General features: G+C 31.2%; 7 protein-coding genes and 2 non-coding genes across 18 annotated transcripts; 4 read left to right on the top strand and 5 right to left on the bottom strand.

The window, feature by feature from the left end:
* Positions 1–18,444: 18,444 nt before the first annotated feature.
* On the bottom strand, positions 18,445–52,794 carry LOC129916557 (box A-binding factor). Of its 3 annotated transcripts, none has more exons than XM_055996564.1 (6): positions 52,475–52,794; positions 24,442–24,812; positions 20,517–21,240; positions 19,993–20,461; positions 19,069–19,369; positions 18,445–19,004 (listed from the first exon to the last, which is right to left on the bottom strand). In XM_055996564.1, the coding sequence occupies exons 1-6, from the start codon at positions 52,475–52,477 to the stop codon at positions 18,908–18,910; spliced, it is 1,965 nt and encodes a 654-aa protein (XP_055852539.1). In that variant the 5' UTR covers positions 52,478–52,794; the 3' UTR covers positions 18,445–18,907. The 3 variants fall into 3 exon arrangements, with proteins under 3 accessions (XP_055852539.1, XP_055852538.1, XP_055852540.1); XM_055996563.1 differs by lacking the exon at positions 52,475–52,794 and adding an exon at positions 35,384–35,858; XM_055996565.1 differs by lacking the exon at positions 52,475–52,794 and adding an exon at positions 43,824–43,939 and having other exon boundaries at positions 18,446–19,004.
* Positions 52,795–66,924: 14,130 nt separating this feature from the next.
* LOC129916555 (probable serine/threonine-protein kinase DDB_G0282963) lies at positions 66,925–102,212 on the bottom strand. Of its 3 annotated transcripts, XM_055996559.1 has the most exons (9): positions 102,098–102,212; positions 101,918–102,035; positions 83,530–85,267; positions 71,924–72,230; positions 71,692–71,857; positions 70,105–70,277; positions 69,225–69,389; positions 69,020–69,128; positions 66,925–67,743 (listed from the first exon to the last, which is right to left on the bottom strand). In XM_055996559.1, the coding sequence occupies exons 3-9, from the start codon at positions 85,251–85,253 to the stop codon at positions 66,983–66,985; spliced, it is 3,405 nt and encodes a 1,134-aa protein (XP_055852534.1). In that variant the 5' UTR covers positions 85,254–85,267; positions 101,918–102,035; positions 102,098–102,212; the 3' UTR covers positions 66,925–66,982. The 3 variants fall into 3 exon arrangements, with proteins under 3 accessions (XP_055852534.1, XP_055852533.1, XP_055852535.1); XM_055996558.1 differs by lacking the exons at positions 101,918–102,035; positions 102,098–102,212 and adding an exon at positions 101,514–101,771; XM_055996560.1 differs by lacking the exons at positions 70,105–70,277; positions 101,918–102,035; positions 102,098–102,212 and adding exons at positions 69,622–69,716; positions 101,514–101,759.
* Positions 102,213–102,570: 358 nt separating this feature from the next.
* LOC129916558 (thialysine N-epsilon-acetyltransferase) lies at positions 102,571–118,523 on the top strand. Of its 4 annotated transcripts, none has more exons than XM_055996568.1 (5): positions 102,571–102,698; positions 114,381–114,519; positions 114,660–114,711; positions 115,306–115,399; positions 118,102–118,523. In XM_055996568.1, the coding sequence occupies exons 1-5, from the start codon at positions 102,694–102,696 to the stop codon at positions 118,400–118,402; spliced, it is 591 nt and encodes a 196-aa protein (XP_055852543.1). In that variant the 5' UTR covers positions 102,571–102,693; the 3' UTR covers positions 118,403–118,523. The 4 variants fall into 4 exon arrangements, with proteins under 4 accessions (XP_055852543.1, XP_055852544.1, XP_055852541.1 ...); XM_055996569.1 differs by lacking the exon at positions 102,571–102,698 and adding an exon at positions 102,794–102,954; XM_055996566.1 differs by lacking the exon at positions 102,571–102,698 and adding an exon at positions 114,029–114,081.
* On the bottom strand, positions 118,524–127,449 carry LOC129916556 (trafficking protein particle complex subunit 10). Its single transcript, XM_055996561.1, has 7 exons — positions 127,305–127,449; positions 127,016–127,239; positions 126,695–126,960; positions 120,531–122,232; positions 119,188–119,778; positions 118,793–119,126; positions 118,524–118,729 (listed from the first exon to the last, which is right to left on the bottom strand). Exons 1-7 carry the CDS (start codon positions 127,327–127,329, stop codon positions 118,524–118,526), a joined length of 3,348 nt encoding a protein of 1,115 aa, XP_055852536.1. The 5' UTR covers positions 127,330–127,449.
* Positions 127,450–128,864: 1,415 nt separating this feature from the next.
* LOC129914026 (small G protein signaling modulator 3 homolog) lies at positions 128,865–133,282 on the top strand. Of its 3 annotated transcripts, none has more exons than XR_008772129.1 (3): positions 128,865–129,089; positions 129,165–132,031; positions 132,106–132,817. XR_008772129.1 is itself a non-coding variant. In XM_055993055.1 (3 exons), the coding sequence occupies exons 1-3, from the start codon at positions 129,021–129,023 to the stop codon at positions 132,904–132,906; spliced, it is 2,421 nt and encodes an 806-aa protein (XP_055849030.1). In that variant the 5' UTR covers positions 128,865–129,020; the 3' UTR covers positions 132,907–133,282. The 3 variants fall into 3 exon arrangements, 2 of the variants coding, with proteins under 2 accessions (XP_055849030.1, XP_055849031.1); XM_055993055.1 differs by lacking the exon at positions 132,106–132,817 and adding an exon at positions 132,824–133,282 and having other exon boundaries at positions 129,165–131,433; XM_055993056.1 differs by having other exon boundaries at positions 129,165–132,817.
* Positions 133,283–135,691: 2,409 nt separating this feature from the next.
* On the bottom strand, positions 135,692–136,778 carry LOC129914027 (uncharacterized). The gene is made up of 2 exons (XM_055993057.1): positions 136,228–136,778; positions 135,692–136,175 (listed from the first exon to the last, which is right to left on the bottom strand). The coding sequence occupies exons 1-2, from the start codon at positions 136,676–136,678 to the stop codon at positions 135,754–135,756; spliced, it is 873 nt and encodes a 290-aa protein (XP_055849032.1). The 5' UTR covers positions 136,679–136,778; the 3' UTR covers positions 135,692–135,753.
* A 1,435-nt stretch (positions 136,779–138,213) lies between these two features.
* On the top strand, positions 138,214–139,220 carry LOC129914593 (DNA-directed RNA polymerase II subunit RPB7). The gene is made up of 5 exons (XM_055993912.1): positions 138,214–138,360; positions 138,415–138,684; positions 138,744–138,794; positions 138,869–139,006; positions 139,069–139,220. Exons 1-5 carry the CDS (start codon positions 138,349–138,351, stop codon positions 139,117–139,119), a joined length of 522 nt encoding a protein of 173 aa, XP_055849887.1. The 5' UTR covers positions 138,214–138,348; the 3' UTR covers positions 139,120–139,220.
* Positions 139,221–139,435: 215 nt separating this feature from the next.
* Positions 139,436–139,508, bottom strand: Trnav-aac (transfer RNA valine (anticodon AAC)). The gene has a single exon. It is a non-coding gene; the product is annotated as a tRNA-Val (tRNA).
* Positions 139,509–143,891: 4,383 nt separating this feature from the next.
* Trnav-aac (transfer RNA valine (anticodon AAC)) lies at positions 143,892–143,964 on the top strand. The gene has a single exon. It is a non-coding gene; the product is annotated as a tRNA-Val (tRNA).
* The last annotated feature ends 215 nt before the right edge of the window (positions 143,965–144,179 follow it).

Genomic DNA, 144,179 nt, shown 5'->3' with positions numbered 1-144,179 from the left:
GTTGTATTCATACCCAAAGCAGGCAAATTCTCTCATGTCAATCCGAAAGACCTCCGACCTATCAGCCTATCATCATTCCTTCTTAAAACCTTAGAACGAATGATTGATATCCACTTGCGTAATGTCATAGATCCCAATCTTATATCTACAGCACAACACGCTTATTGTAAAGGGAAATCGGTTGAAACAGCACTACATACTGTAGTGCGCACTATTGAATATTCCCTCCATCATAAAGAGTTCACCTTAGTTGCATTTCTTGATATTGAAGGCGCGTTCAACAACGTCAGCAACATAGCAATCACAAATGCACTGAAGAACCTTAAAGTAGATAGCTCACTGAGCGAGCTAATAGACCTTATGCTGAAAAGCAGAATTATTAACTCAACTCTAGGAGATTTCTCAGCAAGAAGATCTGTTAGTAGAGGTACACCACAAGGAGGGGTACTCTCCCCACTCCTGTGGAACTTAGTGGTTAATGAACTACTAGTCGGTCTAGAAGTAGATGGATTCAAAGTGATTGCATACGCTGACGACGTCGCCATTGCCATATCAGGAAAACATCTCCATACTATAATAGAACTAATGCAAACTGCTCTAAATAAGCTACTAAAATGGGCAACAAACTGTGGATTGGGGGTAAATCCTCAAAAAACAGAACTTGTCCTCTTTACAAAGAAATATAAAATTCCACAACTAGACCCCCCCTCTATTAATGGTGTTCCACTTAATTTTGCCAGCGAAGCCAAATACCTGGGTCTTATTTTGGATAGCAAATTAAACTGGAAAACCAACATACAAGAAAGAATAAGAAAAGCCACAGTGGCACTCTTTTCTTGCAAAAAAGCTATAGGGAATAAATGGGGACTATCTCCTAAAATAACTCATTGGCTATACACTGCAGTCATCAGACCTATTCTCACTTACGGGGTAGCAGTTTGGTGGACTGCTCTGGAAAAAGTAACATATCGAGACAAGTTAAGCAAAGTCCAACGTTCAGCCTGCATGTGCATCAGCGGAGCTCTCCGTTCGACACCTTCCGCCGCTCTTGATATATTACTCAATCTTCCACCCATAGATATATTCAGCAAGCAGGTGGCCGCGAGCACTGCTATTCGACTCCAAGCCATCTCTCAATGGACCAATAACTCTATTGGCCACACAAATATTCTGAATTCATTCGGATCAATCCACAGTCACTCCGACTACACCACCCCACAATTGGTTTTCGGCAATAATTATGAAGTCACCATCCCAAATAGATCAGAATGGGACAATGCCGAGTTTCTAAGAGATGATTCAATTCATTTCTATACAGATGGTTCTAAAACCAATGACGGAGTGGGTGGCGGGGTTTACTCCGATAGACTTAATGTTAGTCTCTCCTTCCGTCTCCCTAATCACTGCAGCGTGTTCCAAGCGGAAATAATGGCGATTAAAGAAGTACTGACTTGGCTCAAAGAAAACGTGATATCTACATCGGATATCCGCATCTTCTCTGATAGCCAGGCCGCCCTTAAATCGTTAGCTTCGGTTTCCACAAACTCCGTTACTGCCCGCGACTGTCGATCATCTCTCATGGAGATGTCAGAACAGTTTAACATTCACCTTTTCTGGGTGCCGGGTCACAGAGATATTCTGGGAAACTGTGAAGCAGACGAACTCGCCAGAAATGGAACTCTAATACCAATTTTACCCAATAAGGCAAATATTGGTATACCAATCGCAACGTGCAAACTCATGCTGAAGCAAGAAGCTATAGAGGCAACAAACATACGATGGTCAAACATTATAACTTGCCAAACGACCAAGCAGATCTGGCCTAGGCTAGATCCAAAACGTTCAAAAAATTTGTTGTCTCTAAGCAGATTGCATATCAGCTCTGTAATAGGTGTCTTAACAGGACACTGTCTCATAGGTAGACACGCCATAAGACTTGGCGTAATCTCTAACGACTTCTGTAGAAGTTGCCTTGATGAGGAAGAAGAAGAAACAATCCAACATCTTCTCTGCTCATGTCCTGCCCTTTCCAGTAGACGTAAAAAATACCTGGAAAAATATTTCTTAGAAGATACCAGTGAGCTAATCAACACTGACATCTTCAACCTTCACCGCTTTATTAAAAGCTCCAACTGGTTTAATTAGTGAGGAATTTCCTCACAAAATCATGGTATCACAACGGACCAATAAATGGTCTAAGTGTGTCAGTTGTTTTCCTGACAGCCATTTCTACCTAACCTAACCTATTACTCAAGCTGCAAAGGTTAAAACAAAAAGGTTTAAAGATGGATATCAGTGTGTATGTATGTGTTTGGCAACTGACCGAAAAATGAAACAGTTTGACATTTCATAAATGACCAAACCGTGTGATAAGGCATTTCTCAAATGATTTAAAACCCAGAATTTTAAAAATAATGCGATTTCAAATTTTAATAACTTTTTCATTTCTATTTCCTATACAAATAAAATGGGATCATGTCAAAATTCTGGCTTCAAAATTCTGCTTTTCAAAATTCTGCTTTTTCAGCGAATATTCTGTTTTTCAAAATTCTGCTTTTTTTCTATTCTGTTTTTCAAAATTCTGCTTTTTAAAATTCTGCTTTTCAAAATTCTGCCAGCATTATATTTGAACAAAAAAATTCTGCTAATTCTGTTTTTTTTTTTTTTTTTTTTTATAGCATATGCGCTGGCTAAAGAAAAATACACCTCATTAATGTAATTCAACATTGGTACTTTCCTAAATTTTTTTATTTAAGTGTTTAAGCGCGCGCTTTTTAACATTTTCCAACCCCTTTTTTAATTTTTTGCAGAATTTTGAAAAGCAGAATTATGAAAAGCAGAATTTTGAAAAACAGAATTTTGAAAAACAGAATTTTGAAAAGCAGAATTTTGAAAGCAGAATTTTGTAAAGCAGAATTTTGAAAGCAGAATTTTGACAAAAGAATTTTGACCCCGGCAGAATTTTGACCCCAACCCAAATAAAATAACGTGAAAAATAAATTTTTTTACTGCCAATTCTCCTTGCGTAGTATTTATGTCGTTTTTCATAGTCTTTTGCTATCTAAATGTTTTCACAAATGTCAAACAGAGCATTGTATATGTAGGATCTTCTGCATGTATGTATGTGTGAGTTTTGATAAAAATCCAGAGTCAGATTTTACAATCTGTGAAAAGTCCTGAAGTTTCCTCTGTCCGCTAGTCCCATTATAAGGGGTCAAAGGTCACAACATTTTTTATTTTAAAAACGGTAGGTTTTAGACAAAAATTATGTTCTATGAATTTGTAGCTTTCTTGTATCTTCAAACTCGCATATGTTCTTCTAGATATTTTTATATTTTTGTTACTTTATTCAAATTATATGGGATAGTTTGAAATGTTGTAATGTATAAACGGTAAGTTATACAAAAAAACTTTATATTACAAATTTTTGTAAAATAACCTTGTCTAAAACCTACCGTTTTTAAAATGTTGTGACCTTTGACCCCTTATAATGGGACTAGCGGAAAGAGGAAACCTCAGGACTTTACACTGATTGTTAACTACTTAGGATATTCTCTATTCATTTTATTCTTTTTCATCTGCATAAACTGTCAAATACGATTTTATGTAGAACAACTTAAAATCAAAAGATTTGTTTCAGAAAGTGACTCCTAGTGGTTTTGGATAAATTCAACCTGTGAAGACAAGTCACTTAAATATAATGAAAAGTAAAATACTAAGATAACTCATATATTTTTTAAATTTCTTTGCTTTTAAATAATATACCAATGCAAATATATGCGAAATGCGGCATAATCCTTCCAGTGACAGTTAGAGTGGTAAAGCATATTTATAGTTCCTACTTGCAGATGCAAATACCGCGTGCTTCTTTTATCTTAATGTTCAGACATGCAACTTTAATCAATTTTTGCAGTCACCATGCTTTGCTTATGTTCAACAGCTATGAGCAATGATAAAGCAGAATTAAAGCGTATGACGAACTTTTTAATAAATAAATAAAATAAAATGAAATTTGAAATACAATTCTGGTAAATTTCAATTGCTAATTGAATAAAAAGTAAAATAAAATGTGTCACTCAAACATTAAAATCTTCGTGTATAATTGCAATGAAGGCAAAATCAAATCAAATGTTAATCAATGTCGATATCTAATCACTCAGGAATTATATAGTGATTTCACACCACTATATCGTTTTATTATAGCTTTTTGCTTTTTAGTCAGTCTCTTAGTTGATTGGCTTTCAAAATAAATATTAAATTGAAATAAAAACAAATCTTAATATCTCATAAAGTCCACCAATAAGAATTTTTACGATTAAATTTCAAATCGTTATTTTGACATTATAAAACGTGATTTGAAAAAAAAAAAAATCAAAAATCAAATCGTAAAACAAAATAAGATCGTTAATTTTTTTATGTCCCAAATTATTGGAAGATACTCTTATATTGGCTTACAATATCAGATCGTTATCTTAGTTGGAATCAAAGGGCAAACAGAGATTGGAAATCGATGGAGTCATTATCGTTGGCACGATCTTTTAATTGGTCATTCGATCGTGTGCTACTCGTGTAGGATTAGGGATCTCAGTGATGACAAGAAAACAATGTGCAAGCACGAAAGAGATTTCAGCGCCAGGAAATCTAAACCATGTTATTTGGACATGAATGCGTGTAAGATACTGTTTCTGATCTTAGTAACAAATTAGCGAACTCAAATTTGACACAACAATGAGAATAAATTTTCTTATATTTTCATCGTGTATTCATACAAATCTACGCATATGATTTGATAAACTGTTATAATTGATTAAGAAAAAGAGATAAGTCAGAAGAAAAACGTTCACGCATATGGGACCTGTCTAAACGGAGTTCGGTGGTCAACTCTTTCGTTTAAAGTAAACATGATTGAAGAGGTATTGTTTTGATGAACCAAGTACTGCAATGACCCATCAAAATGCAATTTTATTTTCATCTAATTGTGATTAGTAATTTAAGAGAACAATGACTTCATCAAAATGGTCTTCTGCTAAAAAGCTCTATTGAATACTTGATTTGAGAATATAAAATTGGGTTTTAGAATTTCATTTCAATTTATAAAATTAAGGAAAAGTGAGATTGTTATATCAAATTTCTATTGTGTCAACGTAAATATGAAGCAAAATATTCGAAGGAGTTTTACTGGTAAATGATACACATAACGAAAATGTAAAATATTTTGTTGTTAAATTAATTTTTTTAAGTTTTTAAATTCATTTTTTAAGTCAAAATTATTCATGCTAATTAAAAAATCCAAGAAATAGCATAATAATAACACTGTTAGAATTTTTTTTTCGTTTCTGCACATTTCGCGAAGTTAAATTTTATTTTTCAAATTCAAATCAAAATTCCAATTTCCAACAATTTAAAAATTAATAAAATTTCTTTCCTTAGTACCTTGGTATATGAATACCTAATAAAATTCAAAGAAAATTATATTTGTATGTGTATTCTGGTATGATTTTTGATACCGAAAACCATGAAAAATCACCGCTGTGGGCCTGTTCCTCTATGTATGTGTTCATCTGAAAATCGAACTAGGGTATTAAAGGACTTATGGATTTGGAAATTCTTATTTTGTGTTTTTGGAAAGTTCTCTATGGTCCATTTTCTTCACTACTGCTCAGCTTGAAGCAACTTGAGAGTTGGCTTCAACTCGAGACTCATAAAATAAAAGTTGGCCAACTTTCAGTTTGAAAAATGCCCCTGGGATATTTGTGACAGTTTATACAAGTTTTAATTTTGAAAAGCAATCGTGTATGGGGCAATTCCATGGTAACTCACGTTACATTCACAAAAATTTCATATACATAAATACATTTTTTGTTGTTAATTTGAATATAAATTGATACGAAAATACTATCCATGAATGGAGCATAACTAATATTACTTTCATAATTAAGCAAAACATTTTTCTTTATTTTTAGCATTTGCATGTTAAAATTAAAACAAATTCGGACACGAGTTTTACGAGTCCGACAGTATGAATTTTTTCTGTGAAATTAAGAATCTTAATTTGTTTTTATAGTGGGGCGCACAGTGGTTCCCAGATGGAAAAAACCCAAAAAAGTGAAACAATTTTTTCAATTTTTCTGATTTGGTTTTTTGATTAAAAATATATTTAAATACAGAATGCAATCAATTTTAATTTTTTGCATAGCCTGGGTCCGAGTATACTTAGCTCAAACTAGATTCTTTAAAATTTTGGAAATTTCGTTCTTTTTTTCTGCAACTTTTGACGAATTTTTTTTAAGAATAGAGCTTTAAAAAAAAAAAGTATGTAGTGTTGTTAATGGTATATTTGTCCTTAAGTCTACATTTACCGTTTGTTGAATTTGCTTTTGAATCAGAAAAACCAGAATATTATATGAAGAAACCTCTAAAGCGAATAGTTTTTACTCTTTGTCGGCCTATAAAAAAAAAGCTCCACGATGCTCCACGTTCATTTTAGTATTAATTTATAGCTTATGATATATACTATTTATGGTGTTAAAACAAATGACCCATATTGACCCATTCTCCTGCAAGAGCTTCTTGAGTGTAGCAATGCGTTTCACTCAAACAGCACTTGAAATTGGCTTCTGGTATTACCGTTTCTAATTTAACGGCTTTTTTTGTAAAATAAAGTGGTTTACATTATAAGAGGTCTATGTAGCCATCACTGATAAACCAAAAAATAAAGAAAAATCAAAAATTTTCAAAAAAAGGGAAAATATCAGAAAACGGTATAAATTTAACTTTTTTTTGGAAACTTTTAATTTTCTTTGGTTTATCTAAAATTTAAACGGTATGTTTTAATAAAATGTTGAAATAAACTCAAACGAATTTAATTTTGCTCATAATCAACCATAGTTATAAAATAGCGGCACATTTTCTCAGAAACCGTAAAAAGGCCTATTTTGATAGCTTTTCTAAAATGATCTCAAATGTAAGAAAACATTTTTTTTTAACAAAGTTAACTTAATTTATTTGTAGAGAATTAAATGAAATGTATCCTTAAATTCTCTGTAAGGTGATCCGTTGTTGAGATATTGATAGTCAAAGTCAAAACTATGGTTTTTGGTTAAGAATCTTAATTTGTTTTTATAGTGGGGCGCACAGTGGTTCCCAGATGGAAAAAACCCAAAAAAGTGAAACAATTTTTTCAATTTTTCTGATTTGGTTTTTTGATTAAAAATATATTTAAATACAGAATGCAATCAATTTTAATTTTTTGCATAGCCTGGGTCCGAGTATACTTAGCTCAAACTAGATTCTTTAAAATTTTGGAAATTTCGTTCTTTTTTTCTGCAACTTTTGACGAATTTTTTTTAAGAATAGAGCTTTAAAAAAAAAAAGTATGTAGTGTTGTTAATGGTATATTTGTCCTTAAGTCTACATTTACCGTTTGTTGAATTTGCTTTTGAATCAGAAAAACCAGAATATTATATGAAGAAACCTCTAAAGCGAATAGTTTTTACTCTTTGTCGGCCTATAAAAAAAAAGCTCCACGATGCTCCACGTTCATTTTAGTATTAATTTATAGCTTATGATATATACTATTTATGGTGTTAAAACAAATGACCCATATTGACCCATTCTCCTGCAAGAGCTTCTTGAGTGTAGCAATGCGTTTCACTCAAACAGCACTTGAAATTGGCTTCTGGTATTACCGTTTCTAATTTAACGGCTTTTTTTGTAAAATAAAGTGGTTTACATTATAAGAGGTCTATGTAGCCATCACTGATAAACCAAAAAATAAAGAAAAATCAAAAATTTTCAAAAAAAGGGAAAATATCAGAAAACGGTATAAATTTAACTTTTTTTTGGAAACTTTTAATTTTCTTTGGTTTATCTAAAATTTAAACGGTATGTTTTAATAAAATGTTGAAATAAACTCAAACGAATTTAATTTTGCTCATAATCAACCATAGTTATAAAATAGCGGCACATTTTCTCAGAAACCGTAAAAAGGCCTATTTTGATAGCTTTTCTAAAATGATCTCAAATGTAAGAAAACATTTTTTTTTAACAAAGTTAACTTAATTTATTTGTAGAGAATTAAATGAAATGTATCCTTAAATTCTCTGTAAGGTGATCCGTTGTTGAGATATTGATAGTCAAAGTCAAAACTATGGTTTTTGGTTTACAGTCTAAAAAAAATCGTAGAAGTTTGAAACAAAAAGAATTTTAAAGCCAAATAAATAGCATTCCTAAAAATGATAATCATTTTTTCGCAAAAAATGTTTTTTTAGAGAAAAGTAAAAACAAAACAAATTTGGAAAATTTTGGTATTTGAATAATTCCAGATCTAGTTATTTTACCATTAGAAATAAAATATTTAGTTTTTAAATCCTAAAACTAGACGAATGTAGCTTTCACATGCTTTTTGTTTTGTCATGATACGATCATTTTTTACTGAGATACAGCCTATCGAAAATCACTAAAAAAAATCACAATTTTGTGGGCTAGTAAGTAAGTAGTAAGGTGCTATAATAATTCTGAAACTTTTTAGTTATTTGCTTTCTCAAAACCTTCTTTGTATTCAGTTTTAATTAAGTTTTAAAAGTATAAGAGAAATTCACATCACAAAAAAAACAAGAAAAGGAAACAAAAATAATGAATATACTCGTATTAATCAATACAACTTTTGAAAAAATGAGTAATTTTAAAGTACGACGCACAATTTTTAGATCACGATGAGAATTCGTTTTATTTAATTTATATAACAAATTTCAATCAAATCGGTCCACCCGTTCAGTTTTTAAATGTTTTTTTTTTTTCACTTCCTCCATAGAAGGGAACCACTGTGGGCGGTAGTACTCGGTAGTACGCGTTGGTAGTACTCGGTAGATATTGGGCAACCTTGTATTCCATCCGGAAGGGTAGATATAAGAGTTTTTCTCTGTTGCACTCGCTCTCGCCTTGTTGCATATCATAGTATAGGCAATGAAACATTTTTATTAATATGATACATGATTTCGAGGAATTTCTATCAAATAAAACTAAAACCAACATGTCTCGACCATCACGTAAAAAGTTATTGGACTTTGCATAGTCTTTTACTTAAGGAGCAAGAGTCAGAAAATTCCCAATTACTCATTCAAAATAAGTAGTAGGCTGATGAAATTGTGTATGGACGTTTTATATACTATAAAAATAAATAATAAAATACGCCCATCAAAATATTTTCTGTTAAATCTTTTCTTGCAACTTGCATAAGGAGTTGCCGTAAATTGTAATTTGTCATTGAAAAAAGTAATAAAGACTTTATAATTTGTTCAAAATTCGTGTCCTTTTTTTTAATGGAATCACCCTATGTCATTTAAATCGAAGTTTTGTAATTTTTTGAATTTTTAGTGTTCAAAATGTCAAATTTGTTTCAAAAATATTTTAAAATCATTATTTTGTATGGAATATAATGTCAGCTTTTTATTTGTTAAAAACATTCTTTTTAACAAGAGATTTTTTTCCAATAGTGTGTGTATGTATGTCGTTTTGAATTGATAAAAAAAAACTGGCGGCGGCCGCGGTGGGAAATGTTTGTGATTATTTTATTTGTAAATTGCAATATTTGACGGCAATTGGAAAATATGAATTGAAAAAAATTAATATGAATTGAATTAAAGTGGAAATACACTTTGATAAATATTCCTTCTTGAGTATCCTTTTTTAGTAAAATAAATTCAAAAAGTAGAATTTATTAATACCAAGTGTATTAATAAATTCTACTTTTTGCTTTTCTATTTTTACTTTTATTGACAAATCTCTTAAGAGCCATTTTTTATCACTAATTTTCAGTTAAGGACTTCGACTATTTTCGGACGTTGAGAAAACCAAAAGTTGATCAACTCGAAAATTGAAAGTGTCGACTTTGAGCGAAGAAAAGCAAAATCACAAGTTGAAAATAAAAATCCTTAACTTAAGTCCAACTTTTAGTGAAGAAAATGGTTCTTAATAGTCTTGCAATTCTTAAAGTTGGTCCATTTGAAAATTAAAATGCAATAACGATCCAGTTTTGTACATAAAAATAAAATAACTGGCACTAAGTTACATTAATACACAATAAAAACCATATTTGAGCTCAAATGATTTATTTAATTACTTCGAACCACAAAAAAGGATCCATTGGTCCTCTTTTCTCTTCTGTGTTAAAAATTTTTGCTAGTTTTTCTGTTAAGTACCCATTGTCTCTATTGGGTCTTAAAGCAATTATTCAAGAAGTTGTTTTTTTAATTGAATAATCAAATATTTGATACCATTTATTACAAGGTTCAATATTACTTTAATAAAATACAATTGTTATTTTAGAGATAAAGTAATATAATATTTATATTATATTATTTATATTATTTAAATAAATAAATATACCTCCTCCTAAACCGTTTATGGTTGTAGTAACAAACAATTCTACCTTATCCCATCACTTTTGGGGAATCCCAAAACAACTTCACCAAAAAATTCTCAGAAAATCCTATAAAATTCTGAGAAATTCAGATACATATAAAAAATAAAAAACAAACCTACAATCTCAAAGGAGAATCCTCAAAAATTCTACCTGAGAAACTATTATAATCATAATGATGCCACACACTCCAGTCCGGCGGATATTTATCTTTAGAAAGAGTTCATCTGCGCTAATCTATAGAGTTGAGAGTCTTCGATTGGTATTACTGTGGACGACATATACCCGACAGACGTGTCGGACGATTTGGAATTCATTAGAGAGAACGAAATGATGAAGGACCAGCAAGGAACAAATACGGACCATGCCTAGTTACTAGCTGGTGAGCAGAGAAACCATCGTCGAAAGTGCCCAGGTGAAAGGCACAACATGCAGTCGTCACATTGAAGCCAAAGGGGGTCTGCTATAAAGAGTCTGAGTGCGGCAAACCTTCCGACTGACGCCTCGTGCCTTGTTCGCCGCTAATGCATTCGAGGACAAAAAGTGTCCGAAATTAAGATAACGCCTTCGTTTATTCAGTTCCGTTTTTTTTTTGTCTTCTTGTTTTATATTTTGTATAGGATAGGGTCTCTCGATATTTTTCCCGTCTGTTCTTTGGTCTGCTTTGAGTCCACCATCATCATCTGTCTCTTCTTCTTCGGTTTTAAGCGAAGTCTCATATATTCTTGCCGAACAGAGCAGACGAGTATTTTTATAACAGCGACGAGGACGGAATGAAAGCATAATCTTGGTTGTTATCAGTTCCGCGGTATGGTTCGTATCACACAAAAAATATTTATTACTTTTGAAAAGGAGCAAAAATAAATGTTATACATTTTTTTTGTTAATTTAATTTTTGGGATTCCACTGTGGATCTTTGGATATAGATGATGATGATGGGAAAACACTACTTAATGCACCGAAAAAAGGTGAGGCGCCACCTTTAAAAAAACACCAAAATTGGTTTATTATTGTGCGCCATGTTGGAAAAAGGGACACAGTCAAAATGTGTTTTTACTTTTTTTTTTTTTTGGTAAAAAGTTTGGGTGATGCATTTTATGTGTATAAACTAGTTTTTTTTTTTTCAAGGAAGAAATTTTAATTGGGAACTGTTGTATTTATTGATGGATCAGCTCATTTATTTGTTTGACTATATTTTTGATAGAAGCTCCTGAGATACAATTTTGTCGGCGTGTCACTCTTCAAAGTTCATGTTGCAAAGGTATTGAAATCTAAAATTTGTGCAAATATTGTCTTATGATGTTGTATAGCGTAGAATATTTGTATGACATTGTCTTTTAACTGAATCTTTAAAAACATTCTCTTAACTCTTTATTTAAACTTTTGGCTTTTTCAGAATTCAGATGATAGTCCGGTCAATTTAGACATCCGAGGTTACATTAATTCAAAGCAAGCTGAAATTTGGTAGGATTGTTGGAAACACCATCATAAATTAAATCTAAAAAGTCCTCATCGCTCCGAGACCTTTAAAAAAATTTACTTGGGGTCAAAGGTCACAAAAACTGGTTTTTCACGATTTTCACCAAAATGGTAAGTCTTATCAAAAAATTTTCCATGCAAGAATTATAGACCAGATGTCATGACACTTTTTTTCCTAAGACCCACCGTTTCTTAGTAGCCCAGGATCGATAATTTTTGAAACCAAAAAAAATCATAGTAGGATGAAACCGATTGGAAAAGGAGGTGAATATCATAAAAATTAAGGGAAAAATAAATTACGGGCGAGCCGAGTTCGGGAAGTGGTAGGGTTGAGTTTTTAATGGTAAAAAATGGTATATCTCGATTTCCGGCAAAACTACAAGTCCTATGGAAAAAAAATGTATGGCAAGGTTGTAGGTAAAAAAAAGATCTACAACAGGCATGTCAAACTTGCGGCCCGCGGGCCTCATGCGGCCCACAACGAATAACTTTGCGGCCCGGCCCTGTCCACATTTTTATTAATTTTGAGTTTTAGATTATAATTTAGATTTTATGTTCACAGCTTTTGACACACATGCACCTCCTTTTTTTTCTAATCAACAAATAAATATGGGACAAAACCAAACAAAATGGTAAATTTTATAAGATCTCGTGGCTTAAATCAGGGTAAGTTATGTGATTTCTTAAAGTGAACTAGGAAGCGAATATTCTGAGTTAACCTACAAACGATTTTGGGGCTTTGGAATATTTTTTTAGTTTTTAATGATAAAAGTCTTTACGCCAGCATGTCTTGCTATCTTAAATGGTTGCAGAGTTTATAATTCATGATACCTACCTAGATGTAGCAAAACATTTATTGAGTTAAACTCAAAACTGCGAACAAAGTTCATAATAATAACAAATATGTGAACAAATGCAACATTAAAATGCAAATTTGCATTCAAATGCAACCTAGCTCTTTTGGAACATCAGAAGATAAACCAGGACTTGACGTAACAAAAATACTACGCCAAAAATCTAAACTATAAAATTGAATACGAAAAAGACTTGCAGAATATTTCTTGAAAGACAAGTTCTCTTAATTTTTTTCGATTTGTTCCATAAACATAGAATTATTGCCGAATTTGACTTCGAAATAAGTTCCAAATTCGTTGAAATGCCCGATTTTATAAGTATTTTTGTGCACTTGAAAACTGCCATATAAAATCGTTTGCAAATTTCGCAGGAGGTACCTTACCTGTCGATGCGAGCAGTTATTTCAGTTATTAAGAGGAATGAGTTACCTGTGTCCCCTAGAATCAAAAACAATCTATTCCACTTTTTGTGAAAAATGAGTTAGAAACGCAGTTTATCTCAATTTTTCAACCCCTTTCTTTGAGTGTGGTTGAGAACTTTCAAAGTCAACTTGTTCCAGATTAATACTTTATAGAAATATTACAGTTTGAATCAAAACGAATGTATTCCACATTCTTTGAGAATCAAAACAACACTATTCCTGATGTACAGCAAAATAATTCTTTTGCTACGTTTCAAAACAAAACTATTTATATGCATGACTTTCAAAACACTTCTATTCCAAAATAAATTATTAAATATTTTCGGAACGCATTGGGTGACAAAGGAAAGCACAGTCAGTTTAAAATCAAAAGTACATGTTGAATTCGATTCAGAAGTTGTTTTTTTAATAAAGCGGGACAGAGTGCTTAGGAACATTTTTTTTTAATAACTCAATAAAAGAAAAAGTGGAATAGATTGTTTTTGATTCTAGTAGTCCAAGAGCTAGTGGCACATTTGACTAAGGTAGCTCTTTTAAGGCTGAAAATTCGTACAGTGGTAGTTTTCAACATGCTTAGTAAGAAAATCTTGGTCTGGCAGGCCTCAGCGGTGCACATCATATATATATTTGACCTTGAAAGTTTCATTTTCAACCTTTTTTGCATAAAATTTGACTTTGAAATCGATTATTTCAAAAAGTATTGATTAAAATAACTTGATTTAAAAACTAATATAAAGTGTAATATTCTGCCTTTTGAAAAATGTATCACTCATAACTGTAGGTGTTGCCGTCGTTTTTAAATAATTTTTTTTTTATTTTGAGTTACTTTTTTAGAAAATTGCCCCTCCCTCCTAAACGGGGGGTGATAGACCACCCCCTTCCCATAGTAAGAAATGCTTGTATTTAACTCCTCTGCAAGAATCAGTTACTAATTTTCTTCGCCTTAGAAAACCATTTTTGGTTCAAATTTTTTTTTTTTGTATTTTATATTTTTTGGGGAAATTGCGATAGCTAAGGCGGGGAAAATTAGTAACGGATTCTTGCAGAGGAGTTAAATACCTACAAGCATTTTTTACTATGGGAAGGGGGGGTCTATCTCCCCCCGTTTAGGAGGGAGGGGCAATTTTCTAAAAAAGTAACTCAAAATAAAAAAAAAATTATTTAAAAACGACGGCAACACCTACAGTTATGAGTGATACATTTTTCAAAAGGCAGAATATTACACTTTATATTAGTTTTTGAATCAAGTTATTTTAATCAATACTTTTTGAAATAATCGATTTCAAAGTCAAATTTTGGGCAAAAAAAGTTGAAAATTAAACTTTCAAGGTCAAATATACCTATATATGATGTGCAGGTGCACCGCTGAGGCCTGCCAGACCAAGATTTTCTTACTAAGCATGCTGAAAACTACCACTGTACGAATTTTCAGCCTTAAAAGAGCTACCTTAGTCAAATGTGCCACTAGCTCTCCTACTATAGGGGACACACCTATAAAATCCTGAATAACTAACTTTGGTCTGAGAAAAAAAAGGTAAATGAAAAAAAATTGGTTCCTCATTTTTGCTGTTTTTTTTTACAAAATTTTTTTACATTTAAAAATTGTAGCTTAACATGCTCTGCGGCCCACACAAATTTGTATCTCGCTGTTTTGGCCCCTTGTAACCATTGAGTTTGACATGCCTGATCTACAACTTAACTATCAACCATTTTTCGACATAACCTCAAAATTTATGTGAAAAATTTAAAAACCGTGTTTTTGGTTTTTTATTTTTATGTTTTTCAAAAAAAAAATGTTTTTTTCTACGAAATTTGGTGAAAACTTACCTTATTATGTCCCGAATACACAGTAATTTATTTGATTTAAAATATTTATTTTTTAACCTTTTTTTGAATTAATACCAAAAAAACACTCTAATTTTCAATCGAAAATTTACGTGTCAAAATATCAGCTTTTTTAAAAAAATCGGTGGGAATTTTGTTCGTTAAAATCTCTACTTTCTAATAGTGTAAACGAAAATTTACATTAGTATACCATAGTACATGTTCTCGGGAAATGCAAAAAGCTTGAATTCGAAAATGTTTGTATCATTATTTAAAATGTTGGCCTATTTATTAAAATTTACACTTTAATTACTCAAAAACCGTAAGATTTTATGTTACATTGATTAATGTACCTAACGGTTTTTGAGTAATTTAAGTGTAAATTTTAATAAATAGGCCAAAATTGTAAATAATGATAAAAAAAATTGGAATTTTAGCTTTTTTCATTTTTTGCATCTACCGAGAACATGTACTATGGTATACTAATGTAAATTTTTGTTTACACTATTAGAAAGTAGAGTTTTTAACGAACAAAATTCCCACCGATTTTTTGAAAAAAGCTGATATTTTGACACGTGAATTTTCGATTGAAAATTAGGGTGTTTTTTTGGTATTAAGTCAAAAAAAGGTTAAAAAATAAATATTTTAAATCAAATAAATTACTGTGTATTCGGGACATAATAAGGTAAGTTTTCAACAAATTTCGTAGACAAAAACATTTTTTTTGAAAAAGATAAAAATAAAAACCAAAAACTCGGTGTTTTGAATTTTTCACATAAATTTTGAGATTATGTCGAAAAATTGTTAATAGTTAAGTTGTAGATATATTTTTTAACTACAACCTTGCCATACAACTTTTTTCCATAGGACTTGTTGTTTTGCCGGAAATCGAGATATACCCTTTTTTACCATTAAAAACTCAACCCTACCACTTCTCGAACTCGGCTCGCCCGTAATTTATTTTTCCCTTAATTTTTAAGCAAAAAAAAAATAAAATTTTCACCATTTTTCCGATTGGGGCCCTTCTCCCGACACCATTTCCCTGGGAATTTTTGTTTAGAATAGGTCTGAATATATACAGGGTGTCCGATAGAGAATGGACAACCATAAAACGGCTGATAGCTACACTTATGACTGTTCTAAAAACAGAAAGAAAAAAGTTCTATCGTAACCAGTTCATAAAATATTGGCTTTTTTTTGTTCGAATATCATCCCCTTCGGTTCTAAGTCGGTTAAATTTCCGTTACAGTCGCACAAGTATAAGGTTACGCCAACCATTGTGCCTTATTTTTAGTAGATCAAACAAATAGCCCTTCAATCAATTGATAACAATATTCAATAAACTTTACTTTTGTATCAAGTCTGTAAATGACAATTTTAAATCCAGTAAGTTCAAAACTATTTTTTTTCAATAGCTTAGAGTAATTAATTTAGATTTAAGTATTATGTATATATGTGTAAGTATATTCACGTTAGAATTTAACGAATTGAAATAAATAAAATAAATAAATTCCCCCCGCTAGACCGCTTTAAAGCATTTTGAAGTGCATTTTTGTAATAAAAACCTAATAGCTTATTTTCTGTTAGGTATAACCGTATGATGGTAACAAATTAATATTCTATGTCTATTCTAGGTCTAGAAAATATAAGTTTGAGCCAGCTATTTTTCAGCCTTCCCTCTGCCAGACGCATCCAAAGTGCAGTCAAAAATCAACTGTTACATATAGCAAGTTATCCTAATTTCTCTCATAAATATACGCAATAGCTAAAATCGCATTCTTTTTTTTATAAAAAATCAATTAGATTCTTCATAAAGCAATAAATTGAATGATCACTGTTAGTGAATGAAACAATAAACATAAATATACATTTATATTATGTTAGTTAAAAATGGCTTGAATCCATCAGTTTTCAACCACATAGTGAAATTATAACATAATCTACTTTAGCTGCGTTCCTTTGGGAACATTTATCTACTGCTTAGTACTTAAAACTACTTTGAACTATTTTTGCTATATTGAAAAAGTAGTTCAAAGCAGCTTTAAGTACTAAGCAGAGCAGATAAATATTCCCAAAGGAACGCAGCTTTTATAAGTAATGAAGTTTGAGTTTGCTATTTTCAGCAGGGAATTTATTGGTTTTTTTTTATGTGTGATATATATATATATATATCACACTTTTGAAAAAAAAAAATTAAAAATTACTTCAATTTCAATGGGTTTTTTTTGATAAAAACTGAATTTTTGCATTGAAATAAAATGGATTTTCTCAAAGATTTTGGCAAATAAGAACTTTAAACTTTTCCTATTTAACTTTCAACAATAAGGGCTATTGAATAAATAAAAAATAACTTTAAATTTAAATGTTGAACTTTAAAAAAAAAATAAGTAATTTTTGTTTTCAAAACTTCTATTAAAAAAAGTTCTTCAAAATGAAATACTTTTTAATTTTTTTAATAAACTGTAATACATATTGACATTTCCTTTTATAATTTCAAATCATAACAAATGTGGCCTAAAAAATTTGAAAAATAAATGCATTTTATATTACGAAAAAGTTTTAAAAACGCCATGTAAAATTTTGTCAATAATTTTTTTTTTAAATCTGAGTTCAATTACCATTCTTTCAAAAGCCCTTCATTCAATTAACTTAATTTTAATTTTACAAATGTGACTTTGAATTTCCTAGACAATCTTTTGGCATCAATTAATTAATGAAATTTAAGAAAAATTTTTGAAGAAAAAAATGTTTGTTCACAAAAATCTTCAATTAAATTTTAAAAATCAAAGCGGCAACACCGGCAATTTTTAATCTATAGACTTTAAAGTACTTTGAATTACCCACGTTTGAAAAAAAAGATCATCAAAATCTAAGCTGTTTGGCCGGGTTCCCTAATATTGCCAATTTTTGAGCTTTAGTTACTCCACTATTTAAATAAAGTTGAAAGAATATTAGAGTCTACATGAATTCACACTGTTTTTATGTAATAGACATGTGGTGTGGATTGATCCTATACCTTTTTTTATAGAATATATCATAAGATTATTTAACTATAAATGAGATTCTTTGGATGAAAAGTAAGTTAATTTTTTTCTACTTTTTGTCTTACATTTTCAATTGCCAATCTTAATAAAAAATAATAATAAATAATATACATTAAATATATTCTTTTTATTTTATATTCAACAATATTCTTTTTTAAATAATGAACATTTATTTTATTTGTTTATTTCTTCAACTTCAACGTTTTGGTAAAAGTGATTTTTTTTTTAAATTTTAGTTTATTTTTTTTCTAATCTTATATCTAAGATACCCCAAGTTCGTGAAAGTAAAAAATCCGCAACTTTTAAAAGTAAACTTTAATTTGCTAAACCAATTATTTTCGGAAAGGAAATTTATTTGTCCTTTTTTAAATAAGTTTTTATTTTCAAGAAACTTTTCAAAACCTTAACTTAAATAAGTCAATATTAATGGTTAATTCTTTGCATTGTTGCAGTAAATTTACATTCTTGAACTCGGAGTAATTTTGGCGTTTTATATTTTTTAAATTTAGTTTACTGGGATGAATATACTTTTTTACAAAATTGTATTACAAATAAATTTTGGTTTAGGAATGTGGTTGTAGAATCAGGCTTTTCTTTTTTGTTTCATTAGCTTTTACTATCAAACAGACATCGAGTTTATAATAAAAACTTATAATAAACTTTTGATTTTGTAGACGTATTCGCAAGACACAATATGTATATACATATGTAAATAGTTATTTATACATTATGACTCATCGAAAGTTGGAAAAGTTCTCAAACTATGCTAAATTTTTCAAATTAAAGTCCCTTAATTAGAAGCCATTTTAAAACTACTATTGGAGCCACATAAAATAAATCCTTTCTCTTTCATATGTCTTTTTTTTAATTATTCGAGGACCTTTCGGGAATTCCAGTACTTGTAATGACGCTGGTGGCAATCTCACCATTAACTGATCTACCGCCATCTAGTGGTGGAACGCTAAAAATATAAAATGCATTTTAGTTTTTAAAAATATATTAGGTACTAAATTTTTAATTTTTACGTTTGATTTATTTGACGATTTAAAGTGCTGGTATTTGGTAAATGTGGTGATTGGCTTTGTGAAGGTGGCTCACAACAATTGTACTGCGTGGAATGATTTTCTCCCACCGAAGTTGGGACTTCCGATTGCAGATGATGACGGGATACATTAATAGCATTCACATCACTGTGACTAATGCTTATGCGATTGCCATTACTACCTCCAGTAGACATGTCATGCAGATCTTGGGCCGAAACCATTGGGAGTCCAATGTTTTGTACCTGCGATGGGTACATTGCATGATGTGACGGCACGACAATACCTGAAATGGAAAAAAGTATTTTTAATGAATACAAAAGTTTCTGAATAATTATTTTTTAATACAAACAGAATAATGTTGAATTCTGTTGGGAAATAATTTTTCAAAATGGGGACTGGAAAATAGATACCAAAATTCCTGCCTAGTTTTAAAGAATACAATAATTACATATATTTGATCCCTTGAATAGTTAAGAAAATGTGGAAGGTTTTTTGTTTTGTCAGGAAACTTGGTAATATTTCATTCTTAAACGGTGTATCTAACGAATAATAGATTTCCCGATGTAAGTAGCCCAAGGAGAGCAAGAATAACTTTTTTAAGTTGAATTTAGTCTGAAACTACGTCCAGAGAAGATGATGCTTACATAAAAAATGTTACTGAATTTCCCATTGAAGGATTAACACAAAATTCAAGAAGAGCGTAAAGAAGAAGAAAAAAAAATTCATGAAGAAATCAATAAAATCCTCTAAAAAATGGGAAAACAATAAAAAAAAATCAAACAAATATAAAAGGTTCTACCTTCTCATTTTAAAAAGGTTCCAACCCACTTTGTTCAAAATGGCGTCGTAGAAGGATCTCTTCTTGCCACAATATAACCATAAAAAAAAAATAATAAGAAAACTCACTTGGTAGGGTGTTCCTCATTGGTGCTCCATTCGCCAGTTTTGGTTTGCGTTTCCTCTTTTGGATGCCTTCCTTCTTCATCGTTAGTGGACGATTCATGTTGTGCAGCTTGAAGTATAATCCACACGCATTGCAAACCGGTTGACTCTCGTTGTTGCGTCGCCACAACGTGGTCGATGTGGTAAAGCAATTCGCACAACTAACTCCATTCCTACGATTGTTGTTGAGAGTGGACGTCTTGGGTTTGGTTTGGCGCGGTGGCAGACGTGTCATATGGGACATTCGCGACGCTGAACATGTTATACAAATCAAATCGTTTTCTTTCCTCAGCATCAGCGATCCACAATACTGACACTTGAAATCAACTCCTGTGGTATCGAAGGTGGTAGTGGTGGTAGCACCGGAAGATGTCGTCCAAGGACTGCCGTTTGGTGAACCATATTCATCGGTTATTACCTGATTGTAGGTGTTCTGTAAATTCAAACAGTTATCATATGCATTCAATTTTTAAAAGATTGATACTTACGATATTGGGAAATTCAATGGAAGTTGTTGTTGGCCAATACGATTCAGAAACTCCAGGGTTTTCATATACCGTTAGCGGAAATTGGCTATTAGGTCGCATTGAATTCAGTGTTGGGTCGGTTTTATACAGTAGCGGGTTAGCGTTGGCCATGTTATAGGTTTGTGTCAAGCCAGCATACGGACTATTTTGACTGTAATTCCCAGTGACTGAGTATTCGGTGCCAGGAGCGGGAGCAAGATTCCCCCCGGCCGGGCCCAAATTTGTAAAGGTCTTAGACTCATTGTGGGATTCAACGACAGTTGCACCGTTAAGGGCATTCGGATCGTAATAGATGATTTGGGTGTGATCACTGTGTTCTATAGCAGCAGCAAAGCGTTCGTCTTCATAGGCACGTAGTGTGGTATGATGTTGTGGATGCTGATGGTGATTCTGCAGGGAGGATGCTGACACAACAGTTGATTCTGAAAAAACTGCCGAAGCGGCCGATGATGGTTGCTCTGATTGCTGTTGCAATTGCTGTTGTTGATCTTTGTCTAGGGACTCGATTTTTATAGATTGGTTTTCAGAGCCAATAAGAGTGTTGGTCGTTGGTGTAGACTCATACGTGTAGACAGTTGAGGGTTCATCGGGTCTTGGAGCCATTTGTACAAAGTCCGAAGGAGAGTGTTGATGACTGTTGTAGTCTGAGTCTGCGTCGTTTTCGCGCACTGGATCATTAACTTCTCTGAAATGATATCATGATAAAAATATAGTTGAAGTTATTATTGTTCATTTTATTTATATGAATTTAAGCTTAAATTAAATAAACGAAGGAAACTAACTGTATACGAATATTTTGAATAAATTCGAATGAAAAAAGTTTTAACCTCAGCTCTTTTGTTTAGAAGCAAATTGTAGATTTAGCTTTATGAAGAAATTATTTTTTTCAATATTTTTGCTGCCTTGTGTCTTTTTGTGTAATAAATGTAAAAAGTCATACCTACGACACACAGTGTGGCCGATATGGTAGGAAAAGTTGGCAAAAATTATTTTTCTTCGTTTCTAAGTTTGTTATGGGTAAAAATACTATATTAAAGCACAAAACTGAGACAACTTTTGTGATTCTATGAAAAATTATCCAAAACGCATATTATATGGACATAAGTATCTGTTACCTTTAACTTTGAAGTTGTTTGAGAAAGAAAATTGTTATTTATTTGTTCAATACTTAGATTTTACTGTTTTTTTTTTTTTTTAAATAAGATTATTCTTAAAAATAGATTTTAGACCTGACTCAACGGTTTAGTCATAACAAAATCTTCTTAGTGAAAAAATACACTGGTCAACAAAATTCAACTTTTTTTGTCCGAAGAACCAAAACATACTTTTCTGAAAGATTTAGGGATGCTGAACTCGAATCCACGAAAGAAATATTCTATTAGCTTCCGTTTTTTGAAATATTACCGTTATAAAATGCAAAAAAACACGTTATTTTGAATGCTTATGAGGTTATGGTAAAAAAGTGTGGTAATTTCTTTAAGCATAGTTTGACGCGGTCATCTTCTTCAGAGAACCGTTTCAAATTTTCCGATCTTTTTTCATGTATGAGATATCTCAAGCTGCGCCTGCGTCTCCATTGTGTAGATCAACACTATTTCCTTAAATTTAGTTATTTATATATATATATAAAACAAAAAAAAAGTTATTTTTAGATAACTTCACATAGTGTTTACTCAAAAAGGGGCAAACATGGGCACCACTTTTTTAATTGACACGAAAGACGACACTCTCAACAATAAAGGGACACCAAAAACAAAGCGCCACTTCACACCTTTGTGAACTTTTTCTTAACGAGTTTGTATGACGCACACAAAAAACGAATGATTTTAAAGACACCGAATTCGAATAATTTTTTCAAACAAACTAGACACTCATAATTCAAAAGAGGAATGAGAATCGAAAGCTTCCCTTTTGCTTGTAATTCCATATTTATTTCAAATTTTTATCTTTTGATTTAACGAAATAGCACTTAAAACTTGAAACACAGACGGGAGCTAGAAAAAGGTAAATAACGAATAATTTCGTCAATGGCGACATTTTAAAGTGTAGTTACTCACCGCGTTAGACTTAAACCGTGGAATAAAAACCGGTTTTGTGTAGCTTATTAATCCCTTTATTAAAGTAAATTTGTATTTGGCAGTTCGGTACAATTTGAAAATAGCTATTTTTGCCAGCTTTTGATACCATTGGCCACACTGTGCGACAGTTGAAAAATTTGAACAGGGAGAGGTGCTGATAGGAGAGTACGCCAATATTAAAGATCATCAGCTGTACATAATTTACTTGAATAAATAAGTTTTTTGATAAATTCCATTAAATTTGAGATTGAGGCTTGAATCAAGAACTCAAAGTCTTAAAAAAATAAGAAACACTATATGTGAAATAATAAAATTTTAAGCACCAATATATGATTATAGAAATACGCCACGTCAAAACGGAGAGAGATTTGAAGTGTGAAAGAACATTTAGGTGGAGTGGTAGCATTTGGCTGCGAATGGAATTAATTTCAACAAAGCTGCGAATGGAATTAATTTCAACAAAGCAACATTTCAACACGACTTGAAATGTTGGCCTTTTTTTGCTAGTTCTTTTGGCAGCATACATATGGAATGAACAATCGAAAAATAAAATTGATTTAAAAAATAATTCGAAATAAAAAAAAAAAAGTATAAAAATTGTAATATTATGGCCTCACACGCTTCTGTAAATATTCGTTTGTAACATTCTGATTTTTGGTATCCATGTTGATATTCAAGAAAACCAAAATATAAAATAAGCTAAGCTAAGAGTTTGTGGAACATAATTTTTATCTAAAACCACTGTTTAAAAAAAAAACTGTTGTGACCTTTATAACCTTCTCAGTGGACGTAGCAATCTTTAGAACTTTTCATGGATTCGGTCTTATTAGTCTATTCAAATGAGTCTGTTTCAATTTTTTTGTTTGATTATTTTTCGTCTATTCTAAATGAGTTATAAAAGTCATTTAGGAGAAAGTCAGAAATTAAGAAACCGTTTTTATGGCAGGAACAGAAAAAATATTTTCTTAGTTTCGAAATAGGAGTTTATTTTCTAAACAATTGATTTTTCTATTCTAAATCGCAAATTTATTACAAAAACGTAAATTTAATTTTTAAATAAAGAATTAAATTTAAATTTAAATATCAATTTTTCCTTTGAAAATTATAGATTTTCGAAACGGAACCATAAATGTAGTTGAAATCCATCTCCATACATTCGACGCACTGTGCGCCGCTGAGCTGAGCCATACTTTAGGTGAAAATTGTCACAACATACAAATTTGTCAATCGTTTCAGAGTATGTCATATAAATATGAAAATGTAATACAGCCTTAATTCCAAAAAAATTCTCAACTAACATAGTTTACGCTACACCTCATCAGTCATCACACAGTCACACAAACAGAATCTTTTAAGAAATTGTCTTATTTTTGAATTAAAATACAGTGCATACAAAACAAGTTCACTTGCTATTACTAAACCACCGCATATCCTGTGAAGTTCACAATGAAACCACACCAAAACTAAATTTTTTACATTTTTTTCGTTTTTATTTGACGAGTTTCGTTCACCTAATTATAAATCAGTCAGTTATGTTCTCAATTTTAGACAGTAACGTAGCAACTCAACGTAAAATATAAAATTTACCAACTTCACAAATGCGGGTAAAGGTATAAAAGAACGTAGCAAAGTAATATGCATTACCTTTTTTAAACAATACAAACAAACTATGTATGTATGTAGGTATGTGTATAAACTTTTCTGGACACAAACCACTTTTGCTAGGAATGCCAAGATATTTGCAAAAGGCAAAATGTATGTTTTACTATCACGCGATATGTCATTTTCACTTAAGACCACTCACTCACCGCAAAGTTCCCGCAGTTGTCAGAATGCGTCGTTGTTGTGTCCTTGCAATTGGTACTGACGTGGGATCGATAAGGTCACCACGCAAAAGTCTAGAAACGTTTAGGGCGCTCTCTTTTCGTTGCTGTTGTTGTTGTTGTTGTTGCTGCTGATGTTGTTGATGCTCTTGTTGAAGTTGTTGTTGATGTTGTTGCTGCAAATGCTGCTGCTGTTGTTGTTGTTGCTGCTGCTGTTCTTGTTGGTTCTGATGCTGTTCCTCAGATGTTGGTGTTCGCGATGTCACTTGCTCATTATTGGGTTCTGTTTTTATTTCCGTTATAAGTTCCATAGGCTGTTGTTGTTGTTGTTGTTGATGTTGTTGCTGACCTTCCATCTGAAAGATAAAAAATAATGAATGACAAAAAGTCGTATGGTAAACTATAAAATCTCACAATAATTTGCAACAATTGAAGGTTAGAGAGGGATTAACGAAAGCTCATGTCATCACAGCATGACTGGCTAATATGACGGTCTATTCTCTATTGAGTGATCGGATTTTCATATTCAACTAAAAATAACTGACGAAGTTTGCTCTGGCTCTTGTTACGGTATATTTGCCGCCAAGACCGGACGGATGAGAGTTAAAAAAAAAAAAAAAATCAACAACTATCCTCGATGACCGAGGAAAGTGCTTTTGTTTCAGATTCTTATTCTGAATTTTGAACTCGAGTCGTAGCTGTAGAACTTACATTTCATGAAATTTTGTTTACCAAAGAGTGGAGTTGTTAATTTTCTTGTTTTCTTATTGTGCACCTTGTTCAACGAACGCAAAGAAAACAACAAGACGAAATAAATCGGAAACAAAAAAAAAGTTCAAATATGAATTGGTATCAACTAATATTGACATTTTCGATGTTGTTGTTGTTTCGGCGGTTTTGCCTGATGTCGTGTGGCGGTATATCTTTGTTTTTTTTCTGGTTTTTCTTAGTTTTTGTTGGATAGTTTTTTATTTCCAACTCTTAAAATTACTAAACGTCACACTTTAAGTATTTATTTAGTTCAGTTGTGGCTTGTCAGTGCGTGCCGGTGTCTCTGAGGTCGTTTGACTTGTTTTATTTTTTTTTTTTGTTTAATTGTTTTGTGCGTCAAACGGAAATCACTGTCAATCGGATGTTTAATTAAGAGTGGGTGGGTTACAATATTTTAATTTATTTTGTGTGCGTTAAGAGGAAAATGATGTAAAAGAAATTTTATACTAAACAACATGGGACATAAGGAATAATATATTACGCCTTTACTTTACATTCAAGCTTTTTTATGTAGATATGATAGTTTATGAACATCTTCTTACACCAGAGGTGTTCAACATTATAATTTTAGTTTTGTTCTTTTTTTATGAATAAGTACTCGTCACTAAGGAAATCCCTCTTAAACTGTATCTTGAAGAATACCAAAGCTCAAAAAGGCTATTTATTACTCATCATCAAGTAGGAATTCTCAATAACGTTTAAATGAGTTCAAGTGTCTTGCTGCACCCAAACTTCAAACTATGACTTATGAAACGAATGGACGAAATATGACAGTGACACTTGTTTGTGAAAGGGTGTGCCAGAAACTGTTTCCGTCAGCAATGGATGCCTTTCGCGATTGTAATTATTGTCGGAAGTGAATGGTCATGATGACGCGTGTTCAAACAGTCTAGAAATTACAACATAAAAGTAACCAAATGAGTATAACTATCGAAAGTTTTGCTATCTTTCTCGTCAAAAAGTTAAATGAAAAAAAAAATGACAAATGATAAATGATAAAAAAAGGAAAACCTAAGGTTTTTGTATTTTCTAATAGATAATACAGTTAAGATAAGATATTTGATTTTTCTTTTGTTTCTGTATACAAACATTGTGTATATTGTGTATATGCTCTTAAGATTGCCACGCGTCTCCACGTAACCAATTATCTATATCTTTATTCATTATCTCATTTTTTTTTAACTGATTTGTGTTGTCATAAACTTTTTTATGTAAATTTTGTATAATTGTTGTGATATTATACAATCATGGTAGACATTAAGCAGACAAGGACCTAGTCCCATATTCGTCGTCAGACCTATTATCATAACTGTGTTATTGGACTTTTCAATAGAGATAATAATTTATCTTTGATGAGGTATTTGGGTGATTCCTTGGTTATATCAAACTGATATCTTTAATCACAAAATGATTTTATCTAATCACTGAAATTTTTGTATATTGTATTTAGTTTATGATTTGCTAAAATTCAATTCTTTAGATTTCTGGGTTTATCTTGTAGCACGGAGAAGTTTTTTTATTCAGGCTAATTAACTACATGAGTTTTCAACGGGTTGGTGCGGTAGAGGAAACCTCGTCTAATGTATTGCGATGGAGTAGAAGGGGACCTCAGTCATCTTGGTATGGTAAATTGGTAGTTTTGGAATTTCCTTATGTTTTTTTTTTTTATAATAAGAGCAAATTTATTGACGTTTAATTACAAATTTAAAAAAATATATTGAATGCAAATAAAAAATCTTGCATTCAAAATGAAATATTTTGCTTAAGATTTTTTTTTTTTTATAATGAGCGCGCACTAAACGGATTAATCTACCCTTAATATGATGAACACAGTACGAGCATTAGGAAAATAGGGAGGGGTTTGAAAGGAGATACTAATGTACATTAGTTTTGAAGTCCTGAGTCTTGAAATGGGATGGAAAAACAGAGGCGGGTAATGCGTTCCACATTCGCGTAGTGCGGCTGAAGAAAGAATCTCTGTATTTGACGGTACGTCCGAAATAGGACTGATGAGCATTCCTGGAAGCGCGAGTGCTACGGTTGAACTGTTTGAGGGGAGGAATTCAACTAGCTATTTCTTCTGAGCATTGCTTATAAATATAACGATAGAACAACGTGAGACATGATACGTTACGACGGTGCTCAAGAGACGTAATTGTATCAGTTATTGATCTAGCACCTATCATTTTTATAGCTCTAGGTATTTTGTATTCTATCCAAGAAACTCAACGAGGTTATAGGAGCACCTGCCCATATGTGGGAGTTATATTCTAGCTTTGGACGGATATATGCCTTATAAATAACAGCTAGATCAGACGGGGAGGAAAATTTCTTCCATCTTCGGAGGAAACCTAAACATTTGACGGGGTTGGGTTCGATATCCCGCTTTTTATGTTCCCGATTTTTAAAATCCAGCTTCTAAAATCCCGTTTTTCATTATCCCGCTTTTTATAATCCCGCTTTTTAAAATCCCGATTTTTATAATCCCGTTTTTTATTCTCCCGATTTTGCAAGCAAAACTAGTTGTTTTATTTTAAAAAATCGCGCGATTTTTTAAAATAAAACAACTAGTTTTGCTTGCAAAATCGCGATACTAAAACAAATTAAAAAATGAGAGATTTTAATTTAATTAAAACCTTTAACAAAAAATATAATATATAAAAAAAAATAAGAAAAAGTAAGGAATGTGATACTAAAAAGAAATCAAATAACAAACTAATATTTACTTTAAAGTTTCAGAAGAACAATCAAATCGTGATAATCCCATAGATTAATATTAACTTAAAATGATCACAACACCTTAAATTATGTACACACTACATAATCAAAAGAAATTTCATTTAAATATATTTCAACTTATATTTGGATGCATTTCAACAATTTTGATATTTAAATAAATGAAATTTCTTTTACTTGTGAACTCAATTTAAGGCCTTAATCATTTTATGTTTTTATAAAAGAAATACCGTTTTCAGAATGTGTTGAAGGTACATATTGTGTGGGCTTTACAACGCAAAAAATCAGTTTTACTATAATTTTTTGTCTATTTTTCATGATTTTTTTATTTGTGAATTAAGCATGTATTTTGTAAAAAAATCGGGATTTTCGGGATTTGACGGGATTTTAAAATTCGGGATTTTAGAAAGCGGGATTTAAAAAAGCGGTATTTTAGTAAACGGGATTTTGAAACTTTTTTTTCGGGATTTTCGAAAAACGGGATTTTAAAAAGCGGGATTCCGATACGCTCCCCATTTGACGCATTAAATTCTACGCGATTTTGTATTCCCCATTCGACAATGCTATCAAGATCAGAATTTAATGAGTTAATCATATTAAGCCGTTCGAGATCCACATCCGAAAAACATGGGCGAGAATCAGGAAACAAATATGAAAAACTGGGGGTACTATCATCAGCAAAACAGTTGAGTGGATTAGAAGTTTCAGACAGGAGATCATTTATAAAAATGAGAAAGAGTGTCGGAGACAGAACGGAGCCCTGTGGCACACCAGCATTTATTTTGTGGGTTTCAGACTTGAATCCATCCAATACGACTTGTATTGAACGGTTCGAAAGGTAATTTCTAATCCAACGAAGAAGAGATTCATCGACGCCAAAAGCACGCATTTTCGAAAGAAGAGCTTGATGCCAAACTCTATCAAATGCCTTAGAAATATCAAGTGCAACAATCTTACTTTCTCCAAAACGATGTAAAGATTTGTTCCACTGCTCGGTGAGATAAACTATCAGATGACCAGTGGACCTGTTGCTACGAAAGCCGTACTGCCGGTCATTAAGAAGCTTCCGTTCCTCATGATATTTCTTAAGTTGAAAATTAATCAACGTTTCCATGACCTTGGAAAGAAGGGAGGTAAGTGCGATCGGTCGGTAGTTTGAGGGTGAGGAAGATTCGCCTTTTTTAGGGACAGGCTGGACAAATACTGTTCTCCATCTACTCGGGAAGAGACCAGTAGAATAGGACAGATGAAAAAGCTTACGCAGTGGTTTTGCCAGCGTGGAAGAACACCTCTTCAGAACAATGGGGGGATACTATCCGGGCCAGCGGATTTGTGTATGTCAAGATCTTTAAGAACTCTTGCTACTGTACGAGTGCGAAAGAAGATTTGTCCCATGAATCCGTTTACGCGCTCAAGTACTGGCGGAGTCATTACACTATCAGGCAGTGTTGAGTTGGCAGCGAACTGCCTCGCAAGTAGGTTAGCTTTGTCGACAGAGCTAACAAATGGAGTGTCGTTGAAGACGAGCGTTGGAACCGACGACGAGGTAGTGTTGCGAATATTTTTTACAAATGACAAAAAATTTTTACTATACCTTTTGGACATTGTAGTATTTTTTGCCTTAATTCTTGATCATGCAAAAATTTGGTTCGTCGAATATGGGCGTTGCTGGCCTTTCTAGCTTGTTTGAACTTTTTTCGGTTTTCCTCAGTGGGATTGGCTTATAACAGCGAAAGCCAAGAATTAACGACAGTAAAGAAATCTTGCGGTGATCGAGCGATGTAAAAGTTTCAATTGTGTTCTTACCTCCTACCATTTTAAAGGTTCTTCCTTGGATACCATTCAAAAGTATGATATGAGTTGAAGGACTAGCCCAGATGTGGTAATTAAACTCCAATTTAGGACGAATATACATATGTTTGTAGATTGTTTCCAGATCATAGGGGGAGAAAAAAATTTCGGAAACAAAACGGAGCCCTGAGGCACACCAACATTTTTTTTTGTAAACACATCCCACACCACTCATATTGCACGGTTTGAAAGCTTCTAGTTCAACAAAGCAGGGAGTAATCAATACAATAGTCATGCGAATTCGATCTTGACTCAAAAATCTACCTAATGGCTCAGAAATATCTAGTGGAATAATTTTTCTTTCACCAAAATGATGTAGAGTTCTCTTCAAAAGCTCTCTGCTCCTCTTTCACTAAGAAATTTCTGTTCCGTTTCCATGAACTTGGAAAGAATGGATGGAAGTGCAATCGGTCGATATTAACAAAGTGAGTAAGTGAACATTTAAAAAGTTTTCGAATAAAAGTGTCGACCGCATCATGTCATTAAAAAACGATTTTTTCAGCCTTTAGTGATTTAGCCTTTAAATAAAAGTTGAAGACAGATGTATAAAGTCCTTTTAGATAATAAAATACATAATTTGAGCTTTTTTAATTTCCAACAAACACCTACGTATCATTAATTTTGTCAAAAAGGAATATTTTTTTCAATGCCAAGGTAATGTTTTTAAAACAATTAGACTTCTTTCAGAAAGCAAATGTGTTCTAAATTTATTGTATGTTAATTCTCATGAAAATTGATATTTTTCTACCGAAATTGAAGTGGAATCACAATTTTGTGTTTAAAACGCGTTCACGGCGAATCCTATCACTGTACCGTGTTTTGTCAGGTGTATCTGTTGTTTGATGAAATGCAAATTTGATGATATTTGAAAAGCAGTATCTTAGTAACCGTTAGGTCCCCAGAGATAAATTTTGGCTCCAAATATTGGTACTTGGATCTCAACTGTTTGGTACACGAGTCTGAAAACTTAGATGATCAGTCGCCCACAACTATAATCAACTGTGCCTTAAATCAAAACTACCAGATTTGGCTCACGGTTTATAAAAGAAAAAGATCTTTAAAATGAACCACCTTTGTTTTTTTTTCTTTATTCTGTAAGACGGCCAAACATATAACATAATTAAAAAGAAAACACGATGTTATCGCTTCAGACGATGGACAAGAACTCCTCTTTATTATACAAATATTTTACAATTTTGAAGCTTAACAACTAGAGTGCATGATCGGGTCATACGGTAATTTGGATAAATCATATTTACATAAAATAGGTCATACGATAATGTATGGTAAATAGACAAAGCATAATTAGAATAAATAGAATCGTACGATAGATGAATACGTGTTTACATATTATACGTTAAAAACATAAAGAACATGATAATAAGCGAGAGTAACACTGTGGTTACATTAATTAAAGCCTACAGTTCGGCCAATCCTGACATAAAATCGACTCGATTTTCTAGTACATATTTTCATTTAGTATTTTCTAATAATTCGATTTTTACATTTTTAAAATAGCAACAAATTGAACAAACGATAATGATAACTGAACAAAATATAATTATTAAAACAAAATTACAAAATTAAAACTTGTATTAAAGTTATAAAAATTGATTTAAAGAACATTCGAACTAGGAGTTTTTTTTTTTTAATCATAATTAATTCATTTTATAATATTATAAACTCCATGTTTTTTTTCAAAAGTTATATTACTATTAATTATTGTCAAATTAAATTCATTTACATATATCACAACAAAAATGTGTATTCAAAATATCTGTAGCGAAAGTTTCGTCACTTAAGATTTTAAAATTTTCATCACAATTGGTTTTAGTAAAATCAAATACGCTAAAATTTTCATAATTTTTCACACAATTTGTAGCATAATTTTTTTTCAGATAAAATCAGAATTTTTTAAATTCATACTTTTCATACTAAGCTTATCATAATCATAACATTTTTACATAAAACATAATTTGCATAAAACATAATTTGCATAAAACTTATTACTAATTATTAAATTGGTATCATAATTCTTATCATAAACATAATCACAAAATTTATCATTTTTTATTAATTCAGTTTTCAAACCGTCATAACATAATTTTTTTATTTTTAACTAGGTACATGGTACATGCAACATAAAACTTAACTCACATAAATAACGATCACTCACATAACACATTTAACTTGTCCAATGACGCAAGCACATTGATCTGAAGTTGAAGGTCATCGTCTTGATCGTCACTATGACTCCTCATTTGGATTCCCCGGAAAATGAATTAAAATTTGAGGTTCTTCTAGCTGGTCCACATGGTCTTGCAACCTCATCTTTAACACCGATTTGTTTCCATCAGTGCTGAGATTAAAGCTGATTAGTTTTTCTTTAAGGGAAGCCACAGTTGTCTCTTGTATACATTTTTCTGCTCGAACTTTAGCCATTACTTTAATTTTTCAGTAATCACGCACGACTTTTTTTTTTTTTTTTTAATTTCAAACATTAAACATAAAACATAAAATGTAGTTTAAACTTTTAATGTGACAGAAAAAAACGGGTTTTAATAGATCCCACTTCTGATATGTAAGACGGCCAAACATATAACATAATTAAAAAGAAAACACGATGTTATCGCTTCAGACGATGGACAAGAACTCCTCTTTATTATACAAATATTTTACAATTTTGAAGCTTAACAACTAGAGTGCATGATCGGGTCATACGGTAATTTGGATAAATCATATTTACATAAAATAGGTCATACGATAATGTATGGTAAATAGACAAAGCATAATTAGAATAAATAGAATCGTACGATAGATGAATACGTGTTTACATATTATACGTTAAAAACATAAAGAACATGATAATAAGCGAGAGTAACACTGTGGTTACATTAATTAAAGCCTACAATTCTTAATCTGTTAAACTATTCACTCAGAAAAAAATGTTCAGATTAAGTCGTAATATCTGTTATTATTTGGCTTTAAATTAAATGAATTTGGTCAGCCTATTTTATTAAATATTTATTTCTTATTTTCTCTCTGTCTTTTTTTAAATTCAAATAAATTTTCTTTAAAGTTCTATGTAAGTTAATATAAGTTATAGGGTTGCGGGGTATTTAAGACATCAGAAAAATAAATGCAGGTATGGGTGAATGTGCACTCTTATCACAATCATTATCCATTGCTATAAATCTTTCCAATAGTCCAATTAACTGATATCATATTTTATTACCTTTTTTGTGAGACTGAATTTGAAATCGAACCAGTCATTGCATGGAATGGTGTGCATGTTGGACATGGGTACACTCTCTCAGCCTGCATATGTTGAAAAATATTCCCACATTGTCTGTACGGAAGCTAAATATGTGCGACCCATTCAGCAACTAATGGCTATATACTAGTAAGAATGTTTATATTTTAAGGTATTTTTATGTACACATAAATACATATATGTAAATACAGTTCTCTTCTTTAAAAGAAGCGTGTCTAATATTTTTACCAACCATGAAAACGGATGGAATAGTTAAGTTCCTGTCGGACCTTAAAGGAGGTCCTTTTTCTATTCAATTATGAATGAAATAATTTTTTTTTAAGGATTTATACCTGAGCATGATGTAACACAACTCTGACGATCAATGAAGTTGTACACCAAAAATCATTAACGAATATACAAAAGAGATAACAGATCTCTTAACAGTTTGTTTTACGGTGACATTTTAAAGTTATTTATTAATATCCTGCCTCCTTTGTTTTGAACCATTTAAACGATATCTAGCTAGATATCTAGCTAGATAAGTTAAAATGATCTTATGGCATGCATTGTCTATTAGTAACACTTTGGTTGAGTTATCAAAAAGAAATTTTTAAGGTTTTCTGAATAGGAAGGTCCTTTGAATGTCAAAACGAATAGGAAACCAAGATAATGCATTTTATTAATGAATGAATTATACAATAAACAAAAACTGCAACAAATATTTCAATTTTACACCAGAACTTTTTATGCGATTAATAGTTCATCAGAGGAGCAGTTAATAGTTTTCACTTTTTTCATGCCATAACTTTTAATAAATGTTTTTAATGGTGGTTTACTTATAGATAAAGCCATTTTCAATCGTCTAAGCAGAGTAATTAATTTAATTATTTATATAGTTACTACACAGAGAAAATAAAATAACTATTTTAATAGTTAAAACCGGGATAACTATTTTATATCTACTGTGCAAAAAGTATGAAAAATAAAATTTTAGTGCTCTGATATTTCATATAATATTTCACCAAAAATGATAGCAGCCAAAGGCTTAAGCCTTTTTCAATCTCTTAATTTTAAAAAGAAAGCGCATTAAATGAATGAGAAATCATTTCATTCTTACTAAATGAAATGAAGTTAACTTTGACCTAAACAGAGTTGAAATGGATTCCATTTCTTCTTATCTTATAATGGTTTTGGAGTAAAATATTCCACAAATTGTTTAATAAAAATAAAACAGTTTCAATATGTCAAATTTGGTAACTTACCTCTTGTTCAAAACTCTTTAAACCTCTTTCGTTTGCATTTTTTTTTTTGCTCGCTACTGTACATGCTCTTGCAGTTTAAAGCACTTTTAAATAAGTTATATACCTAAAACTGTGTCTAAATAATTTTTTTTATGTGTGGTTTTGAGAAAAAAACTAAAATTGACGTTTTATTGCAATTGCTTAAAATTGTACAAAAATTGTATAAAAATCATTGAAATCGGTCGTTTAAGACAATGCAGAAATCAAGAAAACGTTTATTGATTTTTAGAGAAACGTTTCAATAGTGTTTAAAAAAAAAACTTTCTCTTGTAGTAAGATATTCAAATTTCAAAAGTATTAAAATATTATTCGAAATCAGTTCACTTAATTTAATATAATAAAAGTTTATTAAATCTGGTGGCAAAATCGACGAGTTGTTTATTAAAATTTTGACTGCGACTTTTTTGAGGATAACGTTTCCATATCTCATAAATTTAAATTTCAAGTCAATGTGCTTCATAATTTTTTATAGAGACAAGTATTTAGTTTGAGCTGCAAATAGAATTGGAATTTTTCAATGAAAGAAAAAAACACATTGCAATTTATTTCATCTTTTTTGCTTGGTAATTCACTCTCAGTTTTTCATTTCAACTATAATATCTTCTTTTCGAGTCATAATTTATTTAATAAAAAAAATTCTCAAAACTGTCATTCAAAAATCGTAGGCAATATTTATAATATATTCTTGTATTTCTATTTCTGAACAGAGTTGCTCAGTTGTAAGCAAAATAATTATTTTTTAGTCGTACTTATCTAGTCTTCCTGTATTTTATTGAGTTGAATATTTCAATATCTGGCTTTTAACTCGCATCTTAATATATTTATAACAAAAAATGAAACAATCATTTCAATGGACCAGTAGCATAACAATAAAATTAAAAGTAGCCATACCATCTGCAATCACTAAATCATTTGTCACTTATCTTGACATATTCTATATCTCTCTTAGATATCCACAGAAAATTATCTTGCTTTTTTTTTTTTTGTATACACTTTTCAATTTCAAACTTACTTTCATTTTAAAACTTTTCAATAAAAACGACGGAGTATCTGGAATGCGTTTTAGTTTTCACAAAAAAAATTAAAGTGAATCTTTTATAATTTCACGGAAAACACATAAAAACTTTCAATCGATTCAAATATTTTAGCGCAAAAATTTAATCAACTATTACATAATTCACCAAAAAACTCAAAGTCCCTAATCTTGTTCGGATTAATTTGTGAAACTGTTTTAGGACTTTTAAACGTTTGGTTTTATGGCAATTCATCGATCATCAATCTGGCGACGCGAATTTTTTCCCTCGAACTGAGTTCGAAAAATTCATCGATGGCGCAAAGAAAAAAAAAACAACGATTTTGTATATTTTTTTCTGTGGTTGGTATATTAAAGAATGATTTCAACATATTTTCTATACCTTTTAAAAAAAAGTGTAGGTAATCAAGATACATAGATACAAAATACACCCAACCAGTCAAAAATCACACTCGACTTTGATGAGTGTTTGTGTTATCTTATCGGGAATTGGGGTATTTATTTATTTTTACCTCTTTCCATTCGCGCACTATCAGAGAGGGACATCAGGGTAATATAAAATGTTCCATGACGCTTGTGAGGGTTTGTTTTTTTTTCGTTTTGATATACAACTATCACTGTTATCGTGAATTGGTGTACGTGCTGGAAAATATATTATTAACTTTTTTTTTAATACATCAACAAACACCTGACAAAGTGTTATTACCTACATTTCATATTCATAATACCTACATAAGTGTTCATATTTTTGTAAGCCGAACAAGTGTGCACGTGCTGTTTTTCTAATGTACAATGGTGGTGCGCCAAAATATTTGGTTCATGACTTAGCTGGTTCTTAATTTTCCAAGAATCGAATAACGGAAATTAAATTAGTCACAATAAAGAAATAAAACTTCATTTACCACTCAATATTCTGAGTTTAAACTATACTTATTTAGTAGAAACAGGAAAAATATTGTTAATTGGGTATTCTTAATTCATAATTGTAATGATACATACATACCTATAACTGCTAGACTTTATATTTAAGCCAAATTTATTAACTCATTTATAATCATAGAAAACCTATAGATTTTTTGCAGTGGAATGAATGGTTGAGTTGTCGTTGAACAATTTTATTTTATATTTTTAGTGATCGTAATGCTTTATAATTTAACTGAAAATTTCAAATCACTCAACTCCATAGTTGCGAAAAATTTCTTGACAAAATTAAAGTAAAAGTACATTTAAGATATTCTTATAAAATATATAGAACAATGGTTCTAAGAAAAGCTATAATTGTTATTAAGGTAAACCTTCCTCTAACAAATGCAAAGAACATTAAAAAAGAATAAAGTCGATTGGACCTCCGTTCGTTTGTTATAAGCGTACAAATGATGAAAATTTAGATTTTATATACAGGGTGTCCCAAAAGTAATGGATCAAACGAAATGTGCTGATAGGCCAACTCAAGGCCTCTCAGAACTTGTTCTTCCCAAATTCTTACGGTTTTCGTTTAAATGTAGTTTTTGTAAAAATTTGAAAAATCCCTACTTTGCAATAATTGATTATTTGTTTTTACTATTCTTCCACTAAAATATTTCCTAATAATTGGAACAATTAACTGATATTTTTTATTTCATTCGCCATTTGGCTGCAATTAATTAACAGTTCCAAGTTTTATGAAAACTCAATTTCTTTTTTTTTTTATTTCAGAGCAACACACATTTATTATGTTTATTAAGTAGGTTACTATAATTTTTTTTAAACTAGTTAAATACATTTTTTTTGTGATTTTAAATAGAAATTCTATATTATTTTGAAGGTTGAATCCGAAAATATTTTTTTTTTTTAATTTGTTTCTTAGTGTACAACAATTTTCGTTGAAATCGGTTACAAGAAAATCAGACATCAAGAAAACGGTTCCATGACACGCACCGTTAATATTTGCCACGGTACTTATGTTTTTTTTTTATCAAAATCTCTAGAGAGGTATTTCAGAAAAACAATCTTTTTCATTTTGGTGTTAGACAAATACCGTCAATTTCGGGTCTAAGACCAAAATTTTGATTTCCCGCTAGAGAATCCCCAAAAACTCTTAATTACGAAGTATGAAGTCAATCGCTAAGGGCTATGTGAAGAATGAAATTTTTTTCTAATACACCTGGTTCGTTTGCCCGAGGTTAGCCCAGTATAGCCCAATTTTTTTTTTTCGTTAGCCCACCTTTAGCTCAAAAGTTCTTCTTCTTCCTTTTTTCTCGGCGCTGTTATGATCTCGATGTCGAGGGGATCATAACCTTCCCACGTTACTGCTTCACACTAGTGATCCGCCTGTGGGGTTCGCCTTTAGCTCAAAAGTTATAACAAAAAAAATTTTTTTCAAATTATTAACCTCTTAAAAATCTAAATTTGTTTGATTTTTTAGTATAAAATTAGTCCTTTTAAAACTTTTTCTCAATTAACCAAGGTAATGCCAACAAATAACATCACTATTTTTCGTTAGCCCACTCTTAGTTAAATAAAAATAAAAATTATTTGCGTTAAGATTGTTGCATACACAAAAATTACGCATACACCACAGTGACTTTCTTAGTTTTCTCTAATTTGATAACTGACTGAATAGTTAAACCATCTGAACTTTGACTATGGCGCTTACACATAACTGCATAATTGGTTTTTGTCTTTATACCAAAAAAAAAAAACACCTTATATCATAAAAATTAAATACATACGTACGTATATTATGCAAATTAGAATCTTTTTTACAACATATGGCTACAGATTAAAAGCCAAAGCGTTTAGAAAATATTTTTTTCATAATTTTGAATTTCTTATTGCAAATTTTGTATTTTAAATATCTCATCTCCTAAACGTATGTGTAAAGAACTTGAGGTGGAGAAACGACATTTTGAAAAAATTAGTTTTTGGGAACTTAAGAGGACTTTGAAATTTTTAGTGCATTCACTGTGGTGTATACGTTATTTTCAGAACTTTTGAATTTTGTATTTTGAATATTTCTTAAAAGAAGGGTGAACAACTGATGACTTTGGGAATGTATCAAAAACTTGAGCTAGATAAATGAATGCAATTGGGTTCAAACGCCTGAAAAACGTCGAAACATTTTGAACAAACATGGACAAAAGATGGACAAACGAATTAGATTAATTTGGTTCAAACATTTTGAGGTTGCAATTTCGGCTTCCCGGAGCTTTTGCTTGACTAACTGAAACAAATTAATTTAATTTATTGTGTTATAATTTTTGAATTAAGAAGGGCAAACCCAAATAATAAAGAAATTTGTTGGAACAACCATGAAATATTCAGAATACTGGTGTAGTTGTAAAAAGAAGTTTATTTTTAAATTTAAATGTAACAATAGTTTATTAAACCGTTTTTCACCTAATGTTGTCCATATATATATACATAGACAAAACGTTATGACAAAAAGAAAATATTTGTTTTATTTGACCTGAAGCCCATTCACCAAAATCTTATAATAGTACCTACATAATCGCAAGTAAAAAATTAGTTTGTTTTCAATCTAGGATCTGATAACTTCCAAGAGTCTTAAAATTTTAAACCAGAAGGTTTATTTCAAAAACTCTAGCTTTGTCATATTTTCGATTTTAATCTTTTTATATACGAATACATTCAGACCATTCCAAAGATTTCTATGAAATATTTACAGATTTTTCTGCCTGTATTGATTGCGGACTCGGTATATAGTTGACACTTAAGCATAAATATTGAAGGAATTTAATACACTCCAACTACTGGAACACATCGTCTTCTTGAATAAATATCAATCCACTCAAATAAACAAAATGGCTTATCTATCAGCCATTTGTTAACCGTATTTTTTGTTTAGTGGATATCTCTCCCCTTTTTATAGAAACTTTACTCTAAAATTAGCAACCTTCCATCCATCATCTTGATCATAGCTTATTTCTATCTATGTACATACATGCCATAAAAGCTATACCGAATATAGCAGCTTTCGTGCATAACTTGTGGTACTCGTACAACGAATCACGAATCACAATTCATGAGAACAATCAGCAATCATTTAGTATACATTTCTTGCTGGCCCTTTCATCCATCCATCCATCCATTTACGCTCTCGTTGAATCATAAACGGACAAATATCAAGAAACTGGGATACACGAGCGCCTAGCTCTCAAGATGAATTTCGCCTTAATTATGTTTTACTTAAAATAAATAACAAGCATTAGTTAACTATAAATTAATATAATCAAACTTCTAAAAATCCATATCCAAAAAAAAAACTGTGAGAATAATAACGAAAAAATATCCTTTCTTATTAATATTATAAATTTGTTTCTATATATAATGAAAAGAAATAAAGGAGAAATTCACCTTAACATTGCACCACAAATCTTCATGCAATTCAAAAAGAAAGATTTCTGTCTGATTTGCTATGAAATGTGATTAATTAACGTGTGGCATAAAAGTATCTATCCATCTGCCGTCTGGCGTATTACAAATGGTAAAACATGAATTCAACATTACTGGCTTTTCGGAGAGCTCGAAGATCGCAGCAAATATTTGGATCCGCATATACCTTGCCGTTGCCGCTCAGATAGTGCTGCTTTTATTGTTATTACACAAAAAACAACACAAAAAAGATATTTGAAGTATTTAAGACTCGATGACGCGTCATCGACGGTGGTGACGAGCGTAGCCATAGTCTGCTATTCGTCGTTCGGTCATCACAATATGCAACAAAGTCAATTATTATCTTTAGGTAGGATATTAAAACAGCCGCAATCCAGCAGTAGCCGATTGATTTTCGATGTCATTTTCAAAGCTTTCATTCCCAATCCGAGCGCTTGAAGTGGGTTGACAGATTAAGATATTCCTTTGTCGGTGGTCAGGAATGTAGTTTTGTTTTTGTTTTGTTTCGGAATTTATCACCACTAATTTATTACTATCTTAAATAATCATATGCGATTTCATAATCTTAGACTTTTTAGTGATAAAATAGCAGATGATAGTTTATTTAATATAATTATAATTTATAATATATATATATTAGGGTGGGTCAAAAAAATCGAAAATTTTTTTTTTGATTTGGTACTCCGAAAAATCGATTGCTAGACCCCTCTAGAATATACACACCAAATATGAGGTCTTTATATTAATGGGAAGGTCCTCCGCTTTGCAATTTTCCATTTTTACATCAAGCTTCTACTAAAAAAAAATAATTTTTTTATTAATTAACTTTTTAGCAAATTTCTTTTCATATTCTTGTAGGAAATTGAACGCTCTACAAAAAAGGCCTTTTACACTTTTTTCGTTTATCTAACCGTTGAATAGATATTTGAAGTCCAAAAATCGAGAAAATCTTTAAAAATTCGTTTTTTGTTCTTAATTTTGTAACAATATGAAAAATTATAATGATCAAACGCGCAAGACATATTCTTGTTGGAAATTGATTGCTCCACAAAAAAGGTCTTATTAACTTTTTTCATTAATCTAACCATTCTAAAGATATTCGAGGTCAAAGTTAAAAAAAAATATAAAAACATTTTATATTTTTAAAAAATTTCTAATTCACTGAAACTTCATTATTTTCAAATTAGCAAGATATATTCTTGTAGGGGCTTAAACGTTCTACAAAAAATTCCTTGGAATGAAATTGATTGCTTTAACCGTTTAGAAGATATTCGAATCCAAATCGCAATGCATACGGGTCATAAGAAAACTATTGAAATCAGTGAGCATTGGTTTGGATACGAATATCTTCTAAACGGTTAAAGCAATCAATTTCATTCCAAGGAATTTTTTGTAGAACGTTTAAGCCCCTACAAGAATATATCTTGCTAATTTGAAAATAATGAAGTTTCAGTGAATTAGAAATTTTTTAAAAATATAAAATGTTTTTATATTTTTTTTTAACTTTGACCTCGAATATCTTTAGAATGGTTAGATTAATGAAAAAAGTTAATAAGACCTTTTTTGTGGAGCAATCAATTTCCAACAAGAATATGTCTTGCGCGTTTGATCATTATAATTTTTCATATTGTTACAAAATTAAGAACAAAAAACGAATTTTTAAAGATTTTCTCGATTTTTGGACTTCAAATATCTATTCAACGGTTAGATAAACGAAAAAAGTGTATAAGGCCTTTTTTGTAGAGCGTTCAATTTCCTACAAGAATATGAAAAGAAATTTGCTAAAAAGTCAATTAATAAAAAAATTATTTTTTTTTAGTAGAAGCTTGATGTAAAAATGGAAAATTGCAAAGCGGAGGACCTTCCCATTAATATAAAGAGCTCATATTTGGTGTGTATATTCTAGAGGGGTCTAGCAATCGATTTTTCGGAGTACCAATTCAAAAAAAAGAATTTCGATTTTTTTGACCCACCCTAATATATATAGTAGTATATTATTAGTAGCAAGTAAGTAGCATTGGTATTGAGGGAATTCCGTACCTTAGAAACTACAAAATATAGTAGATTAGAAAATTCACCCTCTTTAGATGTTGGCTCCGGCTTTACGGAACCTTGGGAAACTATTTATTCAAACATTTAATCTATCTCTAACTCGATAACCCTCATTCAGATTGATTGTCTTAAGGCAATTCTAAAGTGCAAATTTAAGACAGAAGACGCAGAGCGAAAAAATAAGTTCAAAAACTAAAACACGACTACTCCTATAAAATTTGTTTTCATAATTTTATAGTTATTAATTCACGATAAACTATTTTTATGTATGGCAAAAAAAAAAAACAATTTCATTAAAAAAATACTTATTGCAACTGAAAAAAATTCAATTCCAAAAACAAATGTAGGTATCGCAACTGAAAAATATTTGTATTGAAAATCAAATTTTTATATCAAATAAAAATATTTTACCTGAAAACAAAAACGTTATTGCAAATGAAAAATTGTTTGCATTGGAAAAAAATCAATGCAAAATGTGTGTATTTGCAATACATTTTTTTTAATGCCAATATTTTTCAGTTGCAATAAAATTTCTTGCCAATGCAATTTTTTTCAAGGTAAAATAAATGCATTTTTTTTTTAGTTGCAATAAATATTTTTCTTAATTTCAAATGCATTTTTTTATGGTTATTCTTACAACCCTGTTGTGTACTCGTAAAAGCAGAAAAATGAGGCACTTTAAAATAAGATGATGCCCAGTGCCCGCTTTAAAGGCCATCTTCTTAAAACAATAAGATTTCTTCTTGAAATCTTCTAAGAACATAAATACTTGTTGGTAATTTTTTTTTTTGTCAGATGCATTGTTTTTTTCATGCGACAGCGAGTGGTGGTTAATAATGTGTAAAGTTTTTGATAGTAAAGTGAAAGGTGGAGATTAAATTTGTTAAAAAGTTTAAGTTCAGAAACAAAAATCTTCATTAGATAAAATAATAAAAATAAAGCTTATTTGTCTTAAAGTGAAAAGTCTTACTTTTTATAGACATCCCATAAAAATAACAAAATTTACCCTTTTAAAATTTTGTTGTATAACATTGATGAAAATAAAGTGATCTTGGCAAATTTGTAAATTTTGGTAAAACGTATTGTCCTTAAACCTTACCCTTCTATTTAAATATAAATCCACTTTAACTTAAAATGTCCTCACATAGAAATAAAAAGATTTTATTATTAAATTAAATGGATCCGTTTAAATTAACACATTAGATATTAAGAAGATTTGTATGCTTAACTTAGGATGGAAGTCTTATTGGAAAAAAGACATGAAGAAATCAGCTACAGAATCTTCTTGTGCATTTTTTTTTCTCTGAGTTAACTTACTGTTAACTACAGATAAGAACATATACAATCAGAGGGTAGAAAAAATATCGAGCTTGTGTAAATCACAAACCACTTAATCCGAACTTTTTTCGAAATGTTCACATGGTTGGATTTTGTCCGATTTTTCATATATGTAGCTTTTTACTTGCATTACTGCGCTGCGGTTAGTCGAAATTGATAAATAAAAGAAAATCTTGACGAAAAAAATGTACACGTAATTTAAATTTGAAGAAGTTTAATTGCTAGATTAGTTCCATCAAGAGTATGTTGCACTCGAGAGGACGAGGGGAGCCAGAGCCGGTGAGGTTAAAATCCCACACTTCTATGAGCACGCGTTTTAGGGTACCTACCTATTCAGACTTTTGTAGGTTTCAACACCTCCCCAAAGAAAAGGGAAAAAATTGTTCAATGTTAAATATAAAACTAATCTACGTTACAAGTTCTACAAAAAAAAATATGTCTTTGAATTCTGCACTTTTGTTTTATTTTCCAAATCGTCATTCAAAATAAAATAATCCAGCATAAATTGAAAATAATATGAAATATAAAACCTAATCTCCTCGTCTCGATTGGTGCTCTAGATTATTTTATTGATATATTTTTTCAATTTAAAAAAGAAGTACAAAACACTTCAAATTATAGCCATGTGACTTACCCGTGCATCGAAATCGATAAACCATTCAATTTATCTGTGTTTCCAATCGCCAATAAATCCATCAATAAGCTGCTGGTCTTACGACTCCAACAGTGTGGCATATTTTTGATGTTTTATTTTTCCTCCAATTTTCTGAAGGTATAAAATAATTCAGCCAATGACTGGAAAATAATAATACAAAAAAAAAAAGAAAATCCAACACTCATTTAACCATGAAACTAAAAAAAAAAATCGAAAATAAACAATGAAGGTGTGTTGATTATACATTATTTCCTTCTTTTTTTATAAAGTATTTTTTAATTTTTTTTTTATTACATTCTCCCTGCCTCAGCTCCCTTTTAAGCCAATCAGAAAATGGGGCCATAAAGCCATAATATTCCATTTGATGTCTGTCATAAGGCATAACTCATCGATCGATCGAATTACTGCTGTTGCTGTTTTGCCATAAAAATAAAATAAGCTCCAATTCCACCGAACGCCATATTGCGACACAAAAAAAAAAAAAAACAATCACTCACGTTCAGAACCACTTCAACAAAATGTTAAAAAAAAAAAAAAGAATCACCATGAGAAGGACAAAAAATTATCAATATTAAAAATCAAAATTAAAAACGCCCGTGTTGTTATATATTTCTTTTTTTTACGTTTTAAATAAATTTATTTTTGTCGATTTTAAGTGGGTACCTGACATTTCTCAAATTATTTTCTTTCTTTCGGTACGTTTTCACTTGATTCACCTTCAGACGAAGGCGACAACAACGACGACGACATGGGCAACGTGAGATTTTTTTATTCGATAGAAATAAATTTGGAAATTGATATCCATCTCGAATTACATAATAAAACATTTAGCCACATAATATAACTAATTCTTTTCACATCATTTTGGAAAATAAATTCACTTTAAAATTGCATGCTTTAAAAACACTACTCATATTTATATAAAACTTTCAAAGTAGTATTTATTTTTTTGAGCTCAAAGCGTTCGTTTTTCATTCAACAATGTTGATGGAAAAATTATTAAAAATTAATGACATTTTCCGTAAATTATTCAAAATTAAAATATTCGATATTTTATTCATTGTTATAAACCTTTTGACTCTGGCGTTTTTAACTGAATCAAACTTGCCTATCAATGATTTTTCCTATCGTGTTATTAGTACAAAAAAATCGAATATCTCAGAATAGATAGTGGCATTAGATAAGTTAACGTATCATTTCAGAGATTTCGTTTTACACCAGATATATAAACGCAAAAATTTTACGTTTTTGTGTTCAATCATTTTTTATTGATATTTAATTATTTGTCTTGGAGTTTTTTTTAAATTTATTTTCAGATAGGGCTATATTGGGTTTTCTTGTAAGGCTTTTGAGGGCAACTAGAGAGGTGATAAGTGTGAACATTGACAAATGCAATTAAGAAATTATCTTTTTACTTTTCAATGTGTATGATATCTTTGAAATTACATAGCAAATTCAATAAACAATTTACAGGAAAGAAATGGAAAAGAAATTCGATTTCAACAGTCATATCGTCGTCGTGTCAGTGACGCATCCAAAGACTCTAATTTTTTCGCAAACGAAATTTTGATGGCTATGATGATGGCACCCCCAAATGCTAATTTTTTTTTTTTAAACCTGACTGGTTCGACTGCCCAAGGTTAGCCCAGGATAGTCCAAGATTTTTTTACCCGAGTTGTCGGGTACCCGGGTATTCGGGTACCCGAGAAATGCGGGTACACCGTTGTTTAGTTACCCGAATGCCCGGGTACCCGGGTGTATACGTACTTTTTTTGTGGTGAATAAAAACTAATTCTTCTATAATATTTAAACTAAGCGTAGCGAAAATAAAAGTTGGGCTATCCTGGTATAACTTTGGGCAAAAAAAACACTATTTTAAACTTTTAAATAGGAAAAAAAATCACAATTTTTTTGGTTTCTGATATGAAAAAAAGTTTTTTGTTGTAGTTAACTTTTATAAAAATAGTGAAATAGAGGAAAAAAAAAGTTGAACTTTCCTGGGCTAACGTTGGGCAAACGAACCACAGTGCAAAACCAACAATTTTTACACTGAATAAAAAAAAATGTTTGTGATTTTTGAGGTAAAAAAAAATAGTTCCGTTATAATTTTAGAACTAAGGGTGGGCTAGCGAAAAAAATCTTGGGATATCCTGGGCTAACCTTGGGTAATTGAACCAGACAGTTTTAAAAAAATTAGCATTTGGGGGTGCCAACTTCACATAGCCGATTTTGATGCAATCTTTTATATTTTAGTGAATACTACAATTGAAAGAAATTTCCATTTTATTCATAAATTAATTGTATTCATGAATAAAGTTTGGAAAAAGTAACATGGCTTACTTCGAAGGACATTTGTTTTTGCTCTCCTGTAAAATTTGGTATAATGGAGTTACACACTTTGCAAGCGTCACCGACGATATATCTTCACTCAAAGTTGAAAGTTTTAACTTTCGATTTTTAACTCCCGGAAACGAAGAAATTGGGAAGCATTCTTCAGATTTTGCATCAAAATATAATGTTTATAATTTGAAGTTTTTTTTTTTTCGAAAATCTAATGTACACATAGATATGAAAAGAATCAAGAAAACGTACTTAACCTAAGCTCATGTCACATTATTAATATCAGTTTAACATTTATATACTTTAGGAATTAAAAACAATTTATCTTGTTGCATGATATCCATTTTCACTTCTTGTGTGCCTTGACTCAAGTAAGTTTTAAGCTTCTAACTAATTCATAGCAATTGTTACATTCCAAAAATAATAAAAATTAATAAATCAAAATTAATATTTATATTGCTTTATAAATAAATCTGTCCTCTATATATTTCTATTTTAATGAAACATTTTATGCGCAGTATTTTTAAATCCTGTTTGGATTTTCAAATGTAAGTAAATGGCTGAAACTAATTAAAACCATAAATTGCGTCAATTTATTTGTTTTATTTTTGTTTTGCTACACTTAAATTGTTTGGCAAAACGCAAACAAAAAATATTGAAATAAAAAATAAACAAAAGTTGCATGTGCAATAAGATAAAATGCAAATGCCAATGATTTATGGTTTACCGTAATAAAAACATAAAAATTAAAAACAACCTAGCTACTTGTGTTTTTTACACTTTAGTATTATGCTTGATTAGCTCATGCTTAGCTTGTTAATACATTTTTATCTGGTATAAATAGTGAAATAAAATTAATAAATTTTGAACACAATGCACACTAACATTAAAAAGTCACACCAAGTAAAAAACGTTTGAAACATAATTTCTACAAATTTAGATAAGTAACAACAACATCACTCTGGCAGTAGAGCAAACTTGATGTCGTGACGGTGATCAACTTAATTTAATTATGAAAGACCAATTGATCTATCCATTTAGTGATGGCGGTTGTTACTAAAAAAACAGTTTTCGGGTTTTCCGGATTTTTTCCTTTCGGTTAAACCGGGCCAAAAAACCGGTTTTTGAAAAAAACTTGTTTTCGTTTTTTTTTTTTTGCTTGGTTTGACAATCCAAAAAATATTTGAATCTAATTTGTCAACCAAAGAAAAAAAATATTCGAAGAAAATCCCTAAGCTAAGCTTTTTTAAGTTTGATTTTCTTGTAAGAGTTCTTAACTCACCCTTAGTAGGAGTTTTGACGAATTTTTTGAGTTGAGTATGAAAGAAAATTTTATGTGGTTAGTTAAGAGAGGGAATGAAAGTTTTGAGGGTTTTCAGCTTTTGGTCTCGTCGGTTTTTTTTTTGTTTGTTCGACGTTTTTTTTCAGTCGGTATTTTTTTCGGTTTTTTGTTTTTTTTTTTGCAAAAACCGGGAGAAAAAAAAAGGAAGAAAAGCCGGTGGACCTAAACAAAAAATCCGAAACTGGTCAGTTTTGCCCATCCTTACCTTAATTACATTGTCACGGGTGGCACACTTAACCAAATGAATTTATGGTTTCCTTTTTATATTTTATGCATAATTTTAAGAAGTTAACTACAGATTTTCATAATACCAATAGTAGTATTTGATTATTAAATATGTAAACTGTGTAGAGAAATAGTTCCAACTTAATCGTTAATAGGTTCATTTTTCTGTCACGGTGGACACACAAGTGATTTGGAGGTAGAATACATTCTTACCGAATTATTTTGGTTTTCAACTGAAAATTAGAAACTTATTACAAACACCCAAAAAAATCGGTTGTAGAAATCACAACGAAATTGACTCGACAACCAATGTTGTCAATTTGATCAAGAATTACGTAATTGTTGATTTGATCACCAAATCGTGAAAATTACAACAGCTGTTGTGAGTTTTACAATTTTGCGATCAAATTTACAACGACCATGTTGTAATTTCAACAATTTCGTGATCACATCAACAATTAATTCTTGATCAAAATGACAACATTGGTTGTCATGCCAATTTCGTTGTGATTTCAACAACCGATTTTTTTGGGTTAATATGTTCTTTTATTTAATTTTTTTGTCACGTGCAAATTGCTCTGTAAAAAAAGAGTTTTTTAAGCACCTTGGGCATAGGTATCGTAGGTATGCAAATAACCTTGGTTTATATAAATTAATCGGCTACAACCTCACTCTAGGAAGGAATAAAAGAATGGCGACAACGAGAGACTTCGATACAAATATCTTAACGGATTGCTCCAAGAAGGGTTTTTCTCAAAAATTTAAATGAATATAGATCTTTTATCGTTTTTCAAGCAGAGGTACGAGGCATTGAATAAAATGTAAGGTTCTCAAACTAAATCCAAGTCAAACAAACAGAGGTAGGCGGATATTAAAGCCATACATTTAAAGACATTTTTGCTCGCCTTTTCTTGCAACAGCGAGAAACCGATTACTCGATGATTTATCGGAATCGAAGATTTGATCATTTTCCTCAAGCAGATAAAATGGATATTGATTGATTTCTCACTATGCTATTTTATAAAGGTTTCCGCTTGTATTTAGTAAACATATTATAATGATTTAAGCTAAAAATTGTCTTAAATAGGGTCAGTTTTCGTATATGTATCTGTACTAAATGATTTTCACACAAAATTTATAATTTATTCGTTTAAAAATGAAACGTTTATCATTCATTACTAACAAACATATCTACATTATATCTCTAGTTCGATAAGAAAAAAAAGGACAAACATCAGGTCTTTACAAATTAAGATAATTCTTTATCATATCTCTCTCACCCTAGATATTTTACCAGTACAACTGTGCACCTAGATAAAGTTCAATATCTTAATAAGGAACATTACCTTCCTTGGCACATTTCTGTCTTCCGTTGTCGATTTTAGTCTTATACAACTTTTCATATTCCTTGTACATGAAATACGCGTTCAACAAAAAAAATCCTTCAACTTGAAGAGTCATTTCCACACCCTATAATTGTTTCTTTTTTTTGTATTCCTTTTCTCGGTATGGTAAATATCTTTATCATAAATAATTATCTTACTAATATTATCATTTTTAGTTTATAAACGTTTACTCTTCCCTATCTATAAAACTTGCACAATATAAAAAAATTTAAGATTGTCGACAAAAATTCATTATATTCCGGATATAGCTACCTAAGGGTTTAGTGTTGAAAGAAATTCCTTCTCGAGCGAATTACTTATACTTAAATAATAAAGTCACCTTTAAATATTTAAATATAAAATTGTGATCCTTAAAAGGAACAGAACTAACTTTTGTTATAAATTGCTGTGATCATAATTAGTAAGTTTTTACAGAAAATAAATTATAAAATCCTTCAGCCCAAATCGTATAACTACCATTTGTTTTTTTTTTTTTTTAATAAAAAAAAAAGAAATACGAAAACAAGAAAAAATCATTTGATATCCAATATGTGCGTTCGTAATTGCTTTGAAGTGTGCTTTCGCTGATTAAATTGTTTTGATAATAGTCTCGTTCTGTGCCACGACGCAGTTAGTTTTTCTGGTGAAAAAAAAAATTAATAAAAATAATAATTATTAGAACATGCTCCATAAAGTGCAGATGTACATAGTCTATGTACTATATTTTTTATGGCAACCACCTGAGTGTTGGAAATATAATAAATTTCAAACGAAAATTATGAATAATCGCTTGTTTTGTGTGATAAGAAAGAAATCATTTTGGTGAAGTGCGCAATTCAATTATAGAAACGTATGAAGCGAAAGGCGAGTTTTTCGTGGCTACAAAATAAAACGAAAACGAATTTTTCGTCAGTATTCAAAAATATTTTTTTTAGTTTTTTTAAATTCATAAGTTTCAATTTTCACACGAAATATTTACATGTGTCACAAATTGTGCCCAAAAAATAGTCCGTAACATCGTCGATTTTGTTGAGGAGGACCGTGCGTAAAATCTGGTAGTTCTGATTTTTGGCACAGTTATTTATAATAATTATCTTAAGTTTTTCGACACGATAATCGAAAGCAAAATTGCTAAAAACGAACATGTAAACAAAAAAAAAATAGTAACATTTGTCAGCATTTCCTAATTGATATTAGCTCTTTAAGACTTATTTTTGGCAAATATGATCTATAAGGGATTTAAAGCACATATATTTCCAATAATCGGAGTCTTAGATCATCTCCATGGAACTGATCCAAATATTTTGCATTTCAAGATTTGGCTTTAGAAATTTTGTCAATTTTGTCGAAATTGAGATGTTTTTTTTTACTACCAACCTACTGTACTTAATACAAGTAGTCCGGTAAGTGGTGAATTTTGCGCTCCAAAATTTAGATCACTTGAGACTGAATTCATATTTATTCAAGTCTAGATTTTTTTTAACTGCGGTCAGTGTAAATAGAGCTGGAATAGTACGGGTAATTGTGTGGAAAAAATAACAAACCGGATCGTCAACGTTTAGGTGTGGAACTTTTTTCGTACAATTACCCGTACCGCTATTTTCTATTAACAGAATAATTTTGTTATTCTGTAATCCTCTTGCTAAAATAAGTGAGACGATAATTTTACATAAAACTGCAAACAATAAAAGGGGTCTAAAAACTTTTAAAACTGCTCGCTTTTTAATATTTTCGGAACCTTATATGCAGAAATTTGTAAAAAGAAGAAAAGTAATCCGGCAAATTTTGACCCTAACTCTTTAACTTATATTAATTAAGATCAAACGTGTACCGCTGTCTTATTTTCCTCTCTTAATTCCATCAAGTGAGAGATAACTCTCTCAGCCTTAAATCCACTACTGGTTTAAACTTGTTCTTTAGGTTCAAATTTCTTAATAGGTTTGAAACTTTTTACTCAAGAAGGTATTTTAAAAACGTTGATGAGAATGTAAATTTGCAAAAAAAAAGGACGTAACTTAATTGCTTCTATTAAGATATTTTACTTTAAATCGTTTAGCCGTTGTCATAAAGTTTATAAATTAATCAAAGTAAAGCTGGAATGCCATCCTTAAGTTATTTATAAATTAATAATATTTTTGTTTTAATCAATAAATTGCCATCAAAAATATGATTTTCAAATTAAAAAAAATTTGATTTTAATTCAAATTGGAAATAATTGAAGGTTTTTTGAATATGAAATTTCGTTGAAATCGGACTATTCGTAATTCGTTTGAAAGGCAGTTGGAAATTAAAAGAATTTTTCTATATGGATTCCACAAAAAGTTAGACCTATCTGGAGGAGGGAACAAAATTTTTTTGAATTCAAATTGAGAAAATTATCAAAATTAGTAATTTGCAGATACGGCTTACTAAGCTTAAATCAAAATTAGATCCACTAAAATTATAAAAGATTTTCAATAAACATACTGAAAAATTCCCAAACAAAACAAGAAACTTTTGAAACATCAACGTGACGCTTCTTTTCGATTTTGGTGAAATTCGCCATCAAAAATCATTTACACTGCTAATTCAAATTTGGTCTAATCAAAGGTTTTAGTATATGCTGAAACCCAGAATTACTGCCACGTTTTTTTTTTAAAGCTTTTAATTTATGTTATTGTTTTCTTAAAAAAAAAAATTCAATAAAAAACAATTTTAAGACGAAATCTAAAATGGCTCAAAATGAAGAGTAAAAATGCACTTCAAGTTATTAGCTATAAAGTTTTCGTATTTTTATTAGAAAATTGACTTTTTCAGTTGCTACTTACAATTAGAACTCAAAACCTTGAAAAAAAAAATAAATAATTAAAAAACACTGGTCACAAATATAAGTTTCTCCTTTACCTGCAAGTTTGTTCATTAAAATTACTTTTTTTTGACAGTTATTATAAAAACTTCAAGCAACCTCATCGGCGGAAATTAAAATTGATATTGATCTCTAAAATCATCTAAAACGTATTATCAATCCACCAAACCAAATCAAGTTTAGAAATGAAGATAAACAAAATAATCTCGCCTATCCTGAGCATATAGAGATCATTAAAAGGACAACGAGATAATAAAAGATAGAAAGACTTAACATATAAGTAACTTTATCACTTCAAGATAATCATAAATGGAACTTTGCCAATCCCAAAAAAAAAATATAAAATGACGTGCCTCCGATTGTGTTTCACACACTTGTTGCTCGCAACCGGCTCTATTATATTTTATCACTTCATTTCGGTATAATCGAAAATCGGAACACATATCTTGTGAGCTCACACATAAGATCTGATAATAAAATCGTAATTTCTTACCATGTATCTTTTAGCGAATAACTTGTAATCTGTCCGTGATGTTTTTTTCCTTGTTAGTATGGTTAATATTCGGTGGCTGTTTGGCCCTGTTTTTTTTTTTTTTTTTTTTTGTGTAATTCCTGACTCAGTATATATTATGTATGTAGATATATTTAATATATATAAAAATTTAATCGGTTATGCACTTTTACTACACACAATATCTAGTTTGATATTATTATCTGATGCCGCGTGTACTTAATGAGATATCTTTTCGATATCAGACCTCAGTTAGCAATGATAAGACAAGAACTTTCTGCATATCTTTCTCGCGATAGCTAGCTGCGAACAGATACTTAGTGTCGTTCCCGACAGTTGGCTATAAGGTGGGCACAGAATACAATTTTGTATCTGTGTGATGGTTTTTTTCGTATCCGTATATAATGTGGTGTATATACGTCATAAATTTGTAATAAAATGCAGGGATATTTTCATATACGATTTTCATTTGTGTACATAGTTGTTTATAGTGATAACACAGAAACTATCTAAACAACAGCCTGTTCAAAATCAAATTCGTCCAAAGGTAAGTTTTAGATTTCTTTCCTGGCAGGAGGGGTGTAAAGAAGGATCATTGCTGTGGTTTTATTATTGTTTTTTACTTTTTTTTACATAAAATTCCACAACGAGTCGTCGGACTGTGACTACACTTTGTTGTTCCATATAGTATCATTATCTCAGGTAAATATTTGATAACGAACACAGATACAAAACCGCAGAAATAAAAAAGTGTACCTACTTAAAGTGATATATAAATATGTTTTTTTTTTTATTTCAGTATACTGGCGGGATGCGGAGCTGTTCAAAAAAAAACTGTACAAATGCCCTAAACAGACTGACATGGAAAGTCTTGTTTCATTAGGTGGAAGAACACAATTCTAGTTTGACTTGGTATTTAGGAGAGACTTATGATGAAATTTTATTCTTACTCATATTTATATTTGATTCTTTAGAGCATGAGTAAAAAAAAGTATAAATTATTGGAACTTCTAAATTTTAGATCAATTTATACATTTTTGTGTTTTCTTTTTTCAATTCTTTCAAACCTCCAACTTCAGTATTTAACGGTAGGGGTAGGGTAACAGAATCATAGTTAATTTAGTTCCTTCAGAAAATTCCATTCTTTTAACATGAAAGCGATTAGATTTTTATCAAAGTGAAATTCTAGTAGTATAGGTACTTGGACTTTGCGTCTGATTTTTGGATTTTTACGTTTATTACGCTTTTTTTCTAGATTTCTCAAAAATGGCTCAACCAATTTTTTGCCAATTTCGTCAAGACTTTAATATCCAATGTTTAAAAATAAAACTGCATACCAAAACTTTTCATAAGTGTTTTAATGTCCTTGTAAATTTAAAGAGTTTTCCGGATTTTTTGTACAAGGAAATTAAAACAATTATGAGAATTTTTAGCATGCAACGTTATTTAGACATTTTATATAAACATGTTTTAAAATAAAGATGACTAAAACGCTTTTCGTTTAAAATGTTTTTTTACTTGCTTATAGGGCAAGTATTGGTTTCGTGTCGGAAAAAAAAATTGAGGTTTTAAACAAAACCAACATTTAGATGATGGAGAATTCCGAAAAAGGGCGTCTCGCAATTCCGTCCGTACGTCTCACAGTGGGGCAGAAATGGTGGTTTCGTGATATTAATTATCACAAGTCAACAACATTCTTGGTGCCGAGACTAAGATATACTTTTCTAAAGGTTGTTGGTGTGCTGAACTCGAATCTGAAGTCAAAAACATTCTATCAGCTCCCGTTTTTGAAATATTACCGTTAGAAGTTGCAAAAATTACTACTTTTGAGGTTAATTATTTTAAAAGGAAAGAGGATTGCAACTACGGCTTATTTTGTTTGTATTTTTAATATTTGATTATACTGAACATATTATACAGTTTTCTCTTCCAAAAAAAGTGTTTTAAAGGAATCAGCGCCACATTTCCAAACAGTTAAAAATAGTAAATAGTTCTTATATCAATACTTAAAATATCATAATTTTTTGGAAAGGAATATAAGTGCTGTATTGATGTACATAAGTGAATCTTACACTTCAGTTAAGAAAAAAAAATGTATTTGTTTTTCTTTTCGGCATTTCATAATATTTTCATAAATGGTTTTTGGGCGAGTTCGCAAGTTTTAAGGCATTTTGTTTCAGTTTGGTTTTTTATTATCTTTCTTTTTTATAGTTTTTTTTTTCAAATACTTACTTTGAGGAATATTTCAAAATATCAAAAGATTACTCTTAAAAATGTAAATAAATGTAATGTAAACAAAATTTCAAATACCATTGTATCTTTTTATTTTCACATATATTCAATAAGCAAAAAAAAGTTATGTAATTTTTTTCATGTTGTATCTTATGTAAATAATATAGGTAAAAGGTGTACAAGTACATACTTCCCTTCCGTTTTGTCTGCAAACAGCTTGACTCAAAATCAAGTGAGGGGCGTGGAACAGGTGGACGGTATTTTTTGAAAATTTTAATTTCATTGAGCCAGTTTTTTTCGTTGGACAAAAATATTTGTTTTGTTCGGTTTGAACCATTTTGTTTTAAATTGGTGTTTAAAATTTCGTATTTTGAATGTTAAATTATTGGTATTACTAGAACCACAAAAAGTTTTATTTTTTAAATAGCATTCAATGTCTTTGAATTTATCATCGAAACTTTTTTTGTTGCTTGAAAAATAAAGTTCAATCAATTTTTTTCTTGAAACATGAAATTCATTAAAATCTAAAAACAAGTAGGAAATTACAAAATGAAAAATTGGTTATAATAATAAAAATAGTTAAATCTATTTAAACTCCTATATATAGCAAAATAAAATTTAGCAGGGGTTATACTATGTTTTCATTTCGAATACTTAAACAAAAGAAATAATTCGTATTTAAACATTTTTAAACAGTTTTTTGTTTCACAAATATTGCTAAATGATGTTTACGAAACCAACTTCGTGACTTAATCATTATTGCAATCAGAGACTATGCAAAAAGAGACTATGGACTATTTCTCATAAATAAAAGCAATTTTTTTTGTTTAAATAACGCATATAAAATTCAAAAATAACTTAATCTCTTTTAAAACAATAACAAAAGTAAGAAAAAGTGGCTACCCTTAATTTTTACGTAATAGAAATTATTAAAAAAAAAATTTTTTTCACTTTAATTCCTTCCAAGCCGATTTCAAAAATTAAAAAAAAATATTTTAGGCAAACATTTAGCAAAGGTGTTTAAACGGGCTAATAGAGTTTTTACTGATCATGTTTTCTCCATTTTTAGACCTGCTAAATATTTGCCTAAACAGAAGATTTTGAGGAAAAACTAAAAAACGATTTTTTAAGAATTCATTATTTTCTGATTCAATTTTTGAATATAAGAAAAATTTTTTTTATTTTTTCTAAAGAAGAATAGTAATAAGCATACCTTTGTCTATGCGAGACATTTTTATTTTATTTTTTTTTCCCAAAAACTTTTGATTTTAAACAAAAAAACAAAAGAACACCTTTTTTATCACTTATTAAAAACTGAACTTTTGCTCTTTAACACTCAACTTCAACCGCATGACTAATAATAAATCAAAGACTTTGAACAAAACAAATATGCTCATCTTAACAGTTTTACTGTTAAATATAGAACACGTGATCTTTTTTCCCCATAGCTTTAGTTTAAAAAATAACCTTTATATCACATCACTCTATGGGGCTGCCCCACTGTGCGTCTGTGCGCCTGTGCATGCATCTGTACACATTTCTGCAGCCTAAACGCGTGGTCGGATTTTCTTCAAATTTGGTACAGGTGATTTTTATAGGATTCTGAAAGTTGTTTTTTTTTTTTTGTGTGTTTTTTTATATCTCACTTAGAAAGTGTACCCCCCATACAAATTTTTCAAACTAAACTAAATAACTCAAAAACGCTCTAACGAATTTGATTAAGCTTTGCTGACGTAATATTCAAAGCAATTGCCATAAAACTGCAGTTTTAGGTTTTCTCAAAAAAGTCAAATAACAAAACAAAATGTTTCATTTAAGAAAATTTTGCCCTATGTAAATGTCGGCTTTTTCCCAACATACACAAAATTTCTTTAAAATTTATATAGAGCAAGCTCTTAAAATCTACAAGTATAACAAACATAAAAGTGTTTAGAACTGCAAGAGCAAGTACGTGCAACCCAGTCGCCAGTCGTACATTTTATTTATTTCAAAAGAAGGATCTTATGTGCGACAGTAAACGTATTTTTAGAGCCGTTTTTGAGAAAAATAATTTTTTTATTTTGGTTAATATGTGTTATTTTGGACGAATTTGTTCCTAATTCTCTCCTAAGGAATCATGCAAAACCCTGGACTACAAAATTTGAGATAGAAACAGGCAGAATTGCGAGATCCACTTCCTTGGGACTCTCCATCAAGTAATGTTATGCCTCATTATTATCTCAAGTTCGATTTTTTTTGGAATTCTAACCTTCTTTGCATATGCAGTATCTAATGTAAGTATGTATGTGTCCTACATTATACCATTCCATATTTTGAAAACGAAGGATATTTAATAATATATATTTATAAATAAACGAATAAGATATTTAAGGACTTTCATATTTGTCACATCCATTTCCCATTCGAAGGCAATAATATCATATAACTGTTATAAACTGCCATGTATCGAATAACAAACCGGAAATAAGAGATGAATTAGCAAAGTATTTTAAATTCCACCGGAAATATGATACATTTAATTTATATAGAAACCGCTATTTATTCAATGCACACACCACTAAGTGTGGGCAACAACCAGATAATTTCAAGTACAGTAAGGTATAAAATTGTAATTAACAAATAACTGTTATAAAATTCTGAATACAGTGCATGTCTATGCTACAAACTTATCGTATGCAAAAACCATTTTTTTTTCCGATACCTATTACAAATACGGGGACATTTAAGTCTATACCAGTTTACTGCACTCGGGCAAAAATGGGTTTTGAAGTAATATTCTGTTTGAAAAAACAAAACATTCGAAAAATATTTTAAACACTTGCATACTAAAATTAGTGGCTTTTGGTAAGATCAATTTAGTCTGCTCGGTTGAGAAGTCGAGACGGTATAGATTTTGTGACTTTTCATCATATCGTTATCGTTGTATTTTTAGCAGTGAAATAATTGGGCCCCAAATTATACTGTATGTGATGATCGTGAGGATTTTGCATTACTACAAGAAAATTCCCAAGGACCCAATAATGAAAATGGATAGCATAAATGGCCTAACATTTACCATTAATAAGTTGCAAGCAAAAATTTGAAATGACTTTTTTTTTGTCCAAAAAAGTTGTTAAAAACATGGTCACTGTGGCGTATACGTGTTTTTTTTTTTAATTTCGTTTGCATTTTATGCTACAGGAACTATCATGTAAATTGAATAGGAAATTATAATAATGTTTTTATCAAACACGTCTACTACTATTTTGATGAAAACAAAATGTTTGGATTTTCGCAAATATGGACCAACTTTTGAAATAAAAAATACTATTTTATGGACCATTATCCTTAATCATTTTCTGATTTTTTTTCTTAACGAGTTTTTCCTAAAAACTAAACCAATTTTAATTAATATTTTCCAGAAAAGTTTAAGTAACGTAAGTGCTAAAATTAAGAAAAAAATTAAACACTTCTTTTTGGATTAAAAAAATAAATAAATGCAAATAAGTATAAACTAAACCCCGAAATCCTGAAATGGAGCATACATTTGTCATTCACGTAATCGAGATTTGTACGTTCACAGAGTGCTATGGAGGAAGCAATTGGTTTTAGGTGATTCCACAACCAATAATTCACTCTACTCTAGATATAAAATCTACAAAATTGATTCTTCAATATTTGTTCATATAATGAATTGCGACAGAAACACTTTTACTCTGTCTACATTCTTTTTAGTGAGTCATGTTCACTGTGGCGTATACGTGCTTTTTTTTTTACTTTTAGTTTGTTGTCCATCTTCTTGTAAGGATTACTTTTATCTCCTAAATGAGTGTAATTTTGTTTTCAATAACTATGAACTTTCCGAGGTGAGAGCAAACAATCATTTTTTTTCTTTAGAAAATTAGTATAAATATTGGTAGGTAAGGGAGAGTGGGGATAAAAGTAACAGGGGTATGAATTAACAGCTAAAAAAACGATGTTAATTTCAATATTAAGAAACGCGAAAAGGAGAAAAATGCCCAAAAAAGCATGTTCGTAACTTTTTTTTTTAATTTTATTTTTGGTCTACCTTTTAACCCGAAAAAGATAGGGCGCTAAATGTTTTTTTGTTATATGCATTTGTGTTTTGGCTCTAATTGCGTGTATATATTATGTCTATATCAGTTTATCTTTTTATTGAAATTGATTTTGTGTGAAAAATTTCATGCTGGGGCTAGTTGTAACATTTTTCCGGGGCAAGCTGTAACATGCAAAAACCTACCCATAGGTCTGTTCACTTAGGTATTTATGTTTGCATAAACTGTGACTCAGATTAATATTAATTTAAAGGAGAATGGGCATATTGGACGTTTGGCGGCCAATAATGAAATTGGTATCAAATGAAAGAACTATAACGTAGGAAAAATTTTTACTATGGCCGTTTCGTTGTATTGCATTTGGAATGGAAGGTATGGCAATATTAGTGTTGTTAATGCATCGAGCAATATGCATAATTAAATTATGAAATATGATTTTATGTCATTTTTTCTATAATTTAAAACCTCAATCTTGAATATCCGACCAATGGAACTCAAAATATAAGCTTTTTAAGTCAACCACTTCAAGATTTTGTTTTTGAGTTTTCAAAAGGAAAAAACAAACAAATGGCCATTTGAATCTATCTTTTTTTCGCAATTTTAGTTTTACTCAATTAAAACAGAAACATTTTGAGGGGAAAGTACGATAACTTAAGAACCGAGAATTGATAATGAGATTTTGTAGAGGGGTTAAATACAATCATTGTTGACTATGGAACGGGGGGTCTATCTCCCCCCGTTTTGGCGGGAGGGGAAATTTTCTAAAAAAAATACCTAAAATAAAAAAAAATTATTAAAAAACAACGGCAACACTTACATTTATGATTGATTCTTTTTTCAAAAGCTAAGATTATACACTTAATAATAATTTTAAAATGAATTTTTTTAACCAATTGTTTTTGAAATAAACGATTTCAAAAACAAAATTTGGGAAAAAACGTTTAAAAATCACATTGAATACAATCTTCACAAAATCTTTTATATTTAATACGAAATTGATTGACAAAGTAAACTGCCTTTATTGATTTCTTATCAAATCATGAAAATCATATGTCACTATGCCTTCTACTTTTTGATAAAATTGAAAAATAGAAAAACTACTTTCTTTATCTGACTCACTCGTTTCTTTCCAAAAAACAATTGATTAAAAAAAACTTCATTTTAAAATGATTATTAAGTGTATAATCTTAGCTTTTGAAAAAAGTATCAGTCATAACTGTAAGTGTTGCCGTTGTTTTTTAATAATTTTTTTTTATTTTAGGCATTTTTTTTAGAAAATTTCCCCTCCCGCCAAAACGGGGGGAGACAGACCCCCCCTCCCATAGTCAACAATGATTGTATTTAACCCCTCTACAAAATCTCATTAGAAATTCTCGGTTCTTAAGTTATCGTACTTTCCCCTCAAAATTTTTCTTTTTTACTTGAGTAAAACTAAAAATGCGAAAAAAAGATATATTCAAATGGCCATACTTCGGTTAATTTTCAATGAAAAAATTTAGTGAGCACAGCATTTTGAAGAAAATTTATTCTTCTTTTTTTCTTTAGAGCAATCTTTATTTCTTTCTCAACCCAAAAAAAATGAACCACTAAAAAAGCAAAAAAACTCAAAAAATCGAATTTTTTGATATTTTGTTTATGATTGTTTCGAATGTTTTGGTATGGAAATTTTTGTTTTCAATTTTTAAAAAACATTATTCTAATAGGAAATTCAATTCTCTACAAAAAGTTTTGAGTGCAATATAAGAAAATTTTTCTCGGTGTACGACAGGCATGTCAAACTTGCGGCCCGTGGGCCGCATGCGGCCCACATCGTATATTTGCGCGGCCCAAGCTTAATTTAGGTACAACTTGCATTTTCAATTTTTACATTTAATTTTAGTTATAAAATAAAATTTAAATGTCTCTAATGAACACGAACAAACCGGGGAATCCAATAAAATTGTTTTGAATTTCTCCATTTCAACACGATGTTAACTGCAGATATTTTAACTTTTTGCTATTTATGTCGCAATGGAGAATTTCCAGCTTATATGAGTTCTTGATGGGTGAAAAGGTAAACAAACATTTTTTGTATTGAAAACAAGCTTTTTTTTGCTGTATTTAGTATTGGAGTGCAGTTTGACCAATGGGAAAGCAGTGAAAAAGTTCCATACGATTTGTTTCATCCTAAGTGAATTTTCGGGAATAAGCTCTGAATTTGTTTATTTGTACAAAATATTTAAGTCGACTTCCAAGCAACCGAAAATTAGATTTCCAGTCGACTTGCAGTCGCTACTTTTTTCTTAAATGAACACCAATGCAAATATTTTCGCTACTTTGTCCCGAAAAATCCATCCTTTTTTAATCTCTTTTTGAGACGGGTTTATAAATATAGAATCAGTACGTAATCATTTGCAAATGGAGCTAATCGAAATCCAGTGTGGCTCCGTTTAAAGATATAAATTCGATGAAGCTGGGATACCTGAATTTTACAAGTATCTAACAAGCAGATTTGAGAACACTCGAAAATTGGCATATGAAATCATTTGTATGTTTGGAAGCACTTCATCGATGCGAGCAGCAGTTTTCACTTATGAATCGAAATGAGTAACCTGTTAAATCCAGAATAACAGATCTACGCCTTGGGTCTGTTTTAAAAGTAATAACTTCTAAAAAATTTTCATCACAAGTAGAGAAGATGGTACAGAAAAGAGATGCCAAGTGTCAGGCAGAAAACATTAATATTACTACATATTGTTCTTGTTCTTTTATAAAAATAAATCTGTTTCGTAAAAATTCTAATATCTTTTTTTTTGCGGCCCATAGAAATTTAGATCCTGCTATATTGGCCCGTGAATGCCATTGAGTTTGACAAGCCTGGTGTACGAGATATATTGAAAAAACCAAGAAGGGGACATTTACACCCCTATCTTCAATTTCCACCCTCTCATTTAATAGCACTCCGCGGTTTTATCTTCTCTTATAACCCATTGAACGATTCCTGCAATAAAAACCCGTGAACCTCTTAGATCCTTATTGCCCTGTTTTTTTCGACATAATCAATAGCCTATTACTACTACTAATTAAAATAAATACATAAATATAAACAATTAAAGTTATTTTTTTCTTATTTTAAGTTATTGGTACAACCTACCCCGGTATGTGTTACACTTAGCCCCGTATGTGGGTTAGGTTGAAACAACACGACTTTTTTTTGGAAGCTTTATTTTTCAACATTACCGTTAGGTTTTGAAAAAAATTTGTGTTTGATCTTGCAGCTAAAATGTGCTTCTTTTATTTAAAAAAGGTTGGGTTGACTTATTTTCTAATTTGTAGGAGCACCATCGGTTTTAGTAAAAAGTGTTACATTTGGCCCCCCTCTCCTCTATATTTAAAACTATGAATTTTACGAATTTTTCTTTTGCAAAGTTTCAAATAGTATACCTACAGTAGGGTGGGTCAAAAAAATCGAAATTCTTTTTTTTGATTTGGTACTCCGAAAAATCGATTGCTAGACCCCTCTAGAATATACACACCAAATATGAGCTCTTTATATTAAGGGGAAGGTCCTCCGCTTTGCAATTTTCCATTTTTACATCAAGCTTCTACTAAATATCTTCTAAACGGTTAAAGCAATCAATTTGATGCCAAGGAATTGTTTGTAGAACGTTTAAACCCCTACAAGAATCCGTCTTGCTAAATTGAAAATAATGAATTTTCAGTGAACTGGAAAATTTTTAAAAATATAAAATGTTTTCATATTTTTTTTTAACTTTGACCTCGAATATCTTTAGAATGGTTAGATTAATGAAAAAAGTTAACAAGACCTTTTTTGTGGAGCAATCAATTTCCAACAAGAATATGTCTTGCGCGTTTGATTTTTATAATTTTTCAATTTGTTACAAAATTAAGAACAAAAAACGAATTTTTAAAGATTTTTTCGATTTTTGGACCTCACATATCTATTCAACGGTTAGATAAACGAAAAAAGTTTATAAGGCCTTTTTTGTAGAGCGTTCAATTTCCTACAAGAATCTGAAAAGAAATTTGCTAAAAAGTCAATTAATAAAAAATTATTTTTTAGTAGAAGCTTGATGTAAAAATGGAAAATTGCAAAGCGGAGGACCTTCCCCTTAATATAGGAGCTCATATTTGGTGTGTATATTCTAGAGGTGTCTAGCAATCGATTTTTTGAAGTACCAAATCAAAAAAAAGAATTTCGATTTTTTTGACCCACCCTAACCTACAGCTTAAAAAAATTTTAAATCAAAAAAATACTTTTAATACTTTCCCATGTTTTTTTAGACCATAAGCTCATGAGGCTTGGTTCTTCTTAATCTCCGAACATGGTTTCTTGTATTCAAGACGGACACCATTTCAGAATTGGTATGACTTTGCAGTCTCTGATTATGCGATACAGCGTATTTTTTAACAACTTCTGTAACCGTTTCTATTTGTAGGTCACGATGTAGATCGCTATTTCTTATGTACCAAGGTGCATTAACTATTCCACGAAGGACTTTGTTTTGGAATTTTTGGATGATTTCGGTATTTGTTTTCTTTGTACAGCCCCATAATTGGATACCATAGGTCCAAACAGGCTTTAGTACTTGATTATACAGCATTATTTTGTTTTGGGTTGATAAATCAGAGTTGTTACCAAGTAACCAGTACATTTTTCTATATTTCAAGTTTAGTTCTTCTCTTTTCTTTTTGATGTGCTCTTTCCACTTTAGCTTTGCATCCAAAGTCATTCCAAGGTATTTGGCCGTATTGGCGTAAGGTACAGCTTGATTATTAATGAATATTGGAATATTGTTTATCTTTTTATTTGTAAAGTTTATATGTGAAGATTTTGTTTCATTGAGTTTGATACGCCATTTTTCGGTCCAATCTCTGACTGTGTCGACGGCATATTGCAGCTTTACTGCTCCCCTAGAGACACATTTGTCGGGTACCAAAATTGCGGTATCATCTGCAAAAGTAGCCATTATGGTGTGATTCCCAACTGGGATATCCCTTGTGTATAGTAAATACAGGGTAGGACCTAGGACACTTCCTTGTGGTACACCGGCTTCTATTTTCTTCAATTCCGAATATTCTTGATCGTACCTTACTCTAAACAATCGGTCTGAGATGTACGATTTTAATATTTCATAGTACTGTCTGGGAAGATCCCTTTGCAGTTTGTACTCAAGTCCCTCATGCCAAACCTTGTCAAAGGCTTGAGCAACATCTAAGAAAATAGCTGAACATACTTGTTTTTCTTCTAATGCTTTTTCTATTACATCCGTTATTCTATGAACTTGGTCTATCGTGGAATGTTTATTTCTAAAGCCAAACTGATGATTTGGGATTAACCTTCTTTCTTCTATAATTTTGCTAAGTCTCTTCAGAAGCAGTTTTTCAAAAACTTTTGCCATAATTGGTATAAGCGATATTGGTCTGTAAGACGTCACTTCTGTAGGTGGCTTACCTTGCTTGGGTATGACAATAACTTCAGCAATTTTCCAATGGTGTGGGACATACCGTTGCTTAAGGCATGCATTTATTATATATTGGAGTTTTATGAAGGCTTTCAAAGGCATTTCTTTCATAACCTGAGCAGTAATTAGATCGTAACCTGGTGATTTTTTATTTGATAGTTGATGTAAACACATACTTTTTATTTCTTTTAATCTTACAATTGGTATTTCACTTTCATCTATCTTATCAACTAACTGTAAGCTATTTTCAGCCGCGTTTGTTGGGTATGGCTTAAAAACATTCGCAAGATGCTCCGCGAAAAGGTTAGCTTTTTCTTTTGGGTTACCGATCCATTTCCCATCTTGAGATTTCAAGGGAGAGTTTAGTAACTGCGGTCTTTTCAGGCGCTTGGCTGCTTTCCATAGCGAAAAATCGGTTGAAGCATCAGTCGTTAAATTCTTTAGGAATGTACTGAGTGAATCATTTTTGAATTTATAAATTTGTTTTTTAAGATTGTTGCTTATACGGTTAAACGTTGTTTTATCATCTGGAAATCTAGTATTTTGCCATTTTCTTCGAGCTCTTCTTTTCTCTATTATCAACTCTCTTATCTCTAAAGGATATTTTATTTCATTTTGTCTTCTATTAGAAAATGTTGGAGTACTTTCTTCAGCGGCCTGTTGCACATCAGCAATAAATTGTTCCACTTCATGGTCAATTTGCTCGATTGTATTCATGGGAGATCTTAAATTTATAAAACTTAAAAGCCTTTCTCTAAAGTCACTCCAGTTTGTTTTCTTATTTACAAGCTTTGGATTACTTTTTTCTATTACTTCCGATTCACTTAGTGTTAGAATCACTGGAGTATGATCTGATGACAAGTCATAATTACCTTCGACACTAATGTGATTTCGTTTGATTCCTTTAGCTACGAAAAAGTCAATAAGGTCTGGTATTTTGTTAGTATCGGAAGGCCAGTAAGTAGGCGACCTGGAGGAATAGAATTCGCAAAAAATACTGACAAAAAAATTGTTTTTTAAAACTGTATTTTAAATGCAGTAACTTTTTGAAGTTTTTAAAACCTTGGTATCTTGGCAGGGGGGCACTTACATGAAAAATGATAAATTAATATTTTAAGGACATTATTTAAAATCTTTAAAATAAGAGTAAAATATTTTTACTTAATTAAAGTTATTTTTGTTCTTAATTTAAGTTATTTTTCTATTATTAGCTGCGTTTTATTTTCCTCGTGATCCGGATCATATCATTAATTTATTTGCGAAACAATAACAAAACAAAATCCTGCTTTTGTTGTAAAGCTAATAAAAACAATGATCTGATCTGGATCACGAGGAAAATAAAACACAGCTATTTTTTGTATAAGAAGAAAAAAATATGTATTGTATTGTATATATCAGCCGGAGGAAGAAAAGTGTTGGAGCATTTGTTATAGAGAATAGTTTTTATGTCAAACGTCGGAAATCGATATTTTTGACGTTTGACTCCGAATCATTTGCATTAATTTTGGTGTTTATCCCTTTCATTATTAAAATTTGACTGGGTTCAAAAAGAGGTTTTTTTTGCAAAAAGGAGTTTTTATTTTTTTTTTTTAATTTTCTCAAATACTTTGGTTTTTTTTTAAATTTTTGCAACAAATACTTAGACCCGTTTTCTGAATCCAAACATAAGCATTTAAGTTCTACATAAATCCTTATGTGACAGTTTACTCAGAGGAAAAAGTAGGGAATAAGAGTTAATGTTCAACATAAATTATTTAAATTTTGATTCAGCAAATGGCCCTTAAGAACATTGAATATTTAAAACAAAACTAATAATTGGTATTGCATTGTCTGACTTCTATGGCTCAGAACCAACGCAACATACATATTTTACAAATGGAATTTTTTTATAAATTTTTAGTTTAAAAAAAAAATTTTCAAAAGCTGTTTATTAAAAAAAAAATGTTATTTAATTTCTGCCAATGAAAAAAAGTAAGATGTTACAAGTCTTCCCGTTGTTTTTAAATAATTTATTTTTATTTTAAGTCGTTTTTTAAAATTACCTCTGATGAGTGATGCGTAAATGGAAGTAGATCAAACCACCTTACTATTGCATACCCTTATTAAAGAACTAACAAAGCCATGATGCGTTTATTAAAAATGAATTTATTTAAAATTATTTTTATGTTTTATAAGTTTATTTCTTAAAATATTTATACTTTGATAACAATTAATTAAATTACTAAATTTAAAAAAAAATATATATGAAAATTTTAACTTACATTATAGAGATTTCTTATAATTTCACAATTATTAAAAACATAGTTGATCTACACTATGTATTTTGAGTTAATAATATTCATAAATTTTATAAAATATTTTAGTAAAAAATTATTTTTCTTTCTCATCAAATATTACTTTTTGAATTAACAATAATAATTATAATTTTAAATTCATAAGAATAATTATATGTATTTAAAACTAAAATTTCTTTGTCATTTTTTGCTGTATACTTTATCCCTTTTAGGAATGTTTCTTAAAAAATTGAAAAAAAAACTATTTACATAAAGAATAATTAATATAATAAGGGATAGAATATAATATCGAAGTTTTTTATAAATTGCTTTATAGTAAAATGCTTATAAAAATATATTTTCATTTCTTACACTTATTTCATAAGTCTTTTTTTGTGTTTTGAATATTGTCTTTTTTTTTTTTGTTTTTTTTTTTAGAATTTTATTTTTGTCATGAGTCATGTTTTACTCCATTTTGACGACAGAACTTCGTTCCAGAGTGCGTTCCAATTTTCTTTCCAGCTCACCAAATGCATTCATCTGTGACATTTGAATTATATGCTGATGTTGATGTTGCTGTTGTTGCTGCTGCTGGCGTTGTTGATGTAGTTCATATTCATCTTCAACGGATGGACTTCGGCTCATCGCTTGTTGAATAATTTGTGATGCTTGGTGATGCTGTTGCGATTGGTGATGCAGGTGAAGATTTTCGATCTTTATACCGTTTGCGTCATGCTCGACGCCAGACAGATGATCATAGAAGTAACTTGGTGACTCTGTCGAACTATAGCCATGGTGTTGTTGTTCAGTTGGCGATGGTGGCATTTCAAACATTTGATGAGTTCCTGTCATAAGTTGATGTTGCTGCAATTGTTGCTGCTGTTGTTGAGGATCTGATGGAATTGCTAGATACTTTTGCATATTGTATTTCATATTTGGGCTTAATGCATTGTTATTGTTGTTATTTTGACTTGTGTTGTTATTGTTATTGCCAAGAGACGATGCATGTAACACTGACAGCGGTGTGTTATAATGCATTGGAGACATATTGTCATGCTGGTTATTTGTTGGTGATGGAGTTCCATGCATGACTTCTTGATGGTTGGACGAAGCTGAAGAGGTTGTTGGAGTGTGAGGCAATGCAGTCGGTGGTGGGGTTATGGTATTTGGACTGCTGACATTAGAGTGCGAAGCGTGTTGAATCGTTGATGTTAAGTTTTGCAATTCTAAAAGAAATTTAAGAAAGAAAAATTATTAAAAAAATGTATTTTACTTTAAAAAACATAAGATAATTTCAAGACGTTTTTTTGCAAACAAATAAATAAGACTAAGTGTATGCAGACAGATGTTGTAGAATAGATATTAATTATGTTTTTAATATTTTGAAATTATTAAGGTGAGGCTCATCTTAAATATAAGAAAAATTGAAAACGTGTTTTCAAATTCTAGAATAGTTCTATCTGCCAATTACAAGTTATATATGAGAAAGTTGTAAAATCAACTTTTGTTATGAATCTGGAATCTGATAGTTTCAAAGAAACCTCTTACAAAAAACCCTTCCACTTTGTAAAACTGCAGTTTTCAAGTGTCAATAAAAAAAAAAAAAAAAAAACATGTAGTACAAATATTGGAAACACGAATTCACTTTTGAATGGCAAAATTACTCAACAACTGGCCTCCTTGTGTTGTACTAAAAACTATTATTCGATTTCATTGAAATTAACGAAATTTTAAAAGCAATAATTTGGAAGCCATTATCTACGCTCACGAATTTTAGATTCTAATTGAAATTAGATAAGCCTTATGGTCCTATAATGCCGACTTACTATTTTGCTTTACATTTCGTCGCTGTTAAAGAAAACCGACATAACTCAAAAATCTTAATTTTTCAGAAAAGCTGTTTTAAATTTCCAGGTTTGTCAATTTTCCATACTATTTTCATTAAATGAAGAAAAGGAATCAGCTGTGTAATAGGATTTAAATCCTTTAAATTTATACTGAATTTACAAAAATGAAGAATGTATTGTTTGCAGTATACTGGCATTAATAACTAAAAAAAAACAGGATTTTTTAGCTATGCCGGTTTTCTTTAACAGCGACGATATGCTTCTGTAAATCTTGAAAGAAGCAAAAAATAGTGTTTAAAACCGTTTGTCAATTTCGTTAAAATGTTGGTTCAATTTGACCCATGGTCAAGTTTTGACATTAATGAGGTGAATATAAGTAGTCGTCAAAATTTAACTGGCTTTAACTGGAGCCCGTAAAAATTTTACCTGGCGGCTTAATTTTGACATTTTATAAAACAGATTAATTTCCAATAAAATTGCCTTAGGATTTTGTTTGACAGTTTGCCAAGCAGAGACCCAAAACTTGAGTAATTTTTAAATCTGCTCATTTTTAATGACTTCAATGTCTTCAAAATAAACAAAATAAAAATTAAATCTATTTATTGAGCATAAAGCCAATAGATAGCTACTAAATTATATGTGTACATATATTTACCTTTTTTGCAATCCTGAAGATTATTGGCATTATTAGAATTTTTGTTGTTATTGTTCGAAGTTGATGATTTGTCAACATTTTTAGATCCTTTTGGTTTACGTTTACGTGTCTGTGCAAAAAAAAAATCAGTAATTAACAAATGGAAAATTTTAAAAATATTTCTAGTAAATTTAAAGAAATCATTGACCTCGCAACCACTAATTACCTGTATTGTATCTTTTTTCATAGTTAAAGGCCTTTTAACATTATGCAGTTTAAAATAAAGGCCGCAGGCATTGCAAACTGGCTCACCATTTGGATTGCGACGCCATAAAGATGTTTGTGAGGTATGGCAATTGGAACAAGATAATCCCTGACGACGTGATGCGCTCTAATGTAGTTTAAAATAAAAAATAAAAATTTAATAAGCAATTAAATAACTTGTTTTCTTTTTCATACAATAAAAAATGTGCTTGATTTTTTTTTTTTAATTATTTGAGTTTACAAAATTAACAAAATAATAGAAATTATATTGTTTTTTGTTTGTAAAAGAACAAAATTTTTGAAATATTTTATTACAAAAATAACAAATTTAGTATTTTTTAAACTAAATGAAAACCTACCAGTCGCCGACTTGATTTTGTTTCCTCTGTTGGCCTATTTGGTAATTGATTATATTGATAGTAGCCCTTATAGAAATCCCCGCCTTGTTCAGCCACTGTAATAATATTATTAAATTGTTTAAATGAATTTAATAATTTTAGTTTCTTCATTAATTTTGTTTATGAAGATAAAAGTGCTTTGTTTGTTTGTTTTGTATTATGAACTATTTTATTTAAGTTTATTTTATACTACACAAAGAAAAAAATATTTTCAATTTAATTTTTATTTATAATAAATTCAATTAAAATCAATGCTTTTGGCCCCCATAAAAATGAATTCTTTTCAATAAAAAAACGAAGGATTTCTATAAGAGTATTTTTTTTATTTATAGTTATTTTAAAAATTAGTTTTTTAAATTCAAAAATTTTGTTCATTTATCAATTTGTTCGTTGTAGTTTTTTTTAAATATTAATTGAAAAAAAAAAATATTTTATAAAATTTACCAATCTTCTAGGTTGTTTAACTAAGGGCCGATTCATTCCGTTCATTTTATGATAGAGACCGCATGCATTGCATAAATAGTGTCCGGTATTATCACGACGCCATAATGGGGTTGATACGGCACCACAATTGACACATTCACGCCCCTCAGTGATAAAATCGGCATCGAAAAATGCTTTAAAAAGTAACAATTTCATGTTTGTTTTTTTTTTCTCTTTTTTTGGAATTTTACTTGTATTTTTGTTGTTATAAAGTGTTTAAGAATTTTATTGATTTTAAACTTTTGTTTTTATAAATGTATGTGTTTGTGTTTAAGAGTTTAAATAAAAGTTATATTTATTTATCCTATTTGTAATAAAACCCATGATATTAATTGAATTTATTATAAATTAAAAGGAAATAACTAATAAAGTATAAAAAGTGTTTTATTTTTTTGTCTTAAGTCAATAAAATAAAAAATATTACTTATTTTTTATTTAATTACATTATTTTATTTTATTAATATTTCCAAATGTTTTTATTTAATTTTTAACTGCATATAAAGTGTATGTAAATTCTTACAATAACAAATAATACAATTAAATTTTGAATGTGCCGTAAAACTTAAAAATAAACCATCCTACAATTTAAGGTATGATCACAGATAAACAGAGGAACTTTATGACAAAGCAATTCCAATTTTTACAATAAATTGTTTAAAAAAAAATTTATTTACCAAAATTTGTGATATATGAAATGACCAAGTTATAGCAGCTGTCTAACTGATTATATTAATGCAACTCTTTGGTCGTTAAGAATAAAATACTTAAACAAATTATTCTTGGTCCATTCGGATGCGTATACCTACATGAATAAAACCACTTTGCACGTACATGTGTTTACTTTTCATACCCGCTATTCGCCGCCGATCATTTACTTCCATTTGTTAGTACTTTTTCTTTGATCTCAATAAAAATGTTCAAACAATATAAAATCTGAGCGTCACTAAAAGCAAAAGTAAACTAAACAAAACAACAACATAATTCTTTTCTTCTTTCTAAAAATATTTGTTGTAGTCTTCTTTCGCGAAGGATAATAGATTTCAACTTAAACATCCTTTAGGTATATGTATGTTGTGGTTTACGTTCGTTTTCTCACACAAAATTCACACTTTCGTCATGAAGAAAAAGAAAGGAAAATAATTAAAAACGAAAGAGAATATGATATTTTAAAAACTGACCAAATGTCTGTTCCAAAGGTTGTTTTATTTCCTTATTTTTTCGATCAAACATAGGAATTTTTGAATGTAAAAATAATAAAGCTGATCAAATAGTATAATGGCGCCCGGGTAAACAGACGAGAAAACAATTTCAAAAAAAAAAAATATTCTAAATCCAATTCCCTATCTCGTTACTTTCAGTGACCTTTAGCATTTATTCACTTCTCATTAATTTAAATACATTTATTTTCAAAATTTAGAAACCATTTGGAAATATTAATATAATAAAAAAAACTGATAAGAAAATTTATAAATAAATAATTAAAATAACAAGAAGAAACAAACAAAAAAAAAATAAAAATGTAAAAGAATAAAGATCAACAGCACTTACTTGCAGATAACGAAGCCGATGCTGATAGATGTGTTGAATCATTTGTCGTTCTACCACGAGAATTATTCGTATTTGAATTGATGACACCAGCAATGGTGGCGGGTGTCGTGGCATAGCTAATAGCAGTACCTGTCTCATAATGTCCTTGCCAGCTATTAGATTCATTCTAAAAGATTTAAAGAGAAACTTTAAATCACACTTGAATTTGAATACAAAAATAAGGACCACTTACCTGTCCTCTGTAGCTAGTTAGAGCTGTATATTGATTTGCACCTCGACCAGCCGATGTACCAAAATGACCACTCCCACTTGTTGAAGTTAATCTCTGGAATGCAGGCAAAGTTCCTGTTACACTATTTTTCGAAGAACTAGTGTATTCATCTGGAGTTGTATTAGCTACGATGCTACCACCTGATGGTGGCACTATGAGATTCGATGAAGTACTTGACCACATATGCGATCCGTCATGGGTTGGGCTTCCGTTCAGGTATTGCATACCATTCGCACCCGACGTTATTAATGGTCTTGCGTAGACTGAACTGCAATGGAAATTGTTTATTAAATAATCGTTATCGAAAGTTTTTAGAGTTTAAAAAAGATTAAATTTTGATAAGCAGAGAATTTTTTTTTCATTAAGTAAAAAAAAAATTAACTTGGACACGGAATATTTTGATAAGATTTCGTTTTAAAAAACAAAAGAGATGTTGACGCAAGATGGTGGATTTTGATTTCTTTTACAAAAAAAAAACAAGATTATTGCTAGTCTAATGGTGGAAATGGGTAGCGGACTAAATTTTGCTGATATATCATTCAGAAACTGAAAATCAAGTTGGTCAAGTACATAGATGTTTTGCTGCACTACAAGAAACACTTTTCTAGTATTTACCGGGATCTATTTTTAGAAACTTTTTGAAATTTTTAGAAAGACTTCAAATGGAAGAGCTGACTTTTTTCTTAATATAATTTAGGCGGAATTCACATTTGGCAGTCAAGTCGAGATTTTTCTGAAGTGAACACTTCATTATCAGGTTTTTGGTTACTTGAACAATTAGTAAAGTTAATAAACCAATGTGTTGTTTTAAATTTAAGTTTCTCAATACAAATGCAGGCCTGAAGAAATTCTGTTTAGACGTTTTTTTTTTGCGAAAATTTTGAATAGGGTGCCGACTGTAAATTCTACCCTTATGGTAGCTTGATATAACCAATTTTTAATATTAAAACAGAATTACATATTTCCTTAACCCCAGTACCGTTTTTAGAGCTTTTTTGAAAAAAAAAACTACCTTTTCTATTTTTGTTATATTACAAGTACCGTTAATTTTAATACAAAATACCTCTCTAGGAAATTGCCTAAAACCCATAACTTTGAAGCAAATCGAGTAACTTCACCAGTGAGTATTTAACTCACTTTCAATGACCAATATGCCGAATGCAACATTGAAAAAGACAGCCAAGTTTAACTATAAAGAATCAGTTTTTTTTTTTTTTTTAAGTTTTTGTTTTTTTTGGAAGGTACCTACCAGAGTCGGAAAAAAAATAAAGACACAAAATTTAAATATTTTGCATGATAACCGAATAAAAATCCTTCGCAAAAAAATGCGGTTAAAATGCACACTAAACTAATTGGATTTCTATTTATTTACCTGCCAACTTGACACTGTACCATCACCATCATAAATAAAATGAAATCCCAAGCCAAACGTTTGATATTGGAATATTAATCAAAACCAAGCACAGTTTTACGATCTCGTATCGGCAGAAAATAAACGAGAATTGAATTATTGAATATACAACCGAAGCCGCTACTAAATTACGAATATGATTACTCTTCCACTATATAACAGATGAGAAACAAACGTCCACGCCTGGTTCTGATGCGCGATTCGATATTCTCAAAAATAATCTATGATTTATTTGGACACCGAGTTGTCGAAAAAGAAACAACAACATACATTTCTCAACAAAGCCATCGATGGACAGCGTTTATTTAAGCATCCGTTTCGAAGCTTATTTTGTTCTTTATATACAAACTCGCGATCTTGACCGCTAGCCGGCTACTGGAATGCCCTTGTTTCTCATTATTTTCTTGGAGTCTCTTTATTTTGTTTGAGACAGTTTTGTTGACATTATTGTTATTATATGATTGGGTTTTTTTGTTAGTTTCATTCACCGGCTTTAATGACTAAGCTTATACAGACTACAGAGTCAGAGTTTTAACTCAACTCTTTGGGCAGAGAGGGTCATATTTAGCTTGCATGGTAACCATGTTTGTTTTTTTTTTTTTTTTCTTAAATTGCGATAATAAAATGCGGTACCTTATTAAATTATTGTTTTTTATTATTAAGTAATTTTTTTTTTAAATTGATACGAGTTCATGGAACAGTTATTTTAGTTCCATAATAAAAGCTTTTGAAAAAAACAATTAGTATGAAATAAGTTGAAGTTAACCCATCTTTAATACCTATTTGGAGTTTAAACTGAATTTTGAAACCCACTTTAAGTTAGACTTTTTTACAAATGAAAACACTGCAATATACTACTTTTATCCCAGACAATATGTACATTTATTTTTTTTTCAAGAGCCATATATTTTCTTTCGTTGGCAATCATGTTTATCAGAATATTAAAAAGCATAATGCCTTTACTTCATATTGAATTCTTGTCAACAAAACGTTATTACATATTTACTCTGGCATTCTTCTTTGGTGTCTTGTTTTGGTTTTGAGTTTATTTGGCGCGCGATCTAACTTGGTCCGCTGCGCCGCCGCCGATTAATTTCATAACGGAATGTTGGTGGTCTCCCCTTAAAACTGCTATGTACGTCAAAAAAAAACTTGCATTGAGAACAATGTCAGCCGATATTTATTGTTTTAGTAGAGAGCAAAAAAAAAAATTGTAAATATAGTACACTCGCACCTAACGAAGAAGCGTGCAGACTTGACAAAGCGTAGGCGCAAGAAGAATGGAGAGAGGTCGAACACGATCCAAAGTCAAATTGAAGATGGACCAGGAACTCTTATTGGTTTTTTGTTTGAAATAAGATCAATGACGACACTATGGTCGTATTAAAAAAAAGTCATCAACTTTAGCGTTGTCATCGTCTTCACAATGTCGATCGTTGGAATGATATAGTTTCCGTTTCATTTGGTGGATTTGTTTATTTTTTTTTTTTTTTTTGTGAATGCAATTAATATGAGATGATGAATGGTTGTGTTGATTTTTATGATGCTTGTAATTAAAACGACCATAAACGATGAAGTAACGAGTGTAGAGAGTCTCAAGTTTGTTAAAAGATGCAAAGAATGCATAAATTCCATTATTTTTGTATTTTTGGTGCTGTAATATGACACACATAACATATTAGGAATGTTCTGTTTTTTTTTCCCCTTTAATAACATACCTATTTACATACGAAACCTATTATTTTCATCTGGCTAAGGAACAAAGTTTGCAGCTTTCATGTGTTTTTTCTACAATCATTCTTTTCTAATACAGGCTATCAAAAATCACAACAAAAAAAATTTTTAATTATTAAAAAACTTTGTATTAACACATACTTTTTAAATAATTCTTTAATAATGTTAAGTAATTTTTTTTTAAAAACATTAGTTTGAATTAAAAAAAAAAAAAAACAGAAAAGCTCCTAATATACATATGTATGTATATCTTGGTAAAATTTGAAATTAATAATTAAATACTTGGCTCCAAGAATACTAAATTGAAATCAAACTGTATTAAAAACTTTAATAACAACAGAAGCAATTTTAAAATATAAATAAAATTTCTTATCTATAAAGGCATTTTGTTAAAAATAAATTGCACGACTGGGGTCGCACGTACTTGCTCTTATGCTTAAAGTAACTATAATGTTAAAGCTTTTTATTCAAGAAATTTAAAATTCGATATTTTGAAGAAATTTCATAAGTAGTATAAAAAAATTAAATCTGTTTTTATAATTAATAAAACTCCGTTTTAAAATATCTTAAAAAAAAAAACAAATATGCCATTTTATTTCTCGTATAAAAAGGTATTTTTAGAAAAAAAATTTTGAAAATTGTAGGAGCCGTTTTTTAAAAAAATAATTTTTTATATATAAAATTTTTTTAACATTTTTCAAAAAAAAAGTTGGTATGCCATTTTGAAGAAATAATTAATTTACACATAAAAACTAAATTTCAAAATTTTTCATTGATCCGTTTTCAAAAAATTGATTTTTCAAAAAAAAATTTTGAAATATTTAAAAAAAAAAAAAAAATGCGTTTTTTGAAAATTTTCTAAAATTTTAATATTATCTTTACTTACACACTTTTGTATAAAAATTTTCATTTAAATCGGGTTAATTTTGTAAGAGATATTCAGAAACGAAAAAAACCGTTCTATGACAGGTACCGTTAATAACGGTACAAAAAATATTTTTTTTATTTAAAAAGTTGGCCCTTATGTGTAGTATTACACACAAAAATTTTAATCAAAATCGTTAGAGCCGTTTTTGAAAAAAATTAACTTTTCTATTTCCGTTATATGGCAGGTACCGTTAGTTTTGGTCATAAAAAAAAAATTTCAATTTCCCCTCTAGGGAATCACCAAAAAATGCTAACTACCAAGTTTGAAGAAAATCACTTCACTCGTTTAGGCTGCAGCTCCAGATAGAGACAGACGGACAGACAGACAGACAGACAGACAGACAGAATTGCCGGACCATGTAAAATTGTTATCTCGAGTTCGATTTTTTTTACGAATCCTAAACTTGCCCTATAGTACCTATATCGCAAGTAAAAAATTGTATATATTTTGACATTCTAAGTTACTTTTACTATAAGAGCAAATTTGTACCTACATGCGACCAACTCGTGCTTTTTTTGTAACTAAAAAAATTGTATGTATCAATTTGTTTTAGCTCTTTTGTTGATATGGCAAAATATTCAAAAATTGTAGACTAAAAACCTTATTTTAATTTGTTAAAAATTGATATACTTTAATACTTTCTGATTAAAAATAAAAATATTGACAGTACCTACAAATAAAATTTACTTAAAAAAATGTTCAAGGCAAGTTCATGAGATATTTCTCACAACTTTTGAACTATAACTTAAAAGGAATTTTGTAAAATCACGTACTTGCATAGTTAAATGACTAAATCAACTTACTTCCAAAAGAATAATTATAATTTAACAAAAACACAACTCTCAAAATAACAAAGAAGATCTTTCAAGTAAATGTACATGGAACTAAATAAAAAACATTTAAATTTATTTTCCATTATTAATGATTCACTAAAAGTCCATAGATCTTCACATACCATCTTTCCATAACGAAATCCATAAAACGTAAATCCATCATAATTATAAGTTAATTCGAAATCGCCAATAATATTTCATAATACAAAGGATCGATCACTAAAATACACGCGAATACAAAAAAAAAAAAAAACAAACACAATTTTTATAAAACACTTTCCAACAAACCAACAATCATTATTTAAATCTAAAAATTCACGACAATGACAATGGAGCAGATCAATAAATAAATTTACGTGCAATAAACTTCACTATTTTTATCCAACTACGCACTCAAATTTGTTAGCTTATTGTGCATCCGATAAGTAACAACACTGAATCTAGAAAAAGAAGCACAACAAGCTCCAAAGCTTGCCTCCCCTAGGGAACTAAGCCCGAAATAGTTGTCGCCAATACAATACCCTCTGGCCGCACTTGCTAAGCTCGTTCTGACAAAAAGACATGTTTCACTTGTTTAGTGCATTTCGCGCAATTTTTCTTTTATTTTTACGGTCTTTCTAAGTTCTCTGTTCATTGTTTTTTTTTCTCTGTTTTATTTGGAAACGTGTGTATTTGAATATAATTATGTAGTTAATATCTATAGGTATGAGTTGACTATGTGTATATAGGAAGTGTATCTAGATATGATTGTTTTTGATATTTTTCAGGGGATGGTGTAGAAAAATCACTTGCAAAATATGATCAAGTACGTGCACTAGTTCGTTTTCTGGAATACACGCGCTTGATCGCCTGCCAAAATCATTATACTTCTCGTACATCGTGTGAACGGGCACGCACGAAAATTGGTAGTTTTGTAGTAAAGTAACTCACAAGAATAACATCGCACTACCTTAAACTAAACATAAGGGAAACTTGGGTAAATGGGCATATTAAGGATGAGCTGGAAAATGCACTCTTCTTTAAAAACAAAAATTATTTAGTCAAGTTATTAAAACTAAATACATATATTCAGGCTTTTTAGATCATCCTATTGTAAGGGTAAGCTCCGACGACACTTCAGGAAAGAATTTTATTTTAATATGTTTTGATCCCGAATAAACGTAAATCTCAGTTAATAATTTTGGTAAATAAAATCTTGGTCAACTGAGAAAATAGAAAAGAGTGAAAATTCTTTTAATTTTAGGTATGCTTTTTTTGCATTTATAATCTACTTTAATTCTTAAAATACTTCATGGAATTCAGTTTAAATAAATGAACCATTTAAGATCATGTTCCCCTATATCAACTGTCGATCAAATTTTATGGCGCGAACTTCAGCTCAGATGTGTGACTCTAGCGAATTGTATAGAAAAGTAAAAACATTCTACAAAGCAAAAAATTTCCATTTTAACAGCTTGGTTTGCTATGCGAACAAGTGAAAAATATGGGTGACGACATTATTAGTTCCGCAGAAAATCGCAAACAAAAAAAAAAAAAAATAGGTAGAGAATACAAACAGAAACTTGAGACCGGAGAAACTGAATGGGGCTTTGTATAGTGTTGTGACTCCCCTGTCAAAAAATGTGGGTCATTTAGTGTAGGTGCATGACTAAAGGCTTATTTTTAAAGTAGGACAGCTTGGTGACATTGTTGAAAGCAAAATACAATAAATCGAAGAACAAAACACAACACTTGAAATGTTTTTGTTTTTTTAGCAAGAAACTTTGGAATCGATGTTTTATTATTATTTTACTATGTAAAGATCCTAGAAACAGATGTAAACAGCTGTGAGATCGATAAAAACCGCTGAAATTATTGATCCAAGATTTCATCTTTGGGAGGGATCGCTTGTTTAAACTCTGGAGCTACTTTTTGTTAATTTATTAGAACCGTTTAAGCTTTCGAGTCCTTATACCTAGTTTTTTTTTTTATATAAAAAAAGTTATTTTAGTGCTTTTAGAGACATTGAAGTCGAAAATTTTGATATTCTTTCTTTTTAGCAATACAATGTCAGTAATCTAAGAAAACAAAGTTTTGAAAACAGCAATTTATTTTCAACAAATTTATATACATAATTAGAATTAGGACTATTTTTCATAACTGGAAAAATTTAATTTAAATCTAAATCTTTTCAATATTTGCAATTTTAGCTTCTATTTTTGTTATGCAATGTAAGTAAGGAGTATATATGTGCCCTTGATTATGAAAGTGGACTAAGTCACTTTTTGCATTGGTTAAAGAAAAACTTACATAATAATTTTCTTATAACGATTTCATTGTATTTCTTTTATGAAATCACTGAAGGAGCAATAAAGAAATTCATTTACTGCAATTTCGCGTTCAAATAAACTTTACCCCTTAAATAATAATTATTTTTAGGCTAGATTTGATGCTAGTTTTAGGAGTGACTTAGTCCACTTTCATAATTAAGGGCACATATGTATAGGAGAACAAAAATTGATGAGACTTTCTGTTGCTGGGAAGAAAGAACAGCCATCTTGCAAAAGACATAAGTTTGGCTTTTGTTGTTTAATTTTTTATTGTATTGTATCTACGAAATTTAATTTTTTTTTTCAATAATTTAACTTGAAGGTACATGGAACCAAAGTTCATATAGATCTCATGTTGAAATTACGAGTAGTTTTCGTTCGATTTTGATTTCTTTAGAATCTTCTTAAGATATACCTATTATGTAAACTGCTTAAGCTTTTTCTAAAATGAGTTTTCAACCATTAACAAACTCTTCTAATGAACTTCATGATTTTGGTTTCGTGCTTATTCGGGTTCGCGTTCAGCACCCTTAAAACCTTCAGAAAAGTATATTTTTGTTCTTGTGGCAAAAAAAAGTTTAGTTTGTTGACCAGTGTTAAATATTGTTCTGTAGCTATAAAGTTCAAACTTGAGACGAAAATAGGGCCTTCTATTTTATTCACTCTCTAAATGAATTTGAAATATTTTTTAGAAATTTTGCAATGAAACCTGAGTTTTGTATACAGATAAGATTTCTAATTGATTGACCATTTTTGTATTGTTCTGGTAGTAAAAATGTACCTTTGAACTTTAAAAGACAAAAGATTTTTATTTTAAATATGAATCATTTCGTACTCAACAAAAAAAATCAACAACAATATACAATGAAATATCACGCTTAGTATTTAGACAAAGTCTTGATATATCTACGTCACTTTATTGTTTTCATCTATAGAATCCAATGTCCATATAGATATATCCCTATGTTAGACATCAGAAGAAGGTATGAGAATATGTATTTGTATATACATATATCAGTGGAACGTGTCAACAATAAAAAATAATTGCAAATATCAATTACATGCAAACAACACAAACCTATATACATTTACCTATGACGAATCAATCTAAAATGAAATCACATGAAGTTTTTTTTTGTTCAATACAAAAATATGACCCTCGAATTTGAAATAGTTTTGTTTTTCTTCCCTTTATTTCCATGCTTTTAATTATTTTTATTTTTTTTATTAAATATTTAAAAAACTTATGATCAGCCACATTATCAAATGAGGAAGACCATTAAGAGCCGACTATAAAAAAAGTTTAATTTTTCAATGGAAACAAATTGCAAGGTAATTATGAATCAGTTTTTGTCCTATGGGTATGGTACCTAGATATTGAAATTCATTGGAAAAATTTCATTCATCGCAATATTTTGTTTCTCCAAATTTGAATGATGCAAAAAACGAAGAGTTTTTTTTTTTGTTTCAAGTCAATCTCCAACTTGAACAATACTTCACAAGAAAATCAACTCTAGCATTCACTTTGTCTCATTCGAAATACTCAAAAGTCACAACGGCAGCATTGAGTTGCACTTTAAAAACATGCTGGTATGACGAATAAAATTAATGCTCGGACGCGTGCTTCACTGCCAATTTGTTTTAAACCATAAAAATATACATTCTGTTATTACAGTCCAATACCCAGGTGTTTTGTACCTACTTTGTTTACTCACTAAGTATCCAGCCAAAATTCATAGATTCTTTTGAATGAAATTCGTGTTTTTATGCATAACTTTTGTTGTTTGTATTACGGGGGATGATCGAAAAAGCCATGCAAGTATTCAGTTAAACTCCATAGGCATTAGGTATATGCAATATAGGTATTAATGTTTGTACCTGAATATATTTGATACATTTATAATGTTGCACCCGCAGAACTTGTATTTCTAATTTTGTGAGCAATATTGTTGTTGATTACAAAAATATAATGGACGTTATACTCTAGTTTTGTGCCTTTTGTTTTGTACGTGAAGTGCATACGAAATTCATGTGACAATACTGATAACATTTTGATGAGTAGGTAGTTTAACGTATGCTTCCTACGGTTTACGTTTACTTCCTAATGTGTCAGTGAACTTAAAAGGCCCCAACCCCAACATAATAAGTAAATGTTCTTTCATTACTAATGCGTTTTCTAAGGCAAACTTACCTACGTTTTTTTTTTCTATTTACCATTAAGGTATGTGCCCATCAATATTTGAGTTGTGTTTTTTTTTTTTTCTTGTAATTAAAAGTTAGTTTATAAGGTTGAGTGATCTTAGCTTGTAATAAATTAATTCTTGTGAGAAAAATTAGATAAAACGGTAACGTATGAAGAAACAAGTAATTTGTTTATGTTAAGGTTGGATTGAAAAGAATATAGAATATCTAGATTAGAGTTCCTACTATACTTTTATGAACTACCTTACCTAATTTTATAACCTAAGCTTTAATAAGGTATGTTTTGAAATTTTAAATATTAATGGAGACACTAGGATCAAAAAACAACATAATATATCGGACTCTAGTTTACTGTGGTCTGATTTTGATGAATTTTTTTAACTATTGGTATTAAAAAATCTAGTTTTTTCTGTCATTTTATCGTAAACGAATTTATCATACGCGACAACAGAGTTTACAGAAGACATCTGCATTACTTATGGTTCTTAGCTTTTATTGAGCCTATTTTGATTTGTATGTTTTCTTGAGCATTTACCGGGAGGACTGGTGCTTTTTTGTTGAGGTCCACTCAGTAAGCCAGGTTATTGGCTCAATTGATTCTTATCAGTTTTGTTAATTCAGTTTGTTGTTTGTATTATCGAATTTTATCGAATAATAAAAAAATCAATTTAAAACCATATTTCTTTCACACAAGATTTATCCTGTTTATCTAGGCTTGAATAAGCCTTTTAGACCAGTGCCGACGCCTTCAAAAACATTAAAAAGTACAAAAAAATAATCATAGAAGGATGAAACCCATTGGAAAAGGAGGTGAAATTTTGGCCTATTTATTCAAATTTACTCTTTAATTACTCAAAAAACGTAAGATTTTATGTAACATTGATAAATCTTACGTTTTTTTAATAATTTAAGAGTAAATTTGAATAAATAGGCCAAAATTGTAAACAATGATACAAATTTTTGTTCGAATTCAAGCTTTTTTTCATTTTTTGAATTTTACTAGAACATGTTCTATAGTATGCTAATGTAAATAGTTTTTTACACCATCAGAAAATAGACATTTTAACGAACGAAATGCCCACCGACTTTTTGAAAAAAGCTGATATTTTGACACGTGAATTTTCGATTGAAAATTAGGGTGTTTTTTTGGTATTAAGTCAAAATAAGGTAAACAAAATTAATATTTTAAATCAAATAAATTACAATGTATTTGGGACATAATAAGGTAAGTTTGCACCAAATTTCGTAGAAAAAATTTTTTTTGAAAAAGATAAAAATAAAAAACCAAAAACTCGGTTTTTTGAATTTTTCACATAAATTTTGAGGTTATGTGAAAAAATTGTTGATACAAAAGTTCTAGATCTTTTTATTACCTACAACTTTGCCATACAACTTTTTTCTATAGGATTTGTAGTTTTTCCGAAAATCGAGATATACCATTAAAAACTCAACCCACCCACTTCCCAAACTTGGTTCGCCCGTAATTTATTTTTCCTTTCATTTTTATCATATTCACCTCCTTTTCCAATGGGTTTCATTCTACTATGATTTTTTTTGGTTTCAAAAATTATCGACCCTGGTCTATTGAAATGTTTTTATTTAATAAAAATAAAACATTTTTTTTTTGTTCAATGACAAAACAACTATACTGTTTGATGTAACATTTACTCTTTTAAAGTTTTTAATGAATGGCTTTTAAATTGTGTGTTGTTGAGATGAAATAAGTAGTTACCGTACAAGGAAAACAAGATTTAAAAAAAGTTAAAAAAAGGTCATCTTAGTGTTTGGACCGAAAAACCAATCTATAATTATTCTCAAAAGGTTTTTGTTGATTTGAACTTCAGTCTCTTTTTAGAGACTCTTGAGGAAGGTCAGATTTTCGAGAAATTTAAATTTAAAATAACAAATTAAAAACTTGTGATGGTCTAGCAATTTCTACGCTTGCCAGATAGAATTCCGACAACTTATGTTTCATATGTGTTCAAAAATAGTATTAAGCAGTTTTATTCGTTAAATAAAACTCTCAGAATCCCTATAAAAAAGTTTTATATGATGTTTAACTGACTGCTGAAAAATGTGCCCTCCGAAATAAAAACCATAATTTATTTTTCATAATTTTTGTTTAAAAAAAATATATGTCAAAAACTCACCCAGTTGTCAGACTTGGACTTAAGGAATCAAAATCATTTACAGGATGAATCAGTCCATGTTCTGGTGTCACACTGCCATAGATGCTTTCACGATGCGTTGCATTTGTCAGCTGCGTGTAATTGTTTTGCATATCAACATCACTCCCATTTGGCGATTCACCGCCGCTACTGGCTGAATTGTTATGCTGGTGCTGATGATGATGTTGATGATGCTGGTGATGTTGTTGATTATTATTATGGTGATGATGATGATGTTGATGTAATTCTCCCTCACTCGTCAAAGTAAGATAACTCGCTGTTTCACTACTCTCTGCTCCCCCACCCATATGATGCTCATCGACCATCGAACATGTTTCATCCTTCAAAGTGTCCTGAATCACTTCATCAATGCTATTGGGGGTGGCGTTATCAACAATTGTTGCTGCAGTTGTTGCATGCAAATGTTCTGACACATTTCCTCCAAATGGAGAATAGAGCGCCAAATTACTGCGCATATTGATTTGATCGAGGGCTGTTTGATTAGCTGCCGTCAGCAGAATATCCTGAGTATGTTGGTGATGTTGAAGAGCCTGCAGCTGTTGTTGCTGCTGATGGTCAACAATTAGCTTTCCGCTCTCGGAATCCTTGTGATGCAGGGATAAATCGTATGCCCAATTATAAGGGGGCATATTTAAACTGTTATTGTTAGTGTTACTCAAAGTCAAATAAGAATCACTGTGATCGCTCAAATTCGCAACGATTGCCGGTGAAATAGTCGTATATCTCGCGTGATATTGTTGCAAATCGGCGGCGTATTGTAATGTAGCCTGTGAATGGCTCTGTTCTAATTGTTGTTGTAAATTATTTCTCGATATTATGACGGTATTGTTCGAACCACGGTAACCACTCGGAATATTTTGATTAGCGACACTAGCACCACTTGTCAAATGATCGTTACCGGCTGATAGCAGAATTATGTTTTCGTTACTTTCACTATCGTTATTATTGTTATTTAATCTCAATATAACATTATTGTTATCAGTGACGTTTGAAGAACTGTCATTGGTATCTTTTTGTAAATTTTCAATTACTGGCACTGCACTTATTACTGATATGGAAGAACTGGGCGCCACTATTGGCGACGATGTCGATGTAGGTAAACTTGATAACACACTACCACTACAACTGCTAACACTGGCTACCGAAGGTGATAAGATACTTTTTGACACTACTGTATTTGAAGATAAGGTGGTTTCTTCGTCTAAATCAGGCTCAGTTTTGCAGCATAAAACTGTTTGGTTTGATGTTTCGCTGGCAACTGATACGATCGTCGTGGTTGGTGTTGGGTTAGACATAGTTACTGTCATGGACACTGATGATGTTTTGGTGGTTGGTATTTGTTCAACTGCTGTTGTCACGTTTAATGCCTGTGGCAGCGGTGGCGGTGACGATGAGGATGATGTTGACGAAGACGTTGAAGAAGAGAACGGCGACGACGATGATCTTTGGCTGTGTGTGTGAGTGTGAGCGTATGAATGTTGTTGTTGAATTCGAAGTGATCCTTGGTCGTTATTCATTACCCCTCCACACTGATTGATTGTATTGGTTGAAGGAGTTTGTGTAGGGTTAGGGTTATTGTTTGACAAACCATTGTATCTGAGTATATTATGGTCAGTATTATTATTGTTGTTCCTGTTTCTATTGTTGCTTTGAAGCGATGGTGATGCCCTGACTGGTAGCTTCATTTTGTTGGACCAAACTGAAATTCAAATTCAAACAAAAAAATAACCATTATTATAGCAAGTGAATTCCACAAAAATGAAAAAAAAAAAACATAAACGCACAACTATAAGGTATTTTCTGAGCTGTGGGAAAGAGATGGACAAAAGTTCCTATAAAAACATCTTCATAATGTAATTATATTGTCCCCTACTTGTTGAGGATCGGTTTGTTTTCTTTATTTCTATATCTCTCTCTCTCTCTCTGTTTTGTTTTTCTGTTTTAATAGTTTAACGTTTTGGGAATTATGTTGGTATGGTGTTTGTGTGATAATTTGTTGACGCCCCATTTGTGATGTTGCTCATTGGGTATGTATAATTGTATATTTAAATTTTTTTTATTGAATAACAATCGAGGGTTGGGAGTGGGAATGAAATAATATAATTTTAACCGCAGTGATCGCGTTTTGATGGATCAGGCGAATGTACTTCGTAGTTTTTATATACAAACATTTATGGCTGCCGCAAATTGTTTAAGGAAAATTATTGGGGCTATGTACCTACTTGTTGATACATATATAAATACATTTATAAAATGTACCTAGTATTTTTTCATAAATATTTAAAAAATATATTTTCAAGTAAATAAATAGAAGATTTTATGTTGCTAAACATTAATTGGCTAGTAGGTACGTTAACATAACTATTTAAAAAAAAAATTATATTTTGCATAAAATTTTGAAAGCGAATGTTAAATAAGAGTTTTTTATATCCAAAAAGTTCTTCGGAATCAAAAATTACTTAATTTTGATAATCAATAAAATCTATTTATTATTATTTATTATTAATATTTAATTTATTTTGTATTTCATTTAATTTAATTTTAGTTGAGTTTAAAATTATTTCATATACCTACCTAATTTAATTTCTTTTTTTAAATTTTGGTTTTTTTTTTTGTTATTTTATTTTATTTATATTTTGTTTATGTAGATAATGTACCTACCTATATTTATCATTTTTAAATATGTACCTCTTTTCAAAAACTTTTCAATTCAAAATAAAAAAAAGATTCAGTTTCTCTAAAAATGCCTTTGACGTTTGACAATTAAGTAGATAGACGTATTTTCAAACCGTTTTCAATTTTCAACTTTATCAGAAAAAAATATTACCAAGAAATTCAAAGCCAACTATATTCCAACGAAGAAGAAGTTGTAAGAATTAAGACAAAATCTGCTTATAGTTTAAACTGACAGTTAAGCGCTTCAGATCCGGTTTTCTGGGTAGTCAATCCAAATTTGGTATAACAACATCTGGAATATTTTCCTCTCTATTACCCACTATGACCTAATGCATTATCATACATTAAAAGCTCCGTTCCATTGGAGATGGTAGTTTACTCATGTCATGAGTACCTAGATTTAGTAAGTAATACAATTGTGTCCTTAATTATGAAAGTGGACTAAGTCACTCCTAAAAAAAAGATCAAATCTAGTATACAAATAATTATTATTTAAGGGGTAGAGTTAATTTTAAAGCGAAATTGCAGTAATAAACTTTCTTTATTGCTCCTTCAGAGATTTCAAAAAAGAAATAGAATTTAATCGTTATAAGAAAATTATTAAATAAGTTTTTCTTTAAACGATGCAAAAATCATGGGCACAATTATTAGTCAGTTATCTTTGGGCTCTTAACACTTTACGTGTTGGAAAGCAAATTCTTCCTCTTCTTATAAATTATAACCCACCCCTAAGAGGTTCCTAAATTGACAGGCAGACGGCAGACCTGCAAATCTCTCCCCAAACATTTCATTCCATCTCTTGAATTTGAGCTCACTCTTCTTTCATATGAGAAGAGAACCATGATACTGAGGTAAAAAGTATTAATAATTTTTTCTGTACAATAAAAGGGGTGTCCGTTAAATTTGAGTAGGAGTGTTTGATTCCGGTTAGGCTTTGTTAATAGCTGTTAAGCCAGCTGTTAAGCTGTTAATCTAGTACTATCATCTACTCATGCTTTTCTTCCCGAGTAGATACGATTTGTATTGAATTCGTTGTGCATTCCATTGCAACCTCCCAAAGCCCAAAGGAACAGGGCTAATAATTGACTGAAGCGTCGGATGAAACGGAGGGGAACAGCGCTCGCAACCGCACTCGACGGATGCAAACTTATCGAAAATACAAAGAAAACAACAACAATTGACAGTAGCTTCCGACTCCATCCGCAAATTATGGTTCTGGCTTTAGTTTTAAAACGATTAGTTTTTCCCGTTGTTTGAAACTGTGAAGCATTATTCTATGCTGTGAAGTGATACAAATATACATAGGTACTATATTTTATTTTATCACAGAGACTTTGCATTTAATTCCTTTTTGGACGCAAAAAGCGCTTCTCGAACTTATTAGGTAACTGGCTGTCAAAGTTTGTACTAAAAAGTACTAAATGATAAGTTTTGTGAAACAAAAATGCTTAGTTTATAAATTTTGTGTTAGTACCTAATAATTATTTGTTTGATTATTATTAATAAAAATAGAAAAGGCGCATTAAAAAAAGAAATTTTTTATTTTATTATATTAATACACTTCTTTGGAAAAAAATACCCAAAGCTAGAAGTTTTTAAGAATAGTTTGATTATGTTGCGACGTTCCTTTCAAAATGGTCGGAATCCATTTGAAGTTATTACCCAGTAGAACACTTTATCCAACACTGATAGAAGAGTCAAAACCATTCTTGAACTCAAATCAACGAACAAATGCGAATACATGTCACATCAAAGTGCCATTATTTACTTTTCACAGAAGAATATGACCGTGATTAAATAATTATCAAATGAAAAGCTTTTGACATTTGTTTTCATTTTTCACGGATCGAGAATCGAGTTTGTCGTGAAGACGTGATAAAACTTATCACTTCACAGTTTCACAGAATTGACCCCCTGGTGATGCGCCACACACTTTAATATATAAAAAATATATAGGTGGTGATGATCGATTTTTTTAATCAAATTTATACTTTCACAAGATATATGTACAGCTTGGAATTTCACATTGGTTTAATAGATATCAGTACCAGGGTTCCCAGGTTTTCAAAATAAAAATCCCCTTTTTTAAACACCAAAATGTTTATTTTTCCAGTTTTTCGTAAAAAAAAATCCCCTTTTTTCAAAAAAAAAAATGCAAGTATTTATTTTTTTTTAATTTTTTTTATTTAAATCTTTTTTAAACATATTAATTTTGTATTTAATTTATTCATAAAAATAAAAACTTTATAATGGACATAAGTAAATAAAAAAAAATAACAAAAATGAAGCTCAAATTACATATTTCATTTTCAAACTAAAAACAGTCAAAATAAAATTTATGAAGTATGGAACTACTTAACAAATTTTATTTTGAGGGTAAATCTAAAATATCAGTGCTTATTTAATAAAAAATGGATATTATTTTCTATATTTGATGTATTTTTGTAAATCATAGAGTATTTATGCCGATTTAGGCAGGCTTTTTTAACAACGATGTCTTAAAAATGTATAAGTATTTTTTTTTTACTTTTATTTTTTTTACTGCCGCGGCTGCTGGCTGAAAATTTCGTTTGATATACCCAAAAAAGTACAGATTCCCTCAGTGAAATATTTTAAGGAGTGAATTAAAAAATGGAAGCACCCTAGTTTTTCGTTGAGCTGACAAATTAAAAAATCCACTTAGCGTGGAATACGATAGTTTATTTCGAAATTAAGTTTTATTTAAATTGATTCCATTGTTCAAAGATTGTGTCTAACGTTTTTGTAAGTTTAAATGTTTCCCCTTTTAGATATTTTTTCTCCTTTTTATCCCCGTCCCCTATTTTATCCCTTTCGTCTAAGAAAATCGGCAAAAATGGTGATTTTCCCCTCAACCTGGGAACCCTGATCAGTACCTATCCATCTGGAGTTAATACAGGCATATATATTACCTTAAAAAGAACATTTGATTTTGATTTCAAAACAGGGTACAGAGGAAGCAGATTGATGTCTCCTGAATGTTGTTTTAACAATTTAGATGTAAGACTCAGACAGAAAAATAAAAATACTTCCTAATTTGGCGATTAATGAATTTATAACTCAATAAATTTGAGCACGTTTTCTCCAATAACAAAACAATACTTTTTATGACTATCATCATTATTTAATTAGATGTATTTACCTATATGTACCTACATCCTAGATCCGGGAAGATACTTCCGTTTTTTTTTTCACAACAATAAAAATGGAACAATGATTTTAGACCAGGCATCAAGCCAGGGTTTCAAAAGAGCACTCATTTAAGATTCATAAGTTGAAGTACCTTCTTCCTTTCTACCTAAGCAAGTGAAATACCTAATTACAATTTCGATATAATTACCGAATTTACTTCCTGGTTTACTTGTAATTACACACACAAATACAAATCAAAACAAGTAAATAAAACTATGCACATTTTCAAAACCAAACCACATGATGTGTGTTTGCATATTATGGAAAAAACAAAAATGTTGCTTTGTAGTATGTAACTATCTAAATCTAAAAGATATCCCTTAAGATATTCCTAAAGGTTGTTTTGTAAACAAACTAATAAAAAGTACAGACAGACAGAGACCTTATGTCGATCATCAAAACACTATGTGTCATCCGATGACCACTAACAAATAGACGAGTCATATTGCATTTTGTTCGATCACAGGTCACAGGATGCGGCACGTGACTCTTGTTTTGAGGTCTTTCAATGAAGGATAGTTAGAGAATTTCCTACCTACCTGGATGATCATATTTGAACAGGTATTCTTGTTGCATAAAATCCTTTGGACAAACAAACAAAAAAACAACCAAAACAACGATGAGTGTATCTTTTACTTTCGATGTCCATTAAGTGCAAAATACACAAGAAAATGTTTATGGTTTGACTATTTGACATATTTGTTTGCTTGTTTGTTTTCCTATATGAAGATGAGTGTGAGTTATTGTCCAAAACATAAGTTTGATGAGTTATTAGGAAAACATATTTTTTATCTTTGCTAAGGGACAATTTGTTTTTTGCCAAGAATACTGCCGTCTTAAAAAATAAGCGGACAAATATTCTTAATTTCTTGTACCTAAACAAAGCATCTACCATGCAAAATGTATGCTATGCTAAAAGAAAAGAATCTTTTTAAATTAAGGTGAACATCATTTTATTTTTGTTAAATATTTTAATTTCAATAAGAATGCAAATAAATTTAATGAGAAATCACTCCATTCGTAACGATATACTTAGGCCCATTTGCTGATACGATACTTAAACACTTAAGTAGAACATAAACTGCTAAGTTCCACATAGCGGTTTGCCCGAACGTCAAACTAAAACATAAATCTCACTAAGTTGAACATAACTTAAGGGGAAGAAATTGTAGAACTTAAGCAGTTTATGTTCTACTTAAGTACATTTATTTTACAAAATACGAAGGAACATGGCTTTAAAAATGTCACGGGTAGTAAAGAAGATTATTTAAAATTAAACTTAACTTACGTGCAAACATATTTTCCATATTAATCATCCGTAGATGGTAAACTTTTCCTTGCAAGATTTTGTAGCACACAAATTTGACAGTTTATAGAACAAATACTTATACATAGATAAAACTCAACTATTGTATTATTGTTGGCTAATTGTGTTGATCGGAAATTAAACCCAAAAGCATCTAACTAACTTAGGTACTAAAGGTGGCATTCACATTCCAGAAGCGATTTTGACCTCAACCAACAAGCTAGTTGTCTCCAGTTGCACACATAAAGTTGGTTTGATTTGTTCTCCTACTCTGAGAGCTCCAGCTAAGATAAGTTCTTCCTCCTCCACGTTGGCCATTGGGGTCGGATACGAAAACTCGAGAGGCTGGTGCGTTAAATTTATGTACCTCAACTAAAACCACACTGATAGGGGCGAGGGACCGGCCGGCCGATCAGGTCGTTGGCAAAGGTTCTAAGCGATTACCCCTAAGGTACTTTTAACAAACGATGGTAGCGAATTCTTTTCTTATAATTATCAAAAACATCATCAAAAGCATAATAAGTACTTAGAAAGTTCACCTATATTGAAATTAAGTCTGGTACAAAAAAGCAATAGACTTAAAAGTTTACCAAGTTCTAAGATTTGGTGTTGAATTTGTATCGATTATTTAATTTGATTGTTTAGTGATTAATTGTTCATTTAATTGATTTGCAATTTATGCCATGTTTGTTACGGAAGTTAAAAGGGGTCCAAAATGGCTAACGATTTGAAATGTATTCTTGAAATCGGATAAACGAAATCATTTTGATTTCAATTTACTTAGTAAAATATGTAAGAGAGGGTTATCTTCTTAAAGTAAAATATTTTTGAATAACTATTATATGCAGCTTCTTTTCAAGTATAAATCACTATCGCTTTCATCGATATTATGAATGATGTTCTTTAAGATTAATTCTTCCCTTCAGAAATTACTCTCCTTTAAGCTGAATCTTATAATTTTATCTCAATGAAGTTCGCGACCTTTGTTGCAGTCCATTTACTGCATGCAATGATTCACAACTCTATAACTCCACAAACAGTTACATTCAGATCATTCATGCTTAGATGATCGAAAGCCTACATTCAACAAATTTATAATGTTCTCATTAAATTGCAAATACTAATTAGGTAGTTTGATTTCTGTTCATTCAATCGAATACTAAAGTCGCGTCGTCCGTCGTCATCATCATCATAGTCAGCAAGCCAGCAATAACAAGACTACTTCCATTCAAAACGCCAAATGCTAATTTCTCACAAGGGAATTCATCTAAAAAGCAGGCACAGTATCCATTTACCATTCAATGATGAGTTTATGATTCTATTTCCATCAGTCATCATCGCCAGGCCACTCGTAGCGTTATTCTATATATGAAGGGGCGTTGTTGACCAATTCTTCTGTCACAATAACTTTCAACACATATGGATAAAATGCTTGGCTTTTTGTGCATCTGGTTATTTTGGTAAATCTTTAATATGGGGCGTTAACTGTCAGTTAAGAAGATAGTCATACATAGCAGTCTCTGGACATTCATAACCCTTTTGAAATTTTATTTCTTTTAGGATAGGACATACCTGAAAATGTTTAGTAAACTTATCAGCAGGACTAGAGAAATCTTGGGTCTTTTTTTTTTGTGCGAGGATTTTCCACAGTGGTCAGATATCACAATGCGTCAATTTGACGACATGGTTAGAGAATTTGAATTCTTGGTTAGCAAGGCGTAACTATGAAATTGACCATTTCATGTGTGCTCTTGGTGGCGCTCATGCTGAGATTTTTAATGTATGGGCGGACTAGCGATTATTTTTTGACAATCGCAAAAGAGGCTGGCGCTTGTGATTGCGATAAAATTTCTTTTCAAAAATTATGATAAAATACTAATCTTTTATTTCGCTTTCATACATATGTTTATAAAATTGTTGCAAGATAAGCTCTAAGATGCAATGTAGAAATGTATATCCATTTGTTAGTATAGCATGTTTGTAGTTTGATCTATTGTTATTGCATAGAAGAGTATAAATATCATTTTCATGCAGACAAATATATTTTTTGGGAGTAAAATCTATTCATATGGATTTGATAAAAAATGGAACAAAATTGGTTTCGGCAATCTGCTGCGTTACCTTGTTCTTTAACTATCGCATTAGCAATTAACAGTTTTGAATTTTTTAAAATTGCAATCGGAAAAACTAAAAAATTATTTTTGAAATTTTGTTTTTAACTTGATTACGATGAAAACTAATTTTACACCTTATAGTTTCACAAATTATAAATGGCAATAATATTTTTGTATTGTTTTTTATGATTCATTTTTACAGTTTATACAATACAGAATATCCTATATAGTCACCGCCCCCTATTCAAAACCATGGATTTCTGAGGTCATTTTAAGTCGAAAAACTTCTCGTGTCTGTCCCGTTTTCGAGTTATAATGGTTTTTATGAATTTTAATCTTTCTCTTCCCTTAACTGGTTTTATTTTTTATATAACAAATTCTTTTCATAACCAATCAAGAATTTATTACAGTTTAAGTTTGTCTGAAAAATTTTTTTTCTACATACTACCGTTTCTCCGCTTAAATGAGTATTTTTTTTTCGCTTATTGTTAAAGCCGAGTTTGTTTACTTAAAAAAAATATTATATATAAACTCCAATATAAGTTCAAGTGACCTCAACTCCAAAAATGTATAAAGCGTTTCGCCCAGGTACGACAGTGGGCTCATCAGTTAGATCTGTCGTACCCTTACTAAGACGCCTTATTTTGGTCGATGTTTACCGACACTATATAAAACTCACAGCATGAATATACTGTGAATTATAATATTCTAAGGGAATTTGTTTAAATTCAGACACTTAGAAAATGTATGCCCGTGGTCAGGCTTATATAATAACGAAGAAAAAAATAACAAAAATAATAAAAAATTATTAAAATTATTTTTATTTTAAGTGGAGTGATTGAATATATATAATATATACATTTTTGGAGTTGAGGTCACTTGAACTTATATTGGATTATATTCAATCACTCCACTTAAAATAAAAATAATTTTAATAATTTTTTATTATTTTTGTTATTTTTTTCTTCGTTATTATATAAGCCTGACCACGGGCATACATTTTCTAAGTGTCTGAATTTAAACAAATTCCCTTAGAATATTATAATTCACAGTATATTCATGCTGTGAGTTTTATATAGTGTCGGTAAACATCGACCAAAATAAGGCGTCTTAGTAAGGGTACGACAGATCTAACTGATGAGCCCACTGTCGTACATGGGCGAAACGCTTTATACATTTTTGGAGTTGAGGTCACTTGAACTTATATTGGATTATATTCAATCACTCCACTTAAAATAAAAATAATTTTAATAATTTTTTATTATTTTTGTTATTTTTTTCTTCGTTATTATATATAAACTGAGTGAATAAAAAAAAAAACTAATTTTTAAATACAAAATTAATTCAAATGAATTAAAACTTTTTATGAGCCTTACCTATTTTTGTGCTTTTCTTAACACTTAACCACAATTATAGCTCAAAAAAACTGAAGAAAAGAGCAGTGACAGTGCCTGAGTATTTTTCTAAAATACGAATAAAAAGTTCTTTTTCAAAATGTTAAACATCAATCTAAGCCTAAGGAAAATACCAATTCTAGCAAACAAAAATGTTCTTCACATCCAATTGTATGTATAATTGTGTTATATATGCGTCGTAGCGTCGTTACTTCAAAGACAATTTCGTCTAAGTAATGAAGCTGAATTCTGATAAGGAAGATGAAAAAAAAATAAAAAACAAAAATGAGACAAGTTCAGAAAGGTTAAAATAAGAATCAATAATTCTTTTATTATTTTCGGGAAGTTTTTAAACTGTGAAATAAATCATAAAAAATAATAATTGGACATTGACGAATTTTTAGTTCAAAGAGTCATTTGTCATCAAAGACAAAAAATAAGTTTCTTGCTTCGCACATTTATTGAATTTCAGATTTGCCTACATACATACAATATTTTCCATGAACGATCAAAATTAACTAACTCGTATAATATACCTTTTGATAAAAATCAAAAATGTCTCCGAAATATATTACATTTTCGAATCATTAAAGCCTCCTTCTTCTCATGCTTCAAGCATTTTAATTTTTTTTTTCTCATTATATGAACCTACATGCAACAACTTGCAGACGAAACGAATTCTATCCAATAGCCATGGACTGGACTGCATTATTGTAAAATACACTTCACACTTGTATAACAAATTTTTGAAATCGACCAGAAAATTATCCCATAAATCACATTGTCGAACTAATTTTCTATCCCAACATCGAATGTATGCCGATCCTTTTCCTTTTAAATATCCTTTAACATGGTTTCCATAATGATCATCAAGATCGTAAAGTACCACAAGGTATTGAATTACATCACAAGTCATGGACAAGTTATGATTCCTTTGCTCTGGAATTCAAAATCATATACCCTTGTAAATTTTTTTTTCTTTTTTGACGAAAATAAAAATTCATATTTTCCCTTTAACTAATTAAACGTAACACAAACAAAATTGGTGGAAAGTAATTAAAAAGAATAACTGGTGCCTTCTTAGTTGAGAGACTTTTTCTTAAATCAGATTTAAACATTTTAGAAAGTCAAGCTAGAGAAAAGTAATAAAATTGCGGAAATTTTACGACTTTTTAGTGAAAACATTGAAAATACATAAACTGCATATGACCTATATCTGAAACGTGGTTATTAAAATCAAATAATACTGAAAAACAAATCGTTCACATTGTCAAAAGAAATATAAAACGGAACATTAAAAAATTGTTTTAAGTACACAATTTTATGTCATTTTATTATTGCATAATGGAATTTATGAATGCACACTTGTAAATATAAAGTCATAAAATTCTTGAAGAGTTTATTTTTAGTCTATACAAATTCGTTAATCGAATTGTCTGTACGAGTACCTAAGTGATATTGGCAAAATCAGTAAATTTATTTGAAATTTTCATTTAGAGCTAGCACTACACAATCAAATTAAAATAGATTTATTTTTCAAAGACACCCAAAATAAAAGGAGGCTTAATACTAGAGGTTGAAGTTTTCTGAATTAAGCATGTTTTTAATCGTTCAAAACAAATATTAAAAACACCATTAAACTAATAATTTCAACTATCTAACAATGGTTTATTGGTTGTTTAAACGGTTTTTTCCAAGTCTAAAATTTTGACTGTTTGACTTATTTGTCTGACAATAAAACTTCAAAAATATTGTCAGATTGAAAACTCTCCTTTGACAAGTTTGGTGTTAATCATACTTTACAATTTTTCAAGTAAAAGCATTGACTATTTTTTGTACATAATGTATCTGCATATCACCTATTGTTAAATTATCAAATGATAATTATTAATTTCTGGCCACTCCATTGTTGGAAGCATTTTTGGCCATATGTCTTCATAAACTTGAATGAAATGGGCTCTTCATTTAACGATTGTTATTGAATTCACAGTCAAGACTTTCCTGAATAAAATACTCAAGAAATCCCAAACTTAAACTACAAAAATTTAAATCAAATGTACGAAACGTCTAAAGGAATTTCTGGGCCAATCGTATAGCCAACGAAAAACTTCTTAGGAGAACGGATCAATAATCCGTTGAACCTATTGTAAGAAAACATTAATAAATGGATTGGATACATGCCTTGACATCGAGATCATAACAGCGTCGAAGGTAGAAGAAGAATCATTTTTAGTTGTTATATAAATGTAGAATGTAGGTACTATAAGGGATCGGGGTGTATTAATGTATTTCAGAATTCGGTATAATACTGTACCTACGATAATGTATGATCATAATATTATGTGATTAAATTTCTGTATTTCAAAATACTGTAAATTCAGAATCCTGTAACTGAAAATACTGTATGAGTGTAACAATGTAAGATTCATCTACTCGTATTGATATATGTAGGTAGTTATTGAAAAAAAATATTCTTTTGAACTTCTGTTTTTGAAATGCTGTAAAAAAGCTGGAAAATCGTTTCGATAATGTAAAAAAGTGCATTTCAAAATACAGAATTTTGAAGATACCTAAGTGTTTTCCTAGAGGGGAAATTGAAATTTTATATTAAGAACCGAAACTAACGATACCTACTTTTCCAAAATGGCTGTAACAATTTTGATTAAAAAAAAACTGTAAAATATGGAAAATAAGTCCTTTTTTTGAAATAAAAAATATATTATTGAACAGAAGGTAGGTACATACCTGTCGTATGTATCAAAATAAAATCAATGTTTGTCAACGTTTATGTACAATGTTATACATACATAAGTACACATTTCACATTCATACACACAAAGTCAAAAATATCTTAATCTAATTAGAAAATGAAGTCCATGAATTTTCCACTTCTTCCAAATCACACATTTAGTGCGAGTACTTTACTCCTTCTCACGCTTGAATTGCATTTTCGTTCAACCATAAACAAAACCGACCGGACCGGATGATTTATGACTCCAAAACGATATATTTATTCTTGCGTAGCTCTCTTGAATTTATCTTACTCTTATTTCTATCCGATTAATGGGTAGCTTCTCCTATTAAGCCACTTTATAATGACTCGCGGTTCTTCGAAAAATCTCATCAATTCGGGTTAATAAAACTTTCATCATTTCCAAACAAAGAGCAACTCTTCAAATCATTTTGACACACGATAATGGCTTCTAAGTACGTAGGTATATGTACAAATACATATAAGAGTTAACGCCAGTGCTAGACCACTTGTGCTAAAATTGGACTCACTTCAGAATACAGACATTTCAAGTGCATCCCTTGCTCTGGCTCTTTGACACTTGATACCACAAGAGACAAAAATTCTGCCATCGATCGCGCAACGGCTATGATTTTCAATCGATTGTCCATGATCTTCGACCATAAACATTTTTAACATGGAAAACGATCGTTAAATATTGTTCAAACACACATGATTTTTGAAAAAAAAAAAAAAATATGAAACGTAAACAAAATATCCCAATAAAATATTCAAACTTGTAATAAATACGTCATCGAGGGATATTTTGTGTGAACCAGTCCCGAGGAAACTCATAAATTTGTCAAAGTAATCCTTGCGATCGCACTTTATCTTTTGTTTGTAAGGTTTTATGGGTTTCAAAAAAGATAAGTGTGTGGCTCAGATGATCCAGTTGAGAGTTGTCAAAACTCGGTCAGGTTCATTAGCAGTATTTTATTCAAAAGGAAAAAAGAAACATTCATTAATATGAACAAAAAGGAATTCTACACTAGGTACATATATGTCGTTTTTTTTAGTGGACATCTCTGACAGTTAGACGTTATTCAAAAATTTTATAACTTCATACCTATTTTCCTATATACGGCCCCAAAAGATTTTTTGTTTGATTTGTTGATGGAATCAACTATCAAGTTCAAAATAAAGATACAAGTATCTACACAGTTCATTTACCGATTTATTTTGGGGGCGGTTTACTGTTATCACAACTTTAGGTTAAGTAGAGCAATAGTTTAAACGCGATATACATACTACATACATAAATTTATTACTTGCGGTTTAAAATGTAACTGTAGCGTGTCACAGATTGTATACCTATTTCGTGGTAGAGTAAAATAAAAAAATTAAAAGCCTCAAATGCGGTTTGAAGGTTTTGAAAACAGTCGAAGTATAAAGCATTGAGGTAAGGCAAAAGGCAAATGATAAAATGCAAATTGAATACAATTTTATTTAGTTGGCTTACATTTATAATATCCATAAGACATGTTTCATTCTTTAACAATACGATTAATAAAAACCAAGGCACCAAATAAAAAGAGTCACAGGAAAGTATGATCTAAAAGAGTGCTAGAAGGCTCGTACTGATATGAACCTACATTTTTTAAATGTATGTATTTCTCAAACATTCATTTCTATAGAAAAACTGTTGCTGAATTTTTTCAGGAGTTTAACGATCAGGTTTAACGATTCAGGAGGATAACGATCATTTTTCTTTCTCCCTCGTCTGGAAAGAACTCGGAGTTCCAGGATTTTCCTCTAGTACTCAATATTGTGCTCAATGTGTATACTGTATACTACGCTCTTTTATAAAAAATCTCAAATTTTTCGTTTCTCATGTAATAAAAGTCCATTGTGTGATTGTTAAATCTCATGATTCCAGGTAAGGTATCTAAAAGTGAAGGTTTAGCTGAAGTAAGGCTAGTGGCTGCCAACTGTGATGCTACATTTTGATACCATATTATTCGGTAGAATCTTGCTAATGTAAACTATGAAACAAGGCGCATCTATACAAAAAGGGCTTTTAAAAAGTGGAACAGACTTTTTACGGAAAGGCTGGCTAAATCACTACGGTCACTACAATACCATACCAATTTTGAAATGGTGTCTGTCTTGAATAAAAGAAACCATGTTCGGAGATTAAGAAGAACCAAGCCTCATGAGCTTATGGTCTAAAAAAACATGGGTAAGTATTAAAAGTTTAAACTTCCCCCAAAGTGATTTTACAAAGTAAAGAAAGAAAAATCTGATGTCGATCTCTCAAGATTTGTCCTGATAAAGAGGTGGTTTTAGTGGTTAAGAGTCTCACACTACTTGGTGTCGAATAGTGCCAAGTGTCTTTTGAAGATTTCCTCCCGTCAGAGATCGAACTAAAGTCTTTAAATCATGAGTCCACCAATACCACCTAAACCAACCTGCTATACAAATATTGATAGCGAATTTTGTTTTAATGCCAAGATGAAAAAAAATTAACTTTTAATTAAAATTTAAAGAAGATTTTCTCTATAAAAAATCTACTTAATCGTTGATTTTAATAAGATTTCCTAATAAAACATATAGGCAATAAAACAATGAGGCAATCTGTTAGTTTTTAGGTGGTCATATTTTTCTCTGTGTGGTTTCTGTTAGTAAAAGTTTAGTGCCAAAGATGGCCGTTTAAGTTTTAGCCTAATTTGATCAACTTTTTTTTATAAAAAAGGACGAAAAATGGAAGCAGAACCACCGCACAATTACCAAAAATATCAGAGATAGTTTCTTAGCGCATTCCTAAATTCCTTTATTATACTCTTATTTGCAACTGAACTAGTTGGAAAATACAAACATTTTTCTAAATATGTATAAAATATGTATAAAATACTTTTTAAAAAAATGTGTAATATGGCCAGATTACATGAACTAAAATTTTCTAGCTTGGTCAACCCTCTTCTCCTCCCCTTGCATATGCGTATATTAGAATCAAACATTTAAAAATATTTCAAGTTACGTATTTTTAAAATAGATATTGCAAAAACAATATTATAGTCTTGGTTACTTAGTAACCAAAAAGTTCTTTTCAGGGACTATCGAGTACACAATCCTGTTAAGCGACTGTAGCGCCATCACACTAATTCATATAGCAGATTTTCGTCGCGGTGTCACTCCTAAATGTACATAATGCATCGCAGGTGTGTTTATGAAATTCTTTGAAGTGAATTGTATACTTATTAAATAAATTGGATGGTTAAAGGTAGCTTAAGAAATATTATATTTTGGAAACGTTTTTATTGGATCTACCTATACAAACTTATCTATATGCTTTTTTAGAATTTAATTGAAAACGTCTTTATTTGGTTAGAAAAATTTACTTGTTCTTCTATGGTATTGTCTTATATGTATTTATTTAATGAGCATTAATGGTGGAGATTCATTATAATCCGCCCCTGATGGCCAGCGTTGCGAACAACGAACCACATATTATTTATTTGTCATGACTTTTCTTATCAGTAAAAAAAAACGAAAACAAAAGAACAAACTGACTTCCTGTCAAAGTTCAAAGAAGTAAATACACACAGCACCATAACGTAGACCATAATAATATTTATGTCGCCTTTTTTACTTATATGTACCTACTGTACATACATAAAAAAAAAAAAACAAAAACAAAAATGCTACATTTTCTACTGAACCGAACAGAAAATATTTCTTTTTTTTTTCTTGTTGATTTGCTTACGTCAAGCACAAGTAAAATAATTTTTTTTCACACATACATAGTTTGAAATTTCCCTTCTTGTAACAATTCGCTCCACATTTTCTGGATCCGTTGACATTACGAACTTTGAAAATATTTCTGATTCGATTTGAGGTTGTTTTTTTTTTCGTTTCGTATGTACTAAGTTGCTTTATGTGGTTTCCGTTGGAATTAAAATGTGAAGAATTTATAAAAAGGATTATCTGAATTGAAAACATATATGATTACATGTTTTAGTGTATGATCAAATCCTTTTTTTCGAGAAATATTTTTATTTCAAGATTTATTACATTTTGTGGGTCCAACTTTTTGTCGAAATTCGATCAAAACGATCATTATAGTGAGTGCATAGCGCTAATGCATTGAACTTATGCAACGTAGAATAAAATTGGCTAAATGCTTTCAGGAATTGAAAAAATATTTCCTGGATCAAAGCTTCACGATGGAAAGAAATGTGTGTTAAGAAGCAAAGAATAAAATTGGCAATTGTTCACAATCTCGATCGATTTTATTCTTTTTAAATTGGTTAAGAAGTGAGTTTTTAAAAAATCAATGACGGGAAAAGGTGGTCGCAGTAATTTCGCATTTTAAACAAACTAATATTTTGCAGATACTTTGAACTTTCAGAACTAAAAATAGAGATTTCAACACTGTTAAACTATCATACATTTCAGAAGCACTTTCTTTTAATTAAGCAAATCACTGCATTAAGAGACACAGAGATAAATCTAACTCATCGCATTGTTGATAATTTCCAATAATATTTTTTTTTTTAAATCGTCCATTCATTTTGAAAACTGAAACTCAACTAAAGAAATTTAAGAGTTGTTGTGGAGCTCAGTTAAATAATCTTTAACAAGTCAGAAAACTTCCCAGATTAGAAGCCGGACTCTGATTATGACAAAAAACCTATCGCTACCAGAGTTCACCTTTAGTTGGCATTTGAGATTTAATATCACGTTCGATAGATATCCTTATCAACAGAAATGTCTTGGAGGTGTGGTCAGAGCATTTTGATGCAAGCAAAATAGTAAATATGAGGATAATAATTATTGTTCCCCCAAAATGTGCATATGAAATACCATCTATGATAACTAAAAAAAAAAAAAAATTGTATGACAATAAACTCGAACTTACCCGTTTTCCGACCATGTTTTTACACCACGATAACACCATAATCAGTGTTTTGTTGTTGAAAAAATAAAAACACACACCAAATCACACTCAGTTAAGCCTGGCCAGACTGTTGAAAAGACTGATAGGAAAAGTTTAATGATAACCAAACCAAAAATAATAAAAATAAATTATTAAACAAACTTTTTTATCAGGCAGGCTCACGCTCTGTGAGCTGTAAAGTCAGTAGTTGTTGGCAAAAAACCGATCACAAATTAGTCGACCGCTTAATACCTTATTAAACGCAGGTCGCAGTCGTCGCAAAAGAATCTTTTCATAATGCACAAAAGTGTTTACTCCTTGTAAAAGTAAAGTTTAAAAATTTGTGCTTTCGATATCGAAATTTCACTTTCCTTCCGAAAAAATTAAATTTTTGAATTCAAACTAAGCGCGACAATCTACGGGAATAGTATAAGGATAAGTGAATTTCTCAGAATGATGGAATTTTTTAATTGGTGGCTGCGGTCAGCGACGGGCGTTTTTCATTCGATGTTGTTCTCGAACGAGAAGGAAATAATTCTGAAGCAAAAGCTATAGAGGCGTTTAATAGCGGACACTACCGACAAACCACAGAAAAATGGCGTGAATTATATTTTTTTTGTTTTGTTTTTGTATGTACATATGAATGTAGACATGCATACATACATGTAGTGTAATGGAATATTATTTTCGAATTTTCAAGCTTCTCCGATTGTGACTTGCTGTGAACTGTGGAATTTATAATGTATATAATACACTAAATGGTGTGAGTTTGTTATTATTTATTATTATTTTTTTTTAATAAAAACTGTTCCGTCATTTAAAAAAATTAAAAAAACAAATCTTATTTAATTATACTTACTCTTATATACGTAACTGGGTGCACACAAACTTAATCACTATATGGATCGCGTTCATATGATCAGTTCAGACTGAGAGCAGTGATCGTTAATAATATTGCAATTTGTTCTATTTTTGTTCATCATTAATAGATTTTTATAAGAGGAGCTGTAATATAGGGTGTAAGTAAGCAATTCAACTGGAACTATAGTTTGGTCAAGTCTAGTAAGAGAATCGTAGATTAGACTGAAGTTAGACCATTTATTGCCTTAAATCAAAAAAAAAAAAAAACACATTTAAAACAAACAATATTCAATATTTTCAATATTAATCAATTTTTTTTGCTATTATACCCATTTAAAACAGGTAAGCATTGTCATCTTAGATAGGTTAGGTTAGGTAAATAGGGTAGTGCACAGCTAAGCTGCAGCATACACGGGGGCCTATTGGTCCATTGTGATTCCCTTTTATTTAAAAAATCGCATTGATGTTCCTAACTGTTCATCGGTTTACAAAAACTGGCTCATTTACGAACCATCCTGTACTTTCGATGAATTTTCTCATGTTAGCCATTGACACTTGCGCTAGATCGTCTAGTTCTCCTACGAACCTTTTTCCGAAGTAACGGAGTCGGTTTGTTGGAGGTTTGGACAATCGCAGAGCAGGTGTTTAATGGACTCTATTTCCTCTTCATCTTGACAGCTTCTGCAGAAATCAGTTGCAAATACACCCATTCTAATAGCCATTCTACCAATGGCACAATGACCCGTTAGTACACCTATCAAGATTCTAATGTTCTTTTTACTCAGGGATAATATATACCGAGTTCCTTTTTTGTTGATTTTAGGCCATAAACTTCTAGAGATAATACAATCGTCCCTAGTTTTCCAGGTGTTATTGATTTTTTCTTTAGTCATTAGGTCTATTTTCCTTTTGAGCACACCGATAGGGATATCTGGTCCCTTTACTAATTGGGTGCTGCTATCCTCTTTTGACGCTAACCCTAACCTAGCTAGTTCATCCACTATTTCATTCCCTTCTATATTGCTATGCCCAGGAACCCAGCAGAGTTTTACTTGGTTAGTGTAGCAAATGCTATTGATTTTCTTTCTGCAGTTTAAAACCGCTTTGGATCTTATCGTCTCACTGGCTAAAGCTTTGATAGCAGCCTGACTGTCCACAAAGAATGTTATCTCCGAGGAGATTAGTTTTTCTTTGTGAACCAATTCTGCCGCTTTTCTATAGCAAAGATTTCAGCTTGAAACACACTGCAATCGTCTGGGAGTCTATATGATTCTCTAATATTGAGAGGTTTACAGAACACCCCAGCTCCTGTTCCTGATTCCATTTTTGAACCGTCAGTGTAGAAGGGGAATCCCTGTTCGCTGATAAGCGAATTGGAATCCCACCCCTCTCTTTCTGGTATTAAAATGGAGAAATTTTTGTTGAAATCTACTAAAGGTGGAATGTAATCTGTAGTCTCATTCAAACCCGGATATGTGTCGTATCTTTGCATGATAGACCCATGACCATAAGTGTTTTGCCTCCAATAGCCCAATTCTTTTAATCGAAGTGCGCTTTTAGCTGCCGTGCATCTTATGAACTCGTCTAACACCGGGATGTCTAAAATTATTTCCAACCCTGCTTAGATACTTAGATACAAACGTGTGTATCTAAAATGACAATTTTTACTTGCTTTAAGCCCCAGTATTAAATTCGTATCAACAACAAATTTCGAGGTCTTACTGAAAATCAATATTATAATGAGAAGTTAAAAAAAAGTGAGTTTCTTCATGCAGTCTGTTCGTTGGAGAGCAGGAGAGCTTTCGAGCTTCATCCACTACGTTGAAGGATTTTCTGGAAACTTAATAATACAAGCAATTTTATAAATTTATAGCTCCAATAATTAAGATCCTCCTAGAGGATCTACACGCTAGAGCGTATAGGTGGGGTCGAGACAAGCAAAAAATTGTAGCCGGCAGGGGCAATTTTTTTAAAAGATGACTTAATTTAAAAAAAAATTGAAAATTAAATTAAGTACAAATTAATTTCAGTCATAGTTGACCGTAAATATGATTATTTTAAGTTTTGAAAAACTAGTTTCCCAAGTAGCAACACTTACAGGAAACGTTAAGAGAACTTTTACCGCAGTTATTAAATTTAGTTACAATGCAAGCAAATGGTTTTAAGCTAAATAATTTTAAATTAATAGTGGTTTGAGATTAGATTTAGCTCCGTGAAGCAAGAACAACGCTTATTCCTTTGTCCACCGTTTTTCCATGTTTCAAAAAAAATTTTAGAGCAAATTCTTTTATTTTTATAGGACGTCTGAAAAATGAAAAATCGTCTAAAATGCTCAAATTTAGAGATGGATGTATAAAACTAAGTGCAATCGTTTGTGTACCTCGAGTTCTACATACATACAAAATATTATTGTTTTTCCACCATCCATTTAGTAGACATTCAATAAAAGAAATTTACGCTGAAAAATTGAAATTCCCCTAAACTCTTCAAAGATCAGTTTTTTCATAAATTCAAACTGCTGTAATTTTTTTTGTATATTGTCGTTTGTCAACCTCGAGAAATGGTTACAAACCAAAAATTATTGTTTGTCCATCCTGCGTTTAGGAGATATTTTTCAAAATTCGGCATCATAAATTGCATACACCACATTGTACCTACTGAAAATTTCCAAATCACCAAAAATTACGTTATTTCAAAACTTTATTTTTCTGTCGTTTGTACAGCTCGAGTTATTTACGTATAATAAAAATCGTCGTTTGTCCACACTACGTTTAGGAGATATTCAAAAAACAAAATTTGAACTGAAAAATTCCCCATAAAATCCCCAAATTTTTTTTTATTTCTAAAATTCGAGTTTCTGTCGTTTGTATATAAAAACAATGTTTTCGGCTTTACAAAAAGGTTTATTGTAGGTGAAACCGTTGATTTTATTTTATTTTTTTAACAAATAAAGTCAATTTTTTAGAAAATTGCCGCTCCTGGCTAAACGGGGGAAATAGACCCTCCCCGCCCAAACGATTTTTTTCTTGTATCGACGTAACCTACACACTCTAGCTTTTTGACACATTTCTCCTAAATCGCACTGTATCGCACACATTCAGGCCGTAATTAACCAATGTTGGTCACACCAAAATTCTGCCAGACCAATTTATTCTTGTCTTACTCTTCAAGACCTTTCTATTTATGTGCCTCACAACTTTCTTTAGATGACTTAACTAAAAAAAAAGGAACAAAAACAGAATTTTCTCGAAAATTTGGAATTTTTCGACATTTAAAGTTGTCTACCAGGGTGTTTGTCAAAGAATTTTAGACTGACTCTTTGCGCAAATACTTTTGGGAGTATTGTGTAACAAATGTTGTCAAAAAATAAATTGAACAAATTGCTTTCGGCTAGGAATTAAATTTACAAAATTATTCAAACGAGTTGATTTTTTTCTGTTTTTCACGCTTAGGGTCGAAGCAAACCCATGTTGGTCACCTAAAAGGCTGCCAGACAAATTTATTCTTATGGTAGACATCAAGATCTTTCTCTGATGGATATGCATCACAACATTTTTCATATGACTGGTTTTCTTAAACAAGAAACAAAAACAGGATTTTTTTCGAAAATTTCGACATTTAACCAAAATGCAGCCAGACTTCACGATTCGTGCCTCACTCCCCAAGACCTTTCTAATGATATGCCTTACAACATTCTTCAGATGACTTGATTCATTATGTCGTTGGCTCTCGGTCTATAATACTAGTGTAGAAAATAGCTCAAGAAATTTGTATACAGAGTGTATTAAAAGTAATGATCGACTCTTAACATTAAAAGGTTTATGGCGACTCAGAATATGGTTATTGTTCATCTTCATCCTGAATCCTAACGGGTTTTGATTTGCTTCAGTTCTTTTAAAATTTATAAATACATACATATGTACAAAAAATACGTACAGAATATCAAAAATTTTACCATGGAATGATTTATCTTTCTAAAAAAATAAATTTACAATTAGGTCGCAATTTAAAATCTATAAAGCTGAAAGTTTTTGAAACTACCGACGTGACAGACATTTTAAAAAAATAACCAAAATTTGAGTTCAGTTCTAGTTAATGCCATTTTTTAAGCTTCACAAAAAGTTTAATAAGTAGTTGCTACTACGATTTGCATTTTCCGGCGGTAAAACTTACTTGAGATTTGCGGCTAGAAAAAATACTTATAACTCTTACAAATTGACTTTACCTGCTGCGCTGCGTATTTTCATATCAGTCTTTTGTTTGTTATCTATGTATGTAACAAAAAACTTAAAGTAAAAAAATTAACATTATGCCAATTTTTTTTAAATTTTCCCAACAACTTAAAAAATTCTCTTACTTCAAATTAGTCTTACTTCAAAGTAGTCTCAAACTTACAAAACAAAACAAAAGATAACTAATCTCATGAAACGATTTGACGTAACCGTGACCTTGATAAGATAAAAAAAGTGTTGATACCTCCTTCATATCACACTATAACGAAACAAGTTCACTGTCTGCCAGGGTGTCTGGTAAGGCTCCAATTAAAATTTTACAATAACAAAACCAAAAGCAATATAATATATTCGATAACGAATAGCGATAAACTCTAATCGGTAGCATTTGCAAAGAGGCTTGTGCCAACCGATAAAAATACTATTCACAGATAAAGTATCAGCAAAATGAAATTCTATACTACTTTTGATACCAGGAAACGAAGGTATTGTGATAGTGATACAGTTTAAGAAGAGAAATAACAGCGCAGCACGCTTTTATACGATAAGCAATGATCAAACGTTTGTTGTTTTGTAGTTTTATTTTTATCAGGTTAACATATATTTCAATATTACTCAGGTATCAGTTAGTGATGTGGTATGACGAGTTTTATTATTAATTGTGAGAACTCGACTGAATGGATATTTGAAAAATAATCGAGCTTTTAGTCCGGTATGTCCATACTCAAAATCATCGTGGAGCTAATCTCAGTTCTGACTGTAAAAAGTTAGACGTTCCTACCGAAGGACTGAAGAACTGAAGATTTTCATCATTAAAAAATATCAACCAAGTAATATAATTCTTTGATTTTGTTAGGTTGTTACATAGTATCTATGGTTTCCAGAAACTCTATTACGTTAAGCGATGTGTACAATCGGATCGGCATTTTCCTTTTGAAAGCGAAACTATGCTAAGCCTTATAAAAAAAAAAAAGCCGACTGAAGGCCTGGAACTTTAATATAATAACACTGTGTTACTCATACTCGGAAACCTATCACGATTTGTAGAGCTAGTTGCACTGATTACGAAACGTTATTTAAAAACTCCAAAACACCCCCATTATCTGGAATTAGGGACAAAAAACGGTTTTTGGTCCTTCACACAATGAAAAAAATCATTTTCTGGGTTTAAAACGTAAATTTTTTTTCTAAGCCAATTTTGAACTGGATTTCATAAAAAATGCCTCGTTTGATTTGAAAATAAATATTATTTTAGAATATATTTTTAAAATAGTATGTTATTTTGAAAGCATATTTTAAATTGATTTCGAATTTGGGTTTTTTCAAAAAAACGTTTTTTGCCCCTAACTCCAGATTTTGGGGGTGTTACGGAGTTTTAAAATTAAGTTTCGTAATCAGTGCAACTAACTCTACAAAACGTGATAGGCCTCAGCACGCGTACATTTTAAAACCTTGTTTTTGTCACACAGTGTAAGAGTTCATAGAAGTTAGCTAAGCTCGCTTCTGCTCTTTATTTTAAGTAGTTCTTGAAAATATGACTTGTATTTAAAATAACTTCACGAATGGGACAGTGGATGTATGTTTAGTAAGAAAATGGGGTACCTCACAAGCGCGTTAGATACAAAAGCCCTCATTTCATGATTCACATAAGCTTACTTCTGACATTTATTTGAATGAAGAAGTGCTTCCCGAATGAAATTCTATATATATGAGATCTATGATCCATAGCTAAGTTACTTGTAATGGCGACGTCATTTAGAACGTAATTCTTAGGTGAATGAAGTGGCGGAAAAACTCTGCTATCTTCTGCGATCGAAAAATGCCTCCTTAAATAACGGTTGTGCGCTTGGCACTCACATACGATTCACAATACAGCGTTTCTATTCGACTGCGAACCAATAAGAAATGTAGGTATATCAAAAAGTACAGTTTCAAGCAAATGCAAATACCAGCATTGAGTTGGCCTTCGAGGTGTAACAATACAAAACCGGGAAGTTTGCCGCCCCTGTCTGTGGTCAACGGTAAGCTCGGCGAATCCTACAAACAGCTCACAAATAAAACAAAGAAGACAAATTTGTAGATTATGCATATACATTAGTGTGGTCCACGTTATAAGGCAAAAAAATAAACCATATAATTCATTACTTCCCCACCCATTATTTTGCTACAGACATTAATACCAACATATGCTGAAAGTTTTAGCCCTCAAAAGTAAAAGGAAGAGGGCGCTCATCAGCATTGAAATATTAGACTTTGTTACCCTTAATACCTGATTATATAATATTAGGATTTGGCTTGGAGTTGGAATTTGGCTTAAACATGATAAGCACGCATGTTCCCGACAACCAAGTAAATGATTTTCATGTTTCTTTGGTTTTGAGTCACTAGCTCATATTTCATTGATTGATTCTGTTTTGTTTTAACTTTAAGCAAAAAATACTTACAGACGAATTTAATGAACAAAAATTATCTGTGAAAATATCACTTAACTATTGGGTTTTTATGAAAGAAAAAACATATCATGAAAAACTTTACCACAACATAACTTAATTCACTTGATAAATCATAGAAAAAGTTAATTACAAGGCATGCGGACCCAGCTATAACAGCATCTGAGCAAAAACTTTAAGCCTGTTGAGCGCCCACCTACACTTTACCTAAAAAGCTGAAATTTCACGTGTGTAATACAAAACACATATGCAACCAATTTTTGAGTGGGGAATAACGGAAATGTAAAAACAAAAAAATTGGACCATATATATGTTCTGAGAAAATTTATCAGGAACTCAATATCTTTTTTAAATTTCAATCTCAGTAAAGGTTTAATATTTTAAGATTTGAAATTTCAGTGTTCAAATTGCGAAACTATTACATAAATATATTATCAGGACAAGACAACTTAAAAACAAATTTTCTATCAAGTTTTGTTGGGCGCCATTTTCTTCATTCTTTTGTCAATGTTTTGTGGTTTTCTATACTAACAAAATTCCAAATTAAATTCGAACTCAAATGTAACATGTTCATTTGTAGTGCTTATAAGAATATTAATATTATTATTCTTTGTCAGATAAGATGGAAAGCTAAGTTCTAGTTAAAGAAAAAGTTCTAAACAAAACACTACTATAGTGAAAAGGAATTTTTCATCAACAGAACAATGGATTATAATTATTGCTGGTCCTTAAAATACTCTTAAAGATTAGTTTTTAAATCCATAACAGTACTTAAATTGCGTTCAAATGGGCATTTATGTCGCCATAAAAAAAATGAAAATCTCCATATATAATGGCCACAGCAGCCGTCCAAGCGATAAAAAACATAACACTTTGATAAGGAGACGTCATGTCAAGTAGTAGTGGGAAAATGATTTTGAATAGCGACTGTAATGTTGTACACGAATCCTGATAAGACATCTTTTAATAGTTTTTTTTTTTTTTTTTTGTATTTGGGTTCCTAACCATTATCAGGGGTTTTCGTTTCAGTGCAGAACAATTTTTTATTCTGTGCTCTGTGGTCATTTGTAGCTTATCACCAACCCTAAAATCAATCCTCATTTGTAGACCCGGGCGAAAGGTTTATGTTCTATATAGGCGGTAGTATGTAAGAGGGCCTTTTCGATTGATCAAGAGATACAAGTTGAATAGGAGGATTAAGTAATATTAATTTTTACTTCTAAAACTTTGTATATATCAACGAATCGAATCGCAAAATTCTTTGGAGTGTAAATTGATTTCTTTGTAGGTACTACAACCAATTTTACATGTAGATATTCTGTTCTTCATGCAAGTGCAATTTTATAAAATTTTAATTTTCTTGAATTCTTCTGTTTTACATAACTTTCGTTCGTCATAGGCGCTATATACGATAAGTCTGGCCTTGATAATAAATGCCTACACTATAACCGCGATAACAGCTCAGTAGCCTTGTTTTGTCCACATTATGTAGTCATTTAAAAATTTAAAGATAAGCTTATTATTGTTTTACAGTTAGACTTTTTCTATATATTCTTTGATTTAATAGTACAATGATCTGATGGAGGGAGTATAGAAATGGCCGACACAAACGCGACGCCTCATCTTGACAAAAATATCAATGGAAAAATTTCCTTTATTGTTCTATTCATAGACACATCGAGGACTTGAGGACATAATGAAATCAATCTGTATACAAACGTATTTGTATATCGAAAAGATTTCTATTTTTGCTAAGTGAAATTGATAAGATAAATCGTATTTGTATATCGAAAAGATTTCTATTTTTGCTAAGTGAAATTGATAAGATAAATCATATTGTTAGTGAACTAGAAATGCCACAATGACAACTGTTTTATTTATTAAAGCAGTGGTGTAAGGCACATTACGTGGATAAACTTCAAGTCTCTGTACATAATACGTTTGTGTTAACACCAAATTTTCGAAACCCTACAACTCTCTATGCCAAAATGTCATAATATCTCAAGTTTCAAAAATTAAAATTGTATGCTGAATTGTTTTGTGTCTAGATATTGTGTATTCAAGCATTTTAAAAATAACACGGTGTAACACTCAAAATATACGCGGGCGGAGACCTATCAGGTTTTGTAGAGCTAGTCGCACTGAATACGAAACGGTATTTGAAAATCCCCTAACACCCCCAAAATCTGAAGTTACGGGCAAAAAACGGTTTTTTGGACCTTCACCCATTGAAAAAATTCTAGCTTCGACAATTTTTTACCCATTTTCGATTTTTTTACAGTTTCTGATAGAAGATAAATATACCAACAATGTATAAAACATGTAACTCGGTTAAACCACTTAGAATTTATAAGCTGTCAAAGTTCAAAAATTCCATTTTTTTCGTCATTTGCCCAACTTTGGCATCAATTTAAAGTATATGTTTTCAAAACAACATGCTATTTAAAAAATATATTCATAAACTATATCTATTTCCCAATCAATCGAGGTATTTTTTATGAAAATCACTCCAAAATTGGCTTAGAAAAAAAAATTTTTCGATTTCAACCCAGATATAGAAATTCTAACTTTTAGGTATAGAACAAAAATGTTGTTTCGGCACGTAGTAGGATAACCTTGGCGCCAGGATTTGATAACGGGTTTTTTTAGAGGAGCTCAGTACAAACATTGTTTTCTTTGGAAGGGGGGTCTATCTCCCCCCGTTTAGGTGGGAGGGGCAGTTTTCTAAAAAAAATTATCAAAATAAAAAAAAATTATTAAAAAACAACGGCAACACTTACAGTAATAAATGATACCATTTCCGAAAGGAAAAATTGTACATTTGATTTTAATTTTTAAATCAATATAACATAACCAATAGTTTTTGAAATAATCGATTTCAAAAATAAAAATAGGCGAAAAAAAAAATTTTTAAACTCATTTTATATTTTTTTTTGTCCAGACTGTGAATTTTAGTAAAAAAATTACTCACACAGAAAACTGCCTTAATTGATTCCTTATCGAACAGTGAAAACTATATGTTTCTATGTCTTCTAGTTTATGAGAAAATTGAAAAATTATTTTATCAGATTTTTCTTTTTTCAAAATATTTTTTGTTTTTATTTGTTTTTATTTTTCAATTTTCTCGAAAACTAGAAGACATAGAAACATATAGTTTTCACTGTTCGATAAGGAATCAGTTGAGGCAGCTTTGTATGTAAAATTTTTTTTATTAAAATTCACAGTCTGGACAAAAATAGTATTAAATGAGTTTTTAAAATTTTTTTTTCGCCTATTTTTATTTTTGAAATCGATTATTTCAAAAACTATTGGTTATGTTATATTGATTTAAAAATTAAAATCAAATGTACAATTTTTCCTTTCGGAAATGGTATCATTTATTACTGTAAGTGTTGCCGTTGTTTTTTAATAATTTTTTTTTATTTTGATAATTTTTTTTAGAAAACTGCCCCTCCCACCTAAACGGGGGGAGATAGACCCCCCTTCCAAAGAAAACAATGTTTGTACTGAGCTCCTCTAAAAAAACCCGTTATCAAATCCTGGCGCCAAGGTTATCCTACTACGTGCCGAAACAACATTTTTGTTCTATACCTAAAAGTTAGAATTTCTGTATCTGGGTTGAAATCGAAAATTTTTTTTTTCTAAGCCAATTTTGGAGTGATTTTCATAAAAAATACCTCGATTGATTGGGAAATAGATATAGTTTATGAATATATTTTTTAAATAGCATGTTGTTTTGAAAACATATACTTTAAATTGATGCCGAAGTTGGGCAAATGACAAAAAAAATGGAATTTTTGAACTTTGACAGCTTATAAATTCTAAGTGGTTTAACCGAGTTACATGTTTTATACATTGTTGGTATATTTATCTTCTATCAGAAACTGTAAAAAAATCGAAAATGGGTAAAAAATTGTCGAAGCTAGAATTTTTTCAATGGGTGAAGGTCCAAAAAACCGTTTTTTGCCCGTAACTTCAGATTTTGGGGGTGTTAGGGGATTTTCAAATACCGTTTCGTATTCAGTGCGACTAGTTCTACAAAACCTGATAGGTCTCCACCCGCGTATATTTTGAAACCTCATTTTTGTAACACCGTGTAATTGGTCTCGAGGTAAATTATCGATATTTATGTTTAGTAACGATGTCGAATAGATTGACCATGCCGAAAAGGTATGCGGAAGCGGTATTGGTAGTTGTATGAAAATAATCCCAAACCGACATGTCAACATTCAGGTGTGGAACTTTTTACATATGTATACGATTTGTCGTACCGCTGCCGCATACCTTTTCATTCCTTAATAACTTACAAGTAGGTACCTATCCCCACGATCGCACCCTTGTAACTAAAAATCTAAAAATGTCTTTTATTGAAAATATTGCGTAGTTTTAAAATTTCTTAAACGCTCCTTTGTATAAATTTTCATTGAAATCGGTTGACTAATTGATGAGAAAGTAAAAATTTCTTTTATTTTTAATCAAAATCGTTCGTGTTTTTTTGAGAACGGCAAGTACGTATTTCCATATTGGTTATGGGGAATACTTAAAACTCATACATGCTAGTTTGAATGGAATCAGTTGTTTCGGCTGTAGCTCAGACAAAAAGGTAGAATTACGGGACTTATGTACTATTTTGCACTCTTTATCATTGAAATATTATATATAATCTCTCGAGTTAAATTTTTTACGAATCCTAAACTAACCCTTTGTATAGTATTTCGAGTAGAAATTAATTTTAAAGCATACGTACAGGTGTAGATTTTCATGATTTATAACTTAATCTCAAATGCAAAGATAAGATACCTACTTACAATCATATTAATTTTCGCTCATATCAAATATCAAACACAAATTATTAAGTATAAGAAAAAAAGTGTAGATTAATTTTATTATTTTTATTTTCAGTCTTACAGTGATCGTTATTCGGAATATATCATCGTTTGTGATAACTTCTTATAGAAACATGGAGGAAATTTCAACAAAATCTTTTAGAGTACGCAGAGCAGAAGCGAATGATATGCAACATGTGCGCCAGATGATTCAAGTAAGTCGAAAAGCTCACAGCCCTGGTGTGAAGGTTTTATTAATTAATAAAGTGTTATAGGTAACTGAGGTTACTCCTTCCACTAACAATTCATTTTTGCATTTATTTTTTCTAACCTTCAACATTATCTCATTATATAGGAACTTGCCGACTTCGAGCAAATGAGTTCTGGACCAGAATTGTCCGTAGAAGGTTTGTATTTTGTAAAGATTAAAACTTTACCCAGGCGAATTAGACCGATTATTTCGGAAAAAATAAATATTCAAGTTTCGTTTCAACAAATAGCTCTGAGTAATATAACAGTTTTGCATAGTTTTCAAAAAAACTAATTTTTTAATTCAAAAACGAAAAATCAATTTTCGTTCTTGAAAACGGATGGATTTTGAAATTTTTTTTTACTAAAAAACCTTTACTATACAAGAAATTATGTAAATGATTTAATTTATTTTGAGGTCAAAACCACTTATAAGGTTTTCTTTTCAAAATTTAATTAAAATTAATCTTTTATGAATTCTTACATAGGTAGCATTCAACATTCTACCAACTTTTACCTTAAGAGCAAGTAGGTTGTAGGATGTAGATACAAGATACATGCGACCCAGTCGTAAATTTTTTTGCCATTTAAAATCTGAAAAAAAAAAACATTTTATTTCAAGACCACGGATCATTGTGAGCTTATTACTGTCTTATTTACTGCACTCGTAAGCTGAATAAGCTTTGAATAAAATTAATTAATATATTTATGTGAATGTGAAAATATTAAAAAAAATACTTCCACGTTTTCAGATTTAATCCGAGATGGAGGGTTTGATGGCGGTAACGAAATCTTTCACTGTTATATAGCAGAAACAACACAGATGGATGGATCTACTTTAAACACGTAAGTTTTAATGTTCCTATTCCTATTTATGTACATTATACAATACATAGTGTACATATTCGAAGTATAAAATGATAACCTTTGTATGTATAAGCAAAAAAAAATGTGTGACCTGTAACCTTTAAGAGAGGTGCATAATTGTTATCGAATGATCACATCAAGCTAAAATCTCAAAAACACTCATGCTCGTATTTATTGTAAATAAGAAATACATTTTATTTGTGAAGCATTTATGTATATGCTGCCAGTAGTAGATGTCGTATATCTTTTATCCTTGTTTTGGAATAATATAAAAGTAATAAATATTTGTTTTTCACGAAGGTCAGAAAAAATACAAAACAAAAATATCGAACAACATTTATGAGCAAATATTTGCATCCCTAACAAATGTATAGGTACCTTCTCTTTTTTAGAGCGAATATTTGAAAAAACAACACCTTCTTATTTTTTATTTATCGATATAAAATTTGAAAGGTTTAGAATAACCCGGTTGATATTCAAATTGAAAAACTCTGTATTCTTATCTAAGATGAGGTGATAACATCGAAAAAAAATATAGTCAATAAAGTGAGATGACAATTCGGATGATCTGGGAAATAGAAATAGTTAATAGAAGTGAAAATGTCAAATTAATACAAAATGCGCTACTTGCTACTAGATCGCATAATAAATAACCAAGGATCATTTCCTATCAGCAACAAATATTTTCAGGGTTGACTTGCGACGTAGTGCATTTTTTTAAATAGATTTCTCTTTAAAACATTGTTCAAAAATATTATTCGTATGTTTTTCATCACGTTTATGCACTTTTGTGCGCCCAACTTCTTTAAGCAGTATCGATATGCACATGGAATTTTTTATAAATAAAAAAAAACAATAAACGGATCGAAAATAAATTATGTAAATTACTCGTAAAATATAATGACAAAGTTAAAATATTGGTAGAAGTTATTGCAGTTAACGTTATATATTTTTTGTTTTTCTACCCAGTTAACATAAAACCTTCTGTAAATAAATTGTAAATGACATTTTTAAATCCGAACTCGGTACATGGCATGTATGTTTTTTCAACTAAAATTATGCTCTTTTAACTCTAAAATGATGCTGGATGCGATTTGAGAAGCTTTTCGCATTACCAATTAAACCATTTCAAAGGTCACAGCTTGGTCAACAAATGTCAACTCATCATCTAGATAATTTCTTAAAAATTGAACCATTTGCGTTAAGATTTTTTTTCTTCAGAAAAGTTCCACATACACCACAGTGACCCAAAAAAAATTCCTTTAATTTAACCACTAACTATATTGTTAAACAAGCTTATTTTTTTACATGAATGTTCTGTTGAAGATATACATACATATAAATAGTTGAAAGACAGTAATACGGATTGACTTAAAAAAAAACAAACAAATATCACACATTTTTTTAGAAAATAGCATACCTATAAAAAAAGAACCCACTTGTTTTGGAAATTTTGTATATTTTATGTTATTATGTTTTCCATATTTTAAAAGGGACCTAAACCCTTTTTTTCTCTTTTAGTATGTTATATTCTAGCTATTTTTAAACGGTTCTAACGACTTTAAATTTTGTTTTCATAAAAAATATTATTTAAGAAATTAAAAGGTGTTTATCGTAATTTCTTAAAACATTCTTTTATGAATTTTTATAAGAACGTGAGAACCAATCGTGGATTTTATTTTAGGTTGATGGTATTTTCTTTCATGGTAATATAAAACAATAACGTGTCATGTCGATTAAAATAATTTGAACTTCTTGTTTTACAAGCAACGACATGTGAGCGTCCTTATTAATTCTCAAATATTGTTTATATGCAGCTGATCTAACAATAACTTTTTGACAAAAATTTAATGTACATAATCTACATCTATCAAGAATTTCAATAATCAAATCTGGAGAGACATTCGAATGGTTTTCAATGAATCTTTAATCTTGTCACCAGATTTTCTTTAATATAATAAAGTTTAAAAACTCAAACTTGATACGAAGTTAAATGAATATGCCTAAGGTAATTTCTGAAAAAAAAACTTAACGATAACTATAGACTTTACTAACACTGACTCATTCTGTATGTTTTCGGATACTAAAGAAACTTCAAACCAACTTCTTTTTACTTCTAGGGAACGTATCGGATATGCTATTTGTCACTTTTCCTATTCAACATGGCAAGGAAAGTCGTATGAATTACAAAGTCTCTACATAAAAGAAGAATTTAGAAATAAAAGTTTTGGTAAAAAACTCTTTATAGAAATAGCTAAAAATGCGAAAACATTTGGATGTAAACGTATTAATTTCCATGTGTTAGACTGGAATCCAGCTCGAAAGTTTTACGAACATATGGGGGCAAGAAATTTAACAGAACTGGAAGCATGGCAGTTATATCGTTTAAATTTGTAGTAAATTTTACATAATTAGAATAATGCATTTATGTCCTCAAAATATCTAACAATGTTCCTAAACTGTTTAATGGAAAATTAATAAAATGCAAAATATATAACTAAATATTCAATGTTTAGAAAAAGTATTCATTTTGTATTGCTTATCGACCCGAGGTATTGTAAATAAAATTCTATATTGAATCTGATAAAAGAAAAACATCAAGTAGAATATATTCCATTTTATTTCTTTAAATAAAATATTCCCAATTCGATTTTAGAATTTTCTCTATCTTTTTTTTTCAGAAAACCTGTAGGATATTCAATTTGCTTCTTTTCTTACTCAATGTGGCAAACAAAGTCATATTTCATGGAAGACCTCTACGTAAAGCCAGAATTTCGTAATCAAGGAGTTGGTTCGATGATCTTAAAAGAGGTCATAAGAATGGCAAAAGAATATGAATGCAAACGAGTTGATTTCCATGTCCTCGAATGGAATCCTGCACGAAAATTCTATGAAAAAATGAATGCTATCAATCTAACAGCACAAAATTGGCATTATTTTCGTTTAGAAGAAGATGCTTTGAATAAATTAGCAGATTTATAACAAAAACAAAAAAAAAACAAAAATTTTTAAAGAGACCATATTATAATATGTTTATATATTTTTTTCTTTTTTAATGTGATAAATGAAAATACCGTTATTATATAAATTATATATGAATTAACTAATCGCCATTATTACTAGCCATAACGTGGATTTGCATGCTTTTTGTAGAATTATAAATTTGTCCAACTGCAAATGGAACTACTTTGGAATGAGCTGTCTTGTATTGTGATAGACGAATACTTGGCATTGGCAGGAAACCTGTACTCAATGGCATAACATCAAGTGAAATGGAATGGCTCTCAACGTCTTTCATAGAAACGACACCTAAAATGTAAAATAAATATAATGAAGCTGTCAAAAATATGTATGGTTGTGAAAATAACTCACCAGCTGATTGTCCACAAACGGCCCACATGTGATCAGTAAGGACCTCATACATTAAGTCAGCAAATTTGTTATCCCGAAGTTTGGTTATTTTCAAATTCATATTGCACACAGACCGCAGACGACACAGTTCATTGGGTTCAAGTTGCGCTTGCACTTTAAACAAAGTAGTATAATCACTCAAGTCAAAGGAATATGAGTAGTCCCTCAAAGCGCCTGGTCTTGCATAATCCGAATACTTGACTTTAAATTCGATTTTGATGCTGGCACCAATATCAGCATTCCAATCCATTTGAATGCCCCACAAATACGAAACAGTAAGGTTTTTACAAATACGCTGAAAGATATTTTTTTTTATGAATGCCTATATTATTTTACAACATCATCAATATTCTTACTATTTCCTTTTGCGTGGTAGGATTTAAGTCTTGCAAATATACGCCGGGTACTTCACAATTAACGTGGGCATCCGAAAGAACTAATTCTGCATTTACACCTTTCAACAATACTTGTACAAATTTTTGAGTACCACAAGTGTGCAGACGATAAGAAGCCGTCATGGCTGGCATAAAGTCTAATGGAATAGTCAGTTCGTTTCGGGACCACGGACAACCAAGCGTAATGCGATGCTCGCACTGTTTGACGATATTACTACCTGGAAGTTTAGTTATAACTTCGAGAGGAATTTCACGTTCTTCGAACGATTTAAAATTTGCTAAAGGAACACTGAGAGTGCTTTCAAAGTCAGCTTCAGGTTCGTTGCTTAATCGCACGCGCATATGTTTCGAGCAACTTAAGTTGATTTTTGCCTCCGAAGGAAATATAAAACTACCTCCGGAAACAATTAGACGAACTGGCTGTATGATTCCTGCGATTAGATTCTTAAAGCTTAGAACTGCTGATGCTGGTTTTGTAGTAATTTCGAATGGTGTTACCTTAAACGGAATTTTATCCGAAAGGAATTGCAATTGATTTAGCCGAATTGACATCTGAAAGCAAAGCGGTTATCAATTTAAATATTATTTTTTAAATTTTTTTGTATATATGCAAATAGGAAAAGGGAATTTCCATGACCCAAAGATTTTTATAAGAAAAAACTTTTTTAGTTTAAACATAGAGGTAATTAACATAAAAAAAGGAAATATCCTTCCAAAACAAAAGACGTTGAACCCTTTGTACAAAGGACTAACATTTTTTCTAATTAATTTTACTGATGAGTATAATAACACATCTATCGAGGTTGGTTGATTTTGAAAAAGCATTCGATAGACAACAACGAGATCTTATTAGGTTGCCCTAAGTTCCGGAAATCTACGTGTTAGTATAAGACCAGCGCCGTGTGTGAATTGCGTTGTAAAATTTTTGACGCTATGGAGGTGAATAAAAAAATTTCAGCTGTATAGCTTATTGTTTAATATTTTACTCTGCCTCTTTTCTTGCATGATACCCTTTTTTAATAAAAAAAAAAAAAAAAACAAAACCATCTGCAAAAAAAATTTAACCTAAATTTAAATAGGTCCCAGAGCCCATTAAATTTTTAACAGGTGAAAATTTTTTATTCACTTCAAAAGTGTCAAAAATTTTACACGGGGTTAACTATTTAACGCAATTCACACACGGCCCAACAAGTCACTTTTTTGTTATACTAAAACTTGTAGCACACACTGAATAAGTTAATGGAGAGAACGTGCATAGTACAGATAAAACCAAAATGTTCATTCATTCAAATATGTATTCTTACCTGTTTAAAAATCCATATTCCAACTCTTGTGGCTTTGGTTTTCATTTCGATGATATTCATTCCCGGATGAAGTGGCACTCCCTCAGCGACAACAAAATTTTGAAAATCAGATTGCACAGCAGGCGATAACTTTCTCTTGGTACTACTTGTTCTCCTCACTGGTTGTGTTTTCTTGACTTTCTCATATGCAACTGATGCACTCTCCAAAGTATTGTCTTGTTTATAACTCAAATTTAAGGAAACTTTAAGTTTTTGCTGCATATTAGGCAGAGCAACTTCCGCTAGTACATCTTCATCCGCAGAATTCAATTCAAACGATATTGAAACATTTTCTACGAAAACTTCACGTGGAAATAAACTCTCAACTTTAACATGAACTTGAACAATGTCGTCTTGAATAATTGGTTTAACATTTGTAACGATGATCTCACAAATTTTGAAATGATCTTCGAGAACGCAAAAATTAGCTGTGTTTTCCATCGATTGAACCGTTAGGTTTGCCTTCAGAGTTCGCAAGCACTTTAAGAATTCATCAAAGTAGAAAGTTCGCACTAGCATTTCGAGATCTTGACAGCAAGATATTGCACCGCATGTTTTAGTGTAAGCAAGATGATCGTCCATCTTGCGATAGCAACTGGCTAACTCTAGCAGAGTTTGACTTGCCAAGTAGTTCCAATTCTCTGCCTTCAATTCGCGCAGTAAATCTGTGAAGAAGACAACGGCTTTGTGGGGCTCGTTGAGTGCGCAGTAGAAGTTACCCAAATCAAGGCCGGCCAAACGTGCTGAACGGAGCCGTGAAACATGCTTATAGGTGCTAATGGCTAGTTCACTCAACTCCAAGTATAATTTCTGGAATGCTTGATTTGAACCCAGAGCTTTTTTCAACTGCTCTGCGGGGCATTCTTTGGGTTTTCTATTAGGAGAATGAGCCCTCATATCAATCTGCGGAGTGGGATTAAGAAATTCTTGTTCAAGTGGGTTGTCTCCAATACCAGCCGAAAGATTGACAACAATGTGCAATTGCTCCGAAGTTGGAGTGAACCCTGGCAGAAGCCCACACAACTTTCCGAGCTCGTAGAGTTTATCCTTAGCAAGATTCCAAATGGGAGCACAATGTTGAAAGCAGATTACTTCATCGGGTTCCATGGCCTGATCGCATATTTGCAATACTTCTCGAGCACACACAAACTCCCAACATTGCAATGCACCCTCCTGGCAGTCGACTTTAATGACTTCAATTTCGCGCAAAGTCGAAAAGAGAAAGTTCAATAGACGTTCGGCTATTTCGGGTGTAAGATTAGAAATCTGTAGCAAATGTGATTGGCGTTCAAAGAGATAATTGCGGAATTCAAGAATCGATACTGCCGACTCTCGTATGCGTTCTCGCATTTCGAATTTATTTTTTCGGGATAAACATATTCCATGAAATGAACTAAGAGGCTGCTTAAAGTGCTCAAGCCATTTTTGTTTTTCACCAAATCCGGAATTAGTTATGAATTGAGAGAATATCGCATCCAATTCATCATATTGCACCAAAGCATCAGAATAGAGTTCAAGTTTTTCGAATATCAACGCCAGATCTTCCTGTAAAAAGAAATACTTTCGGAAATCCCATCCGTCTTGATTGCGTTTTTCTCTGCTGACACGGATGAGCTCTTCATACTTGGTAATGTTACGGGTGTAGCTTGAAAGCATCAGATACCTATGGGTTATTCCATGCAAGTTGACCACCAATAGGCAAAAAATGAAAGTGAAAATATAAGAAATTTAATAATGTGATTTAAATACTTTTGCATTTTATGTTAATAATTTCATATAAGTTTAATTTTTTTTAATACTCTCCAATCTTAAAAATTAAAAAAAAAAAAATGAGAAATTTTTAAGTAAAAAATGAGAAAAATTAACATTCTAAAAGTTGCCAAGGCCGGCATTATTTTAAAAAACCTTGAATAAACTGTAGTAACGGTGAACGCGCATTTGTATCCAAAATTCAAATAAATTGCTCAAAAAAATCTCGAGTCAATTATTTTGACAAATACTGAGATATTCTGCCCCTAAAAAAATATTTATTGTGTAAATAGTGCTTAAATATTTGAAACTTGAATTTATTGATTTTTTTCTTTAATGTTTCTATATTTTTAAAATGCATTTTTTCTTATACTGTCACACCCCTTACAAAAAATATGTCAGACCAGTTACATTTTTTAATTGTTATAAAACCACATTGTTTTTATTAATTCCTTTCAAATATGTGTATGCTAACTGGCAACGTAATTAAATCTTCTTTCATATTGAAAACGATATTCACGACTTTTCAGTCATAAATTTACGATATGGCTTTAAAGAATTACCGAAGTAGACTTAGTGCCAGTTTGTTCAAAGTCGATTATCTTTTAATTAAGGATTATTCTATAGAAAAATCCTTGATTAAAAGGTAATCGAGTGTCAACAAACCGGCTCTTAATCGATTTTCTAAAGTTCTTACGGTCAATTTCTTCACATGAGTCCTAGACCAGGTCCTAGCACTGGTACTCGGTCCTATCTAAGTACCAGTATCTGAGCATTTCTTCACATTTATAGGACCTGATCTAGGTTCACAACGCGGCCGTAAAAAAAAAATTCGTATAAAACTGATCTAATTGTCATTTTGGCAATATTTGTATGTTTGAAATATTTTATTTTGAAATTTCAGTAAATTAAACAAAACAAAATAGACAAAAAACGTTAAATTAATGAAATCACCATTGAAATATTTAAACAAAATATTATAAAGCTTAAGGAGACCCAACAAGAAAAGAAATTAAAGTTCAATCGAGAAGTGTCACAATACAAAATGGAATATTTTTATTTATATTAAAAATATTGGCAACGACGAGGAATTTCTTCAATAATCTGGGCTAGCAACGGATGAACCACCAGTCGCCTACCGGAAGAGTAATCATATTCAGTAAAAAAATAAAACAGAAAAATAACAATTTTCAAAAGCGCATATATTTTTTTGTGTGTTTTAATGTGTCTTAGAAGTACGTAGCACTTGTCAAGCGACACCCAGTAGATTAATAAATCTGGCAGATTTCTCTTAAAACAATGAAATCAATTGCAGGTGCTCCGCCCAGATGTGACAATTGTATTCAAGTTTTGGTCGAATGTAAGCTAGATCAGAAGATGAGAAGAATTTCTTGCATCTTCGGAGAAAACCTAAACATTTCGCAGCGTTTTTGGCGACATCGAATAAGTGTTCATTCCACAGAAGGTGGTTTGTCAAGATCAGAATTTAATGAGCTTATCATATTTTGTCGTTGAAGATCCACATCTGAAGAACTTGGGTGTGAATCCTCAAACGAAACAATTTAATGGATTAGAAGTTTCAGAGAGCAGGTCATTAATGAAAATGAGGAAGAGAGTAATAATAATAATAGAGTTTCCGCATACCATCCTGGCTAAAGCCAATAGTACCCATCTTATAAATAAGATTGGGCTCTATTAGTCCCTAGCACTAGAAGAGGTAATTAAGAACGAGATTAGTTAAAAAACTTTTAAATATACTATAAATTGTTAATATTTCATATACTTATGATCTTATGTGTATTATTTGTATTAGTTTATATCAATTTTAATAAATTCACACAATTTTTTTTAAATGCATTTAAATTATTTTCACTCTTCACTCCACTTGGTAAGTTATTAAAATAGTTAATGCCATCATAGAATACTGAACTTTGGGTATTACTTAACCTACAACGTTGTGGTCTGATGTTGGTAGCATTTCTCAAACTATAAGGCTGAACTGCGGACACTTCCACTAATCCGTCCGATAAATAATCCGGTAACATACCATTTCGTATTTTAAAAATAAAAATCATAGCGTCAAACGTCAATTTCTGCTTCACATTCATCCAACACAAGCATTCAAGTAAAACACGAATTGGAGTATATACATTCATTCTTAGGATTATTCTCATACCTTTATTTTGCAGTCTTTGAAGTCTTAGTTTCACGTCTGCATTCGAACCAAATAATAAGGTTGAACAATAATTAAAGTGTGGCAAAATTATCGCGTTATAAATGAGAATCGCAGCATTGAATGTTAAGTGTTTACGTATTCTGCTTAAAAAATAAATTTTCTTTGAGATTTTTGCACATACATGACTAGCATGTTCTTTTAGATTCAACTTTCTATCTATGACACAACCCAAATACTTAATGCTTTCAACACAAATTAAAGACTCACTATCCATTTTCACATCAATATCTTCATTCATTCCAAACTTCATATATTTAGTTTTCGTTACATTCACCTTAAGCTTGTTCATTTTCAGCCATACATCAATTCTTTTTAAGTCATCATTCAATTTCTCACACATATCTTCACCATTTTTACCACAAATATAAATCAGACTATCATCCGCAAAAAGTTTCATGCTGCAATATTTCAAACATTTTTTGAAGTCATTTATATACAAAAGAAACAAGAACACTCCCAAAACAGAACCTTGCGGCACTCCCAAATTGTTTACTTTTGCATCCGATGTCACACCATTCACACTAGTTCTTTGACTTCTATTGGTAAGATAAGATTCAAACCATTTCCATTCACGATGACATACACCATATAAACGTAATTTGCTCAATAATATTTGCCTATCAATCGTTTCAAACGCTCTTTTCAAATCAAGAAACACAGCCACTATCGAATGTCCACAGTCAAACTTCCTCTTCCAGTTCCACACAACACAATTAATCGCTGTTTCACATGAGTGTCCACTTCTAAATCCAGATTGTTCCTGTATCAACAGATTATTACATTCTAAATAATTTTGAAACTGTTCTGCAACAAATTTTTCTAATATTTTTTCACACAATGGTAACATATTTATTGGTCTGAATTCTTCACACTTGTTCGTATTATTCACTTTTTCAACAGGGATAATCAATGATTCTTTCCAACTTTCAGGAAATGTACCAGTCAACAGGGAAGTATTTATTATTTTCATAAGTACCGGACCGATAATTTCAATCGACTGAAGAATCATATCTTTGTTTAGTCTACACATATCTTTCTTGTTATTTAATTTATTTATTAAAGTGTAAAGAGATCTTTCATTACAAAAACTGAAAGTAAAAACAGAATTTATATTTATATCAGGTGGGACAAAGGGAATATATGGTATCGAGGCATTTATTTCAAGAATACTATCAACAAAGTAATTATTAAACTTGTTCGCTATTTCACTGGATTGCATTGCAATTTCATCACCAAAACGTACAAAATCAATGTTGTTTGATTTTTTATTCTGCAAAACCATATTTTTCAAAATTTTCCACATTTCAATTTGATTACCCTCCTTAGCAGATATTTTGGAAATGATGTAGTCACTCTTTGCACTTCGAATTTCATTTTTATATTTATTACGTAGATTCTTGTACCTCAACCAATTTTCACTTGTTTTGTTTAGTCGGAGACAAAACGGAGCCCTGGGGCACACCAGCGTTTATTTTGTGGGTTTCAGACTTGAAACCATCTAATACGACTCGTATTGAACGGCCCGAAAGGTTATTTCTAATCCAATGAAGAAGATTTTTAAAAAATGTGTTTTTTGCTTTAGTCAAAAATGGGTAAGAATTAAAAATTTATTTTTGTAGTTTGAGTTTATTTCTATTTAAGACCTAGTTACAACAGTTGTTGTTTAAAGTCTGCTCATTGATTTTGTATTCTTGATAGAGCCCGTTTTTTTGGATTTTGTTGCTAATATTAACTGAGGGTCCTACAATATAATTTACGAATTCAAGACATTAGTGAAGTTTCTATCATAAGTATTAACGGAGATATTAATGTTAACATGAGTAAAGACATACCAAAGTAAACGTTTTCTTAAATCATTGCTAAAGGCTATCAAATTTGCAGTTAGAGAGTTACTGTCTGTAGAACAATTTTTGTCTTAGAATATACGACCCATGAATCATCCCCCAAAATGTTCTTATCTCATTACGGGACACCCTGTATAAGGTGTTCAACCTACTAAATACTTCATTTAGTGAATAGTACACAAGTCAGGAACAAAAAATTAAGTGACTGTGTCACACCCGTTATAATGGAATTACCCCTCTATGGTATGAAAATATGCAAATTACAGCGTAATTGATCTAAATATTAATTAAGTCACCTTATTCTTTGGACAAGACATCGAAAAGATTCAGTTGACTTTTGTTTTGCAGGATTCAAAACCGAAATACAGCGATCGTCATTTTTGGAGCAAAAGTCTAAACGGATTTTATCCAAAACTGTAGTTCGCGGGAGTATATTTTTGGTTTTCTTCGCATCAAATGTTTCAACCAGTAGGATCATCCAATCAGAGACTCCATATGATGCGAGTTTCTTTAGCCAAGTGTCTATTTCCTCACGAGTTGTTGATTTGTAAGTATCTAGATCCTTAAAAAGTTACATAGATGAAGAATTATGTAGTTTGAACAATTACCAAACTTACCCCACATTCTGTTGTAAATATGTGCAAAATGGGATGTTCAAGGATACTCCAATTGCCTTTTTTATATTTTTCTAAAGCTTCATAGTTGAGAGGCTGAACAGTGGCTTCTAAGCGTACCTGCTTAGGCGGAAGATGATAGGCTCGCCTCCATTCACAAGTGTCGTTTGGTATCGTTGATACGATATTGTTTTCTAGGGAACGAAAAAGAGGTCCTGCCCCAGAATCTTGAAAAGATGAACATGATTTGGGGGCGTTATTCAATAGATTATAAAATAAAAAGCTAGCTTACAAGTAATAATAGGTTTGATATTCATCAAGTAAAGTTTATTATTTGTTCTTTTTTAGGAAAAAAATTACAAAACAATTTTTAATCTTGAAACGTAGCTTTCTTTCTTTTCATTTAACAAAAAATATTTTTTGTTTTTTTTTTTTTTGCACTTTTGATGTGTCAAACACAGCTGATTTCTGATGAAAGAAAAATATCCCAAAATAAACCTGTTTGTTTTGAAAAAAATTCTTTTCTTGGTTTTTTTTTCGTTAAAAGAGAGACAGTCATGATCTCGATTGGGATCACATCCCTCCCACTTTACCATGGTATAAAAAGAGAAGGTATGATCATTAGAAAAAACTCAGTATCGAGAACTGTCAAAACTTATGGCTACTTAAGGTTTTGACAGCCCAGCCCATTGAAATTGTTGTTGTAAACAAATTTGTCTTTGAAATTGTTGTTGCTTTTGACTTTGCCAAATGCCAAACGTCAAAACCTTATTACCCCATTTTGTAAGATGGCGGCTCTAATGATCATACCTTGTCTTTTTATACCATGCCACTTTACTGCTTCACACTTCGGCTCCGCATGTGGGGTTCGCCGGGTTGACCTCAGGAAACGTCGGCAGGCTTCTCGATTTTGAATTGTTCCATGTCTAAGGCCAACCGAAGTTAAGTTAACAGGAAATTTGTTTTTTTTTTTTATTTATTTATTTGAAAATATTCATGCCTATTACCGAAGACGCAGATGCACTGCGGCGGGAGTGAGAGTCACTTTCCAATAAGTGTTAAAAAATTAGTGGTGTGCGTGGTTTTTCGGTTTTTGAGTGTTTTTGTCGGTAATTTAAAATAATTAAGAATTACGGTAGCTTACATTGGTAGCCAAATTGTCATGTTTTGACAATTTGGTGACCAATGTCAGTTCGGAAGATATTACCTTTTTATGTGTACTGTGGACCTCCTTCAGAGCAGATCACATATCGAAAATTTTTGTGACGCGAAAACCTCACAAAATCAAATTCAGCTCACCTTGTGAGGTTCTCATAACTTGGGAGGTTTGCTAGAATGGTGCTATAAATAATTTCCTATACGATTTGACATTTGAAATGAGATAATTTATGAAATTATCTCATTTGGGCTCTAGTGAAAACAGGCTATAAGACCAAAAGCAAGCTGCAAAAAAACATGGTTCAGCCCTTGGTTCAAGTTTTGAACTCACTTGATAGCGGCAGATCAGCTCTGATGGTTTAAGCATGGATTGGGTGTTTCGATATAATATAAATGACGTTCAACCAGGGATCGAGTCACAGCACACGATTACGATCATACGTTAACGTTTTGACTATTGCTGTCTCTATTTAATCAGTTAAAAAAGATTTGAACACATAGTGACCATACGTTAACGAACGTATCCCGTTATTCGACCCCAGATCTAATTCTTCAATTGTAAAACTATGGTTGAAATATTTTCAACTATTGAATATGAATGCACCTTTGTTTTATTGAACACGCCTAATCTCAATCGGTTCAAAAATTTCCTTTTCCGAAAATTCCAACAACAACTTGACATTGATGACATTTGTCTGCATATGTCATAAAAGAAAAAAAAAATGATAACGTTAACATAAAAATTCTATTTGTTTACTGCAAAAACAGAAAAAATCACCACAAAAATCCACAAAATCAAATGTTAAATTAATATTTTTTCAATTCAAAATCAATAAATAAAATCTTAAACATGGAGATGGCTAAATCAATTTTTGGTTCCCGTGACCATGACGGCTATGTTGGTCGAGAAGAACATGCTGTAAGTTTTTTTTTTTTACTGCCCTGTGACCTAAAATATGGTACTTTTTCACACGCCTACACTTTCTATCCATAGAAAAAACTCCAATTCAATTATTCTGAAGAAGACAACGATTTACCTGATTTAATTGATGAATTAAGTGTTGTCGATGGCTTGCGACCGAATCCCGGAGGACCTTTCTCCGCACTCACTCCATCGATGTGGCCACAAGAAATCCTCGCCAAGCTGGGCCAGCCAGAATGTGAAGCTGGACCTAACGACCAGCCGGACTATCGCTTTGACGAGTTCGGTTTCAGAGTGGAAGAAGAGGACGGTCCCGAACAGAGTTCAAAGAAATTACTTGGCATTCCATTTGTTGAGAATGCAGAACAAAGAAAACAATGGATTGCTCACTTGGAATTTTCCCACAATAAAGAAGCTTGTGAATTGACGTGGGAAAATGTCGACGTTGTTCTGCCTCGAACAGAAAAACTGCGACAAATGGTCCGCGATGGAATTCCTCATTCTTTACGTCCACAAATGTGGATGAGGCTCTCTGGAGCCTTGCAAAAGAAATTAAAAACCGAGACATCCTATCAAGAGATCATCAAAGCTTCTGGCAATGACGCCCTTATGACATCCAAACAGATTGAAAAAGATTTGCTGCGGATTCTTCCCACCAATGCGTGTTTCAGCAATCCTCATGGAACTGGGATTCCCAGATTACGGCGAATTCTGCGAGGCATCGCCTGGCTTTTTCCCGACATTGGTTATTGCCAGGGAACAGGAGTTATTGCTGCCTGCTTGCTTCTGTTTATGGAAGAGGAAAACGCTTTCTGGATGATGGCGACGATTGTGGAAGATCTTCTTCCAGCATCGTACTATTCGTCTACTCTTTTAGGAATCCAGGCCGACCAGCGGGTGATGCAAACACTAATCGCCAATTACCTGGCATCGGTTGATGAGACTTTGAAAAAACATGACATTGAACTTTCGCTCATAACACTGCACTGGTTTTTGACACTATTCGCCAATGTTGTCCATATGAAAATCCTCGTCCGGATTTGGGATTGGTTTTTCTATGAAGGTTCAATTGTTTTATTTCAGCTGACACTGGGAATGTTGCGAATCAAAACTGAAGATTTGCAGCATTTGGAAAATTCTGCACAAATCTTCAATTCATTGTCAGATATTCCTGGAGAAGTTGACGATGTCGAGGTGCTATTTGCCAATGCACTTGAAGTTGGAGGCTCTCTCAGCCAGACTGTAATCGATACCCATCGTCGGCGTCATTTAGCCTACCTTATGGCCGATCAAGGGGGCTTGGTTGGTAATCCGGAGGCAGTTCCAAATCTACCAAAACAACAGCTCGCAAGACGACAGGTTAAACGAACCAAGTCTATGTTTCAAACTTTGCTGTTTCGAGGTGGTGAAGACAACGAACCTGATGAGCTCAAGAACAAAAACATTCGGCAGACGGAAATCCTGGTCGATCTGCGTGAAGCTATTTTAAAAGTAGCTCGTCATTTTCTTACCATCGAGCCGAAATTACAAGCGCACATACGTCTAACTGCCGAGTACAGCAGCGACAGTCATGCCAAGGATCATGAAAACTTTATAAATGTCGCAAGAACCCGCAAACGACGGGCTAAAGCTCTGCATGACTTTGAAAGGCATGACGATGATGAGTTGGGATTCCGCAAAAACGACATCATTACAATCATCAGCCAGAAGGACGAGCATTGTTGGGTGGGAGAGCTAAACGGTTTGCGAGGTTGGTTTCCGGCAAAGTTTGTTGAACTACTTGATGAACGCAGCAAACAGTATACCTCAGCGGGTGATGATGCGATATCAGAAACTGTCACGGACCTGGTGAGAGGCACCCTTGCACCAGCAATAAAGCAAGTCCTTGAGCATGGCATGAAGAGGCCAACATTTCTCGGTGGACCTTGTCATCCGTGGTTGTTTATAGAAGAAGCTGCCACCCGTGAGGTGGAGAAAGATTTCGATTCTGTCTACAGCCGATTGGTGCTATGTAAAACCTATCGATTGGATGAGGACGGCAAAGTCCTCACCCCTGAAGAGCTACTATATCGATGCGTTCAAGCTGTCAATCAAAGCCATGATGATGCTCACGCTCAGATGGACGTTAAGTTGCGTAGTCTCATTTGCTTGGGTCTCAATGAACAGGTTTTACATTTATGGCTGGAGGTGCTATGTTCTTGTGTGGAAATCGTCCAAAAATGGTATCACACTTGGAGTTTTGTTTATTCGCCCGGTTGGGTGCAGATAAAATGCGAACTAAGAATTCTTTCGCAATTTGCATTTAACTTGAATCCGGATTGGGAGTTGCCACCAAAGCGAGGTAAGGAAAGCCAACCGCTGAAAGATGGAGTTCGCGATATGCTTGTTAAGCATCATCTCTTCTCATGGGACCTATGAAGGGCTCAATAGTAATAGATGAGCAACAGGTAGACAGCAGGTGATAGCTTTTTGTTTTATTAACATTCCCCTATTTAAACAAAAAAAAAATATTTAACGAAAAACGAAAAAAAAAATTATCTAATTAATAACTTGTGTGTATGTATATGTGGTTTTTTGATTCTCAATTTTTAATCCCTGTGCCTGTTTGTTTAATTTTTCTTGCTAATAACTTATGACATAAATAGCTATTAATTGTTAAACTTATTTAGAAAAAAAAATAATATTTACATTAGATTATTCCGTTATCTGTATGATTGTTGATAATATTTTGCCACTTAACATTGAGTTTTCTAAAATTCTAAACTAACTGCAGTCTGTAATCAATCAATTTTGCCCACCTCTTGATCTCTTATTTTCCCACAAGATAGACTAACGACACCATAAATATTTGTCGTATTTAAGCTTTTGGATACAAACACTCATCGGGCTAGTTCGTCTGTGTTCATCACCTTCATACAACCAACCCAATAATTGTTCAGGTATAAACGTTTTCATGATGATATTCGAGTTACGGCAAACAAAAAAAGAAATACTTTATCGTCTGCAATTTTAGTGATTATTGAATTTACGGAAATCAAACCATCGTCGAAACGATATCGTTTATGGATAATTGAGTAACGTAATGACCCCCCAAACATTGGCAAGGACTTCTGAGTATCATTGTCATGAAAAATTGTATCTCTTCTTTGGACTAGGCTGTAAATTTAAGGCCTTTTCCATCCTGCAAATTAATTACCCGCACCCAAAAATGGTTGAGATTTGTATGTCACTAAGCCTTACTCCTTCATTAGGATCGTCGTTCCACAAATGTATTTATGAAAATAAATGAAAACTGCATTGTGTCTGTTTTCGTTTCCCATATTATAATAAAAAAAAATGTGCCATAAACTGGGTTTTAAGAAAATATAACTTCGGTCTTTAATGAAAAATAAATGTAGTGCTCTAATCTACAGTTACAGATGTACGATAGCAATAAAATCCATGGTAAGACCGAAAACTAAGTTTTTGTTTAAACGACTCCACCAAGTTAAAAAAATCTAAACACATAAAAAAGAACGACTCAATGTAAAGCGCCTGAAGAATTAGATCGAATTTTTTTGATTTTTTTTTTTAAGCAAAAAGTCTGTTATTAAAAGTGTTTTTTCAGTGTAAAAAAATCACAACTACAAACAAAAATGCCTCCATCGAAAAACTTTTATTACGTAGAATCCTCAAAATTAATCAAAATTTAACTAACTGATTTTTTCTTTTTTTTAATACATCATTTCAAGACGAATTGCTCCGCATGGGTTTCACAAAGTTAAAAAAAAATATTAAAAAAAACTATGAGTTTTGTATATTTATTGTTTGTTAATAATCTTGCATTTATTCTTTGTTTTTCAACTACAGCAATAAAATAAAATTTAATTTATTACAAAATATTATGTACCTATACTTACCTATATCTAAACTTATTTTAAAGTAAAATAAATATTTATAAATTTTTAAAACGTATTGCTATTATTACTGTAACTTAACGAAATTAAAATCATGTACAATTCCTACTTACATAATTTTAAATTATAAACAACCAATATAATAAGATAAATATATACATATATCTATACATTAAATAATTCTTTGGTATTGACTTTTTTCTTATATATTTTGTTAATCATCACCAATCAATTTCATATGGCTGGTAAGTGAGGATAATATCAGATGATTTAAGTACACACATATACAGCTGTGTTCAAAATAATAGTAGTGCCTGCAACAAAATAACATTTGTTATATTTACGGTGCTTCTATGGTTAAAAATTTAATTTCTTTGATGTCAAAGTTTGTAACGGTCAATTACTAATAAATGTATCGTAATTTTAAAGTGGAAAAGAAGGTGCCAAATAATTTTTCAATGATTTTTGGTTGTTCTTTCGAATTTGACCTGTTCAAAATAATAGTAGTTAAAGTTATTTTTTAAGAATTTAAAAGCGCTTTATAACTTAGAATATTTATTTTTGGTTTAAAAGTAAGTACTCATATAATTTGAATAATTTTTCAACAAAAAACGATTTGTTTCGGTTTTAATCTATTTAAAGTTCGAAGAGCAAAACACTGCAGTTCGGATAACGGAAACTTATACGAAAGCTGCTTGAAGAAGGGAAAACCTACTTGGAAATTCAAGTTTATATTAGGATGCTCCCCTACAATGGTAGCCAATGCAATAAAGTCAACGAAAAACCCGAAACGCGCGGTAGAAGAAGAAAAAAGACCGCCGTAGATGACAGGAGTAATGTCCAGACGAGCAAAGTTGAGCCTTCTGCATCGTTGTTTCACATCCAGAAGGCTTTAAGCCTGGATTACAGTGCAGTGAAAATTCGGAGGCGAATGTTAAACACTAATTTGTACGCTTGAAGTCCACGAAAAGTTCAGCGAAACATGTTAAAAAGCGTATCCAGTTTGTAAAAGACCACATAAACTGGCCAGCAAAGTAATGGCGTAACATATTGTTTATTGATGAGAGCATATTTGTCCCCTTTGGTGGTACTGGATCTCCAGAATAAGTCCGACGTCCACCCAATACGGAATATGTTCCAAAGTATACGACGGAAACAGTTAAACATGGAGGGTCGAAAATTTAAGAATTTAAACATATTTCTTTGTTAACAGCGGAACTTTTCGTGGACTTCAAGCGTACAAATTAGTGTCTAACATTCGCCTCCGAATTTTCACTGCACTGTAATCCAGGCTTAAAGCCTTCTGGATGTGAAACAACGATGCAGAAGGCTCAACTTTGCTCGTCTGGACATTACTCCTGTCATCTACGGCGGTCTTTTTTCTTCTTCTACCGCGCGTTTCGGGTTTTTCGTTGACTTTATTGCATTGGCTACCATTGTAGGGGAGCATCCTAATATAAACTTGAATTTCCAAGTAGGTTTTCCCTTCTTCAAGCAGCTTTCGTATAAGTTTCCGTTATCCGAACTGCAGTGTTTTGCTCTTCGAACTTTAAATAGATTAAAACCGAAACAAATCGTTTTTTGTTGAAAAATTATTCAAATTATATGAGTACTTACTTTTAAACCAAAAATAAATATTCTAAGTTATAAAGCGCTTTTAAATTCTTAAAAAATAACTTTAACTACTATTATTTTGAACAGGTCAAATTCGAAAGAACAACCAAAAATCATTGAAAAATTATTTGGCACCTTCTTTTCCACTTTAAAATTACGATACATTTATTAGTAATTGACCGTTACAAACTTTGACATCAAAGAAATTAAATTTTTAACCATAGAAGCACCGTAAATATAACAAATGTTATTTTGTTGCAGGCACTACTATTATTTTGAACACAACTGTACATATGTAAAAAATATGTGGTTTTTTGTTTTGAATTTTTTCTGAAATTTTTCGACACACTTTAATATAACCAAACGAAGTTTGTGTATTTTCACAAATCGCCTGAAATCATGCTTACTGAATTGGTTGTTCTTTTCGACGGGTTTTGAATGACTCGTTTTATATTGAATACTTGAAGGGTAAATACACGCAGTGTACCATTTTACAATTTTTATTTAATAGAAAAATGTTTGTTTAATTGAGAACAACGAAATTGTAAGTTATGTTTTAGATAAGCAGCATCGCATCATTCCTTAACAAAAACATAGCTGTTAAAAAAAAGGAGAATGGGCTGTGGACGTTGCGCGGCCAAGATTGATTTTTTGATATAATTTTGTCTAAAATATATTGTGCCGAAACTAGTTCCTTGTTCGGCACCAAAATTTAATGAGAGCTGCCGACTACCTCGCATATTAAATACCGAGAAATAATCGGGCGTGAACAACTTTTCGCCCAGAACTCACAATAGGGGAATAGTGAAATTAAATATTTCCCGGTGGAATCTTGTTCACATGAAACTCACGACAGGGCTGAATGCATTCAAGAATATTCAGTAATAAATTGAAAGCAATCGGATGAGTTTTGAAAGGATGCGACGACGACGCAAGCCATGATTAAAATAAGTAATGTTGTTAAACGTTACTTAAATTTTGGAATACACTATACGTTCCGCGAAAAAAGGACTTTGGCGATATATTGAAATTGAAAGCTTCGATACAACACTTCCGAGAATCTTGGCTAAAAGTACAATATTAACAAAATTTTAAATAAACCTTGTTATTTTTTTTTTATTCGAATTTTCTTCAAAATACATGTTTTTGTATTAAATCTTAACATTATCCATTAAGCTCTTAACGTTTTTCAAAACCTCTTCATAGCTTCGAATTCTGTTTATTAGTGCGAGTTTCTCACGAACATACTGTTCTTTTGGCATTTGAATATATTCCTCGCCTTTAAATATGAATGTCGTAACATTCGAATCAACCTGCGTATTTATCAAATCAAGATCCTCATCCATTGCCTTGTCCTCTATTAATTGATCTTGAACAAGATTTATCGTAGATGTTGGACAGTTCGAAACTATGGAGACGGTTCTTTTTACTGACCCCGGGAGTAAGTTAGTTCCAGGTTTAGTACTTGAATGATCAATCTTTCGTTTCAGTGATCTCTTTTCAGGTTCAATAGCCACTTCGAAATCATCCGAGCAATTGATTTCGTTTTGATAGTCATCATAGGTTTCAAATGCTTCAATAAATAAAAATAAATAATGATACAACCAAATAACTTAAATTCATACTTTCAAGGGTTTCAGAAATACAATTTATTTCATTAGCAACTTCCTCAGTTATTTCATCTCCATGTTCATTGGTCTCCTGTTCTTCATCCTCTTCCTCGTCGTCGGGTTCTTCCTCAATTGTATGTCTGCTGGAGACAACGCATTGATATTCATTTTCATCGACAATCACAACATTTGGCTGAGGTGATTGTACACATGGATAGGGAATAGCAGCACTAAGGAGTTGCTTGCGTCTGGGATTGTTTGCGACATATTTTGTTTCATCGAAATGTTTTGAACAAAAGTACCTGGAAGCATAGGCAAGTTCTTTTTCATTTCTAACACCACCAAGCTTCATCCACATTTCTAGTTTTTCCGGATGTTTTGGAAATGAGTAAAATGTTTCCGATGATGGATGTGAGCTGTTGGTGAAAGCTCCACAATTTTTGTAAGCACATTTTTTTGTTGTCATTTTATTTATTTGAATAAATAAAATAAAAGATTTAAATGATTCTTTTTTTTTGCTGTTTAGCTCACAGTTTATAAACAAAAATTTTTAAACTGATGACAGCTTTGATTTTGTTTTCTGTGACAGCAGTGTACACTGTACAGTACGCACAAAAATTTATTAGGCGCGTCCCACAAAGAAAAAATCTCCAAAGGCTCAATGTCATTTTGAAAGAGAGCAGATAATTTTGTGGGGCAAGTCTCTCACATGAAGCGGTACGGGTAATTGTATTAAAGGCTTGGCCACACCAGAGGGTATGCGGTAGCGGTACGGGTAGCGGTAACGGTACTTGTATGAACAAAATTCCAAACTGACACATCAACGTTCAGATGTGGAATTTTTTTAATACAAATATCGTTACCGCTACCCGTACCGCTACCTCATACCTCTACCCGTACCGCTACCGCATACCCTACTAAAAAAATTCCACACCTGAACGTTGATGTGTCAGTTTGGAATTTTTTTCATACAAGTACCCTCACCGCTACCAATACCGCTACCGCATACCCTCCAGTGTGGCCAAGCCTTAAGGCTTGAACACCTGAACGTTGATGTGTCAGTTTGGAATTTTTTTCATACAAGTACCTTCACCGCTACCCGTACCGCTACCGCATACCCTCCAGTGTGGCCAAGCCTTAACGGCACTTGTATGAACGAAATTTCAAACTGACATATCAACGTTCAGATGTGGAAAGTCAGCTATTACATGAAGCCTCAAGAGGCGCGACTCTTTTTAAACATAATGAGTGCAAAAGAGAAAAAAGATGAAAGAAAAAATTATCCGACCGGAGAGTCGTGGGTCGTGAGTCCGAGACTCTTTTTTGACGTTTCTTTTTCTACTTTTTCTTTTTTCAACATTCCCTCTCATTTCTTTTTGCTTCTTGGTGCAATACAACAACAACAAATTTTAAATCAAAAGAGAAATGTCAAATTTGAGTCTTGGACTCCAGAGGCATCGTGTAATAGTACGCGCCTCACAGAATGATTATCAAAAGAAAATTAGAAAAAAGAGTCAAGCCTCTTGAGGCTTCATGTAATAGCTGACAAAGTTCTACCACTCGATTACTAGCAATTTTCAATGGAACGCTCTTTCAACGAATCAATGCAATTCCCATCTCCTCGACAAAAAAGCATGAGTAGTTCTAGTAGAAAAATGTACCAGATCATCTACTCATGAGTAAACTACCACCTCCAATGGAACAAGGCTTATTGGTCACTTTTTTTTTGCAAAAGTACAGAAGTAAAAACATTTTTTTCCCCCTAGCACTATTCGTTTGTAAATAAAGTACACAACATTTTTTTTAGAACAAAAAATTAACTCTGCATCAGCCACGTTCCATTGGAGGTGTAGTTTACTACCGAAATTATTCCATTTCTCATAGTCAAAAAATGCTTTAAAAATTTAAGTGTGAACGTACACTTAAGAAATTGGAAATGTTATAAGTTCGCGAACATACCCCATATAAAATGTCAGTGTGACTTTTGACATTTGACAGCCGGAAAAAAAATACGCGCATTCTTAAAAAATAAAACTATTTATTTATTCCGTATTTTTGTGTTTTGTTTATTTCTTAAATTTAAAGGAAAAATAACCCTTTTTTCACCTGGACTACAATTAACTTTAATCTACAACAATGTTCTATCATGTAAGAATAATCTTTTATTTGATATTTTCTCGCAAATACAACTGAAAACTTTAGATTTCACTGGAACACGAAATTCTATTGCATCCGCGATACTTTGGACCACAACTTTTAGAAACAGTCAAACAAAAATTGTACACCGAAGTTGAAGGAACGTGTACAGGTAAATACGGCTTTGTTATTGCAGTCACAACAATCGACCAAATCGGTTCCGGTGTCATTCAACCTGGCCAAGGATTTGTAGTTTACCCGGTCAAATACAAGGCAATTGTATTTCGTCCATTTAAAGGGGAAGTCCTCGATGCGGTTGTTAAACAAATCAACAAGGTATGTATTTAATGAGTTCTTATTATTCATTAAAACAAACCATTTTGTATGTGTTACAGGTTGGTATGTTTGCGGAAATTGGTCCACTTTCCTGCTTCATTTCGCATCATGTAAGTTTGAATTTCTGCTTAGTACTACTACAATTTTATTCAATTTTCACATTAACGTTTTCCATCTCTGCCAGTCTATACCCGCTGATATGCAATTCTGTCCGAATGGCAATCCACCTTGCTACAAGTCAAAAGACGAAGACGTTGTCATTTCTGGAGAGGATAAAATTCGACTGAAAATCGTGGGTACGCGTGTGGACGCGACAGGAATTGTAATATAAAATGTTGTATTTATCAAATACCTATTTTTTTTAATATTTCATATTTTTTCAAGTTTGCTATTGGAACATTGATGGATGATTACCTTGGTCTGGTATGCAGTTAGGAAGGATCACGCATTTGTTTTTACTTTTAGCAAATTAAATAAAATCAAACAAAAAGAAAAAGAATAAAGACAAACTTAAGAACTTATCTGCAGTACCTAAATTTTGAATTTGAAGTTAATTTAGTAATTTTATACATAAATTATTTGATTTCGAGTGATTGATAAATTATTCTAAGGATACATTTAACTCTTTAATTTCTTATAATAATAAATGTTCTTAAGAGGACCTTCCTTAATAATTATTAATACATTATGAATTTTTGTAAAAAAAAAAAAAAAGAACTGGGCAGAAATGAAAAGATTTAAAAAATTAAGATGTTTCCGCCCTGGATCGAACCGGGGGCCTTCCGCGTGTTAGGCGGATGTGATAACCACTACACCACGGAAACACATATTTATCAGATAACGTAATGTTTTATAAAAACCTAGGTCGCATTGTTATCGGTGCTGTTTGGATGTTGTTTGGATGTTGTTTGGAATTTGTTTATAGACCAGGCAAATAATGTTTTTAGCAGAAAACCATTTTGGGTGGTGAAAAAAATTAGGATATGGTATGAAAGGGGAATAATAAATTACCCACAAGCAAATCGGCGAAAGAGGTTGGGGAGAAACTTTTTACGAATTATCTATAAAGTAAACCTATCGAAAAAAAGTTAACAAAAAGTTTTGGGAAAATCGAGCTTGAGCCAAAGCCGCCATCTTGGATTTAAGAAAAAAAAAGTTTTAATGAATAACTCGGCCATTTTTTAATTTGACGAAAATTATATAGGTAGTTAAAACTTGTAGAAAATTTTATTTTCTATAACTTTTGTCTTAATAAATTTTTCTATATGACCCATAATTTTCGAGTTAATTTGAAAAAAAAAACTTACATTACTCAGCTTAAACAATATACCCGCTTTGAGTATTAATTTTAAGATCAACGCAATATGGGAGTGTTTTTATATGTTTTGGACATGAGAAAAATCTAGCCACAATATTAGTTTTCGCAAATTCCTGAAATTTTATAAACAAAAGGAACTATCTCAAAATCGGTAAGTGTCATTTTAAACAAAATGAGTAAATATTAAAGTTGACTTCAAGCAAGATAATAAAGTCTTTGAATTTTTCAAATTAGTTCATTAATGCCTGAAATATGAATATGACCAATTGTTTATAACTCTCTCTCTTTTAATCTTTTATTTAATTTGAACTTTTAGGCATAGAACAGGCATGTTAAACTTGCGGCCCGTGGGCCGCATGCGGCCCACAACGAATAACTTTGCGGCCCTCGACATTTTTAATAATTTTGAGCTTAAGTTTATGATTTATATTTTCTGTTGAACACATTCACATATTTTTTTTAATGAACAAATAAATATAAATATGAAAATATAAAATATAAAATCTTATGGCTTAAATCATGGAAGGAAGTTCTGTGATTTCTTAAAGTGATTTAGGAAGTGAATGTTCTGATTTAACCCAACGATAGGTTGAATCATAAAAGACGGCATTCAAATGCAACTAAGCTTTTTGGGATACCAGAAAGGCAAGTGCCCTACATTTTCTTTGATTTTATCCATTAAAATAGAATAATGGCGAATGATATGGAAATGGAGGAATGCGATTTCTAGTGTGACTCTGAAGTAATTTCAAAATTTGTGTGAAGTGGATATGACCGAATTTTATAAGTATTTTTCAGGCAGATTTGGGACAATTTAAAACTGCCATATAAATCGTTTGCAAATTTCGCAGAACCTGTCGATGCGAGCACATGTTTTCCAAAACAAAAAATGTAGCTTAAAACGGTCTCCGAACTCTAAAAAACGGTGAAAAAATGTTGTACTTTAACACGTTGACTGCCAAGTGACCCACCGGTGGGTCACGCAAAAGTTTCCCAGGAGGCCATGTGAACCACCGTTGGGTCACCGTCAGAACATTCCTTAAAAGAAGAGAAGATATGACCCACTGGTGGGTCACGTGGCACTAAGCACAAACACTTAACATAAGGGGCCATGTGACCCTACGGTGGTCACACTTTTAAAACACATCAAAAACATTTATTACTTAAAACTAAAGACACAGAGAGATAAGTTTAAAACAAACGTTCAAGGCTGGCACCCTGGGAATACTTTTTTTTTGTTCGGTGGCAGTCAACGTGTTAAGATTCAGCCCATAAAATCTACACCCAATTAGGTGCTTGAGCATAATAAAAAAATATTTTCAAAAAGAACAAGTAATCTTCTTGTTAGAACTGTAAAACAATCTGAAATTGCCCGAAAAATGGCTGAGTAAAATATCGTTAAAAATCTGAAAACAATGAAAAACGGTTTTTTGACGATAACTTGAAATTTTGAGGGTCTACGAAAAATTTCAAGAGCCGAAATATGATGTCCTGTCCTGCGAGCACATGTTTTGATTATGTATAAAGAGGAATACGTCATTTAGATCCAGCCTAACTTACACTTTGGTTTTGAGAAAAAATGGTAGTAGAGAAGAGATTCCAGGTATTCAGGAAGAAAACATTAATGTTACCATTCTTCTTATTTTTATAAATCTGTTTTATAAAAAATTTGGTTTAACTTTTTTTTGCGGCCCATAAAAATTTAAATCTCGCTGTTTTGGCCCATAGTAACCATTGAGTTTGACATGCCTGGCATAGAACAAAAATGTTATTTTGGCACGTAGTATTATAACTTGGGCACAATCATTTTTTACTATGGGAGGGGGGTCTATCTCGCCCCCTTTAGGAGGGGAAATTTTCAAAAAAAAATTATTAAAATATGCCATTTCCGAAAGGCAGAATTGTACATTTAATTCTAATTTTTAAGTCAATATATTTCAACCACTTTTTTTTTGAAATAGTCGATTTCAAAGTTAGAAATACGTACAACAAACTGTGAATTTTAATAAAAACTTGACTCATGCTCTTTGTATATAAAATCTATAGTAGGTACTATCATGAAATAAAAATGTTTAGTTTGTTTGTTACCTGAGTGGTCGTGAGGGCGCTTAGATCGAATTCAATAATGGGAGTAAGGAGATGAGATATACATTTCTGTTTGAAATTTGACATATTTTTTAGTTCGTTCGTTAGCTTACTATTGGTGGCGCTGTTTTTTTTTTTCATGATAGTACTATAGATTTTATATACAAAGCTCATGCTGAAAACTGCCTCAATTGATTCCTTATCGAACAGTGAAAACTTCCAGTTTAGTGGTATATTTTGGGATGTGTTCAGAGGGTAGGTAGTTTCTTAATTATTAAAGGTGAGTTCACATTTCTACCTTTGGTGTAGTAGGTAGTGTGTTCAGACATTTATCTTAAGAAGAAGTTCTGAAATTCGTTACAATATTGTAACATAATTTTATCAGATTTTTTTTTCAAATTATTTTTTTTTGTTTTTTGGCAGCTTATAAATTCTAGGTGGTTTAACCGAATTACATGTTTTATACATTGTTGAAAAGGTATAATTATCTTCTATCAGAAACTATAATAATAAAAAGAAAGGTAGGCCTAAAAACTCCTGGTACAAGCAAATGCAAAAACACCAGCATTCAGTTGGCCTCAGAAACGGAACAATACAAAACCGGGAGGCTTGCCGCCGATTTCTGAGGTCAACCCGGCGAACCCCACAGGCGGATCACTAGTGTGAAGCAGTAACGTGGGAAGGTTATGATCCCCTCGACATCGAGATCATAACAGCGCCGAGAAAAAGGAAGAAGAAGAAGAAACTATAATAATCATTTTTAGCAAAAAAACAAAACCGACTTCCATGGATCAAAACTGGGTTTTATGGTTTTTAAAATAGTTCCTATGGTTCAATCAGTCCAAAGTTATGCGGTAACAAACATAAAAAAAAAAAAAAAAATAAATACAGACGAATTGAATACCTCCTCCTTTTTGGAAGTCGGTAAAAAAAATCAAAAATGAGTAAAAATTTGACGAAGCTAGAATTTTTTCAATGGGTAAAGGTCCAAAAAAACCTTTTTTTTGCCCCTAACTCCAGATTTTTGGCGTGTTAGGGACTTTTTAAATACCGTTTCTTAATCAGTTCGACTAGCTCTAAAAAACGTGATAGGTCTCCGCCCGCGTATATTTTGAAACCTCCTTTTTGTAATATAGTGTAATTATTCTTTTAAGCCCCTCTACAAAAAAAAATCTTTAAAAAACGTTTATTTTTTACTTGAGTAAAACTTAATTAAAATGAGAGTTAATTTTCAACGAAAATATTTATTAAGCCCAGAAGGAAATTTAACCTCCTTTTTTTATTATGAGCAATGCTTATGTCTACATATTTCACTCAGACCAACAACAAATTCAACCAAAATAGAAAAAAAACTAAAAAACTTGAATTTTTGATTATTTTTTAAAGGTTTTTTTTCGACAGTTTTTGAATGCAATTTTTTTTATTTAAAAAAAAAAACATTATTTTGATAGGAAATTTAAATCTCTATAAAAAGTTTAACATGCAATATATCAATATTTTGCTTTGTTTACGAGATATATTTATAACCAAAAAGGGGGATGTTTACGAGATATATTGAAAAAAAGGGGGGCTTTTGCACCTCTATCTTCAATTTGTCACCCTCTCATTAGTTAAAACACTCCGCTGTTTTATCTTCTTTTATAACAATTATATCTAAGTTTTTTATGACATATCTTATCATATAGGATTATAGGCTATAAACTATAATGGATAAATAAACAAATAAATATATAGTTTAATTTACGCAAATATACATTTGAACAATTTATTTGATTAAAATAAACCGACTCAGAACAATCAATATGTTTCCGTGGTGTAGTGGTTATCACATCCGCCTAACACGCGGAAGGCCCCCGGTTCGATCCCGGGCGGAAACATGATACCTCTTTTTTATTTAATCCATATAAAGTTCAATGAAATTTGATGGAATTTGTTGCGAAAAAATAAGAATTAATTTTTCATGTTAAATAAAATAGATCCCTTCATACATCGACCTTCCTCCATCGAGTGTCACTCTGAAATTTTTGGTAGTGCAATTATACGTGATTCGTTTGCCATAACCGCACCTATTTCGTCGCATAGCTATAAGCTA

Source organism: Episyrphus balteatus, chromosome 3 (assembly GCF_945859705.1).
Source record: "Episyrphus balteatus chromosome 3, idEpiBalt1.1, whole genome shotgun sequence".
In the NCBI taxonomy this organism is placed as follows: Eukaryota; Metazoa; Arthropoda; class Insecta; order Diptera; family Syrphidae; genus Episyrphus; species Episyrphus balteatus.
This window is presented reverse-complemented; position numbering and strand designations above follow the sequence as displayed.

Coding starts and splice junctions, on each gene's coding strand:
- LOC129916557 (XM_055996563.1), bottom strand. Junction 21,241..24,441: donor ACAACTGCGGGAACTTTGCG/GTGAGTGAGTGG, acceptor ATATCATTTCAG/AGAAGTTAATGATCCAGTGC. Junction 19,370..19,992: donor AATGAGGAACACCCTACCAA/GTGAGTTTTCTT, acceptor TTTCCATTTCAG/GTATTGTCGTGCCGTCACAT.
- LOC129916555 (XM_055996558.1), bottom strand. CDS start 101,565: ATGGACGATTTAAAAAAAAAAATATTATTGGAAATTATCAACAATGCG. Junction 69,390..70,104: donor TTAAACAACCTAGAAGATTG/GTAAATTTTATA, acceptor AAACTACATTAG/AGCGCATCACGTCGTCAGGG. Junction 69,129..69,224: donor TGAAAAAAGATACAATACAG/GTAATTAGTGGT, acceptor TTTTTTGCACAG/ACACGTAAACGTAAACCAAA.
- LOC129916558 (XM_055996566.1), top strand. CDS start 114,044: ATGGAATCAGTTGTTTCGGCTGTAGCTCAGACAAAAAG. Junction 114,520..114,659: donor ATGTGCGCCAGATGATTCAA/GTAAGTCGAAAA, acceptor CTCATTATATAG/GAACTTGCCGACTTCGAGCA. Junction 114,712..115,305: donor ACCAGAATTGTCCGTAGAAG/GTTTGTATTTTG, acceptor CCACGTTTTCAG/ATTTAATCCGAGATGGAGGG.
- LOC129916556 (XM_055996561.1), bottom strand. CDS start 127,329: ATGAATATCAAACCTATTATTACTT. Junction 127,240..127,304: donor TATCAAACCTATTATTACTT/GTAAGCTAGCTT, acceptor CATCTTTTCAAG/ATTCTGGGGCAGGACCTCTT. Junction 119,127..119,187: donor CTACCACGCAAAAGGAAATA/GTAAGAATATTG, acceptor AATATCTTTCAG/CGTATTTGTAAAAACCTTAC.
- LOC129914026 (XM_055993055.1), top strand. CDS start 129,021: ATGGAGATGGCTAAATCAATTTTTGGTTCCCGTGACCATGACGGCTAT. Junction 129,090..129,164: donor TTGGTCGAGAAGAACATGCT/GTAAGTTTTTTT, acceptor TTCTATCCATAG/AAAAAACTCCAATTCAATTA. Junction 131,434..132,823: donor GGAGTTGCCACCAAAGCGAG/GTAAGGAAAGCC, acceptor CATCATTTCAAG/ACGAATTGCTCCGCATGGGT.
- LOC129914027 (XM_055993057.1), bottom strand. CDS start 136,678: ATGACAACAAAAAAATGTGCTTACAAAAATTGTGGAGCTTTCACCAAC. Junction 136,176..136,227: donor TATTTCTGAAACCCTTGAAA/GTATGAATTTAA, acceptor TATTTATTGAAG/CATTTGAAACCTATGATGAC.
- LOC129914593 (XM_055993912.1), top strand. Junction 138,795..138,868: donor CCTGCTTCATTTCGCATCAT/GTAAGTTTGAAT, acceptor CATCTCTGCCAG/TCTATACCCGCTGATATGCA. Junction 139,007..139,068: donor GTGTGGACGCGACAGGAATT/GTAATATAAAAT, acceptor TATTTTTTCAAG/TTTGCTATTGGAACATTGAT.